Genomic DNA, 144,179 nt, shown 5'->3' with positions numbered 1-144,179 from the left:
CTCTTCCTTTTTAAAATTTATGCCACCATGGTTGATAAGCTAGAAAACATCCAAAGAACTTTCCTTTGGATGGGAATGGAAGAGAAAATAAGGTTTTCTCTTGTTAGTTGGGATAAAGTCTTCTACCCAAAATTGAAGGGGGGCTTGGGAATCCACAAAATCACGCACTTCAACAGGGCTCTAATGACTAAAATAGCTTGGCAGCTAATCCACAAGGACTTGGACTGGGGTCATATAATGAGGGTTAATCCAAATAGTCATATAATTACAATAGATAAACAACATTATTATCATGCTTACCACCCACCTACCCTACTCAATCTTCCAATCAACTCCAAAATGATAATTTTGGAATTAGAGACATCAATAACATATTGCTAGACTATATTGAGCGGATGGAGGAGATTAGCAAGAATTTAAATCAGCAACAGGATGAGTGGGCTCATCAAGCCTATCTCCATGAGCAAGAAGAGTGCAAGAAGAGTTAGATCTTCAAGCCCAATTTTATGAGAAAAAATTGGGGGAACAAGGTAAGCAATTTGCAAATATTTTTGCAAACCAACTTGCTACAAAAGATGAACAAAACAAGATATTATTGGCTGCTAAAGACGAATAACTTGCTACTAAAGATGAGCAAATGAAAACGTTGGAAGAAGATGTAAAGAGGGTATTTGAAATATTTGTTGACAAGGTAAAAAATTCTAATGTTGTTGTCAAGGAACAATTTGTTGCAAGAGAAAATATTATGAGCATGTTGCTTGCCAAGGTACAAGAGTTAATGACCCAATTAGCCCCTCGTATCTCAGATCAACCTACGAATGTAAATCTATTGCATTTAGCTATGGAGGAATATCGGTTACGACAAAGTGTGTGCCAACCAAAAAGGAAAGGTGAAAAGAAAGAGTTGGCTTACCAGGACTAGGATCAACAACATGAAATGCATAAAAGACAGTTTGAGGAAAATCTTGAGCAACAGATCGCTGCAAAGGAGAAGGAAGAGGCTTCTGAGATCAAAATACTAAGCTTTAAACAATGTGAGTCTCCTAAATCTCCCAAATTCAAAATTCCAAGTTTTAGGAGTCGTCAATCATTTCAAGAACCTGTTCTTGAACAAGTGCATCCCTATAAAGAGATCATTCAAGAAGAGTCCATCCAAAATCAGCCTATTAAAGAAGAGCCTCGCGGATTTGCATTATTGAGTTTTAGACAACCTCTTTTAGTTCAAGAGCCTCAAGAATTCATTCCTGAAGAACCCATTGATATCTTGGTTCTTCAAGATATTCAAGTTGAAGATCAAGAAAAGGAGGTTCTTAAGAAAGAAAACTCAGATCTTTCACCTATTAAATATTTTTTTATTAGTTATAAATATGAGTTAATTATCCATTTTATAAATTAATAAAACTTAAATTTATATTCTCTTGTATTAATTTTATCATCGAAATAACAATGTCCTCATCAATTTATGTTAACTAATCCACCTCTCCTTGCCAACTCTGTAATTAGTGGAGTTAAGTATCGATCTATTAAGATCAAATCTCATTCATCCATTTGATCTTCCAGAAAATAATAAATTCATTCTCTTGTTCATCGTTTTCACAACAATCAACCTTTAATGCAAAGTAACATTGTTAGAGTAGTCATCCAAAGAATGTTGTCATTATGTTGATACTAAGAGCATCCACATGCTATCATGAATAGCATTTTAGATTTAATTTATTTAATGATTTCTTCGTTTTAAGTTTCTTAATATAGATAGTAGGAAGAATATCATCACTAAATAGTATGTATGGATCCATCGTGAAATTAAAATATCATGTAATAATTCAAAAATTAAAAACAGCTATATCTCAAATATAAATTAGAAAATCAAACCCTAAGGCATTCACCAATTTATGTGAACCAATAATAACAAGCAAAATGAAATATAAGCAATGAAAGTACACAAATCTCAAATCTAAAATTAAAGTGAGAATATCATAAAATTCATATCAAAAATAAAAAAGAGGAAGAAGGTCAAAACCCTAAAGGATTTGAGGGTTAGATTCATCAATTTATTTAGGGGAATAAAAAACACCCTACAATATAATTTAGGGTAAACTAATTAAAGAATTATAAACAATATCTAACATTAGAATTTAGAGGTGAGATTAGAAAAATAAATTATTTATTAAAAAATTTATACAAAAATTTTTTTAAAAGGGGGGATAATAGATTTGTATAGTTAGTGGGTTAATGGTAATGTGTCAAAGCATTATTGGATTATGTCATTTTATAAATCTCTTCCGTCTTGCGTATAGCATTGCCTTTCTTTTTAGCAACATCCACTATTTTGTAGTTTCATTTGAAATGCATATTTCGACCATAACATTTTCAAGATGACTCTAATAACCAACAAATGGTAGGCATTTTTTCTTTATCCTAGTCATTGATATATGCTTGTAACTAACTAACAGTATCTTTAGAATAAAGCTGAATTTTAGATTTGGATTTAATACTATGATTGATATGAAATTTGATTGAATTAATGTTTAGCTCATGGTCACATGTATATCCTAGAAACATGTGGCCTTGATCATCTATGTGTAGCATTAAAATGGCATCTAAAAAACTAATGAAAGAATGTCCAAATCATGACCATGGGTCTTGTCCTAAATTGCATAAATGTGACCTTGAACTTGAAATCATGACCTTGAATCTTATCAAAATGATCTTAAAAACCTATAAAGGGGCCCTTCGCAGATATATTGAGACCCTCTGCCATTAATGTACGCCCCAGTCAAATTGGGTCGGGGCCCTTCAAATAGTAGGGGCGCCCTGAGCCCCCGCCCAATTCTATGGAGGTAGGTCGAGACCCTCCCCCTTACACACTCATAAACATTTAGATTGAATGGTACTAAGAAACATTGATAACACATGCTATAAGTTGTGGGATGTCTTTATCTCGATTAAAATTAAGCCATATTAGACAATCAAATGCTATTTGAAAAGATTGAAAATATACCCATAATCATACAAAGATGTTTGAGAAGCATTGAATAATCTAGTGTATATGCTCCTTATCTAATGCTTTGTCTCTTTATTTCTATACACTATTTCAAACAACAGAGGACTCTCTTCCACATGCAAATTCCCAACAAGATGTAACAACTAACATCCTTAAAGTTCAGTAAAGATATGAGAAAAAATATAACAAAAAAATGTGATAGTCAAAACTACATGTGCAAGGCAGCAATAGAATCCAAATAAAGGGGCAAAGATAAGGTACAATAACAATCAGTGGTTTGAAAAGCAATTCTTGGCCTGCATAGATAAACGTCAAAACCAATTAAATACAATGTATAGAAGGAGACAGCAAATTGGCGGCTCAAATTCCACTTTGTCTAACTTTCAAAGAGTACAACGTGGCGAAAAGACTGGAGAATCTACCTAATCCACTCTTTACACTCTTCCCTGGCTCCCACCGTCTCAACAATTTATGCTACTACATTATTATAATGTATTTTATTGTTTTAAATTAGCATTCGCATTCCCTTGAGAAGGAATATTTAATGTTCAGTCTTTTTCAATGTTTTGGATCACAATATCAGACCTATATATAATATAATATTAGGTAAATATAATGTGAAAATGGTTAAAGTTAGGATAAGGATAATATAAAGAAGAGGATGGATGTAATTGAAAATTAATATAAGTTTAAGATGAATGAGAGAGGAAAGAAAAATAAGTTATTAATGGAGGGTATAAAGAAATGAAAAGAGTGGTGATGAGGTAAACAATTGATAAAAAGAAAGAAAGAGTAGAGAACGGGGTTAAAAATTAAATAAGCATAAAAAATGAAAGATGGAAATGAAAATGAAAATGGAGAATTGAATAGAAATGAAAACAATAAGTTAAATATTTAAGAAAAATAATCGGTCATGGATCTTGTTTATTAGGTTAAAGTCAATAGAAAGTAAACATGAAATGGATTTCTTATAGATAATTTAAGTTGAACCTAGGATATTCCTAATATACTTAGGGCTTACTAAGTCATAAGAGATTGATAAGGAGAAGTAATTGTGGCTACATCTGAAAAACTTGTAGGCAATACTTATAATGAAGTTGAAGCTCAAGCATTATTGCTAGGCCTACATGCATGTATTGAGAATAACAATCTAGGAAATAACAATATAGGAAGATTTTATGGTGATAATTAACTCTATGAGAACAATTGCTCAACAAGTTGAAAAATTAGTAATATTCTACAACAAATTTGGTAAAATCTTATCCCGTTCACAATACAACATTGGTATAGGGAAGGCAACAAACTTGTAGACAAGTGGGCCGAATTTGCAATTGATAATCGCAAGCTGAAAATCCTAAGCATGAATTCATTTATTTAAGGTGATCTTGACCTAGTAGTAACAAATTAAGGGTGTTGCTAAGAGAGGTATATTTGATGGTAATCGCACCTTGTTTACACTCATAGGGAGAACACAAACAATCACTTAAGGGCAACAAAGAGCCAAGGGGTGAAGCATATCTAATCATCAGTATGCTAATAAGACGGTTGATGTGCAACAAATACGAGACATATTTAGAGAAGATAATTAGATAGAAGATATAATAATGAAAGTAGACACAAATTTACAAAAAAAAATGAGCAATGATCAAAATGACATGAAGCAAAGTATGAGCTTCAAGGTTAAAGTCTAGCTCAAACAAAGAGGAAATTAATGAAACGGAGTTGAAGTCTATGTTCATGGGATGTACATTCTTGAGTCAAAGTTAGAAGATACATTAAAAGGATGAAACACTAATATTAACATTGTAAACATAGAATGGCTCTTTCATAGGATCTTTTGGAAATTTTTGTAGAGACGCGTGTAATTTTATTAGTGGCAAGATTAAAGGAAGTAAAAAAGGTGTTGATGAACTAGGCAAGACTTTATACATAGTTTTGTAATCATATTTGTTGAGGAAGGTTGTTACATAAGCAAAGTGAAGTTGAATGTTGATGATATTTCAAATTGACAGTTTTGACTCAGCACTTAACCATATTGGTTAGTTTTAAAAAAATATGATTACAAAATTATGTATTTTGGAGAATTATATAATACATCCCTTATTATCAATATTTTATTCATTTTATTCTAAATAACAACATCTTTTTATAAAATTTTATTCTTATATATAAAAAATGTGGTCTCATGACAAGTCTTAATACTATAACCTAAATGAATATGAAAACGAAAGAAAATAAGACGAAAAACAACATCAATTTAAACCAGTCAATTTTATAGAGATTAATGATGGATAGCTATAAGTGGGTTTACAAATTCAATGTTTGGTAATGTGAATTATTGCCATTTTTTCAATATTTGAGTGCAAATTGTAGTGGATTAATGTTAAAAATTGACATTTATTTGATGGTTGAATTGACTACTCATCCATTAATTTGCCCAAAACATATAACTCAATCTAAACACGTAACCTCAATTGAGTTGTTTATTTTCATATTGTTATAATATTTTATAGAGAAAAAGTCTTCCTTTGAATAACGGGGTTGGAAGGAAAGCTTCAGTTTGGATTCGATTATTGTCCTTCCGTTTACCGTTTTTATTGACTAACCAGTCTTATGGCCCACCAAATTCCATAGCGGAGACACAATTATTATGTTGCTTCCATTTTCTTTATATGATTTGTAGATTGTATTTATTTATTTTGTAACTCATGGGGTTTAAGATTTAATAAATTATGGTAATTTTATATTTTGATATAAATAGTTGTTCTATATTCGTGGGTAAATTTTTATTTGTAATTGATGAATTATTTGATATTTAAGAATAGTTGTATGTTCGTTGTCAGTAATAACTTAAAGGAGTGCAAATAATGATATATCGAAAGTCGTACACCATGTGTTTATGTGGTGTTATTATTTTTACTTCTTCTTTATAATTATTTTGTCATTCAGTTATTTATCATTACTTTCCCAATCTATTATTGACTTAAAAATTGTGGATGTACTTGGATTGTAATTTAGGAAAGTGTACGCTATGTGTCTTTATATTTTTTATGTTATGATGTGTTGTTTTGCATGTGTTGTAAAATATAGTTGTAGTATTTGATTTGATTTATGCGGTGCATAAGTTGAATCCTTTTAGAACTCACCAATAGATTATTTTTCTAGATCATCTAGTTTATAGTAGTCCATTGCCTTAGGTTGTACGACAACTTAGAATAGGTTGCATGTTGCAACCCACTCCATGGACTAGACCACACAATGCATCTTAGTCCACCTTCTTCAAGTACTAAATTGCATGCTTGAAAGTCATTTGTTTCAATAACTAGTAGTTATCTTTTTTTTTACTCGAGCACTAAGAAAACTTCAAATTGAGTGGGCATGAACATGTATAAAACAAGGTTTTCCTAGTTTGTTGACAATAAAATATACCCAAGGTCTACATTAACTATGTGAGAAAGTTAACCCTATGATGATATAATAAGAAAACCAAAATTAGTGTGATAGATAATATATAAGAAAAAGAAAGCACACATCCATACACACATCATAAGATAGAAATATTCATTATTTTATTCATGTCATTTGTTTATATATAGTCTTTCATATTGTAAGCATATACTTACGCATCACATAAAATTTAAAGATGTTACACTTTTATCTTTCTAATACATATTATCTTTTCTCCTCGTTCTATATTCATCCCTCATAGTCGTGATACATTATGATACTAATATAGATTACATGTATGGATGGATGCATCCTTAAATTTGTCTCTAAATATTTTTCACTATCAAGAGACGCAACACATCCTCTAATATTGTCACCATATACTTTCTATAATCTATAATAACTTATAGTCTCTCTTGTTCTACCCTTGTGAATAAACTTAACTACCCTTTTAGGTTTTTAACTAAATTCACAAAATGCTAATGTTGGTTTTGTGACTTGCTAACATTTTCCCTAGGCCTAAAATATTGTCATGTCCTCATGGTAAATTGGAATTGAACTAATTAAAAACTCTAGTAAAGACCTAAAATTGAATATGAAAACTCTAACCAAGTTATATAGCATTGATGTTTATAACTACAAAATTTTGAGTTACATGTTTTTGAAAAACAAAAAACAAAATATTGATATCTCCATCATTAAGTAAAAGGATGCTCTTATATACTATTTATTTGATTATAGGTAACTTATCCCACCATAAAATGTATATTTAAGGCATTGCGCACATACTGTTATCTTGATATAAGATCTTTATACTATTATGTCAAAGTACAAGGTTTAAGTAAAGTAGGAACTACGTCTTTTTAGCTTTAAGGAGAGAACTTGATAACATGGATAAATGAATATTTACTTCTAAACATATCTCCTTCATTTGGGAAAATATTTTCATTCTCTATATTCATCTAATTGTATAATGATAAGAGAGTTCAATTTGATGTTGTTATGGTACATCTAGGTCATGCAATATATCATAACCATAAAATTTAGGTCATGCAATTATCACCTTTGAACAAAGTGGGCCACTAGAGTCCTACTAGTAATAATTTTATGTCTCCTTTAGCTCTCTACTATCCCAATGATGGACTACAGAGTGTGATTTGAATCTACACATAAAAACTCATACACAATCTAATACACACGCACATATATATATATATATATATATATATATATATATATATATATATATATATATATATATATATATATATATATATATATATATATATATATATATATATATATATATATATATATATATATATATATATATATATATATACACTAATGCCATGCCCCTCCACCCTCAAGTGGAATCATGATGCAATACAAAACTCAACTACATTTTTTTGAATAAAAAACTACAAAACAATTCAATTAATTAATTTTGATGATTAAACAAAAATTATGTTATGCAATTTGAGATGTAAAATCATCTTCAAGGATCTATTAACATAGCCCGCCTAGCGAGGCCAAGTTACATTAACTTAACAATAATTTTATGTGATAAAATCACTCTATAAAATAATAATAATCGTTAAGCTAATTTAACAATGGATCGTTACAATGGTTGGGAATTGTGGGCTTGAGAAGAAAAATCCAGTGGCTTCATGGTGGTCGGGGGCCTCATACCAACATTACACGGTAAATAAATCTTTGGACTCTTCTAAAGAGTCGCTGGATGTTGGGGTTTCTACTATGGTTGGTTCGGATTCTTTAATGGCGATGAAAGATTCTTCAGATGCCACAAAGGATGTTTCTGTGATTAAAGATGTTGTGATACCGGATGTTGTTGTCTCTTCTGCTGAAAATGGTTTGTTGTCTCTTACCCCGCCGGCTGCTTCACCGTGTGCTGATACAACTTTTGCCCCATCTGTTGGATGTGGTCCTGTTTCCGCAACAGTTGTTGCTCCCTCTACTGATGCTCTTTCTTCCAATCTGAATAGATCGGTGTTGGGTTCTTCGGATTGGTTTGTTGTGGTAGCTAAAGTTGAAGAAGGATGGATTACTGTAAAGGGGAAGCATTCAAAGACATCCAAGCCTTCTTTTGATATGACTCTTCATTCCCACAAGGCCAGTTGTAAATCTTGAGGGCCCTTGTTGTTGGTTGTTTGGGTTGGTTTTTCTGGCCCTGCCTTTGGTTGGGTTGCATGTTGTCTTTCGGGGTAGACTCTGTTTTTTGGTTGTGGCTCTCTCCTCTTTGTTGAGCAATCAATTTCTATCCCTTGTTTGATTTGTAAAGGGTTTCAGGTCCCTTCAAAACCTGTTTTTCACGTAATCAAAAATAATTGGATCGTTACATCTCAAATTTTTGTAACATATTTTTTGTTTAGTTATCAAATTAATAATTGAGTTATTTTGTAATGTTTTAATAAAAAAAAGTGAGGTTCAGTTTTGTATTGCGTCATGTTTCCACTCAAGGATGCATGGGCATGACATACCTGTATCAGAGCTAGGTTTCAACACTAGGCTAGCTAGGTCTACCTCTTGCGAAAATTGCTTTGTGATTTCTTATTGAATGAATGTTGTTGAGTTAAATACTATTTTAATAATTATTTTATATGAGTTATTATTTACAAGCATAATTTCTATTTGAGCTAAGTTATCCCATTGGCTCCTTCTAATAAACTACAACTCTTAGAACATTTTTTGCTAACCTATTATTCATTAAATACTTGTGTATACTACTAATAACTTAGTAATATACTATAGTATTATATGAAACTAGTAATGTCCTTTGACCTTGGTTAGTGTATTCCCATGGGGAAGTCAAACTAGTTGAGTGCACCTTAACCAAATGAAATAAGTAAACTCTTTTGTTTAGGAGTGCCTTCGGAATGTGCTTAGTGGGTACTATAAAATAGACATTGTTTACCATAACCTTAAAGTTTATATGTTAATGTAGTAACCTTGAAGAGATTTAGGGTTACCTAGACCATGATATCCTTTATTTTTGTTATTGATTTTTGTATTAGGAATCATCCTTAAGTAATAAGGGAATTGAGAATAGACAACCTATCATACCCTATAAATGAGAATAGTGTAGTCCAAGTGTAAGTTAACCTTCATGAAAGTTCTTGATATGAGTAGTGTAGTGTGTCATTATGTGGAAGTTTTAGAAAAAATTAGAGACTCTTACTAAGATCTCTTTCCCTTGATATTTATGTTGTGATTATACCTTTAGCACATTTAATTAGTGGTTGATCTAATATGATAAATCAATTAATTAGTGAGATAATACATGGTGCGGTTCCATGAGACTAGCGACCCTCACATTGAGTAATTTTAAAACAACTTCTTCCTTGTATTTTCTTAGTAACTAATAAAGTGATCTCATATATATATATATATAGGAGAAAATTAATTGTAATACAAATAGTTAATAAGCACTTTGAGTGACATTAAAACTTTATAAATTTAGTTCCACAACTCTAATATATTCCTTTGGCTATTATTAAAAGTTAAAGTAATAGGATCTTTGGGTATGCAATTCGGAGGCGATATGATGCATTTATTTATGTTGTAATAATAAAACTGGTAGGAGATGTAGGATACAGACTAACCCCAGAAGCAATGCAAATGATTAAGGAATGGGGGTGTTGGTTCTTACAAAACCAATGATCAACATATCTACGGGTTAGCGGATTCACAGGAAATCCTCTTCTTTTACCAAGATTTTGCAGCAACAAAATAATTATTTTAGAATATGCTAGGTAATTGGTGGGCCTACAGGCCTTGTTGACACTAAAACATAAGACTGGAATTACTTTGCCCATTTCTCTAGAACATTATACATGTCCTAATATATAGGAAGCCAAGGCAACAAAGCAAGAACTTCAAGATTTGAGCTTAAAAGTGTTTGATTACTCAAGGGATCAATATGACCCATATGGTAAGCTGAAATAAATGACGCATATTTATTACAAGGGTCACAAGGCAGCTTTACAGGATTTTTGGGCTAATTTGCAGGATAGCTTTGAGGCAATTGAGAGAGGATATTATAGGTTGACAGTGTCACGGATCATAAATTTTGAAATTGAAATAAATATCCCAAAGGAGTTAAGGGATGGTGTTGAGATTCTTGATCCTCTGTTCAAAGAAAAGGGATTTGATAAAAGACCCCTTACTCCTGTTAGATGGTCCAACCAAGAAGAGCTAGCTATTGATATTGTTACTACAAAGGTTCTAGAGAGGACAAGGCAATTGCTAAGCTTAAGGATCCGACCAAGTACTACCAAGGAGAAGAAAAAGGGCAAAGCTACTAATAACCCCCAAGCCAAAGTCCACAAAGAATATATAAGAAAGACGAGGTTGGACTTGAGGAAGAATACTCCCACTAATCCTGAGGAGGCAACGGTACCAATAGATAATCTAGAGCTTAAGAGGCAATTGGATGCCAAAATGAAAGAGTCTCAATTCTTAAGAGTTGATGTTGAACATGGGATTACTATAGGATTACAAGCTATCCCACAAACCTCCATAACTCCCATTGTTCCTTCTATAGGTATTGCTCCAGAAGCGAGTGCCTCTCAAGCAAAAGCTACTAAAACACAACCTCCTCTTGCTTCTTCAACACAATGTGTTACATCTCCTTCAATGCCAACCCAATAATGGGTTATCATCCATAACATTGAGACAGATTCTGATGAAGACGATGATCCCATTGTAGTTGTAGCAAAGAGGAGGAAAATTGAAAAGAAATCAAAAGAACCACAAGAAGAGCCTGTTGCAATTCAACTGGAGAAGCAACTAGAAGCTACAAGAGAACCAAATGTACAGTTACAACTGTCAAAATTCATGTACAGGTTCTAGGAGAGGATGCACAGGATGCAGAAGATGAACATGATGAGCAAGATGAAAGGATGGTCCTTACTCCTAAGGACCAAGAAATATTACTTCAGCAATTGGGAGGAGAAGGGAAAAGAGATGTAGAAGAAACAGAAAAGGAATTTGGAGAGAAAGTTTCTGAGAAGTTGGAAGAGATAGCAAGACAACAACAACCCGAATCAGATCTGGCCCTTCATACTAGTCTTGCTCAACAAGTTGCCCAACTCTAGCAAAGGCCACAAACTCCTCCAAAGCAACAAGAAGAATAACAAGATGAAGGGAAACAAGATGAAGAGCATAAAGAGGAAGAGCAAGAACGGAATATAGAAGCTCACAGGATCACTGTGGATGTAACGGTGTAGGGAGGGGAACAAGATGACACTGTACCTCAATGGTTAAGTTTCACTTTCAAGAAGAAGGAAAAGGTCATCCTCCAGAATATAACTTTGCCGAATGCGATTACAGAATCTCCAAGGAGAGTGAAAAGAGCAAAGACAATTCATCATCTTTCAAGGACGGACTCGGGAGAGGTAATCGCCAATATAGCAGCACCAGTATAGGATTATGATGGATCATCCCAGGCTACCCTTAAATATCAAGTGTCTAAGGTTAACTTAGGCAAGCAGGCGAAGTGGGGAGAGATGGCTACTTTAGTTGCTGCAATATCTATTGTCCAATCAAGGATGGAGAAGGAATATAAAACAAAGGTAGAGGTTAAGGCACAATTGAGGCAGTATAAGCAGTGGATTATGGAAATAGCTAAGCCCCTTGATTCCAGAATTGATGATACCTTACCATCTATTCCATCGCTCCCTCAAGGTGATATAAAAACATTGTACGAGATGAAGAAAGTACCAACAATAGTTAAGACCTAGGCTCAAGAACAAATGGATAAGGTTAAAATGTTCTTACAGGACACATTGAAGGTGTTTGCAGAAGCTCGTGACAATGAGAAAGCTCTTGTTTCTTGTTCCAAGCAGTGGGAACAACATATCCTCCATCTCTCACAGTTGCATAAGATGCTTATGAAGATTCAAAGATTGGGAGAAAAGATCATTGCAAAAGAAGACTTGCTAGGAGGGGAGAGTGTCGGTAATTTGCAGTCATATATAGATATTATGGATTTAAAAATGGAGATCATGGAGAAATGTCACATCAAGGTTCTTAAGGAACACCCTCCATTTCTCAAAACACTTGAACAATATGAGCAGCTATTGGTTAAATTATTGGGGAAGTATGGTTATAACCTTAAGCAAGGAGGAGTACTACATCAAGAGACCATACTTAGCTGATGGGATTCTTTTACCACTGACCATTTTGCAGCCACTGCAGAATTCACTATAAAAATAATGAATAGATATATGTATGTCGTATTTCAATGCTAGGGTGCAAAAGTGATGATTGATTATATAGTTAGTGGGTTAGAAAATGTAAAAGAGATACTTAGAGTATCCAAATTTAGAATCCAATACATCGTTGACCCACCTGCTTCTTCGATGGAATGCTTCATCACCAACTACCAAAATTACAAGAAGAATAAAAAGAAAAATAGATAGTTGTGAAAAGAAAATGCATGTTGGAACACCGTCACCGCCACTACAACTGAACCTTCAACTGATGTTGCTTTTAATACTTTCTTTTTAGAGCATTGTTTTTGCATGATTTGAAGTTCTTGCTACTAGAGCACCATTTTCGAAGTGAACCTTAAGGATCAGTTTAGTATCACTTAACTGGAGTTCATAGGTAGTGACTTGCATGTTGACTATGACTCCTCCCTTTTTGTAATCCTAGTTTATAGGCATGATGCCTTCCTAGAGTATAAGGTAAAACTCTCTAAATTGTAGAATTTGGCCCATTTTTTGGGTCCGCAAATTGATGATTCAAGGCCATTTAGCTAGATAATTTAGTTTATGCAATTTCTATCCCATGAACTCTTGAAGAATTTTGTTATTCATTTTTACAAGGATTAATACAAAAGTAGCTTGTGGATTGCCTGATCTACAGTACGTGTACTCTTGGTTTATGTTTTTCGCAGTCTGGTATCTTCTTCCATTTTAATCAGCAACTCGTCCTTCCAAGCTTTATTGTTTTATGAATCATATTGCGCATGTCAATGGTATATGAGGATTAAATATTAGAGTGACTATATGATCTTGTGATTGTTATTTCCGTTTGTGTGTGGGTTGTATGACTTCACATATCTGTTGGAACGTCCCTTTAGAATGTTGATTAGATGTTATTGATAATACCTTGTTGTGATCCATTGACTTTGTAGTGCATTCAGTTATTATGTATTGATCTCTTTACCTTCTCTTATTTTTGATTAAGCAAAAACGGGTTTTGAGGGGACCTGAAACCCCTTACATCAAAGAGTTAAAGATAAAGCATTAGAGAATCATAAAATAACCTAGGTCTAAGAAACAAAACTAGATGCAATCCATAAGCAATACAACCCAGCAGCCACAGAAAGAACAACAAAAGGCCAGTGAGATGATAGCAACAACAACAAACATAGACCACCTACTTAAAAAATGTCTAAGGCCTAGGAGGCCTCCTTCTCAAGTAGCAACATAGCCTTGGAAACTTCTAAGGTCCAACAAGTCCTGTGGAAGAGACTCTTCCACCAGTTGAGCGCCCTATCTTGTTCTCCTAGTAGTGTGAGGAGTCATCTTCGAGCTCGAGGCCCCAACTTCATTTTCCAAATCCACAACATTCTTCTCATTATGAATTCTCTCCAGCCTGGAAACCAAAGCATTCATATTGGCCTTAGAAACTTTCATCATAGCAACACTGTTCTCCATTATTTTCTTCATACCTTCCTCAATTTGCATCATCTTCTGGCTGATCTCATTGTTCTTCTTATCATATCCGCTCTTCAAAAGTTTAACTGCCTCACCATTCTTCTTTACAATCTCTAACACCATACTTTTTTCCCCCACAGTCCAAGTAGCATAATCTTTTGTATCTTGGGCCATCCTCTTATTATTCACCATTTTCCTATCTTTATGCTGCTTAAGTTCACCTTATTCAATTTTGGCATTTGTGGTTCTTAATTTGAAGTGCAAAGTCTTAATTTCATGGAAAGTCCACCTGTTGAAATGGTAAAGATCAACCGAGGAGCTCCTAGTAGTGCCCAATATGTCAATCATGGATTCTAGCTTGTCCTTTAATTCCTCTGAGTATAAATTCATCGGCTCAGAATCTTGGGCTTCATACTCATGCAAAGATGACTTACCCTGCTCCTCAGAATCAGACATATGAGCCATGGAATTAGCACCCAACTTAGGAGGTGAACTGGCATTCTCCTCCTCCTCAGAGTCAGACTCCCTAGGATCAACACTTGGTTCATACTCCTTATTGTCATTGGAGTCATTTTGAGTTTACTTTGCCCTGACCTTGCAGTACTCATAAATCAGGAGGATAAAACCTTGATGGGCAAGAGGGCTAGCTTTTGTATTTTTAATGTAATCCACAACATTAGCATTCAGAGAACAGGCAAGATAATAAGGGACAAAAATCTTAATGTCATGGAAAAAATGGTTTAAAAGGACAAAATGATAGTTGTAGATTTTTGTAAACCTACCATCGGCAGTGACATACTCCATAGTTTCCCTAGGCATTTTCCTCCAAAAAAGTTTAATTTGAAAAGGGGTAAAGTGAGTTTTGTTTTACTTTACCAGATTATTCCTCTCCACATCAGATTTAGCGAAGGTCTTCACGGCACTGTCAAACAGCTTCTGATCCCTAAAGAACTTCACACCTTCCATGGACATACCCATCACCTCCGTAATTAACTCCTCATCCAATTTGATAGTTTGGCCGAACAAGGTGACTTTCTTCTTTGACCATCCCTTAACAAAGGCTTTGGAGGCATGATCCTTCTTACCATGCAGCTTCTCCATGAAACTAGACACCCCTCCCTTTTGCAGTCTCCTCCAGATTTTCTTTTCCTTCTTCCAAGCATGGCAACTCGAGGGTTCATTCCTGTTGATATTGCCTCCCATAGTGATGACCAACCCAAAGATATCAATCACAATCACAAACTGAAAGCCTTGACAGTGAAAATAGGGGAAATGAAAGCTAAGAGACTCTGTGGTGAAATCAACCTAGAAAGCGTGCAAAAGGAGCCAAATCATCCCGCCTAGAAGCTTCCCCCTATCGATATAATATTTTCCATTCCTACTCTCGTTAGGTGTAATCATTACTAGATAAGGAGGAATTAACCATTAATTTGATCAAAAAATAAGTACACCCTCACCTCAAAAGGTGATGAACCTTCATTTTTCTACGAAAAAGAGGCAATAGAGCTAACTCCAAAGTTAGCAAAGAAGTTTTTACACCTGTTGGCTTCTCTAAAAATGAGTTATAATACAATCCTCAAAGTCATCAATAATCTTAAGGGAATTAAGAATGATATTCTTAATATTTCAAGAGGGCTTGCCCAGTCTTTTGAGACATCTAATAATATTTAATGAGTCCCCTTCAATCCAAACTTTATTAATTTTTAACTGTCTAGCAACTTTGAGGATTTTCAAAACTCCCATGGCCTCCGCTATGTGATTGGATTGAATCCCCGAAGGAGAAGCTATAGCAGCCACACAAATCCTATTAGAATCTCTTATAACACCCCCACATCCTGCCCTACCAGGGTTCCCCTTATCAGCACCATCAAAGTTAATTTTCATCCATCCTTCTGGAGGGTAGTACCAGACAATACCATCCCTACTCTTTTTAGCTTTTTAGTTACTTATGTCAACTTGAAGCCCCCATTTCCTAGAAACAATCTTATCCTCCTCCTTGAAATAGGAAGAAGAAACAGGCCCAACATCACCAATAGACAGGTTCAAGTTCTCTCTAGCAACTCTGCAAATTTTTTCAAAAACAATCTCAGAAGAACAAGTCACATTTTTTAATATATGATTGTTTCTTTCTTTCCAAACCTGCCAAGACACAAAAGGCAATAAAACCAACCAAATATTTTTCAAAATGGGATTAGAAGAGGGGCACTTCCATTGAGTAAAAATCTTCCACCTTCTCAGGAAAGACCCAATCAATACTCCAGAGATTAAGGATTCTGCTCCAAATATCATTGGTAAAAGGACAATGGAGAGCAAGATGTGAAACATATTCACTATCATTAAGGCACAAAAAACACGCATTTGGTAATTGAAAACCTCTCCTCATGAGGTTATCTAGATTAAGGATTTTATTTTGAAGAAGTAGCCAAAAAAAGATGTTGATTTTTGGAATAAGAGTCTTAGACCAGGCTTTGGCCCACACAGGAGGATGTGGAATGGGAGGACTCGTAACCTTGATGGCAGAAGCAACCGAGAGTGAACCATTTGAAGTCATCTTCCAAGTAAAAAAATCATCATGATCCTGATCCACAAAAAGGAAAGCAAAGCTTGCTGGAGAGGAGAGAAGACAACATCAATATCCTCCATCCTAACCCAAGAAGATTGCTGCCAATAATGACTAACCAAAGATCCAAATATTTTTTTACAAATCTCCATAAAAGGCACCAAATTATCATCACAGCATAGGGATCTATCAAAAAGCCAAACATCTTCCCAAAACCAGATATTGTTACCTTTGCCAAGAACCCACCCAACACCGGTAGCAGCAACATGTTTAGCCTTGAGGATGCTATTCCAAATAGTCAAACCCTTAGGGATGTGGTTGGATTGAAAGAAGGAGGCTATGTTCGGAACATCCTGAAGATACTTACTGAACCAAACCAAGTTCCAGTCCTTTCTATCACAAAAAGACTTCCAAATTTGTTTAGGTAATGGAGCATTATTAAAGTCTTTTATGGTCCTTAAGCCAAGGCCCCCATAACACTCAGGGCTGCAAACCCTTTCCCAAGAAACCAAAGGAAGTTTTTTTTCTCTTCTACCTTAGTCCATAAAAACCTTTTCTGATTTTTTTCTATAGCATCAGCAAACTTAGAGCATAGACAGGAAGATTTTGAAGAGATGCCTTTAGAACCTGCAACTTCCCCACTTGACTCAATAAAGCCCCTTTCCACCCAACCAATTTCTTTAAAAACATGTCCACAATAGAACTCCAAAAGGAATCAGGAGGAGAGACCCCTAAAGGCAGCCCCAAATAGATTGAGGGGAAGGAACCAATAGAACATCCAATAATATCTGCAATCTTTCTCTACCTACAAAGGGGAGTGTTAATGAAAAAAATAGATGTCTTGTTCCAATTGATCAGTTGGCCTGAGGCCCTAGAATAAGTCTAAAGAGCACTTTTAAAGGATCTAGCTTCAAGAACAAAGGCAACACCAAGGAGGATAGTGTCATCCATAAATTGTTGATGGGAACAAACCATATTGGAAGATGAGGGCCTAAGACCCTTAATATATCCTGATATCACCCGCTTCTGCAATAACCAACTCAAGCTATCAGCCAAAATGGTGAACAAAATTGGGGAGATAGGATCCCCTTACCTGAGACCCCTAGTCAGCTTGAAAAATGAAGAGGGAGATCCATTAGTAATAACTGACATAGAAGGAGTAGAGATAAGTTGCCAAATGATATCTGAAAATTTACCATCAAAACCAAAAGCCTGAAGAATTCTTTTCAAAAGGAACCAATCCACTCTATCATAAGCCTTGGCAAGGTCAAGCTTAATAAGAAAACCATCTTTTTTAGAAGCAATAAGAGAATGAATGTTCTCATGAACCAAAATTATAGAATCCAAAATTTGCCAAGAATGACATGGGTCACTTTCTTGCAAGATAAGTCACAAGCCTATGGAAGATTCAAAATCTCTAGGAAGATGGTTGAGAAGGAGAGTGGATACAAACTGAAATGTCTAAGATCAAACCGTGGAGGTGAGTTCACATCAAATGAGTTTGAAGACTACTGTGAGATACATGGAATCAGAATACAGTTTTCTACCCCTAGGACACCACAGCAAAATAGTGTTGTGGAAAGGAAAAACAAGACAGTCAAGGATATAGCTAGAACAATGTTGAATGAAGCAAATTTGCCTGATGTTTATTGGAAAGAGGTAGTCCACACTATTGTATATACACTAAACAGAGTGCACTTAAGAGTAAATAGCATAATGACACCTTATGAGTTATGGTATGATAGGAAACTATCAATCAAGTATTTCAAGATGTTTGGTAGCAAGTGTTTCGTCAAAAGAGATGAAGATGGATTACGAAGTTTTGATTCAAGAAGTGATTAAGGAATCTTCTTGGGGTACTCTACTCATAGCAAGGCCTACAAGTGTTTCAACAAAAGACTAAAGAAGGTAATTGAGAGTGTTCATGTGAAAGTGGATGAAGATATGTATAAAGGAAGGCAAAACTCATTTACTCCAGCACCATATGTTGAAGATAAAGATCAATCTGAGAGTGAACATGAAGAAGAAGCACCTAGCAAGGTCCCTAATAGATATGTGCAAAAGAATCACCCTGAGGATCAAATTATTGGCAACAAGAATGATGGTGTGCAAACAAGAAGGAGAGCAAGAAATAATGAGCAAGTCAATATCTGCCTTATGATAGATATGGAACCCAAAAGATTTGATGAGGCTAGAAAAAGTGCAAAGTGGATAAATGCAATGGAAGGAGAGTTGCAACGTATTGAAAAGAACAAGATAAGGGATTTGGTTCCTAGACCTGCAGACAAAAATGTCATTGGAACTAAATGGGTCTATAGGAACAAGATGAATGAAGAAGGTAAGGTAATAAGGAACAAGGCAAGGCTAGTATGCAAGGCATATGCTTAGGTAGAGGGCATAGATTTTGAGGAAACCTTTGCACTAGTTGCTATACGAAACAATCAGATTGTTCTTGGCATTCTCAGCCCATAAAGGATACCAAGTATATCAAATGGATGTCAAGTCTGCATTCTTAAATGGCAATCTTGAAGAAGAGGTCTACATAGAGAAACCTAAAGGCTTTCAACTACATGAAGATGATAACTTTGTATGCGTATTGAAGAAAGCATTATATGGTCTAAAGAAGGTACCTAGAGCATGGTATTCTAAGCTAGATAAATACTTGATTCAACAAGGTTTCAAAAAGGGAAATGTTGATAGCAACCTATATGTCAAGGTTGATGAAGACCACATGATCATAGTTGTGGTATATGTAGATGACATCATCTTTGGATGTAACATAGATGTTCTATGCAAAGAATTTGTTGATCATATGCAATCAGAGTTTGAGATGTGCATTCTTGGAGAGGTAACATATTTTCTTGGTTTGCAAATATCACAGCAGAATAATGGCATATTCATTTATCAAACCAAATATGATAAAGACATGTTGAACAAATTTCAGATGGAAGACAGCAAACAGGTTAGTACCCCCATGGTGACAGGATGCAAGTTGAGAAAAGATGATGAGTCACCTAGTGTTGATCAGACCTTGTATAGATCCATGATTGCTAGTTTGTTGTACCTAACAGCTTCAAGGCCAAATATTGTGCAAGCAATGTGCATGGTAGCAATATTTCAAGCTGCTCTGAAGCAATCACATGTAAATGTTGTTAGAAGAATATTTAAATATCTGTAGGGAACACTTAGTTATGGCTTGTGGTATCTAAAGAAAGGAGATTTCACCTTGCAAGCATATACTGATGTTGATTGGGCAGGTTGCATAGATGACAGGAAGAGAACTAGTGGTGGAGAATTCTTTCTTAGTGATGGGTTGATTTCATGGCACAACAAGAAGCAAGATTCTATCTTCCTATCCACAACTGAAGTAGAGTATATAGTTGTTGCCACATGTTGTTCTCAAGTCCTATGGAGGAAACAGACCTTAAAGAAAATTCAGGTAGAGTTTTTGGATCCTATTCCCATCATGTGTGACAATTCAAGTGCAATCAGCATATCCAAGAGCCATGTTATACACTCAAGGACAAAACACATAGCAATTAAGTATCATTTTATCAAGGAGAAGGTTGTTGAGAAAGAGGTAAAATTTGAATATGTTCCCACTAGTGAGTAGGTTGCAGACATTTTCACCAAGCCACTACCTAAAGACAACTATGAATATCTGAGACAAAAATTGGGTGTTGTTCCACTTTCTTCCAGCACTTAAAATCATTCTTATGAAGTCTATGGTTCAGGGGGGGTATATTGCTATACACTTCTTATCCTTGAACCTCATGTTTGTCTCAAGGGGAGGTTTGAAATTTGTGTAAGCAGTATTGATGTTGCTTTTTATATTGTAATAATGGTTCATCTAGTGGAATCTATAGATGACAGTGATGAAAATTTATTCATGTTGTTATCAGAAGTCTCATGCCAGTCCCCAAAGTGATGAGAGTGATGAAAAGTATTCATGTTGCTCTTAGAAGTCACATAACAGTCTGTTGCAGGTCCCTTTGCCATTGTTGTCAAAGGGCGAGAAAGATATGCATGTATGTGTTGACATCAATGCCAAAGGGGGAGATTGTTGGCATTATTGTCATTGATGTCAACAAGTTGCAGAGAAAACAAGGTTGCAAGTTGTAGAGTGATCAGGGTTGTACAGTGATCAGGGTTGTGAAGTTATCAAAGTTAGACAAAATGCAGATGTGTAATGAACAAAAATTGCAAGTTCCAATCTTTTCTATGTTCCATCCATTTTTTTTCTTTTTTATTGCCCTTAAGCCTAGGGTTTAGGGTTTATGTGTTTTAATCTAGACTGTGTTAAAAACCCTTCAATCTATTATATTTTTGAGTTACCTTTTTCCACTTATGCCAAGGGTCATCCAGTCGTTATGCGGGGCCATGTCTTTTTCCTAGGCATTAATCTCCTTGGTCGGTCTTTTGTTATTTTCCTAATCCTAGCGTCTTATTTTTATTTCCTAGTGGGCGGTCGCCTTTGCCTTCACATATTAATGTTCAGCCTAATTTTTATTAAGTCCTAAGGTAGCGGAAATAGGTTATAGCCTGAGCTACTAAAGGTACAAATTTCTGCACATGGGTTAATCAGACGGCTATGTCTTAATCGCATCAAAAAGGCACTCAATGGTTATGTTGTTAAGGTTGACGGTCACCGCAGCAGGGAAGATAAAGTATGAGCATATCTGATGGCTCTTGTTATCCCATCATGGAAGATGCAGGGAAGTTAACCTTCGTGGCACCACGTGATGCTTGCACGTGTCCATGTTGAGCGGTCAAGGTAGAAGGTGGGGCCGCAAAGATGAGTTGTAAGGCAGGACCGATGCATAGCTTTCTGATTGGCTGAGAGTGAGGTCTTTTGCATACATGGGGGTCAAAATCAGTTTTACTAATGAAGACTATTCGATTTGTCGACCATGAGGCAGATCTACAGTGGAGATTTAAACTTGTTTTAAATTGTTTCACGTCATTTCTTTGCAGCAGTTCAGACCTGAAATGGCGAATGATAAATTCTATGTCATGGATGCATGCCGATAGATACAAAGGCTTGTGTGGTTTTTGATCGATATTGACTAAGTAATGTGGATGCAAAAAATGAAGACATCTAGCTACCAAGTGGACAACAATGAGATTTGATATGCAGAGGTCGATTCTTACAGAGGTGAAGGTCGATTTAATGAGGTGGTTTTCAATCCTTAGAGGGTAGGTCGAAAGAGCATGAAGAACACATTAATGGTGAATCTTTAGTAGGTGTTTGATGGGCTCTAGATGATCTGCGGTGATTGGATCAGATTCACTGGGAAGATCAAGTTTACTAAAGGCAACAACCTAATGTAGAAGGTGAACTGCATAGAGACCAAAAAGAAGAAAACACAAAAGAATCATTTAATGCATGTGCTCGATCCAAGAAGGAAAATCCAATCTGATTCATGTCAGGACAAGAATGAATTACTCTAAGTGGAATAAAAAACATTCCTTGATGTAGAGTTGTTAATACAAGGCAATTAATATGATTCGATTGAGGTAGTTGAGCATGTTGAGACAAAGTGGGAAACAAACAAAAAAGGGGAACAACTACACTAGTTAGTTGTTGTTGTGTGAAGTGAGCGATGTGTTGAGTATTGAAGGAAGAAAAAGATCTGAACAGAGACATAGCTAGAAGAGCAAAGAGTTCAGTTATCAAAGTGCAAAAAGCCAAGACAACAAGAAGAAGCAAGGTGTTGAGTCAAGGTAGAAAGGAAGAGGAGGGAACTGATTAGAGTAGAAGATAGATAGAGAACCTAGTTCAGAAACAGACAGAGAGGAAAGAGTAGAGAAAGTTACTAGCAAAAACGGAAAGCGCAGTTGAAGAAAAGCGTAACAGAACAAAGTGCAGAGAGCAGAGAGAGAAAGGAAAGGCAAAAGAAAACCAGTAAGGTGCTACAAAACTTCATTTATAATGAGGTATCAAATTTGTATTTGAATCTATTCTTCATTGTAAATCTCTGAGTGGGTGCTTAAAGTAGGGGTAGGTGCTCCTTTGAGTTGTAGCTCATAAAACATTAGGGGTTGGTGCTCCTTGAGTAGGTGCTCAAAATTTAGGGGTTGGTGCTCCTTGAGTTGGTGCTCGGAATATCATGGGTTGGTGCTCCTTGGGTTGGTGCCCTAAAACTCATTGTAACCGTTATTCATTGTGAGGATGGATTGGAGCAATAGAATCCAGCAGCTATTCTCACCGAGGTTTTTCCCATATTGGGTTTTCCTCGTAAATCTTGTGTTATGTGATGTTCTCTTGTGTGTATGTTCTCAATTAGCTTAAAGTCATAATATCTGCACATTTATTTTAAATTTTTTAAAACACACTGATTCACCCCCCCCTCTCAGTGTCTATTTGTGTTCAACATTTAGGGGCCCTACCAGTTGACTAGAGAGGCCGTCGATTAGTGGGAAAATAAAAAGTCTAGCTAGGTTAAATTCAGCCTATGTGACATGGTATAAATTTGTAGAGATCTTTAGACAGAGATGCTTGCCTCAGTTGTTATTTGAACAAAACTTGACAAAATTTTAGGATCTAAGGAAAGGGGAACTCTCCATACATGCCTACTAGGAGAAGTTTACCCGCTTACTTAAGTATGTGCCCCAATTCCAAATAGATGAAAAGTATAGGATCGAGAAGTTTATCATGGGTCTTAATAATCGCATAAGGGGATCCATAGATGTATTGACCATTCCATCCATGGATGAAGCCTATGAGATGGTTGTCCTAACAGGAAAAAAATCTTTTAAAGGATTATTCTATAAGGGACAAGAATAAGAAGAAGGGTAATTGGTCTCAACCTTCCCAGAATGTTAAGAGAAAGGAAGACAATTATGGGTAAGGTAACAAAAATGGTAAAGGATTCAAGGGAGGTCGGCAAGACAATCAAGGGGATCGAAATAGATTTGATAAATCCAAAAGGGATGGTGAAGGGAATAACAAAGATTCAAAAAAGAGGGGACCTCTAGGGGATGCTATACCTATGGAAACAAGCATTATGCCAACCAATGCCCAATGAAAACATAGGGAGGACAACAATAGAGGAATCCTCTGCCACCATAGCAAAACAATTTCCAACAAAGGATTCATGCAATGGTGGATAACCGACAGGTAGAATACCAGTTCACCCCAGTGGAAACTCCAAGTACACTTTATGCAAACCCCATGACAATACTAATAGATACATGAGCTACTGTAAATTTTATTTCTCCTAGACTGCTTAGTAAATTTTCTAAAAGAGTTGGCTTCATGGCTAAATCTTGATTTGTTGAGTATGCCAACCAATTGACAGCTCAAGTAGAGCAGTACCTATTTGGGGCAAGGGTAGAACTTCCTGGCTTCACCACATAAGTTAACCTTTATGTGACATCTTTAGGTACCTATGACATCATTTTAGGTATGAATTGGTTGGGTCAACGCAAAGATAAGGTTAACTGTTATGACTAGACAGTTTAGTGCTTAGATGACCTAGGAAATAAAGTACTTCTACAAGGCACTCGTTGAGAGGTCAAACTGCAACAACTCTGCTATCCAATCAAAGTAGAGTGAGAGGAAGGGTTGCCAAGTGTTCACAGTTAAAATGGAGGAAATTATATAAAATATCAAGATGACATGATGATGTATGAAACCAGTTATCATCATGGAGAAGGATCTAGTGAGAGCGGAAATCCAAAGGAGTCATTTGAGGAAAGATATCCTTATGTTCAAAACTACCAAAACATGTTTCCTAAAGAACTACCTAGGTTGCCACCCATAAGAATATTTGATTTATCCATCAAATTGGTGCCAGGGGCAGCCCCAGTATCAAAAACTCTCTATCGTATGACAACAGTCGAACTAAAGAAATTAAAAACACAATTGTAGGAGCTACAAAATAAGGGTTTGATTAGACCTAGTGTGTCGCCAATGGGGGGTGCCGGTGATTTTTGTCAAAAAGAAGGATGGAACTCTCTATCTTTGCATCGACTATAGAATATTGAACAAATCAACCATCTAAAATAAATATCCTTTGCCACGCATCCATGACCAGTTTGATCAAATGCATGGAGTTGTAGTATTCTCCAAAATAGATATGTGCTCAAGGTACCACTAGTTAAGACTTAGGGATGAGGATATCCATAAAACGGCCTTTACAACTCATTATAGACATTATGAGCTCATTGTTATACCTTTTGGGCTCACCAATGCCCTAGCAACATTCATGAACCTGATGAGTAGTTTATTTCATGACTACCTCAACAAGTTTGTATTGGTATTCTTAGAAGATATCCTGATATATTCTAGAAATGAATAAGAGCATATTCAACATCTGCAAACCATTCTTCAATGCCTACTTAAAAACAACTTGTATGAAAAGTTATCCAAATGCACCTTCTTTCAAAAAAGGGTTGCACTATATATGGCACATCATTTTAACTAAGGGAATAGTTGTGGATCCAATGAAAATTAAGGCTATTTCCAAGTGGTCAACCCATAGAAACATTCACAAAGTAAGGAGCTGTATGGGTCTAGCAAGTTATTACAGGAAGTTTGTAATAAACTTCTCACACATACCTTACCCAATCACACTTCACTTTAGAGGAAGGGGAAGAGATTCGAGTGGACTGAAAAGTGTCAGAAGGCATTTGAACTCCTAAAAGAAAAGTTGACCATGACACCAATATTAAAAGTGCTAGATCACAAGGGCCATTTTATGGTAGTAAGTGATGCATCAAGGGAAGTACTAGGTGGAATCCTAATGCAGAATGGATAAGTTATAGCCTATGAATCCTATAAACTCAAAAACTATGAACAAAACTATGCACCCCAAGATTTGGAGCTCGCTGCAATAGTGCATGCTTTACAAATGTGGTGTCACTATTTGTTAGGCAAATCATTTGAGCTTCAATCTGACCACCAAGGGCTCAAATACATTTTCACCCAACTCAATCTCAATGCATGACAAAGACGATGGTTGGAATTAATCTTCAACTATGAATTTTAGATTAGCTACATCAAAGGGAAGGAAAAGAGGGTGGCAGACGTCATGAGCCAACATTGTCACATTAATATTGTAACCACAATATTTGAAAATTTTGAGAATCGTCTGCTTCAACAGTTAGAGGGGGATAAATACTACCAACAAGCAAAGGAAGCCCTACAAATTAACCCTCAAGATCCAAGATATGAGGATTTTCGAATAGAAACTAATGGGATACTAAGGTATCAAGGCAAGATGTATGTGTCTGAATCCCTTGAATTAAGGAACCTAGTGTGGAAAGAGTTACACTCAGCACCATATTTTGTACATTTGGGAGTTACTAAACTCCTAGTTGATACTAAACCCTTGTATCTTTTAAAAGGAATTAAAAAAGATGTCGCAAGATTTGTGGCTAGTTGCCTTGAATGCCAAAGAGGTAAAGTAGAACATCAGTACCATGCAAGTTTGTTACAATCCAATGCAATTCCCAACTGAAAATGGCAGATAATTAGTATGGACTTCGTCCAAGGATTGCCTATGTCCAAGAATAAATATAATGCCATCTTGGTAGTGGTTGATAGATTAACCAAGGTAGTCCACTTCATACTAGGAAACCTAACAGATGGGGCACCTACTATTGCCTACAAGTTTGTACAGGAAATATTTACACTGCATGGAATACCTGAAAAGATTATATCAGATAGGGATGCCAAAATGGCATCCAAGTTCTAACAAACTTAATTTGCATCCTTAGGTACTTAGTTAAATATTAGCTCTTCTTATCATCTAGAGATAGATGACCAAATAGAAAGGGTCAATCAGATGTTAGAGGATCTTCTAATAATGTACTACATGGATCAACAGTACAAGTGGGAATATTATCTTCCCTTGGTCAAGTTTGCTTATAACAACTCCTATCAGTCATCTATTAAGATGGCACCATTTGAGGCACTATATGGAAGGAGGTGTAGAACTCCTATGAGTTGGGATAATTTGAAACATAGGATAACCCTTGACCTAGAAATTCTCTCAAAAATGGAAGAGCGAGTGAAATTGATCAAAAAAAGGTTAGAAAAATCTAACAATTGATAGAAAATATATGCAGATGCTAAGTGAACTCCTAAACAATTTGAAGTGGGAGAGAAAGTGCTTATGTGGGTTAAACCTAATAAGAGTGTCATTAAATTCGAAAGTTCATCCAAACTTGCACCTTGATATGTAGGACCATTGGAGGTCCTGCAAATCATCTACTTAGTCGCTTATATAATTGCTTTATCACTAGCTCTCTCTAGATTGCATGACATGTTTCATGTTTCTTATCTTAAAAAGTACATATCTAATTTTGCACACATGATCGATTGGAATTCCTTGCTAATACAAGACCCAGTGGTCATGATTGAGACAATTGGGGTACTCAAGGTACATAATCATCGCTTACATAACATAGAAGTCACTCAATGCAACATCCAGTGGGATCAGTACTCTGAGGACATTTCCATCTAGGAAGACTACAACGAAATCCACCAAAGATTCCCACATCTGTTTAATGTTTATAACAGTTGAACTTATTTTTCTTATTATGCTTGGATAAACAATGTTGAACTTCATGTTTTCTTTTAGGATACTTAAAATCATCGAGGACCATGATTCACAAGGGGAAGGATATGTTTTTTTATCAAAAAAGCAACGTTAACAAGGGCGTTGACCCTTTACATGACCAAAAGGCTATCAAAAAATTAAACAGCGTTAACTAGGGCACTGACCCTTTACAAAGCCAAGAGGCTATGAGAAAAAATAACAGCACAAAGGCAGCAAACGAACCAAATAGGGGAACAAACCCCAAACAAACAGATTTAGACACACCAAAAAACCCGTCAAACCTGCAACAACCCAACCCAAACTCAAGAGTGGGGGGGAACACCCAAAAATTGACAAAGGGGGGGTTGGGAAAGGGAAGGATATGTTACATCGCACTTGTGCCCTAGATATTTTGATGTTATTTAATGCACTAATACTTGTTTCTCAATATTGTGGAATGTTGATTTGCAATGCACATGTCAATAATCTAGCTTTAATCATTATGATATATGAGTTGATTATCTCTTTTATCAGTTAATTCAATAATAGAGTTATGCCAAGATTTCGAACTAACTACATGAATTTGACCTAGTGTATGCAGGGAGATCATCGTCCTCCAAGAAGGGAGGGAAAGTATCATCAAGTTGGGAGGTGAAAGAAGCAGGACTTAATGTCATCTTGAATCCTATCTATAAGTTGATACTTGTAGAGTTGCGATAAACTTGTTACCGTCAGCGAGTGTTAAGCCAGGTAACCCTACTAGTCAATATAGGTGATTAGGGTTTTACTATCCTTGTCTTGGATTTCGATATTCATTTCTCTTGACCGAACTATTTTGAGGTCTTTATCTTAGCTCTATATGTTCTTAATGATAAATGGAACTTTTATGAAGTCATTTGTTTATTATTATTAAAAATATAAATTTTACCACATATATATTCATAGTTTAAAAGATACATACATATATGTACACACAAACATACAAACAAACCAAAAAAACAAGTAAAGGTTTATTTTAAATCTTTGTCACCCTATCTATCGCATGGCTTAGTAATGTATTCCACGTATACGGAAGCTATGCTCCATGAACTAGTCATATTATTATCGTAAGTTCATCGAGTTCATGATAAGAGCCAATCGACTTAAGGATGATAAAGATAATTTAAATTTATAACTCGAACTTTGAATAAGTGGAGTACCGCCTTTTAAATGAAAAATTGGGAATATAGAATGAAAATTGCATGGAACAAAGGCAAATGCATCCAACCGCTTTCATTAATCAAATTTAAGTGAGTTTTTGAGTTTCGTAAGCTATATACAGTGATGAGAAGGTATTCTTCTTTTACACATGGAAAACTTCATTTCTAAAATACATTAGAATTAGAATATTGGTTCTTCTCAGAAACAAAAGCATTAGCTTCGATTGTCTTTGTGCTACTCAAACGTTGCTATAACCGCAAGTGTTGAGAAGGAAGCAATTGGCCATAGTCATAGCTACTCTTCTTGAGCAACAGTAGTAAAACTTATTTAAATTATGAAATAATACAATTGCTTCAATTAAGACTGTTTTGTTCACATAATGAATGGAACATTTTAAAACGAGAGGTGGTAAATCTGCATTTCTATCAACGAAGGATTTCATACTTGTACTCATGGGTGAGCAGGTTGCTAACCCATGAGCGCAAGAATGCACTTTGAGATTTATTAAAAGAATTGTTAACGGATGGTTATTTGCATGAGTTAATGCCATCACAAGTATGCAGCTATGCAGCTAGTATGAAAAACTTGAGTCTAAACATGATTGTCATTCAGTAAGCTTCTTCAAAGTTAGTTGTAGTTAGCACATGAGATGGAAAGGTTAGGTCTTGCTGAGTAGGGTGATGAACAATGACTACATGCATCGGCATGTTGCAACTCTTAAATCCTTTGGCAAAGGTGATGCTACAAACTATTATAAGCGTCAATCAATTTCTTGATCCAGCTATTCAACCCAGTCATATGTCATACTAGTAGTCAGGAGTGACCTATGGTGTGTAATTGACTAGGGATTGAGTAGGGTCAAGCACCAATCTCAGATGGCATGAGTCCAACTTCTTTTACTTCCATGCGAAGGGTTGGGCCTTTCCGATTGAAATTGGCACGAGGGACTAGCAAGTTTGTAGTTGGGCGGAAAAGCGCCCAAATGATATTTTCCCTCTCCCAAACAATGTAAAGGTTATTTAAAGTTTAGAATGAGTAACAAGAAAATTGTAATCTCTAAATCTCTCCTTCTTTTTATGTTGTACTTGTTATATTTATGAAATCATGCTTATGCAAATACTTACATTCTTTTAGTTTCAAAAAAAAAAGTTATCTAGAATTCTCATGTTTATAATTTCATTTCAATGTTTCATTTCTTGTAAACATATAGTTTCTAGATGTTGTATGTTACAAAGAGGACCCTCTTCAATGCTATATGTCCATCCTCATCTAATTCTAACAAATTGGTGAGGGTCAAGAAGGCTTTTCCTTGGGGTGTTCTCTCTCTCCTTTTGAGGGACCATTTTTTATATAGGAGTACCTAACATGGCACTATTTTTTGGAAATCATTATTTTCATTCTAAGGTTGCCCTTAAGGGGGCATCAGTGTAATATTTTATTGCAACACTTTCCGTAAGTTTACATAAGTAAATATATTTAATTCCTAGGTAGCTAATAAGTACATGTGTGTTTTCTTGATTGAAGGTAATTCGGTACCACCCGTTGATGTGTGTTTTAATAACATACAAACACATATAGATTTCTACAATAGAATCCTATCTCTCTTTAAAAATATGATAAATTCAAATGAATTTACAATCCCAAGGCTCTGATTGTTAGGTCTTGATGTACTAGATTCACTTAGGGTTCGTTGTATTTTACTGTTTTCACAAAGGGACAAATAGTTTCTCCTTCCCTTTCACTTACAAACTATCTAGAAGAATTTGCAAAGATGGCATAGAATTTTCAAGTTTGAAAAAAAACTTCACAATTTACAGTTTCCAAATTCAAATAATTATCATTGCACATCCAAGTCATTAAAAATATGTAAAACATTCCTATTTACTTTCAAATTGTACATAAAATTTGTTAAGTTCCAACAAAAATCTCAAATAAAATGCAAAATATTAGGGTTAGAACGAAATAATTCAATTTGAAGATTCAATTCTTCAAATATCCCACAAAGAACATATACTTCACCAAAAAGCTTGCACAACTACATACAAACAGTGTGATCTTCAAAGGAGACTAATTGATTTCAAACATGCTTGGGGAAATAATGTAATATTGATATTTCCAAAAAGATTAACCAGCAAGATTATGACAAATGTATGATTAGGGAACAATCTTTATATTGGCTTCCATATATTCCTATATTCATAGAACATATAAGTCTTTACTGAAATTTTAAATAGAAAGAGTGAAACAAAGACAAATTTACTCAACTCCAACTTGAATATGCCAAGTATCAACAATTTGTATACCTTGTATGATCTTTGTGTTTTGTTTAGATTTGAATTGACACATGTTGATATGACCTAGGTTGACAATTATACACTCTAGATTCCACCTCAACATATAATATTCCATTGTCTTGATTATACTTAGTAATCATATGTTTCATTCTAGGTTCTCTTTCAATGTGAATTTGATTAGTTAACCCTTTCCATGGAAACCACATGTGTGAAAATTTTGTTGACACGTCCATTCAATGTCCTTGACCATTCTCAGCCACTTGAAGCATTCCATATGATTAAGAGATATCCACAACCTGAATATCAATATACTATTAGATCCTAGGATCAGAGGCCAAATGCATGTGAATGTGAGTTAATTCGCCAACCACATTAACTTTAGTTTTATCTAATTTTGCCACCTTCCTAGAAGGCTTAGAAGGAGATATTCCTAATGTCTAGCAAATAGACAAAGACATCATATTGTTTCAAGCACTTGAGTCAACTAGGCAATTGTGCAGATTCTTGCCAAATATTCGTAAAGTTAAAAAGAATGGTGGAGTTTTAGTTTTCTCTTTATAAAATGCTACTTGAGAATCCAAGGTGAAGACATTACTCTTATTCTTAGACTATTGATGAGTATCTTTAGTCAAAGGTTTCTGTACATTTGAAGTTTGCTTCGAAATCTGGTTATCTTGAAGATCTTCTAATGACTTTTTGGAAGATTTTTTCATTGTAGGCAATTCCGGTAATTCAACCAAAGGAGGACTAACCTTTACTTTCTTGACTTCTTCCATAATGTATCTAGCCAATTTATTTGGGTCAAGATTCTCAGTTTTGCTCACTTGAGGTTATGGTTGAGTAGCCTGTGAATTAGCAAATGAATCATTTTGTGCTTTGGGAGCACTCAAATTGTTGCTTGATTGAGTGTCAGGTGGGGTGGTAAAGTTATTTTGAGGTATAGAAGATGTCAAAGGATCTTTAGGAGGATTATTTCTTGATATGAGGTAGTAAGGATCTTTGGTAGGATTATTTCCTGCTCTGGGGTTGTAGTTGTGATTCTTTTGATCGTGTTGATGCTCTTATATTTCATACTCAAGTTCATTTTTTGTCTGAAGATAAAATTTATCTAAAACTAAGTTTGAATCATAACTTATTGGGACTAATTATTTACCTTGAGGCACATCCTATTTAGAATTAGTGCAATTAACTACCTCATTTTGAAAAATAAAATTGTGAACAATCTAATTCTACGTGTGAACTAATGTTTGTGAATCCTACACCAATTGTGTAAAGCTACATCATCCAAGTTTATTTTAGTAGGTGTTTGATCTGACTAATTTGAGTTATCCAAAGGTGATGGGATGCCTCCATTGTTACTCTTAGTGTCCCAACTCCTATTTGGTCTTGAGTTATTGTAACTCCTGGTTTGTTGATATTGATTATTTCTGGAATAGAAATTTGATTTTCTATGTTGTGTGACTTTAGTAGTTAGCCTTTTCCGTTGAGAGGCTATTTATTTGATATCTTCCTTTTCTTCTTGAGATTTAGTGACCATATTATCTTGATCTTGAGAAAAGAAAGTATTTCCATTAGAATTTCTCAGTCATGGTTGCTTCAGGGTGCAATAATAAAGATTGATTATCTCTTGATTGTTACATCAAATTTTGAAAAGGAACTGGCACCAAATTCAACATAGGAGTATGGTTAGTTAAAGTGTCATTGATCCTTTGCATCTTGTTATTTGTGTTAGGATTTCTAACACTTAACAGTGGTTGATAGCATACATGTCCCATTTCTTTGTTGATTGTAATTGCTTCAATGTATGCTTTAGTCAAATTTGTAACAGGAGGTACTCTCCTCCTTACAATCATGGAAGTTGAAGGATCTAAAGCAACATAATATATCAACAAAACAGTTGCTTGAGCAATGAGCACATTGTAAGGTTGTCTAAGTCTGGAAAAAGTTTTCTATAACATATCGTTGAAATAGGTGGTGAATTCATCTTCTCACTTTATCTCAGCGAATTATGATATAGAGTGGTGAAATCAACCATGTTTGAAAATTTTAATCAAACTCTTTTGAAGATCACACTATTTGTATGTAGTTGTACAAGCAATCTGATGAAATACATGCAATTCATGCTTTCTGTTTGTTTTACCTTACAAAATATATGTGTAATATATGAAGAATTGAAATATTTATAACCCTAATTTTTGCATTTAATTTGAAATTTTGTTGGAAATCCACACCACCTTTGCCTCAACATTCATTGGCTGCCACCTCCATTTGATTCGGAGCCACCATTGCCTCTACTTATTAACTCCTCTTTTCATTAAAATTAATTCAAATTTTCTTGAATTCATCTATCACAGAGGCTTAAATGATCAATGTCAAAAGATATTTTAGAATGGCAAGGAGTGGAGTGTGATGGTATGAGTGTGTTAACAAAAACTCTTACCATTTAACTTGAATTTGACAATAATTTACACATAATAATATTAATATTTATGTACATATGTTGTTTTTAAATTAAGTAACACATAAAACAACTTTGTGGATGAAAAATCCTCTATCAAAAAAAATATAAGTTGCACATAAAATTTGTCTTCAAGTATATAATAAATAAAATAGCTCCAAATTAATATCTCTCAACATTTTTTAATAAATATTTTTAAGATATCTAAACTTATATATTATTTAAATATGAAATAAAAAAATAATGAGAATTGCCAATTTCTAATTTAATTAGTTTGATTGACAAAAATTATAGGTAGATGTTTTATAATTAATTGTAAAAATATCACATGATTTCAAGCAAGCTTAGGCAGGTTGGGGAAAGTGGAGCACACATAAAGGTGGAAAGGGATAATAAAATGCAACCTAAATGCAGAAGTTGAAGGAAAAAGAGAGTGGATTATAAGGAAAATACATTTAGTGGAGATGGCAGATATTTAGATTTTTTTAAAAATTTAGAAAGTTGTTATAAAACACATGCTAAGAAAATGGTTCCATAAGTGCAATTGACTATTTTCCTTGCACGTCGGCTCACTTTGGTTTGTATAGTCATCTGTTGGCAACGAGGCTCTATCCAGGATGCTTTTGGCTCAGTTTAGAATACCTCACATAGCTAATTACATAGGATTCTAAGGGTTGTTGATGATTATAAGTTGGAATAAACCCAATTGCACACACATAGGTAGTCGAAGACAAAAGTCTCAAGATTCGATGGAGGATATCTCTTCTTCTCTTAATGCACATTCTAAGATCACTCAGTGCGTTAAGTTGGGTCATCCAAAAATTCCTAAAGATGGAATGTGTGATGCCCACCTATAACTAGACATGGATGTTTTATATTTTGAAGCTACTTCAAGATTCTTTGTTGAAGTATGATGGAATGAACATTTGTTTTATGGTTACATCTTACTAATGATTATGTTGCTCATGTAGAATAGTGTAGAATAGTCTTATGTTGGGAGTCTTTATACTTAATGCAAAATTGAAAATACAATGTGGTTTAGTTGATATTCAGTATCAACCTAGTATGAACGAAGGCTTGAAAAGATAAAGTATGGTTATTTTACCTATAGTGGATGGAAAAGCTTTGTTTATATGATGACTAAAAGTTCATGCTTCTTTGGCTAGGGTGCTATGTTGTACTGATGATTTTTTACTAAGTGTAATCCTATCTTAGATTTGAGAGAAGCGAGTGGTCGGAAACAAACCTCATAGCAAGAAGGTGAGTACTTTATTTATTTACCTTGCTCTATTACTTTGAAAGAAGACTAAGAGTATAAATCAAGTATTATTGTTAATTTGTCAAATTGACCTTTTATCTTTCTTTAAAACTCTTATTAAAATGGTTATGGGTAATTAGAATGAAGAGACTTCTATATTTTATACTAGCCAAATAATACGATTGTCCTTATCCACATTAAAGATGTTAATGCAAATTGATACATGAGCACCGGTCTAGTTCTTACCGATTGGGCAGTTTTTAGTGGAATTGCTTGAGAGAGTGGCATTTCTTCATGTTCAAGTGTTTAGTATTGTGGTTTTGGGTTTATTCCCTTGTTTTTGTGGTCTTTATCATGTTCGAGTTTCATAGCATTTGGCTTTGTTTCTGGTGATATGTGGATTCTGGTATTGTCCCGGTTGATATGTTCTTACAGGTTAGCCTAGATGTATGTTGAGCAAAGATGATTTCGGGTTGCAGTTGATCTCCATGACTTGCGGATCGTTTGAGGTGTTTCTTTGGGCATTGGTCGCTATTCTCGAAGGTTTGCACATTGTTTTATGATTTGGAGATTGTTCTTAGTGATTTGAGCCGACATGTTACCGTTACACGTTTCATGAACCGGTTGGTCTTTGGGCCGACTTGATTGTGTTGTAACTATTTGCGGGCGGTATAAATGGAAGTTGGTGAATCATTTGAGGACAAAGAGAGGTTAGAAGTTTGAAGACAAAGCTTTGAGATTGAGTGAAGATGTAGAACTGGCGAGATTCTGCTCTGGTAGGACTGAGGCCAAAAGGCTGAGGTCCGGGTTAGGGTAGAACTGGTAGACTATTCTCGGAAGTCGATTTGATATGGGGATGATCTGTGAATCTTGTAATTGAATTGTAAGCATTGTTTGTATCCTGGACTGTGATCTAGTATGTGGCATGTATAATTCTTCAGATTGTAATAAGATTTATTCACAGTGTTTATCGGTTATGTGTTATGTGTTGTTACAGGTTGTTCTTTCTGTTGTTTATGGCACCTTGTTATCGGTTACCAGTATGCTTTGCATGGTTTATGTTTTAAGCTGCAAGGTTGGGTTGTCCTTCATTGGATCTCCCTTCCTTAATGCAAATAAATATCTAAGTATAACTTTTCTAGAGTTGGGAATTCTAATGTCTTTACGATGACTACTATTAAAATAATTGAGCTTGGTATCTATGTTTTTTATTACGGTAAAAGCAGGTTTTGAAGGGTGTCTGAAACCCTTTACAAAAGAACCTTAAGAAAAAAGAGCATTAAGAAACAAGAAGGAACAAACATCTGAAAAACCAGCATACAAACTAGCAAAATCTAGCAAAAAAGCCCCACAAAACCAACAACGACCAGCCAAAACAGACAAAGCACAAAAAAGGAACTACTTTATGTTTTTCAATGCATTAGCCAAGTTTCTGCTAATCCCATATAGTTCTTTAATATTATCCCTAAGTTTAGGGATTTCCTTAGAAGAGGCCACAACGGCTTTCTTCATGCTCACCCTTGTTCTCTTTGCCGCTCCACCAGGAGTACTTTCCGCAATCCCAGTCTCGATTGCATCTTCATCAATATCAAGGTCCACGGCCGGTTTGGGAGAGTTGGAGCTTTCAAGGACCTTAGAGATTTCCTCTAGGTTCTTAGTGATAGTTGTCAAGATATCCAGAATCATTCCCAACAGGTTTTTCATTGCCGCTTTTCCTTCCTCCAGATTATCAATCTGAGCTTCCATCTTCTTAGCTTTTTCCTCCATGTCTTGCTTCCATTGCTTCTGGTCCCTTTCATCTTGCTTCCTTTTCTCTTCCAACTGCTTCCCATTTTTTTCCAGATTCTTTATAAATTCATAAGTCCACCTGTCAAAACCCAATCTAGCTTGAGATAGGTTTTTGAGATTATCCAGAAATAACCCTTCTCTAGCACACTCCTTATCCTTGCTCAGATTCTCCTTGACCATTTCCTACTCAAGTTCCTTATTCTTATCCTTCTCAATATCCATTTCTTGAGAATGTGTGATGTCCAACTATTAAAATAATTGAGTGTGGTATCTATGTTAATATCATTAACACAAAGGATAATAATAATGAAAATATAGAATGTGTGATGTCCAACTATTGATGTAAATTATAATATTGCAATTAAGAAAGTGTAGGAAACCAAACTAATCATTATAATCCTAAGGCTTAATTACCTTTATATGACTGGTAATTATTTTTGAAAATGAAAGGAATTGTATGACATTGTCATCCATTTTAACTAAGGTTATGATTTAAATAAGTATATCACTTTTCCATATGAAGGTTAATTGTATACTTATGAGTCATCATAAAATATATAGTTCCAAATACTAGTGAGGTAATTAGCATTAATACCACCTCACTAATAATGAATTTGAGGTAATTAGCATTAATCCTTCTTCACACAGAGGGGTTGGGAGAGGGTTTATCCCTGTCTCTTGTGTCGTTTCTATTCATGTGAATAAGGAGTCTAAACAAGAAATAGAGAACAATGTGAAGGTCTTCACGGAGTATAGTGTTATCTATAGATTCAAGGGTATCTGGACCAACCTCCTGGAGTTGCATAAATGGATTTACCGGCACTGGGATCCCCTCATTTTTGGTACAGTTCACAAATTCCCTATGGCTAAAGGTTTCTTTGTTGCTCAATTTGAGGATGCTAATGACATAAGAAAAATCCTGTGTGAAATTTTTTTCTATGAGAAAGATAATATGCCGCTTTTGGCCAAACCTTGCCACTCTGACTTTAACCCCCTTTCAGAGATGTTCAACAAAATTCTAGTATGGGTTAAGCTTCCTTACCGCCCTCTACACTTGTGGGTTGATTCTCTCTTTGAGGAAATTGGTGATGCTATTGGGAGCTTCATTATGGTGGATAATGACTCCTATGGGCTTTATCATACTACGTTTGCTTGCATTATGGTTGAGCGAGATGTTCTAAGGGTCTGCCAGCTGAAATCGTCATTAACTCCTCTTTTGTTAGTTGGGTTTAGACCTTGGATTATGAGGGTATTCCTTTCAGGTGTTGTAGATGCTTCAAAATTGGCCATGCGGCCAGGAATTGTGGGCTTCAGAAGAAAAATTCTTCGGCCTCATGGTGGTCGAGGGCCTCTCACCGACACTATACGGTTAGGAAATCTTTGAACACTCCTAAAGAATCATTGGATGTTAAGGTTTCTACTTTGGATGGATTAGATTCTTTATTGGCAATGAAAGATTCTTTGGGTGCCACTAAGGATGCTTCTAAGATTAAAGATGTTGTGATACAAGATGGTGTTGTCCCCTCTACTAAAAATGGATTGTTGTCTCTTACCCCGCCGGTTTCACTGTGTGTTGACACAACTTTTTCCCCACATGTTGGTTGTGGTCATGTGTCCACGATGGTATCTCTTACTCCGTCAGTTGCCTCACAGGGTTTTGGCACAACTTCTGCCCCATCTGTTGGTTATGATCTTGTGCCCACAACGATTGTTGCTCCCTCTTCTGACACTCTTTTTTCCAATCCGGAAAGATCGGTGTTGGGTCCTTCGGATTGGTCAGTTGTGGCAACTAAAGTTGAAGATGGTTGGATTACTGTTAAGGGGAAGCATTCAAAGACGTCTGAGCCTTCTTTTGATATGACTCTTCATTCCCACAAGGCCAATTGCAAATCTTAAGGGCCCTTGTAGTTGGTTGTTTGGGCTGGTTTTACTGGCCCTTTCTTTGTATGGGTTGCTTGTTGTCTTTAGGGCGGTCCCTATTTTTTTGGTTGTTCTATCTAGTTGGGCTATCAATGCTTTATCTATTTTATAATCTGATGTAAAGGGTTTCAGGGGCCCTTCAAAACCTGCTTTTCACTTAATCTAAAATAATGAATTTGAAGAAAATTACTAAGTGCATATATATTTAGGTATTATATTTATATTAAACAATAAGGTTTAGGAGTGGTCTAAGAAGTGTTCATCCCATAGGAATGTAAATTCAAAGTATATTTATGTAAGAGATAAATGAACTAATTATTGCTTCAATAATAGTACAGATGGATATTTAAAATTACATGAGAATGCAAGTACATGATAAATATGATAGTTTTATACATTATTTTTTATTAATAAAGCAGCGTTAACTAGGGTGCTGACCCTTAACATAGCCAAGACTATCAAATTTACAAAAACAGCAAACAAGGGTGTTTGACCCTTAAAAAACATATCCCAAAGGCAGTAAAGGAAACAACAAAGTAGGGATAGGTGAAAGTAACCTATCAAACATGCAACAACCCAAAACCTAGCTCAAAGATGGGGAGAATCATCCGAGCCAAGGCAAATTTGGGGGAGGGAGGAATATTTTCCCTTCCCCCTGCAACGAACTATGGTCCAGGAAATACTATCATTAAGACCATCAAAAGAAGGATTGGGCGGGGAACGCCCCATAGAGTTACAGTCAACAACAGCAAGAGGTTGTTGCAGCATAATGGAAACAGACTGTTGTAGCATAGCATCAGCAGGCTGCTACAAAAGAACAGCATCAGGAGCAGATTCGATAGGAGTGGATCGATGATGTTGAGTAGGAACAACAGTCATAGGGCCAGAGGAGGCCAATTCAGTAGCACTGTTGGGGTTCAACAAGAGCTTCAATAGCAGTGAGAGGCACTACCTCATCCCGGGAGGAGGAGTCATCCGCCAGAGAGGATTCATCAGTATTAGCAGCATTGACCGTCAAATGATCAACAGTAGCATCCTTCCACCAAGTAGCAGAACCTTTGTGTCCAGAGAGAGAACAAATTGAAGCCAAGTGACCCGTAGAGAAGCACCTTCGACAACGAAATGGGATACATATTGTTTTTTATTAAAAAAGAAGCGTTAACTAGGGCGTTGACCCTTTACATAGCCAAAAGGCTATCAAAAATTTAAGCAACAGCCCAAATGGGATACATATTGTTTTTATGTTGAGCATTCTTTGCTTTATAACTTTATTAACAAATGGAAGGATATTGTTAACTTTAAACTTATTAAGTAGACAAAATTAGAATTGTTTCATTTATAGATTAGTTATATACCTTATTAGTTTGAATTTATTTTACATAAGTTATACATATATTCAGATCTACAATTTGTATAAATATGACTGCCAAGGCTCATTTGTGCAATTAATGCATTCCAAAAGATTATGACCAGAAGATTGTAAGCAAATCAAGTTTATATATACACTTTCACATTTCACATGGGCGAGTCTTTTCAAATTTATAATTTGTTATGCAAGGTAAGTTAGTTGTAGATTTAAATATATCAATATAAATTATGCATGAAAGAGCAAATTGAATAAGAAAGGGGTATGTTATGATGTAAAGTAAAAGAAGCATTATGTTACTGTTTTAACATTTAATCTTGGTTAAGATGGTTACATGTTAATAGATAGTATTTCTTTTAGTTTTAAAAATGCATTATGTTGTGATTAAAAAAAAATTATTGCAAATTAGATAAGTTTTGAGTGGGATAAATAGGTTGTGTAATGTCCATTAAGCATGTAATTTTGGGCATTACAAAATGAATCATTATCTCTGAAATGTTCTACAACCTTGATTTCTCTAGTGTATGACAAAGTGATAGATTTGCATAATCACCCTTGGTTGAAAAGGAAAGGTGCATTTCTTTTACATCAATTCTACATAATACAAGCATTCATACCATGATAAATAGTTATGAGTCATTAAGTCAGCATCCAGTCTGTAAATAGCGCATGCATAGTTATCTATTACATCATACACAAGGGGAATCCTAATAATTAAAAAAAAACATAACGTCTTGAAAAAATCTAAAAAAATCATAAAAAGTCTTGAAAAAATCAAAAACAAAATCATAAAATGTCTTGAAAAAATTAAAAAATCATAAAAAGTCCTGAAAAATCCAAAATAATCATAAAAAGTCCAGAAAAAAAATCCAATAAAAATTGAGACTAGAAGTTGCAAAGATGTGTTGTTTGCTTTTTGGTGCATTGGGTAGAGATTTGAGGAACTTTTGCCTTTTTGGATTGCAAGATTGGGAGGCATACAAATTGTGCTTCTTTTGAGCGCAAAGCAACTATGCAAGGTGATTCCAAGCAAGCTTGGGCAGGTTGGCAAAAGTGAAGTACACGTGGAGGTGGAAGGAAGAAACTCGAAAGTGGAAGGAAGGGCAAAAGTGAGAGGGGCATGCCTTATCACTAATTATCATAACAAATATCAAAATTAAAAGAAAAATTAAACCCTTTGCTTCTTGATAAATGTGGTAAAAAGTTGTGTAATTGTCATAGGGAAACCAGCAAAGGTAAGCTAATATGTGGCAAGTAACAAGGCATGGTAAATCAAGTTGGACTCATGAGATTCAACTAATATAATTTTCAAGGAAGCAAACACATTAAAAAATACTCTATATATGAAGATCATTGTGTGATCGTATGAACCAATATCTAATATGGACCCAATCACTTATATCAAAACTTTTTCTTTTTCTTTCATCTAAAGATTGTATACATTCTAACCCTTTTGGTTTTTATATTAAAAAGCAACAAAACAAGGGTGTTGACCTTTTACACTAACAGCCCATCAATAGCATTAACATTAACAGCACATAAACTAACATTAGCTAACAGTAAATATCAAAAACCATAAAGAGTCTTAACTAGATAGCAAAACGAAATAAAGTCTTAATGGAAAAGACTCAAAGGCCCAGAGAACTAAAACTAGCCACACAGTGGCTATTTGAGCACTTGGCTCCAATCATCGGTAAGGAACTTAAAGAGTTCATTGCAGTTCCATTATTTTTCAATATCATTGCCTAGGAATTTCTTATGCATCAGGCACATGGAGGTAGCGGAGCTATGCATCGCCTTCATATTGAATTTGGAGACACTAACCATCTTTTGTTCTATCTTTGACACCTTCTTCCTCAGAGCCTCTAATTCTTCCACCTTGGTCCTGTAGTTGACAAAATTGCACTTTCTCTTCCCTTGCCAATTGTCTTCATCTTCTAGCATTGCATCTTGGGTCAACTCTAGCGGTTCATTTTGGTCAAAGTTGTCACTAATTGATTTGTCCAAACTTTCTGCCTTCCACGTGTCGTTGTCCTACTCATCTTCATCCTCAGCTTCCTCCTCATTGTCTGCATCTTCCTCCTCCTATTCTTCCTCATAATCAACTAATTTCTTGCCTCCAATTTTGTCATTGAGCAGCCATTCAACCTATTCAAGCATCTGTAAGTTTCTCTTTTTTTAAACATTTATAAGGAGTTCTTTTGAATGGTATACCCAACTAACTCAATTTTTTATCTCAAAAACATCTCCCCATCCATACTGGCAACCTTTGTCCGCCTATTGTGTTCATGAAATCCTCACCATCCAACATTGATAATAGTGTTCTATCGTATGTCCTTCAGAAGATTGAGTATGAATAATTTGGATAGAAAGAAGCAACGAGTTCTCCAATGACAAAGTCTCTTTGCTAGCAGGAAATGTGATCAAAAAGCAAACCAACTGTCTGAGCTATCACATATTACATCTTGGTCAAGAATCCAAGAGCTCTTTGTTAGCAGGATCAAGTTGAATAAACCCAAGGCTCTTGAATCTGGTCTGCACAAATGTTTTGGATAGATTCAATCCTTATGGTGCCACTCTCATCCTCTTCAATGGATTAATTAATCTAAATTTTGATGGGTATTCTAAATAGAAACCATGTTTAGTTGTAAAGGGAGGATTATCAACAATAAAGAGGAGGCATTACCAATGTTCAAATGCATCTAAATTATTGCTGGGAAAAGGTGATCATTGAAGGAAGTTCTCAAATTTTAATAAATATTATGAATACAAAAAGAGTTCCTTCACGGTGGCTTAAGGCAATTGTGGAAGATGATCAAGCAAATTTTGATAAAATGGAACGGTCTTGTTGTGACCTTTTTCACACATCGCCCCATTGCAAATGGGGACCCTCCCTTTTTCCTACTTTCTAGGGTTTTTGTTACTCCCTTGTGACCTCTCGCATCAAGTTTGTTAGTTTTGAGCGACCTGAGTTTTGAGCATTATGAGTTAGTTTTTGCAATCCAAGTGATAACAGAGTCTAGACACCGTCAAAGTGCCTAGAAAGGCCAAAGGACGAAGATCGCAATTCATTTGAGCTAATTCGGAAAACTTTCTAGCTTTGGAAAGTTTGCTTTTTCCTATTTTTTAGGAAGTTTCGTTTTTGGCATTTTTAGCTCGATTCCAAGAATGGCTATTTTTTAGAAAAAATTTCCTATTTTTTTAAGGGAACCTTGCTTTTTCTATTTTTAGAAAGTGGATCTAGGGTTTTCACTGAAATACATTGAAATAATCGGCAAATTCCTCCTAAAATCCATGTTTTCAACCAAAAAGCTAATCTCCTAAATTTTAGGAATTTAGTGAATGAAGAACAAAATTCAAATTTCAGCGTGATCCGGTAAAATTTGCACTAGTTATGGAGATTTCAAGTTTTGGTCAGGAGGTTCCTGATCTTTATGAAGTTCGCCTTGATTTTAGTGCACAAGTTTGTTCAAAACCACCTTGCGAAAGGTGAGGTAGGTCATGATCTTCACAAAGTCTTCCCTATCATGAGTTGAAGTGCAAGCAAGGGTTGAAGTCTACCTTGCCTTAAATGAAGTGAAGTCCACCTTGATGTTGGTGCCATAAAGATGACAAAGTTTGCCCTTACCTTGGTCACATGAAGAGCAAAGTCCGCCCTAGAAAGAGAGGGTATGATATACATAAGTTTGGTGAACCCCGCTCATGAAGAAGGTGCACATAAGTGATAAAGTCTACCCAATCTGCAAGGTGATGGTGCATGAATCTCTTGAACTCCACCCATGAAGAAGGTGCATGAAATTAAGGAAGTCCGCCAAGTATAAGGTAAAGAGATACATGAAACAAGCCAAGTTCACCATACCTTGCAGCTTGAAGTTACTAAGTGCTATCAAGTATGCCCTATTGCAGATGAAAGGTTCTCAAAGATGACAAACTCTGCCCTCAATCAATGAGCCATAAATATGATGAAGTTCGCCCTTGGTTGAAGTGAGATGAATTGGATGAACCCTACCTATGGAGATAGAGCACAATTCTCACCAAGTCCGCCCTATGGAAAAAAGTTAAGAAATCAAGGAAGTATGCCCTAAAGAAAGGGTATAAAGTTAGGTAATCAGTCAAGTCTGACTTGGAGTTGGTAAATGGTGTACACATCCCTCCAAGTTTGCCCTACCTCAAGCAAATAAAAACAAACTTCATGAAGTCCGCCCAAGTGAATGAGAACAACATCGTATGAAGTTAAGAAATCAAGGAAGTATGAGGTGCACATCCCTCACCAAGTCCACCTAGAACACATTGAATGGTGCATCAAATCAGTGAAGTCCGCCCAATCTGCAAGGTAATGTGGTGCATGAAATCTGTAGAGTTCACCCTGCTGCAAGTAAAGCTCACAGTGATCAACAAAGTCTGCCCTATGGTTAAGACCTCAAGCATAAGAAGATGGTGCCCAACTCTCAAAAGTCCACATTACATCAACATTTGATGGTTCCCAACTCTCAAAAAGTTCACCCTACCTTTGGTTGACGAGGAACAAGTCAAGGAAAGTTCGCCCTAAGGTGAAAGGAGATGGTGAGTGGTGCATAGAATCACATAAAGTTCGTCCAAGCTCAGAAATAGTGAGGAAATATTATGACAAAGTCCATTGGGCGAGAGGAAAGAATCACATGAAGTCCGCCCAGCTATCAAGTATTGAAGTTCAAACAAAGAATTAATTTTAGAAAGTTCCAAAATTTGGAAAGACAAAGGGAAAGCATTTTTAGAAAGTTTTCAAATTGGAAGAAATTGAAGATTGAGTTCTAATCATGAACTCAAATCAAAATGGAAACTTTCTCAAGGAATTGAACTCAGACTAGAAACAAAATCAGAACATTCCTCAAGTGACTGAGTTCAACTGAAATGAATTTAGAAACTTTCTCTTGCACTTTGAAGGACTAAAGACTAAAGTAGAAACAAAATTCAAGAGGATCTTCTTTGTTTCTAAATGAAGAATTCAAACTCTATACAAATACTGCATTCATTTCTTCAATTTCAACAATTCGAGTTTGGAGAGCAAGATACTTGAAGAGAACATTATTTCAAAGCTTCAGGAACAGTTCAAGGATTTTTCTAAGGCATTTACAAGAGGGAGAAGCGAAGATTTTCACACCAAGAATCCTTTCTACTCATTTCTTGTCTAGATTTTGAAGGTGACAGGGGTATTCAAGGCAGATTGGTTAAGTTTTTCAATCTGGTTTTCAAATTTTGATGAAATTTTCATGGAAAATGGAGCTGGTTTTCACAACTTAGTTTATTTTTCAGACATTTCCCTATATCCAAATCTGATTTTGACATTCATTTCACGACTTTTGGGACTAAGTTGTTCATTTTCAGAGCAATCAAAGACAAATTTCACTCCCAAACCATCAAATCAAAATGAGTTTTCAAGGGTTTCTAAAATTTCTAAGTGTTTGCAGCTTGTCAAAAACTAAAGGTGTTGAGGAAGTGGAGAATCAGAGCACACTTTGCCATCAAACCTTCAAATTTTACGCTCAAAATGAGGATTCTAATTTATTTTAGTTTGGTTTTGCAGGTTTTGGATGATGGTTGAACACGGTGAATGTCTGAAAAGCTAAACTTTAGATCATATCAATTTATACTCGCGAGGAGCTATCCAGAGCTTTTTACCCTCCTCCCGCGAAACATAAATTGGTAGCTGAAAGCGATATCATCACAGAAGCACAAATGGAGTTTCAGGCCAAATTCAGAATTGAAGACAAGTCCACAAGCAAGGTTCGTCTGAGCATAAAGATGGCCAAAATTTGGCTAAGTATGGGAAGAGCTATTATGACGAAGGCCTAGAGGAATTCTTCTCCGAATTCAAGGCACTTGAAAGAATCTCAAGGCATCAAGAAAGAAAAGTTCTCAAACTTGGTGAAGATGGAAAAGTTAAATAAATTTCCAACTTCTTGAAGGATTTCATCTCCCAAAGAAATTTAAAAGACAAGCTCCCAATCATAATCAAATGGTGACAAGAAGAAATCAAATTTTCATACTTAGACAATTTCTTCACACAAATTGGAGAATTCGGAAAAGACATCCAACGCGTTGAGGTGGCGCCTCGTCATCTTCCAACCAATCAGACTGTTCCAAGTCAACATGTCCAGGTTCAATGAACCTGACTTATCCAGAAGCTTCTAGAAGGGCACACTTCACAATGCAACAACCTTCTATTTTCATTGTTGGTTCATATTTAGCAAGAACGACAAGTGTCCCCAAATGTAATTTTCTCATTGGTCGAGGGGTAGTTAGTTTTGGGAAACACTAATTAGGGTTGTAGCTTTCAATCTGGGTCCTTCATCATTGTTTGATCTCAACCGTTCATTGTTTTCTGGAAAACTATATAAGGCTACCTCCTCTCATTTGGAGGGTGTGAGGTTTTTGATATATTGTTGCGTGAAGGTCATTTTTTTAAATAATACATTGCATGTGCGCTTTCTCTTAAGGCTTTGTAATCTCTGTTATTTGAGTGATTAGCATGGTTTCAATTTCCTCAACACATTAATTAGAAGTTAATTTAGATTTGCTTTCAAAGTTGTTAGAGTTGAATGAAGGATTTGATAAGTATTAAATTAACGGTGTATCTCCACTCATACTTTTGGTGAATGGATGATTTCCATTTCATTGTGCAAAGTTAGTCTGAGCCTATCCCATGTGTATGCCAAAACTTCGATCATAAGCACAACCCAGTGAAGATTACACCCACTTTGTGTAGTTGTCCTTAGTGTGGTGAAGCAAAGTGTTGTTTCCAAAGAACACCTAGTTTATACCGTCTTTGGAATTCTTAGGAATGGATTAGAACTTTTAAACCCTTGTCTCCTTTTCAGTTTTTCCATGATCCAAGTCCCAAATGATAGAGCTTCATTGTCTAAACCTTCATTGTGAATTGAATAATCCAAATGTAAGTCCCTTTGTGTATTACTAGCAAATCACAATGCCCATTGAGCTTATCCACATGTCAAGACCTGACTAAGGAAACCTTGGAATCGCCATATGATCTTCTCACAATCTTAGCATAAGCGGTGATTTTTCAAGAGAGGATAAATTATCTTTGGGTATTTTATTCTAATGTTTGGAAGATGATAAAACAGACACCAACATAAAATGGTGCTACAAGGAGGGCTGAACATTTGGTCGTTTATTTTCACAAGTGGAGAAATTCAGCTGGAGAGAACCAGTATGAAATTTGAAATGCTAAATCAGAGACATGTTAGATCTCTTTTATGTCAAAAAATCCCAAAAAAGTGAAATTAAAAAATCTAAAAAAAAAATTAGAAAATGGAAAATCAAAAAAGAGAGTTCTCTATAGATGGGCGACCGTTTTATATTTCTTGTTGTCGAGACAGTCCCCTTGTGGACATCACTCAAATTCGGGAAAATTTGAATGCACAACTGCACCCCAAGAATTTATCACAATTTGCCATACCAGGGAGGTGTCGAATTCACAAAATGACTGAGCATTATGAGATCAATTGCTTGGCATTCTTGTCAAGGATAGAGTTGGTTCTACAAGGAAAAAAATTCTTTTGGGATGTTCCAAAACCAGAATTTGCATAAAGCCTGACAATGAGGGAAATGGAAATGATCCTTTCACAAGGTTTATACTTAGAATTCAAAATCAGATAGAACAATGTAATGTCCACTTGAAGGGCATGTTGCTTCCTCGTTGGTGTAGGATTCACAATGAACCACATTTAGAATTCACTTCTTCTCTATGTGAAGAGGCCATCAACCAAGCTAGATGTCACTTAGGCTTATCATAATTGCCAAGGAAATGCATTTGGAATGAGCATCTTAACCCTGCATCAAGAGAACAAAGCATCGTGGCATCATCAAATTGTGAAGGAGGAAAATTAGAAGAAGATATTGAATCAAGCATTCAAGTAGATGGAGATTGTTCCTAAATCACACTAGAACGAGAGGCCATTGGAATAAAGATTAAAGAAGCAGTGGAATACATCCAAGCAAGGGGAACCGCCCAAGGAAGCTCTCAGCATATGGAAGCGAATGAATATACAGAATTGCAAGTTATTGAAGATCATCAGGAGCCAAAAATGGAAGACTTAGTTCAAAATAGAGATGGTGCACTTCAAGAAGGAATAGTCCTTGAGGAAGAAGTTAGTTCATGCACGCTCAAGATCGAAGAAATGATAAGTGGCTTGAGACAAGATGAAATGTTTGGCGATCAATGCGCTATCAAGATGAGAGCAAAATATGAAATGCATTTTGCGTTGGCACTTGATCCGATGTTCACAGTCATGGAAGAATTGCTAGATGAAATTGAAACAAATGAAACGCTACCTGATGAACAAGTAACTGTGACTGAGACAAAAAATGAAGAACAATTTGGGTTGGGGATTGATCCATTGTTAGCGATTCAAAAGGAGCCAACACATGAAATGTTTCAAATTTCCAAATTTCCTTTTGACTCCAATTCCCGCTACACTCCACCCAGTTTAGAACATGACATTGATTTGCATGTCTCATATGCAAGTGGTGGTTCACCATCAACTTTGACCTCCTAATAAGGCAATGGATGATGAGCAAGAATTCTTGTTCGCGAATGAAGACCACCAGGTTGTATCTTTCCCTACTATTGACTATATAGAATATCATTTTGATTATGGAGATTCACGAAAGATAACTTGTTTATGGATTAATCATGGTCCGGGTGAGTTGCCCCAGTTACTAATCTTTCCCGATGTTTTGCTTGAGTTTCAAATTTGTACTTTGAAAGAATATTTTTCCGAGTTTAAAGATAACTTTGCAAAACGTCAGATTGTGACTGTTGCTTTATTGTCGCTACACATCTTGAGAAATCATGCTAGGAGTTGTGTATACTTAGGTCTTTTAAGTGTTGTTCGCTAAAAAAAAAATTGCTTTTGTTTAGAGTAGTTTCTTTCGTTTTTCTCTTGCTTTATTAGTTGAGTTGCTTTTGTTTCCTTAGTTTAGGTGTTGTTCCTACTTTCTTAGATTAGTTTTCTTTCGTTAGTTAGTTCTCTATGCTTTCACTTGCTTTCATGTGCTTTAGGTTAGAACTAAAAGAGGATTCCCATTAGCGGAAGGGTGATGTTGCTTAACACGCACACACTGGTTTGACCTTGCCAAGTTATGTTTGGGGTATTCCATTGTTAAATATTTGTGGAGAGCTTTTGACTTTTAGATTAATTGTTTCTAAAGTATCTTAAAGTTAGGATTAGTACTTAACTAGAAAGGGAATCATCTATTGTATCTTGACACTGAGTCTTTCAGTCATTATATCTTACACACTTAATAAATTCTTTGCGTCATTTTGGTTTTCCTAGGTGAAGTCGTGGCAAGAGAAAACATAAAGAAATTCATCAAAAGTCTTAGAAATGGAATCATCTATTGTATCTCGGCACTGATTCCTTCGATCATTATATCTCACACACTTAATAAATTCTCTGAGTCATTTTGGTTTTCCTAGGTGAAGTCATGGCAAGAGAAAACATAAAGAAATTCATCAAAAGTCTTACTTCAGCACCACTATAATGCTCAAGCCCACTGTGAGCTTCATTGCTTACGAGCCAAAGTGTGGAAATATGTGAAAAGAAAAGAATATCAAGAAAGAATAAAAGAAAGAAAAGAAAGAAAATCAAAATACTTGGTTTATGGGTGTGCGGAAATCTCTATAGGTGTAGTACCCCTCAAATTAAAACACAAATTGCCAGAAGTAGAGCAATCTCCGTGAGATTATAGAGGTAACCTCGTCGGGGCTATAGACGTTCGCTGGCAGCGAGGCTCTATCCAAGGATGCTTTTGGAGTTAAGGCAAAATAACACTTAAACTATAAATTACCATATGATGAAACCAAAGAGTCATAATGGTCTTTTGAGACGAGAATGAATGCATTTGCACACACTTATAATTGAAGGATGAAATATCTTGATACAATCTAGGATTCCTCTTCCTTTTTTAGTACCCTTCTTAGTCGACGGGTAAGTTAGCTATAATTAATGTTTGATACTAGGTTTGAAATAGATTTTATCCTACGAATGTTCAGGAACATTTATTCGGGTTCCCACTAGATGTTGTGACCTTTTTCACCCATCGCCCCATTGCAAATGGAGACCCTCCCTTTTTCCTGCTTTCTAGGGTTTTTATTAGTCCCTTGTGACCTCTCGCATCAAATTTGTCAGTTTTAAGCGACCTGAGTTTTGAGCATTATGAGTTAGTTTTTGCAAGCCAAGTGATAACAGGGTCTAGACATCGTCAAAAGACGAAGATCGCAATTGATTTGAGCTAATTTGGATAACTTTCTAGTTTTAGAAAGTTTGCTTTTTCCTATTTTTTAGGAAGTTTCATTTTTTGCATTTTTAGCTCGATTCCCGGAATGGATATTTGTTAGAAAGTTTTTCCTATTTTTTTAAGGGAACCTTGTTTTTTCTATTTTTAGAAACTGGATCTAGGGTTTGCACTGTTCGCACTAAAATACATTGAAATAATCACAAAATTCCTCCTAATATCCAAGTTTTGACCCAAAAAGCTAATCTCCTAAATTTTAGGAATCCTGAGGAATTCAGTGAATGATTGAAGCACAATTTTCAAATTTCAGGGCGATCCAGTAAAATTTGCACAAGTTATGGAGATTTCAAGTTTTGGTCATGAGGTTCCTGATCTTCATGAAGTCCGCCTTGATGTTGGTGCACAAGTTTGATCAAGCCCACCTTGGGAAAGGTGAGGTAGGTCATGATCTTCACAAAGTCCGCCCTATCATGAGTTGAAGTGCAAGCAAGGGTTGAAGTTCGCCTTAGGAAAGGTGAGGTAGGTCATGATCTTCACAAAGTCCACCCTGTCATGAGTTGAAGTGTGAGCAAGGGTTGAAGTTTGCCTTGCCTTGAATGAAGTAAAGTCCGCCTTGATGTTGGTGCCATAAAGATGACAAAGTCCGCCCTTACCTTGGTCACATGAAAAGAAAAGTCCGCCCTAGAAAGAGAGTGTATGATATGCATAAGTTTGGTGAACCCCGCTCATGAAGAAGGTGCAAGGAAGTGATAAAGTCCGCCCATTCTGTAAGGTGATGGTGCATGAATCTCTTGAACTCTGCCCATGAAAAAGGTGCATGAAGTTAAGGAAGTCCGCCAAGTATAAGGCAAAGAGGTACATGAAACAAGCCAAGTCTACCCTACCTTGCAACTTGAAGTTACTAAGTGCTACCAAGTCCACCCTATTGTAGATGAAAGGTTCTCAAAGATGACAAACTCTACCCTCAAGCAATGAGTCATAAAGATGATGAAGTTTGCCCTTGGTTGAAGTGAGATGCATGAATTGGATGAACCCCACCTATGGAGATAGAGCACAATTCTCACCAAGTCCGCCCTATGGAAAAGAGTTAAGAAATCAAGGAAGTTTGTTCTAGAGAGAGGGTATAAAGTTAGGCAATCAGTCAAGTCCAACTTGGAGGTGGTAAATGGTGTACACATCCCTCCAAGTCTGCCCTACCTCAAGTGCAAATAGAAACAAACTTCATGAAGTCTGCCCAAGTGAATGAGAACAACATGGTATGAAGTTAACACATCCCTTACCAAGTCCGCCTAGAACACATTGAATGGTGCATCAAATCAGTGAAGTTCGCCCAATTTGCAAGGTAATGTGGTGCATGAAATTTGTAAACTCCGCCCTGCTACAAGTAAAGCTTATAGTGATCAACAAAGTCTGCCCTATGGTTAAGACCTCAAGCATAAGAAGATGGTGCCTAACTCTCAAAAGTCCGCCCTACATCAACATTTGATGGTTCCCAACTCTCAAAAAGTTTGCCCTACCTTTGGTTGAAAAGGAACGAGTCAAGGAAAGTCTGCCCTAAGGTGAAAGGAGATAGTGAGTGGTGCATAGAATCACATAAAGTCTGCCCAAGATCATAAATAAAGAGAATATATTTTGGCGAAGTCTATTGGGCGAGAGGAAAGAATCACATGAAGTCCACCTAGCTATCAAGTATTGAAGTTCGAACAAAGAATTAAATTTAGAAAGTTCCAAAAATTTGGAAAGACAAAGGGAAAGCATTTTTAGAAAGTTTTCAAATTGGAAGAAATTGAAGATTGAGTTCGAATCATTAACTTAAATCAAAATGGAAACTTTCTCAAGGAATTGAACTCAGACTAGAAACAAAATCAGAACTTTTCCTAAGTGACTGAGTTCAACTGAAATGAATATAGAAACTTTCTCTTGCGCTTTGAAGGACTAAAGACTAAAGTAGAAACAAAATTCAAAAGGATCTTCTTTGTTTCTAAATGAAGAATTCAAACTCTATACAAATACTTCATTCATTTCTTTCATTTCAATAGTTCGAGTTTGGAGAGCAAGATACTTGAAGAGAAGATTATGTCAGAGCTTCAGGAACAGTTCAAGGATTTTTCTAAGGCATTTAGAAGAGGGAGAAGTGAAGATTTTCACACCAAGCATCCTTTCTACTCATTTCTTGTCTAGATTTTGAAGGTGACAGGGGTATTCGAGGCAGATTGGTTAAGTTTTTCAATCTGGTTTTCAAACTTTGATGAAGTTCTCATGAAAAATGGAGTTGGTTTTCACAACAGTTTATTTTTCAGACATTTCCCTATATCCAAATCTGATTTTGACATTCATTTCATGAATTTTGGGGCTAAGTTGTTCATTTTCAGAGCAATCAAAGACAAATTTCACTCCCAAACCTTCAAATCAAAATGAGTTTTCAAGGGTTTCTAAAATTTCTAAGTGTTCGCAGCTTGTTGAAAGCTAAAGGTGTTGAGGAAGTGGAGAATCGGAGCACACTTTGCCATCAAACCTTCAAAGTTTACACTCAAAATGAGGATTCTCATTTATTTTCTTTTGGTTTTGCAGGTTTTGGATGATGGTTGAACGCGATGAATGTCTAAAAAGTTGAACTTTAGATCATATCAATTTATACTCATGAGGAGCTACCCAAAGCTTTTTACCCTCCTCCCGCGCAACATAAATTGGTAGCTAAAGGCGGGATCATCACAAAAAGCACAAATGGAGTTTCAAGCCAAATTTAGAATTGAAGACAAGTCCACAAGCAAGGTTCGTCTAAGCATAAAGATGGCCAAAATTTGGCTAAGTATGGGAAGACCTATTATGACGAAGGCCTAGAGGAATTCTTCTTCGAATTCAAGGCACTTGAAAGAATCTCAAGGCATCAAGAAAGAAAAGTTCTCAGACTTGGTGAAGATGGAAAAGTTAAATAAAATTCCAACTTCTTGAAGGGTTTAATCTCCTGAAGAAATTTAAAAGACAAGCTCCCAATTATAATTAAATGGTGACAAGAACAAATCAAATTTCCATACTTAGACAATTTCTTCTCCAATTTCTTCGCACAAATTGGAGAATTCGGAAAAGACATCCAACACGCTAAGGTGGCGCCTCGTCATCTTCCAACCAATCAGACTATTCCTAGTCAGCATGTCCAAGTTCAATGAACCTAACTTATCCAGAAGCTTCTAGAAGGGCACACTTCACAATGCAACAACCTTCTATTTTCATTGTTGGTTCATATTTAGCAAGAAGGACAAGTGGCCCCAAATGTAATTTTCTCATTGGTCGAGGGGTAGTTAGTTTTGGGAAACCCTAATTAGGGTTGTAGCTTTCAATCTGGGCCCTTGATCACTGTTTGATCTCGACCGTTCATTGTTTTCTGAAAAACCATATAAGGCTATCTCCTCTAATTTGGAGGGTGTGTGAGGTTTTCAATATATTGTTGCGTAAAGGTCATTTTTTCAAATGATACATTGCATGTGCGCTTTCTCTTAAGGCTTTGTATTCTCTCTTATTTGAGTGATTAGGATAGTTTCAATTTCCTCAACACATTAATTAGAAGTTAATTTAGATTTGCTTTCAAAGTTGTTAGAGTTGAATGAAGGATTTGATAAGTATTAATTAATGGTGTATCTCCACTCATACTTTTGGTGAATGGATGATTTCTATTTCACTGTGCAAAGTAAGTTTTAGCCTATCCCTGTGTATGCCAGAACTTCAATCATAAACACAACCCATTGAATATTGCACCCGCTTTGTCTAATTGTCCTTAATGTGGTGAGCAAAGTGCGGTTTCCCGAGAACACCTAGTTAATATTGTCTCTGGAATTCTTAAGAATAGATTAGAACTTCTAAACCCGTCTCCTTTTCAATTTTTCCATGATCCAAGTCCCAAATGATAGAGCTTCATTGTCTAAACCTTCATTGTGAATTGAACAATCCAAACGTAAGTCCCTTTGTGTATTACCAGCAAATCACAACGCCCATTGAGCTTATCCACACGTCAACACCTGACTAAAGAAACCTCAGAATCGCCATATGATCTTCTCGCAATCTTAGCATAAGCAGTGATTTTTCAAGAAGATAAATTATCTTTGGGTACTTTATTCTAATGTTTGGAAGATGATAAAACAAACACCAACATAAAATCCCGAGGAATTCAGTGAATGATTGAAGCACAATTTTCAAATTTCAGGACGATCCGGTAAAATTTGCACAAGTTATGGAGATTTCAAGTTTTGGTCATGAGGACCCTGATCTTCATGAAGTCTGCCTTGATGTTGGTGCACAAGTTTGTTCAAGTCCACCTTGGGAAAGGTGAGGTAGGTCATGATCTTCACAAAGTCCAACCTATCATGAGTTGAAGTGCAAGCAAGGGTTGGAGTCCGCCTTCCCTTGAATGAAGTGAAGTCCACCTTGATGTTGGTGCCATAAAGATGACAAAGTCCACCCTTACCTTGGTCACATGAAGAGCAAAGTCTGCCCTAGATAGAGAGGGTATGATATGCATAAGTTTGGTGAACCCCGCTCATGAAGAAGGTGCAAGGAAGTGATAAAGTCCGCCCAATCTGCAAGGTGGTGGTGCATGAATCTCTTGAACTCCACCCATGAGGAAGGTGCATGAAGTTAAGGAAGTCCGCCAAGTATAAGGTAAAGATGTACATGAAACAAGCCAAGTCCGCCCTACCTTACAGCTTGAAGTTACTAAGTGCTACCAAGTCCGCCCTGCTGCAAATGAAAGGTTCTCAAAGATGACAAACTCCACCTTACAAGAGAGGATAAATTATCTTTGAGTACTTTATTCTAATGTTTGGAAGATGATAAAACAAACACCAACAAGTCTCCATTCTTATTAACCGATCTAGGAATAAATTGGCAGACAGTTGTCAATCAGAGGGTTTGCATCTTGGCTTCCAAAACTGTACAGAACAAATTTCGTGAGTGCGAGTTACAGATGGGATTCAACAAATTATAGTCAAATGTGCATTGTCAACACATCCTCCTCCCATAGCATACCCAATCTATTTCAAGGTCTTATTCCTTAATTGGCTTGTACCATCACTAACCCTACTCCCTTATCAAATGTACTCGAGGGAATATGTGTTCTCTACTTTGTCTAGCTTGATGAGTGAAGCATGGGTGTGTACGTGGGAGGGAGACAGGTGAGAAGGTACGCAAAGGGAGGGAATGAATGGTGAATTTGAGAAACAAAAGTAGATGATCATAAGAGGAATGTTAAATAAACTAGTGGGAAAGAGATATGGGTAAGCAATTGAGAATTTTGCATCGTATGACTGCTTTTTCATTGCCTTAGCATCTGCAAAAATTTAGCCATGCAGCATCTATTGTGTCAAACAGAAGAATCTGGTATCCAACTCCAAACACTGTTCTGTATTACTTATCAATACATGGGTGTGGCATTAAGTGCAATGATCCCACTTTCAATTCTCACATGCTCTGTTATTGCAAGAACATTAACTCTGGTTGTCGAGCACTTCTGCATTTGTATGAGGACAAAAAGGTGTCAGCAACGAGAAAGATAATAAGATTCCTGCACTACCTGGTGTGGCCTGAGAAAGGTTTATCTATGTATTGCCTTATTAGTCTTCTTTAAGTGGATAGAGTCTTCGTGATCAGATTAGCCAGCAGTATCTCCTGCTGCCTTAAAATCTTATACAATAAGCAGGTTTAAAGGCTGAGTGGAAAGCTTTCAGTTTGATAGTGAACAGTGGATTAGTAGTGCTCTAAAGGAGGGGTCTGGATAAATGCTTACTATCAGCCCTGAAAGAGCCTTCAAATGGGATGTTATTTTAGAGAAGAGATAACCATCCGAACTCTGTAGGCAGACCATGGACTCTACAGTTTTTGGGGCACCGATAAGATAGTTTCTTGTCAATGATGGATAATTTCACTCTTTTCTGCAGGTTTAGGATCCTTGACCTTAGGCATCTTCAGAAAATATGTAACATGGTGTACAATAGAAACATAAAGAATGTTTATGAACATTTAACACTACATTAGACTTTAAGCCCAGAGTTAATCCGGAGACATACAAAACAATCTTGACAAAAAGATAATGCAACTATTAAAAGAGAATCGTTTGTCAAAATCTAGGAGAATGTTTTTATCATTTCAAATCACACATGAAAAAATCACTGGTCAAAACAAATGAAGATGTGTTGGACATCATTAAATTGAGAGTCCAAAAACACATCAAACTTTTATATTGCATGCTGACCTCAAGAACTGGATAGCATCGCAACTGAGATGTTAAAGTTGAAATTTCGTTTAACATAGAAAATAGGGCAAATTTTTACATCATTTCAGAATTAAGAGAATCCAACATCAATGTTTTTCCCTCTTCCAGACTGTTAGACTACAGCTGTACTTCAACACAGTCTTCTTTGTTTGCTTTTATTCAGAAATTTTCTTCAGATTACCATGATAGGAACTTTCCTGGCTTCAGAAAAGCTGTTATCAAATCAATTGAGCGTAACACCACTGCTGTGTGTCCCATGTACAAAATGCAAACACCCCAAATTTGCAACATATTAGCAAGTGGATTCTCAAAGGCCTTGACAATAAGGTTTTAAAGATTTTGTTGTCTTTCCCTTGCTGACATAATAGTGCTTGTGATTTACTAATATTTCAGATATAAATGAAAAGGGCACAATTTTTTAATAACTTTGTCTGCCCTCTTCCAAGAAATTACAGCTTTTGTAGTCTGTTAGAGATTTCCTTCCACGAATGATAATGGTATAAGAACAGTAGTAAAATATCCACTTAATTCAATGAACAAGAACATTATGTTCATCCATTCACAGAAATAAGACTTTTGAGTGAACAAAGCACTTTGCATTTATCTGACAAATCCAATAGACAAATTTGTTAGCAAGTCTGATGTTGCATAAAGAACCAACCAACAATCAAATTTAGTAGTTACACATTAAGTGATCTTGATGGTATGTCAAATCTCAACTTAGCAGATTCTTGAAGAAACCTAGCAAACACCTAATCTTCAATGTATTGTGAATTTGCTTGGGCAACAAAATCAAACAACAGGCTCTGCTATCTGATACATTGAGAGCCCCAATTGAATTTTGAAATTGCAAAAGGCCTGTATGGTTTTTATCCATGTTGCCAGTTAGGGTTCATATCTGGGTTCAGCAGTTTGATGATTTTCTTCACCATGTTTGGTACAGCTGAGTTCAGTCCTATAATATATATAAAATTTCAAAACATAAATAATTTGCACAAAATGTACAAATTAAATACAGAGCACCATGGATAATTTATAATTCAATGTCAAAGGTAAAAGTTCACATGGAAAATCAATACAAATCATCATGTTCCTCGTCAACAAGAGCATTGAAGTTATCAGCTGGCTCATTGGAACTACAAGCAGTGCTAATGCCACTCCCACTAGCCTTGTGCACCTCATCCTCAATCAAGACTAAGGAAAACCATTTGTTAAGATTTAAGTCCTTTGCCTTTTTTCATTAAAAGAACATGTTTTTAAGTCCTCGGCACATTCTCCAACAGTTTGCCCAAGCATGTGTATTCATTCTCAGGCCATGTATATCTTAACTTTTTTATGTCCCAGGCAGCTTCTTTTCAGGTTCATCCAGGTCCTACCTCAGGCCAGATCCACAGGCCCAAGGCAGGAACCTAGGCAAAATATGCTGGACCCAGACCATAACCAATACCCAGTCCGGACAAATCTCGTTTCAACCAGAGTTGTTGCAGAACCCAGTAAGAAAGGGTTCTATATGTTAGTCCCATTATCTAACCAATAAGTGCCTATGCCCAATGGGTGAGAATCAGAATTACTGGTTTCAACTTTCTATGTATTCAAATAAAATAAAAGCTAGCCCTGTTGCTAACAGAAGCAAGCAGCCCATGGTATCCTACGAAGTTATATCTAAGGAAGTGGACATTTCAATTTCCCTATTCTAGTGGTATATATTGTTAAAGAGATGCTAAATTAAAAAATGCAGAATCCTGGAAATATGCACTAATCTGAAAATTATATACTGTTTGAAGAGAATCGATTGATTTGTGCAAAGAAGGAAGCTAGGCAGTGTATAAGGGTCTTCCAGCAATCTGGAACTCATATATGTTAATTGTCCCAAGTTCCAAATATTGTACTTGTCAGATTCACAGACTTGGCATATTGAACCATCGCAGTATTCCATTTAAATTTTATATGGCATTTAGACGGCAGACTGAAAGTGTAAATGGAATTCAATCACTTGGGTCTAAACTATAAAATGGGAAAACAATGGTAGATTAAAAAATGCTAAAATATTGTTAGATTACAGGGGCAGGGGAATGGGAGGGGAATTCCTACTATATTTTTTGCCAAATATATTTGCATAGAATGGGAAACAAAAGTTTAAACATAGACAAATAAAGATTCAATATTGAAAATTACTTTGAATTCTCAATAAGTATCAAATTCTCAATCATGTAGGGTGTATACATTACAACATGAGTCTTCAAGGACCAAAAATGCTGCTTTTCCATACCACACAGCCTAAAACAGTTTTTGTAGAATGCACGTTTTAGATTAGTTACATTATACTGAGAAAACTGCCAAAAATCCAGAGTTTATTTTTTATTTATAATTTATTGAAAAAAACCGTGGTTTTCCAGCTGTTTTCAAAATACTACATTTTTTAAGGAAATTCTGGTAAACAAACTGTACATGGCTGGCAGGTTCAAACTGGCACAGCCCCAACACCACACCATGGTTACCGAAAGCTATTGCTTCTATGATAAATATCCTAGGTTTTTAATGATTTTGCTGAATTATCCTTGCTGACAGAATAGTGTTTGCAAACCCTTTCTCAAGAAATAAATCCTACCGTAGTCTGTTACAATATTATTTCCCTCAGCACGCGATACCATATCCTTTCAGTCCAATCAACAAGAACACTTTTTGTTAAACCATTCACAGAAATAAGGCAAGAGGCTCAGCAAATTAATTTCCATATACATTTATAATAAAGTTACTGTCAACCCCAAGAAATTAATCGGTTAGTGAATCTGATGTTCTTGTGTCATGTACCAAACAATAATCAAAATTAGTAGTTGCATTGAATGATCTTGAAAGTACATCAAAATTTAACCTAGCAGGTTCTTGCAAAAATTCTGGCATGGACTTCTCTTTGATGTGCTTTGACTTTACTGTGCCAGAAAAATCTTCACTCATAAGGGCTCCACTTTCTGACGCACCAGGAGCCCCAACTGAATTTTGAAACTGCGAAAATCCTGCATGGTTGTTTTTGTTACTCCTACTGTCTAACCAATAACTTTTTAAGCTAGATGGCTCAGAATCAGAACTGGTTTCTACATGTCCCAAAGGAACTGATGGGGAGAAAAAAAAGCTGCTAGCACTGTTATTAAGCCAGGCAGGTAGCCCATCAGTATCCCGGGGAGTTGTAAATGGGGAAGTGGATATTTCTGGATCCGTTTCCCTATTTTGGTGGTATATATCATCAAAGAAATGTTGATTTGAAAATACAGAATCCTGGAAAGATGCATTATTCTGAAAATAATATTCTGTTTGAAGAGGAGGAGATGATTTCGTGCAAAAAAAGGAACTATGCAGCATGGAAGGGTCCTCAGGCAATCCAGAACTGGTACAAGTGAGTCGCCCCGAATCTCCAAATATTGTCTCACCATAATCGTCCGTACTCGTTGAATCTCTATTGCTCTCAGTGCTCCAAGAAGCTTCATCTGAACAACTAAAAAGAGACCCAGAATCACTGGATGCCCAATCCGCATAGTCCCTGGAACCCTTTATCCTGCCTCCTTTGAATGAAGGGGCTCCATTATAATCAAACCCATAGTCTTCCAAATTAACTGTACATGAGGTCGCTGGAGATGTGCCAAGCACACTGATCCTTTCAAGTCCATTCTGCATCACTGGTGTCTTGACAGCGTGTTCACAATGCACTGCATTTGCTGGCATGGAGGGAGGAAGTATCCCATTCCTCATGATAGCTGGTGGTCGAGGTGAAGATCTGAGGAAAAATCAATCATTAGAAGCAAATTGGTCTACGATTTACTCCTTAATCGTGCTCATGCTTGCAAAAAAAATAAAAAGAAGAGAATTTGAGGAAGTATGTGAAATCAGTGAACCCGTTTACCTTGAGTATAGAAGCATATATGCCCCTTGAGACAGTACTCTATCAAGCTCTACCTGCTTTACCTAAAGATCAGACAACCAGAAGAGACTTGTAATCATCCAAATGGAAGACAAGACAGTGAAGATCAGACAATCACAGAATCCATAAAATTATTCTAGATTCTGTTAGTGGGACATAAACAGAGTTCAAATTTCAGAGTGACATTCAGTATTGAAATACAGAATTTAAATTAAATTACAACCCACATCAAGAGAATTCAATATGTTATCCCCCTATTGAGAACATAAAAGTGGAGATCACTTTGCATACTATATCAATTACCATTGGTGCCAAGGGGGCTTACCTTGCAATCATTGATCTTGTACCAGGCCCCTTGCAAATTCTTCACATAGCATACATAATGCCCAGAAAAGGAAGCATTCATCATATCTAAATGCACTACTACTGCATAAAGCTTGTATGTTGGCGGTCTGTCACCAGTTCCACTCATGTATGGTTTCATATTGAGGATTTCAGGAAAAATGACACGTTTGTTGAGTTTGCCAAACTTCCCAGACTGATACAAAAGAAAATAAAGCCCTCAGAAACATGAAAAAGAGTAAACATTGCCTCCAGGAAAATCCAAGCCCATTACCTGAAACCTTTTCAGAGCAATAGTAAGAATGTTGGGAGCTTCATGTACGGTCAGTTGCTTTCTAGCTTTCACATAAGATTTGCACCTGCCATCATATATTGTATTAAGAAAGAGCTTACTCCATCTATCATGTAACTTCAAATATAAATTGAAAGAAAAGGAATTGTGAATGTACAAAACAAATACATTTTCTATGTGCTGGCCAATAGTTTTAGCTCAGCAGAACCCGCCTCTAGACATTCGCATCAATGTGAATGTACAAAACAAATACATTTTCTATGTGCTGGCCAATAGTTTTAGCTCGGCAAAACCAGCCTCTAGACATTCACAACAAAAACTTTGCAGCATAGCTTTAGCCCTCCATGGTCTGTGTTTACTTATTTTTTCAGCTCCTATGGTTCTTTATAACCCTCATGCTATGCCATTGAACCTGGCTCTACTTTCCAGCCCTGCTTGCCTACTTTGGTCATCCATGGTCAGTAAAACTCATAGTTACCAGGAGACCCGTCTCCTGCACCTGGAGACTCGTACCGGAGATGGAGACGGAGATGGAAACTTCTTGACACATAGGGTGCTTTTGGCTGCCATCTCCTGTCGTCTCTGAAGTCTCACGACCAAAAATTCACATCTCCTCCTAGAAAACTTAGGGCAAAATGCAGTAAAAAGGCAAAAAAGATAAAGCAAATAAATAAGATAAGCTTGCAGAAGATAAAACAAGGAAAGTCGTAGGGAAATGACTAAAAAGGAAACCGTTTCGCGGGAAGACAAAAACCCCTGCAAAGGTATAATGATCGGATCTATTGACAATGTTGACTTTTGGGGAGGACTGATTTCTTTTCATTGTAATAGTCTAAAGAGAAATTGCATTTACTATTTAGCGGGCAATATTGAGTGTGCTCAACATCTATATTACCTTACTTTCACGAAACAATTTAGACTGCCTATGGTATCAGCAATATAAGCAATTTTAATTTCAATTTTTGTTCAGTTTTAAAGTTAATGTTAAACTTTACCACTGTTCTTGTTTTCAAAGTTCTGTCATGATATTTTTTGGAAATTCTTAAATTATATTTTTTTAAAAGTCCCCGTCTCCTATTTTTGAAAATTAGTCGTACCAGTACCAGTACCAGTCTCCAAAGTCTCCAAGTACCCCGTCTCCTGGTAACCTTAAAACTAAATGTAATTTCTTTCTTTCCTTTCATGCAACAAGTTTCGATAAGTTGTCTTGAAACAGATTTTATCTTATTTGATTCCATCTTGTTTAGAAGTGTGTTTATGATCTTTAGGTCAAAAAGAAAAAAAAATTGAAAAATTAAAATCTTCAGAGAGATAATTCTAGACCTGAGTAATTGGCAATAAAATGTAATCTTGGTTAAACTTTACATAGCAAGGTAATGACTTATAAACCCTCCCATTCATTCCCGAGAGTGAATCAGATTTTGTTATTTACTACAATAATCAACTCAGTATATCCATGTACCCATGTTGCTGCTGCCTCTAAATGTTCTTTCATATAATGGATTAATGCAAGAAAGCACTCTCAAACCTCAAGTTAAGTATTTATGCTAATCAGCTGTCCTTATTCAATTAGAGCCTTTAAATAAGAATCATAACATAAATAATGTCTTGTGATATTACTCTGATATCGAGCACATAAACATCAAAGAGTAGCTGAAAAATATAGACGATTTATTCAAGTAAATATCCAAGAACATGTAGACTACAAATAACATCATACAGAATTTTCAATGTATGGCATTAAGTAAAAAAAGCAGACAAGGGATAGAGAGGAAAATATTAGACGCTTTATTCCTACTGCCAAAGAAAAAAGAAAAAGCATGACAGTTTTTTACAAATGGTGTTTTTTTTATGCAATGGTTACAACAGATGACCTTGTACAAAAAAGTTTCAAGTTAATTTGCTACGGATCCAAGATATCTAAGTAGTACTTGAATTGATGTCATCCACAAGTGCATTCTTATCCATTCTTTAAATTCAGCATTTAGCAATACATTATATGCATCCAGTTATTACTTCTAACTTCAATTCACAGATAAAAAATCTATTTCCTTCAGTTCTTTATTGTAACTAGGTGGCACACATGATAATCTTGAAAGGATTAATTCCTAGACTATTGTTATCTTCATAACCATTAATTTATCCTTTTTTATTTAATAGACCACAACTAACCTTGACAACACAGATATGTATCAAGCATGACTTTCTTTAAGAGATGGATTTCTTCGTACTTCCTTTATCTGTGGTTACTTTTCATTTCTAGTCCATATTCAAATCCCAATCAGTAGTACGAACTTTACTTTTACTCTATGCTTCCAAGTTACAAGCATGTATCCATTTGCTTTCCATTATTGATTCACACAAATGCAAATTATTCAGCCAAAAACCTTAGAATTTTTTTGTATCTTTTCACCTCTGTTTCTAGAATCACGTTCATTTCCATTCCTAGAAAGCATCCTTAAATCCCATTTATGTTTCCCTTGCTTGATGCCCCCAATTCACTCTATTCCATTTGTCTTCCATTAACTTGTAAGGGTCCAAACAGCATACAAATGCTTAATACAAGAAATGTCATCAAGATAAGGTAAATGTTAACAAAGGATATTGAAATAGATAAAACATGTTTAAAGTTAAACCTTAGAATTCACCAAACAATAGATATTGTTTATTACATAGCTTTTCAGTCCATAATAATTAAAGCCCTAAAAGTATGATGTCCGCCAATTTTTTAAACAAATTGTGCAAAAAAACGTAGAGAACATTCAAAGAATTTCCAAGTATGATGTCTAACTGGCTTTTTATGAAATTGTTAGATACGTTGAGAACATATGAAGGAGGTATACATTAACTAAGGATACTGAAATACATAAAAATGTATACACCTTTGAACAAGGAAGGAGGTACACTTGAACATTTTTTGAAAAAATTGTTAAAAAATGTAGAGAGCGTCAAGAAGGTACAAGAACTCTACATAAGGTTTTCATTCAGCTGGTTGCAAGTCGAGGGCACCTGCTTATTTTTTCACCTATTGCTACATGTTTCTAATCTGAACTACATTGTAATCGACATTTTGACATCTATCACTGTCTATATATTATTTATGTTGTGGACCGTGGTATGTTTTGTGCAATGCAATCAGCGATATGAATATAAACAATGAAAATCTATTTTCTACAATTCATGTGTTTTAGTGTCTAATTTATTTGCCTACAATATCTCTATGCTATGGAAATGCCCTTAAATATGAAAAAAAAAGCAGTTTTTGATTTTTTTTTGCAATTTTTTTATGTTCTTTTGTAAATCCGATTTTTTCCCGATTTTTTCAAAAAATCTTATACTTTTGTTTTGCCGATTAATTCCCCAAACGATTAAAGCTTCTTTGGTTAATGCTATCACAAAAGATTGCACCCTTGCTGAGATATCAACTCAGCAACCTTGTGAAACATGGAAACAACCCAAAAGTGTGGGACCTTGCACAAGGGGGTTGAATCTCCGAAGAAAGCCGACTTCCTTCTCAATCCAAGTGCAAGTGTTGAACCAACTCAACACTTCAAATCTTACTTCTAAACCTATCCTAACAGCTTGCAGAGGAAAAGGGAAGAGCGAAATGCTTAAAATGAAAGGAGATGATGTACCAAGATAAGAGATGTTTCTCTCCCCACCCGAAATGGCACAAAGAATCAACTGAAATACCCAAGAGATGCACAAACTTCAGTTGCATGAATGACCTTAACACACGTATGGAGGTTAGGACTTGTTGAATGTCAAGAGGGGAGAAGGTTTCCCACAAGTCACACTTAGAAATAAATTAACACAGCATATATGAGAGAAGAACCACAAAACATTCACCTACGATGAAGGTAAGGAAACATACACAGCATGCATAAGTTGAAGGAAGGCAAGAATGATAATTTCAATTCATTCGAAGGCCAATGGCCAAACTTACAATTGCAGAAATGCAAAAATATACAAGTCTTCAAGAGAAATGAAAGAGCATAGAATAGCTCAAGCCAACAGGGAGAGAACCCTTTACAATGAGGCATGACAGCCTTATATAGAAAACTAGTCGCAAGAGTTGTTGGAGCATTAAAAGCCTTGAGTGTTGATCACGCCATCTGGAAGTGTTGCAAGCCGGAAGGAAGTTGGGAAGACTTAGGCTAAGGAACTTTGGAGCCTCGAAGTTCCGGAGTTCCGGGGAAGAGAAAAGGAGGCTAAGGAAAGGAACTACGGAACCTCAGAGGTTCTAGAGTTCCGGCAAAGAGAAGAAGAGGCTAAGGAAGGAACTTCGGAACCTCGGGGTTTCGGAGTTCCGGTAAAGAGAAGAAGAGGCTAAGGAAGGAATCACAAAACCTCAGGGTTCCGGAGTTCCGACAAGACAACACTTCACACCTCATAATTCCATTACTTTCTCCTTGATCCAACTAGGGCAGCGCTGGTCCATGGAACATATCTCTGATCAGTCCTCACTGATGGACCAAGGGTGTCATAAAATGACAACATTTTTTGCGACCTCTGCGGGATGCTTGCCTACTAAGCATAAAGTCCAGAAGCCTTGAGCATCCATTGGGCACTGAGTCATTGAAAAGACCCAAAACATGTGTGCACCATCACTTCGAGGAAAACTGGAAACTAGAGCACACGCCCTCTTAAGGAGAATGTGGCAGGTGCACAAGCACTTATGAAAGCAAAACAACTTCTAGTCTAATATTTACATAGTCATTAACACCCTCTTTAGAAGAAGGGCTTGAGATGAATCCCATTCACTAGGATTGGAAGAAATTCGCCATCAAGCCTGGAGAGATGAAATGCATTGGCTTCCTTGCTAGTGATGACATATGGACCACTCCAGATAGCATCAAATTTGGAGTCACCCAGCTTTGGCTCTGTCTACATCCCACTTTAGAACTAGATCTCCCTCTTTGAAGACCCTGTTAGTAGCCTTTTTGTCAAAAACTCTCTTGACCTGTTTTTGATGAGTCTCAAGCGTACGCATAGCCTGACCTCTAACCTCCTCCAGCTCCATTAGCTCAGCTAGCCTTATTGTCATGGCATCATTTTCTATCAATTCCAGCTGATGTGCTAGTTCAAGAGAGGGTAACTCTAGGGAAGTTGGGAGTCTTGCTTCTTTCCCATATACCAGCATGACAAGGAAGTTACTAATCGCCCTCTTGGGTGTGATCCTGTTAGCCCATACAGCTGTCCTCAACTTAGTATGCCACGACCTTTGGTTGTCTTTAATCGTCCTTTTGATTATCCTGATCCACCTATTCCAACCCCAAGATCTCTAGATCTAAACTCTTAGCAAGGGAAGAACCACAGCTGGAAGGAGCAGAATGGCAATGCCCATCCCCAGAGATGGTGAATGTTCATTGCGAAGAATATCATAATCTTAGTCCAGGATTCCAAACTGATATGTCCCTCAAAGATTACTGTGATTTGCAGATGAGGAATGCACCAAAAAGGAGAGGAAAAAGGACCCCTCAATATTAGGCTACCAGAGACTTTTAGAATCACGTTGGCAAATTAACCGTTCCTACCTATGATCGATCCATCAAATATTCAGCTTGGGCATGGTTGCAAAGAATTGACACCTATTTTTTATTAAACCCAATGATCAAAGATGAGGTTATCAGATTTGCCACTCCTTACCTAAAGGGGTGGCTCACGTGTGCGAGTATCATGTCATATCCCTGTGTAGACAGCGAGATCATGAGAAGCATAACTGTATGAGATTTGTACATATATGTATATTTTCCAAATTTCAAATTAATAAAATTAAGTTGACCGATTAAATGTGTTTACACCTTAACTAATATTATTAATGAAAGAATGCATCCATTTCCAAACCGTCTCTGAAGAGACGCCGTGCTTTCAAAAAGGGGTCGCGTGATTTCAAAAAGGTATAAACCACGCCACCAAGGGAAGCACGAGGGAGAGAGGAGCAAAAACGGGAAATCGGAAGGAGAATCAGCAAACAGGTAACCATGTTACTCAGCTATAATATTAATTCAGTTTCATTACAATGCCTAAACAACCAACGGGATAGCCTGTGAATGTATCAGGCTGGTACGATGCGGAGGGAGAGTCACTGGTTCTTCCCAGCGATGAAGAACCAGTGCCTAATCGTATAGAGCGCCCCCTCCCCATCACCGGCAGTCTAGTACGTTCCCAGGCCAGTCTGTCTGGGTATCACAGTGCGTCCATGTATTATCGTTCGTTGAAAGTGTTCCCATATGCAAATTGTATTCAATCGGATTTTCTGTAACTCACCTTTATATCAATGGGAATGAACATAATCCAAGTAATTGTACAGATTAATTGCTCATCAATCACAAATTTGGATCAATAAATAAATTATTCTTGCCACATGACTTAATCAAATCTATAACATGCCAAAGGATATCTCCCCCACCAAATATACAACCTACAATATGAGGTTCAGTTATAGGTCGTAAAAATGTACTCTAGTAATCGATAGCTTGCTTCTTTCCCATATACCAGCATGAAAAGGAAGTTACTAATCGCCCTCTTGGGTGTGATCCTGTCAGCCCATAAGGCTGTCCTCAACTTAGTATGCCACGACCTTTGGTTGTCTTCGATCGTCCTTTTGATTATCCTGATGAGGTTTTTGTTGGAAGATTCAGCTAAGCCATTACCCTGAGGGTAGTAATTGGATGACGTCTTCAAGTATACACCATGCTTAACTGCCCAAGAACTGATTTGGGTTTCAACTAATGCCTTGGCATTATCTAATATGATGGTGGATGGGACACTGAATCTTGTCACAATTTCATCAAGGAATTCCAATACTGAGGCCTCGGTAGCATCCCTCGATGCAATTGCCTCTGTCCACCTAGTGAAGCAGTATGTTGCGGCCAAGATCCACTTGTGGCCAGCACTAGAAGGTGGATTTATCATGCCAATGAAGTCTAAACCCCATTGTGCGAATGGTTGATCTACTCGGATGGGGTGAAGAGGTAGGGCAGCTAGTCTTTGCTTTCCAGAGAAGAAAGCACATTTCTTGCAATTCTTCACCCATCTATGTGAGTCATTGAATAAGGATGGCCAGTAATAAGCAGCCCTCATTATTTTGATAGATGTAGTCCTTGCAAAGAAGTGGTCCCCTGAAGAGCCATCATGAAATTCTTCTAACAATTTGCTGACTTGATTTTGCTCAATACATCTTAACAAGACTCCATTAGAGTCTCTTCGAAAAAGGGTGCCATCCACTAAGACATAGGGGATGGACTGCAACCTAAAATGTCTTCTTTTGGTCCTGTCCAAACCTTGGGGGTATCTACCTTCCATTAAGAAGGTGGTCATGTCACTTACCCAAATGAATTGAGTGTCGTTGCTAGTTGGTTGATCCTCTTGTAACACAAGGGCAACCTCTGAAGTAGTCTCAGAAGATGAGACAAGTTGTTCACATAGGCCCCTTCCTCTTACAAGTTTAGTGATCTTGATGTTGATGTCGTATTCCATGACCTTGGTTATCCACCCAGCCCTCTTCTCATTGATATCCTTGTTTAGAAGGAAATCCTTGACACTTGCATGTGGAACTAAGAGCTAGATCATGTTGTTAGACAGCATATATCTGAACTTTTTTAATGCCCTTTCAACAGTGAGGACTTGCTTCTCTACATAGCTATACTTAAGCTCAAAGTCTTTTAACCCCTCGCTAAAGAAGGCAATAGGTTGCTCCAAAATATCATTGTTTAGCTATGTTAAGACAGCTGAGATGTTGGATTCTCCTCCGAAGGTATAGAGGACAAAATCCCTTTAATAGTTAGGGTTGAAAAGGGTAGGGGCTTGAGCAATTGCTTGTTTAATCTCTTCAAAACCGGCCCTCCCCTCCATGGTCCAACTAAAAACCAATTTTTTCTTCAACATGGAGGTGAGGGATTTTACCATGGTGGCAAGGTTGGGAATGAACCTCCTCACAAAGTTGATCCTACCAAGGAAACTTTGCAATCCCTTCTTGTGACTGGGGAGTGGGAGAGAAAGGATAGCCTCCACTCGCTCTGGGTCAATGGTCAGGCCATCTTTGGATATAATGTGTCCTAGCAATCTTCCTTGATCAGTAGCAAATACACACTTGCTAGGGTTCAAGGACACACCATACTCCCTGCATTTCATGAACTACTCAAGATGACCAAGATGGTCAACTACATGCTTTGAGTAAACAATTATGTCTTCAAGGTATATAAGCACAAACTTTGCTAATACACCCTTGAAAGCCATGTCCATTGCTCTTTGAAACGTGGCAGCTGCATTGGTTAGCCCAAAAGGCATCTTGCAATAAGCATAGGTACCCCACTTAGTAGTAAATGCAATCTTGTATTGGTCTGATTCTTGGACTAAAATTTGATTGTAGCCTGAATACCCATCCAAGAATGAAAATCTTTTCGAGCCACTGACCTTTTGGAGAATCCACTCCATGGAGGGAAGGGGATAATGATCCTTGAGGGAGGCTCTATTGAGGTCCCTAAAGTCTACACATTGTCTGATTTCCCCATTCTTCTTCCTTACAGGGACAAGGTTGGCCACCCAGGAGGAGTGCTTGATAGGGAAGATGATATTGGCTTCTATGAACTTGGTTAACTCCTTCCTCATTAGTGACTAATCTTGGGGTTGGCCTTTGCTTTTGTCTAACTGGCTTTGTATCCGGGTTTAGCTCTATAGTATGTTTGGCTAAGCTAGGGTCAAAACCCTTCAAATCTTCATAGGTCCAAGCAACTATGTCATCATATTCTTGACAAAGCTCAACAAAAGCCTCTTGTTCGGTTGAGGAACATACCTTGCCCAAATTTAGAGACCTACCCTCAGCAACAACAACTGGCTAGTAATCACCCTTCTTTGCAGCCAGGTTCATCTTCTTCTTCAATTGATCATCCGAGTTGAAAATGCCTTCCAAGGTAACTAGACCTTTAGGCAACTTGTTGGAGTTGAGCTGCATGATTTGATCTCCATATTGGTCTTGCAGCTTAGACTGATTTTTAGCAGAAATTCTGCTTCATTTTGCAAGAAATTAACAATCTGCTGATCACTTTCGTATACTTGCCAATTTGCCTGATTGTCTGGGACAGCAAGCCTCACAACAAGCCTGATGTGTTGTTCCTTCTCGCTTGCAACATGCGTCGATATGTGGAACTAAGCACCAACCACTACAAGCCTATCAGCATGCTTGTTCTGACTTCTAGGAATACTCTGGATGTTGAAGGCCTCGAGCCCTTCAATCAACTCCCAAACTCTGTGTTTGTATGATTTGAGTAGGTTGTTCTTTGTTATACTTTGAGCTCGGATATGATTAACAACCAATTCGCTATCTCCAAATACTTGCAAAGATCTGATCTTTTTGTTTTGTGCAAGTTGAAGGCCTTGGATCAAGGCTTCATACTCAGCGACATTGTTGGTGCAACCAAACTAAAGTCTAAAAGAGAAGAAGTATTTCTTTTGCTCAGGAGAAACAAGCATCACACCAGCACCTGCATCGTTTATGTTTCTTGAACCATCAAAAAACATGCTCCATAACCCCTCTGAATCTCCTTGTGTCTTGATGAGGTTAGGGATAGGAGTATCCTCTTCATGGATACAATAGGTACCAAACCCAGTCTCTTCAGTCTCAGCAAGTGGATCAAACTGAAAAGCATTGGCCCATTCATCCAACAAACAATCAGGGACCTCTTGCAAAAGAGTAGCAGGCTCACGGACAGTACACTCCTCCCCCTCTTCGTGCAAAGTGCAATTCATGTTTATAGGGTTGGGGGTGTAGGGCTCAATGTGGTTTTCCACAATGGGCTCTGCCCTTATGGTAACCTTGGTACCATACCTTGTTCGAAATAGCATGTGGGACCAATCAGAAGACAGGTATCCACCTATCTTGGCAGTGAAGTCTCTAGACAGACAGATGGCAATGAAGGCAAGGAGGTCGATGATTGATACGTCTTGCAAGGCAGTGCAATCAGGGCATGCATGCAATGTCAACTTCAATATTTTAACAACCCCTATTGTCTTGATAGAAGTGCCATCCAATTGGACCACCCCTTTAGTCACAGGTTCATATTCTATGCCAAGAAGATCAGCTACCTTCTTAGGCATGACTGAGCTACTAGCTCCTGAATCTATCATGCAGTTGTGAACTAAGTTATCTCCTATGATTAAGGAGAGATAGAAGGGGGGAGGCTTGCTGATCTTGCTTGAATCTTCTTCCTCCTTGGGTTGTACCAAACTGGTAGAAATTGCCTTCCTGCTGACTGTTGCCTCATCACCTGACTGGTTGATATCCTTTAGTGCCTCCTTGAGCAAATCCCTTTGAGATGGGATGGAAAGAGCCTCCAACGTAGTGACATTGAGGTTGGCCTTCTTCATTTGATCTACTATATTGAAAGGAACACCAGCTGATTTTAGAGGCCCCTTTGAGGCTACAAGGTCTACCTTTGCTCTTTGGACAACTTGGGCCTCCTCCTGCCTCTTGCTCCCTTGCAAGGTATTTTGGCTTGTATCCTGGACAGCTACATTGGGCGTTGGAGCTTAAGCTAATGTTAAAGGTGAGGCAACTTCCATGGTTCTCTGCTTTGACCTTGTATATTGTAGCATAGACTCACCATTTGTTTGGTTCATACCACAAAATTCTACCTCCTGCCAATTGACAAAGGTAGAATCTCCTTGCAAGTGAGCCTAATTGCCAACAATAGGCTGATTTGGGTCATATTGTTGGCCAAAGGTGGTTGACTCATTTTGCACTACTAAGGCTTGGACAAACTCTCCATTTTGACATGCACCTTGGTTGTGTGGCTGATTGCATGGTTGACACCAATCTTGCTCTTGGGCGAGGTTGTTTTGCATTGGAACTATTGCTTTTGAGTTACTTGCAACTATGGGGTTCACACCATTCAAAGGCTGGGCTTGTTGCCTCTTTAGTGTCACCAACTCATTGCCAAAGCTTTACAATAGAGTCTTGACTTCATGGAGCTCATTAGAGGATGTAGAGGATGTGGATGGTTGACCTGCAAGCGCCATGGGGATAGGAGCCAAGGTGGGTTGTTGAGTAGGAGCTTCTAGTTAGAGAGGCATTGGAGGCCTTGGAGCTATCTTCCCAGCCTGTATCAAACAATTTTCTGCCCTTATGGCTATGTCATATGCATCCAGTAGGGAGGCTCCACCCATTGATTGTATCATGACAGCTATATCGCTGTTGAGAGCTCTCGGATAATACAAGAAGGCATGATTTGGAGATGGCTTCACTAGGGCAGGAATTCTATTCCATGTCTTTTGGAATCTAAAATTCAAATCTCCCATGAACTCATGAGGTGCCCTCTTAATTGTAGTCAACTGCTCCACAAGTGAGAGGTGATCACTTTTGTCTTCGAAATGGTGAATGGAGCTAGACGGCAACCCTCTATACCACTGCAAAGCTTTTCCATTCAAAGGTGTGGCTAAGAGTTTAACAGCAACATCATCTTGAGTGACATTATGGACGGAGCAGATGTTCGCAATGTCTTGAATGTGCTCAATAGGGGTAGTGGTTGTTTCACCAATGAAGTATGGTATACTCTTTAACGCAGCCACTGGTATATCATTCCATTGGGTCAAAATAAAAAGACTCCCCCCATTGAAAGTAACAAAAACTTGCTTTTGGCCATATGAAACAATGGTCTATTGATATGAATGGTGGGAGCCCTAGACAGTAATGGTCTTGTAAATGGAGGGGTAGAACGAGACCTCGGAGATGGAGTGTTTACGACCTTGACACCCCTGACTGGTGACAATGAAGGTCTACCTCTCCACCTTCTAGAACCTAAAGATGAGAGTTCTACAAATTGGAAGCTACCTCTAGAAGACGCCCTTGTATGAATTTTGGGCATGAAGTCAACAAGTAGTCATGAACAAGAGACTGGACTTGTGAGCAGAGCCGCCAAGTACTTGAAAGATGACTACCTCTAAAGGATGAGACACTAAGAACAGCACTAAATCCTTAGCATTTAAATCGAAAGTCTATCCCACCAGGCGTGCCAAAAACTATTATCACAAAAGCTTGCACCCTTGCTTAGCTATCAACTCAGCAACCTTTTGAAACATGGAAACAACCCCGAAGTGTGGGACTTTGCACAAGGGGGTTGAATCTTCGGAGAAGGCCTGCTTCCTTCTCAATCCAAGTGCCATTTTGAACTCAGTCATTTTTTCTTCAAGCCCACATTTGGAACACTTGTTCATTCAATCCAAAGGACTTCAAAAAGTCTTCAGCATCTCAAATGAAATTGAGGACAGAAACCCTCAAATTTCAGTGGAAATGATTCCAGCTCCAAAACTGCATTAAACTTCAAAAACAATTACAGGCAGTTTAGCAATCAGAAATTAGCAGCATTCCTGTTGCAGCACAGCAATTTTACAGAATTTGCAATTTGCAAGAGTACAACTACAGCAGCAAGCCGTCCAGTTCACTCCACTATTCAGAGGCAGCAGCATCCAATAAGAGATTTTCTGTTGATTAACATATTTCTGGTGAATATTCACCTCTGCTTGTACTCAAATAAATCTTAGTAACAGCTGTTATTGCTGTACTACGCAGGAAACTGCAGTCTACCATGTTCCTAAATATAAATATATATATATAACTCATCATTCTTGTTAAATCTGGTCTGGTATTGGCTGTGGCAGTTCATATAATTTCCAGTTGGTGGCTTGCAAAACCTTTTCTGGTGTGGTAATAAGGTTATACCGTTGAGTTCTATGTCTTTTTTCTAAAATTTTCAATCATAATAATCGGAACAATCAGGAGGAGATATGACAATGGTGTCAAGGCAGTAATCTTACCAGCCTGTAGGGCAAATTCATCTATACAGTGATAGAGATCTCCAATACTCAAAAAGAGAAAAGAGAGAGAATTCTCAGACTTCAGAAACAGAAACAGAAGCTAAAAAGACGGGTGATAAAAAAAAAAAATCATCTGATTAGGCCTTGAGAGAACTTGCAGCTCAACTCATACAAAGCCAAGAAGCCTTGAGAGAAATTCAGTGAGAGCCTCCATAGCCATTCTAATTCTTACTCTGTGAGACAACAATACAGGCAAGACCAACAATGGAGAGGCTAGTAAATTAATAATTAGTCGGGTTCCTAACAACTCAAATCCACCTATTCCAACCCCAAGATCTCTAGATCTAAACTCTTAGCAAGGGAAGAACCACAGCTGGAAGGAGTAGAATGGCAATGCCCATCCCCAGAGATGGTGAATGTTCATTGCAAAGAATATCACAATCTTAGTCCAGGATTCCAGACTGATATGTCCCTCAAAGATTACTGCGATTTGCAGATGAGGAATGCACCAAAAAGGAGAGGAAGAAGGACCCCTTAATATTAGGCTACCAGAGACTTTTAGAATCACTTTGGCAAATTAACCGTTCCTACCTATGATCGATCCATCAAATATTCAGCTTAGGCATGGTTGCAAAGAATTGACACCTGCTTTTTATTAAACCCAATGATCAAAGATGAGGCTATCAGATTTGCCACTCCTTACCTAAAGGGGTGGCTCACGTGTGCGAGTATCATGTCATATCCCTGTGTAGACAGCGGGATCGTGAGAAACATAACTGTATGAGATTTGTACATATATGTATATTTTCCAAATTTCAAATTAATAAAATTATGTTGACCGATTAAATGTGTTTACACCTTAACTAATATTATTAATGAAAGAATGCATCCATTTCCAAACCGTCTCTGAAAAGACGCCATGCTTTCAAAAAGGGGTCGCATGATTTCAAAAAGGTATAAACCACGCCACCAAGGGAAGCACGGGGGAGAGAGGAGCAAAAACGGGAAATCGGAAGGAGAATCAGCAAACAGGTAACCATGTTACTCAGCCATAATATTAATTCAGTTTCATTACGATGCCTAAACAACCAACGGGATAGCCTGTGAATGTATCAGGCTGGTACGATGCGGAGGGAGAGTCACTGGTTCTTCCCAGCGATGAAGAACCAGTGCCTAATCATATAGAGCGCCCCCTCCCCATCGCCGGCAGTCTGCTAGGTTCCCAGGCCAGTCCGTCTGGGTATCACAGTGCGTCCATGTATTATCGTTCATTGAAAGTGTCCCATATGCAAATTGTATTCAATCGGATTTTCTGTAACTCACCTTTATATCAATGGGAATGAACATAATCCAAGTAATTGTACAGATTAATTGCTAATCAATCACAAATTTGGATCAATAAATAAATTATTCTTGCCACATGAATTAATCAAATCTATAACATGCCAAAAGATATCTTCCCCACCAAATATACAACCTGCAATATCAGGTTCAGTTATAGGTCATAAAAATGTACTCTAGTAATCGATAGAAAAGGATAAACATAATTCACAAGCAATAATATGAATTAAGGAAAGAACAATAATCAATGACAGTCGTGTTTCTGAAATTAAGCCAGATGTAATGAACCAACTCTCCAATTAACAGGATGAATAAATAATAACCAAGTAACACATATTTTGAGATCATTAATCTTTGTTCCCTGTAGACATTTGTTATCTTCCTGCTGTTTTCTGTTTGTTAGCACATTCGGAATAAAGGGTCCCAGCCAGGGGTAGGCTGGGCCCATCCTCAGGTAGCCCTATGAGCCCTAAGAGACGGGATGGGTTTGGATGGGTAGCCCAGCCAACCTGGAGCATCCCGAACATCCTGAATGGGTCTATTTTTATGTAACAGTTATGTAACTAATTTACTATTATTGCTGACATATATATATTGCAATGTCTATAATGTTGCAGGGAACCCTAGATCCGATTTATTGCCCTAATCAAACCTTTGGAGTATCAAATTTGATCCTAATCTCAGGAAGGCAAGGCAGGTACAGCAAAGGTACATTACATATCATGTGATAATCACCCAAGGATACAACTCTTTCACCACCATAGATGAGTTTGGGAAGAACTTATAGGATAGATTTGAAAGGGAGTATCCAAAAGTTCATTTCAAAGAGCTAGCCCAATTGAATCATGACAGATCAGTAGAAGACTCTTGACTAAATTTCAGAGGTTAACAGCAATGGTGCCAGATGTTTCAAATAGGAGAATTAAAGTTATTTTTATCAAAGGGTTAGATTGAATCATGACAGATCAATAGAAGACTCTTGACTAAATTTCAGAGGTTTAACAGTAATGGTGTCAAATGTTTCAAATAGGAGAATCATAGTTATTTTTATCAAAGGGTTAAACCCCTCAAGGGCTTAGAGCCTTTGATCAAACAGTTCTACAGGATGCAATCAAGAAGGCCCTAGATCTGGAATCTTCAATGCCAAGGAACAAATTTATCTCCAAAGGACTTCCTTTCAATCAAAACAAAGGAAATCTTAGAAAAGAAAGATAAAAATCTTCTCCTCTACCTTAAAAAGATATGAATTACGAAAATGAATAGAGAAGGAAGTCATATGCTTCAATGGTCAATAACCATGGGCACCTGCCACTGTTGTCTAGGTAGTGGACACATCCATTATGATGAGGTTGCCTCCAATGATGAGCCTAAAACAGAAAAGCTATGGCCACTAACCACAAAAGAAGAATGTGCGCCTAAAATAGTGAGAGGAGGGACCAACAACAACACCTTGGTTGTAATTTCAAGAGCTCCCAAGTTACATACCATCAAAGTTCATGAAATCATGTTGACAACACATCACTGTTCCTATAGAAAGTGAGGCCACACATAATTTTATCAATGATGAATTGGTGTCCAAGAGGGGCCTTGTGACAAAAGATTCCAGTAGCTTTAATCTTATTGTTGTGGATGGATCCACCATTCCTCACACACAAAGAGTGAGATAACTTGGTATTACCTTAGGGGATTTTGCAGTAAGAGGTCTATGTGGTTAACCTGGAGAAACAGATATGGTTTTAAGAGTCCAATTGCTACAGTCTCTTTGGGAATTTACTCAAAACTAGCACTCAATAGAGCTCAAATTTAAATCAAGCAACAAAGAAATAGTGCTCAATGGAATGTCTGATGGGGCACCCAGGATTGTCACTTCAAAGAGGATGGAGAGATCCTTTTGTACGAACCAAATTGCATGGGGTTTCAATTGTCTCGTCAGCTCATCATAATCATCTCCCAAAAGAGACTCATACCTAGTAGACATTCAGACAATTGTAGGGCAGCATAGTAAGGTTTTCAAGGATATAACCCCAAGGATTCTGTTGTGAGGTATTCACACATCGCCCAATTGAAAATGGGGACCCCCATTGAAGGGATAGAGTTTCTCAAGTAGCTAGAGGGTCATCAAGTCAGGTTGGTCTCCTTAGGGTAGAGTGAAGACAGTCGGTTGTGACCATGAAAGTAGATCTAGGATTCCTTCGTGTCATGCCTAGGTTTCTTGTGTTATCTGATCATATTTCTAGTTGCAAGAAAAAGCCTTGGTTGTTTGAATGGTGTCCTCCTTGAATTTCATTTAGGCCCTGTACCTTGCCTCAAACTTGGAGCAAACCTGCCTTAGACCCCGTCTTGTACCTTACTCAAGATTTACAGTGAATTTTCAAGTGAATGTCCTTGGAGAGGGTCCAGAGCGAACTTTGACTTATTGATGTACCTTCCTAAGGGTCCAGAGCAAAAATTTTACTAAGCTGAATATCAAGGGCGAATGTATCCAAGTACAGATTGAGAGTGAGTTTTGAAGGAGAGGTTTTTGAGCAAATTTATGAAGTCATGTACCCTATTAAGATTTGAGATTGAACTTCCCTAATGAGTCATGTACCCTACCAAGGTCCTTAAGCGAATTTTTGAAAGTATGTACCTTGCCAAGGTCCTAGAGCGAATTTTCAAGCATGTACCTTGCAAAGGCCCTAGAGCGAATTTTGAGTTATGTCCTTGGAGAGGTCATAGAGCGAATTTCCTCCATGGGTGTTCTTAAGGGTCAGATTAATGATGCTTTCATATGGAAAGATTGGAGAGTTTAAAGATAAAATCAACTAAGTGAAAAAGAATTGAAGGGATCGAACCAAAGATCAACTCCAAGTTGTGTACCTTCCAAAGTACCGAAACGTATTTTTATCAAGACATGTACCTCACAAAGGTCCTAGAGCGAATGTCCTTGGAGAGGTCCTAGAGCAAATGTCCTTGGAGAGGTCCTAGAGCGAACTTTTTCATGTCCTTGCTAAGGTCCAAGAGCGAACTTTTTCATGTCCTTGCAAAGGATCCAGAGTGAAATTTTCATGTCCTTGCTAAGGACATAGAGCGAATTTCTTCTTTTGGGCCATGGCTAGCAATTCAAACGTATTTTAGCTCCAAACATAATTCCAATTCAAAACGAAAAAAGTTCAAGTCCGCCTTTTACCCAAAAGGCGAAATTGGACATTGAAGGTGCAGACCTGATGATCAAGGAAGATAAATTCGAGCATTAAAGATACAGATCTGATGTTTTAGGAAGGCGAATTCATTATATAGCAAGAGGAACCAAATGTACCCAGCTGGGAGACATATCAACTAGTGGACTTCATCATTAGACAGCCCAGATTTGCCCTAGGACATTAAGTTTACCTTCCAGACAGAGAATTCAGTTATCAAAAGGAGAAATCTCCCCTATAGAAACGCATATCAGACCTGCAACATATAGAATAAGAGATCAAGTCAAAATGGGAGTGTGTAAAGGTTATATATCATGTATATTTTTATGCCCATTTGTTTGTTTTGCAGGAAGTAAGGAAAGAGATCAAAAGGACCAGGTTGGAGGAAGATTGGAGTAAGGACCTCAAGGAGAAAATTTCAACACCAAGGACAAGATACAAGGGGGACCTCTTCAAGAAGCTTCATCAACATCAAGAACACCTCAAGGGCATGAAGAAGACTCAAAGTGCTACAAGGTTGAAAATCTTCAAATATTCAACAGCTGCAAGCAGTAGAGTGGGATATCTTCAAGGTTCTCATTCTATCATATTGACATGGAGAGATCATAAGATGGCAAAGGAGAGATCATACAGTCATCATAAGGCAGGATATACAAAGCAAGGATAGAAGGAATGACTTGACCGTGACAAATACTTCCTATCACCACTATGCAAGATCAAGAAGAAGCTTCATCGGCAAACACAAGAACATCAAGGAAGAGAAGATCTCAGAGTGTTTGAAGGCTCTCACCACATCATGGAAGCATGAGGATATCACCGACTGTAAAGAAAGATCGTTCAACTACCTCAAGGCCGTGGTACATGAAGAAAAGATAACCTACATGATGGAAGAATCTTTGACAATTTTGAATTCCCTTCAGGAATCCAAGAATCAAATTCAGTACATTGAAGAGCTACATTCAACCAAGTGCATCATCCACTCAAAGTACATCATGAGCAAGAGAAGGTCAACCAAAGTCATCACAAGACCTACATCAACATGATTGAAGAAGCAGATAGTTTCAAAAGAGTTAATCAAAGTCCGCTTCTCATCAATCATCACATTGAGCAACTGAATAATGTTGAGTATCAAGAGATATCTCCCAACATCCCTTAATGATGGTGAGTCAAATCAAGTTTACAAGTGCAAGATTGAGGTGGCATCCCAGTCACTAATCCACCAATTAGAGAGGTCCACATCAACGCGTCTAGATTCAATGAACCAAGCTCACCCATGGATGCACGAACTCTAATGTACCTACCCTTGACATCTATTGGTCCACACTCATTGGATGTAATTTTCTCATTGGCTAAGGAGAGTATGTTGTAACAAACCTTAATTAGGGTTTCATTGTAAAATCTTGGCCATTGATGAAGATTGAATCCTAGCCGTTCATTGTAAATGAGCTCTCTATAAAGCTCAAACTCTTCATTTGTAAAGCTTAATAGCAATAGCTAATAGTTAGCTAATAGTGATTAAAATAGAATAGCAATTAGAATAGAAGTTAGATTAGGAGAAGACAAAGATTGTTGTCAAATCCTTGTTGTAAAGAACAATTGATTTCATTGAAGTTATGGTGAATTTGATTTGTTATTTCAACAACTCGCAAGCTCTTTGCTTCTCAATTTATTTTCATGTTGATTAGATTGAATGGAAGAAATTGTTGAATGAGTTTGTGTGGGATTCCTTTTGTCCATACCACTAGCCTCTTGCTGAGTGTAAGTGTGCCTTGCGTGGTCAACTGGAGTGATATGAGCTTAACTTCGAATCGTTATACGTCCATTGCTTATGCATTAACTTGAATGGTGATCAATGTTGATAGTAATGATTTGAACTTCTTTGAAATGTCCTTAGAAGATTGCACTGAGCTTGTGTCAAATTGTTCTATTTGATGGTGAGACCTTGCCCAGTAGGATTCGAGCTAATCATTCAACTATCTTCTTACATTCTAGGTCTTAGAATAGACTCTCTCAACCCTTTCCTTTTGCCCTTTTTTCAATTCAAGTTAGTCTAGGACAAAAAAAAGCATCACTAAATCGCAACATCAGATGATTTAAGTTCCAATGAATCAAGCATTCAAGCATTCAAACGTAAGTCCCCTTGTGATTCCAACAAAATCACATCAACCAGCGGAGCTTATCCACATGTACTGACCCTACATTCATGAACCTTGGAGTCTTCTTGAATGATCCTTAAGCTAATCTTCAGCATCCGAGAGATTTTGTTCAAGAGAGGCTAAGCCTGTCATAACCACTCCTTATAGACATCCATGAATGCACAAAAAAGAAATAGAAAAGGCAATCCAAGAATTGTTGGTAGTAAGGCACATCAAACCAAGCTCCAATCCATTTGCTTCTAGAGTAGTAACGCTCAAACCATGTTTTTATGGACCAAACAGGACTGTACAAAGATTTAAAGTTGTGATATATGAGCTAGAATATCCAAAAGGGTACAAATTCCATAATGTCTTCCATGTCTCATGCCTCAAGCAGGTCGAAAAGAACCTTGTGCCTTCTACAGTTTTACCACTTTTGGTTTACGAAGGTAAATTAATTCTTGAGCCCAATGCCATTATGGGCATTAAGGAATGGAAGTTAAGAAACAAAAGCATTATAGAAGACTTGATGAGATGAAAGAATCTTCTCAAAGAAGATGTTACTTGGAAAGGTCTGGAAAGGTCTGGCAATTTTAGGAAGGGAGGTTTGTCACGTTCCCCTTACAAATGAGCTAGAAAAGAAATATTAAAATATTGCAAAAGTTATATTTAGCCAAAAAATTAAAAAACAAAAAAAGAGATAACCACCTGATATCTAATCTAATATTAAAATATTGAATCAAAAAGTGGCTGCTTCATTTAGGATAAAGTCTCTGCTTTTATAGAAATTAGAAAATAATAAAAGAGAGTAAGGAGGTGACCACCCTAGAAGCCACCACCTTAAGGATAGTAGCCGCCACCATAGGGTTAAACAGAGCTACTTAAATAAGTGGAGGCTACCACATTCAGCATTCAATCATTTTTGCTTCAAGCCCTCATTTTGAACACTTGTTCATTCAAACCAAAGCACAAAAACCCCAAGGTTTGTGAGACTTACAAGAACAAAATTTATTGAACATCTCAAGTGAAATTGAGGACGAAAACCCCCAAATGTCAGTATAGGTGGTTCGAGCTCCAAAATGCACAAAGCTTTAGAAATTTCTACAGGCAATTTAACAATCAGAAATCAGCATTATTCCAATTGCAGCGCAGCAGTTTTATAGAGTTTGCAGCACAGCAGTTTTACAACTACAGCAGCGAACCGTTCAATTCACTCCACTATTCTGAAGCAGTAGCGTCCAGTAAGATATTTCAGTTTGTTAATGTATTTCTGATAAATATTCACCTCTATTTGTACTCAGATAAATCTTAGTACTAGCTGTTATAGCTGTACTACACAAGAAACTGCAATCTATTGTGTTGTATGGCCAGTGTTTCATCCTGGATTGTTGTTCTATTATTTTTAGCTTTTCTTGGGGTGCCAGTGTGGTTGTCGTGGTTGGCTGTTGATGCTTTTCTCATGGTTGGTAGGGATGTAGCACAGGAACCTCTTCAACAGGGAAGGGTTTCTGATCATAGATTAAATAGAATCTTCAATCATTCAAATGTGGCCAAACTCAAGGTAATTTAAATTAGCTCTATTCTGGATAGTGACAGTATTCAAGACAATGGAATGTTGTGTACGCATGTATCTATTCTGGAGTATTTCAAAAAAAATAAAGTAATAAAGGCTGTATACTGAAATAAAGTGAAGGATAGCCTCATGGAGCTTCTAATGAGGCCTTGGAAAGAGAAGACGTTGCAGGGTCCAGTGCTGAGGCCTTGGAAAGAGAAGACGTTGCAGGGTCCAGTGCTTGCTATGGAAAGTGGGTCCGGCCAGTGGAACAGGGAAATGCAAGAGGAGATTTAGGTACTGATAAAAGATGTTAGCACCCTATCTGATTTTTCCAAGACCTGCATATGGTTATAAGGAATTCGGTGGTGTCTCATCACAAAGGGATGCCGGACATTTCTAGGAGGTCTGCATTGCCAGTGTCAGACAATGACACGCTAATACGCTTGGTCAGGCAAGCAGAGATGATTAAAGAGGTGGAATTTAATGGGTTGGAGATGACAGCAAACCTGGTGGTAACAATAATCAAATCTGTGGTGGTCTTCGGCATTGTCAACTAACACAGAAAGTATGATGGTGGTATATGGCTTCCAAGGCCCACTGGGATCTTTCTCAGACTCAACAAATGGGCGTTGGTGCATGCACTCAGTGGAATTTTGCCTGCATGATTTCGTTTACTAGTTGTTGGTGTCGTATGTCTTATGTATTGTTAGTTTGGGTCTTAGATATGCTTGTTTTAATGATATCTGTGGAAGCCTGCTACACCCATTTACAGGTTGTTTATGTAGGTATTTTTCTTTTGTTTTGTTCATGTTGCTCTATTGTCTTTTGGTCTGGGACCCCTTTATAGATCCCCAAAATGTTTATCTAAAAATGCACCTCTACTATGGCTATAAGAAGCAACTATAATCTGGGAAACACATGGACACCTGGAAGTTTAGCTCAAATTTGAGGAATGGTAATTGAATGAAATAATAACATGAGTTAAGGAAAGGGGTTTTGCCATTGCCCACAAAGTACCAAGGGGCATTGCCATTGCCCACAAAGTACCAAGGGGCATGGCTATGTCCCTGTAGAACTCTTACCATCCTTATCTCTAACAAAGAGATTTAAAAATGGTCCATATCCATCCCAAATGAAGCACCTAGCCAATCTACCTAGCCAACATAGAAATCTCTTAGTCGTCCAAGGACCCATTGTCCTCCCTCTATGATAATTTATCTCACATTGAATTTGCAATTTCTATCCATGCTTAGCTACCTTGGTCAGTGTATTAGATACACATCTCTCCGATACAACCTATAAAGTGAAACCCATGAGCAAATAGGAATTCATTAATTTGACCATTATCATTGATGAAAGCATAGATGACACACTCGCCGAAAACTCTGCAAGTGACAAAAACTCGCCGAGTTTTTGGGCTTGGCGAGTAGTAACGACTTCTACTCGCCAGGAAAACTCGCCGAGTTTTTGGCGAGTTTTTGAAAAAAACTCGCCCGCGTTTCCTTTACAGCCGAAAATGGCTTAAAATTCATTTATTTTTTGTTTTCCAATTATGTTTTGGGCTGAGAAGGGGGAAACTCATTTGGAAGGCTTGGAAGGTGATTTGGGGTGGTTATTGAGTGATTCCAAGTGGATTTGAAGGGGATTTGAAAGGAAAATCAGATTCCAGGTAAGTTTTTTAATTTTTTTTTCTATGCTTTTTTAAAACAATTTGTTTATTTTTTGTTGCATTTAGATTGATTACAAATGATTCCTAGGTAGTCTAAATCATTTCTAAGTTATTTACACAAGATTTAACACAAGTCTTGTTGAATTTTCACAATTTTTTTGAAGAATCTAGTTTTCAAAAAAAAATTCAAACCCTACTTTTTTTTTAAAAAAACTTCGAATGATGTCTAAATTTATTTAAACTAATGTAGATAGTTTGCTTAGTGCTAAATTGTTTAACTAAAATGTTAATTTTTTTTTGCACTTTGTATGTGTAGGTTAAGTAAGCATTAATCATGGCAAGGGAGCAATGGCCACTAGATCCATGCCCATCTAGATTTATAGGCACCCGTCCTAGAGGTGCTAGAGATGGGGCATGGAGGTATGCCTATGAGGGACCCGATCCTGGGTCAATTATATGCATAAAGTGTGAGAGAATACTTCATGGAGGCATCAACCGCCTCAAATACCACCTTGCAGGAATAGATAGGCAGGATGCTAGAGCATGCCCTGGGACCAATGAAGAAATAAAAAGACAAATGAATGCCCTACTTGCAGCTGGGGAAGAGAAGAAATTGCAAAGGGAGAGGGCAAAGCTAGCCATCAGATCAGCCATAGCTGAATCTCAAGGTGTTTCTATTGACCTTGAAGAGGAAGAAGAAGCACTTGAGGGCATAGTGGGCTCTCGGTGTGGCCCACGTATCCGCAAACCCACCATCAGCTCGCCCATTGCTTCTGCTTCCTCTAGTAGAGTACCTGGCCCTGTTCCACTTCCATCACAACGATCAGGGTCAATAGGTGATTATTTTGTGCCCAGAAACACACCTGGAGCACAACCATCATTAGAGGCTAGTGGATGGAATAAGGAGGTACATGAGAAAACTGACATTGCAGTTGATGATTTTTGGTACTTCAACAACATTGCATTCAATGTGGCGGAGAATGCTTATTGGTTGAATTTGGTGACTGCTATGATAGTTTCAGGAAAGGGGTACAAGGCCCCTTCTCGCAGGGATTTGAGTGGAAGGTTAGTAAATTACTACATAGTCCACTTGATTTCATTTTTAATTATTTTTTAGATTTCTTGTTTATTAAATCAAAATTGTGTACTAATACCTAATTTCACTTTGCACTTACAGGTTGCTCACAAATGCAATTGCTAGGGCAAGAGAAGTGATGGAGGATCAAAAAATTGATTGGGCAAATTATGGCTGCACCATTCTTTCTAATGGGTGGACAGATGGCAAGAAGCGCACCATCATCAATTTTTTGGTCGCTTGCAAGGACAATGTAGTGTTCTTGAAATCTGTTGATGCCTCCAACAAGGTGAAAAATGCAGAAACATTGGCTGGAATGTTGGAGCGTGTCATCATGGAGGTGGGGGTAGATAATGTGGTGCAAATCATCACAGATAATGCAGCAGCATATGTGTCAGCAGGTAGAATCCTTTTGAATTATCACCTTTAGGCATTAGCAATATTCTCATCTTCAAAACTTGGAGAAATTTAGGTTTTCTTGGAAAATTAAACAAATGCAAGGAAGGCAATTGTGCACTGAAATTCAAAGAACAATTTTCACCATATGGGACTGAGAGGATGATTGTAGTAAAACTGGTAAACATCTCAATCTGAACTTAATATAGACTAACCTGTCACATTTATACTTATTGTCACCATCCAATATTTCAGGAGCTGTGAATTGTGCAAGTGCATCTTGAAGAGATTCAATATTGCCTTCTATCTCCACATTCAGATCCATCATGCGATCATACCGCTCAGATATGTATTGGCATTTCAAACACTTTATCTGCAGTACCAAAAAAAAAGAAATATATCTTGTTTTAAATCTAACTGCCTTAAATTGTAGTGGTAGTTTTGTCCTACACATTTTCTATACGAAAGCATAACAATTTGAAGCAAATAAATGTCGTTCTTGTTTGTTAACCACCAAAACATAATTGCAAAACAATCCTTATCGATTCAACTGTCATTACTTTTGATTGAAGATAGCCCCCAAATGTCTGTTGGATAAGCGTTGTATCTTGCAATAGTGGATCAACTGCCCTCCCTCCATCAGCTTCAGCAAGACACACGGATTGCATTGCATCAATGGCAAACCTGGCAATAGGAACCATATAGATCATTTTCAATATGCATCAAAGATTTACAGAAATAATTTCCGGAAAAAAAATGACAAAGGACCAAAACGAAAATCAGCATAACCATGATGGAAATATATCAAAGTAGAAAATACAGTAAAAACCCAAGAGACAATGGGAACTGGCCCTGACAAGCCATTGTAAACACTGCAATCTTAAAACTTAATTCACCTTAAAAATTCATGAGCATCCTCTTCTTTCCCATACCCAAGGTGGTTGCCAATGTTTTGTATTTGTGATAGTATTCTGAAGGGTGAAATAGGACCTTTTCCATCCCTCATCCTGGAAGCAAGTTGCTGAAGCTCACACATGAAGCACCAATCATTTCTCTCACGTCTCTGACCTGGATTCAACAACATACCAAATGACAATCCTGTGTATATTCATAAGATAAAATGGCTGATATACATAAGTGCAAATTTCACCTAAAATCATCTGTCAAAATATATGAATGACCTGACGAAGGAAAGGTAACATACAATTTTTTGAATGAGATCCTTGAAGTAGATATCCAGCAACAGGCCGTGTAAATATCAGACATTGTAGCACCACGTTGGCATAGCAGCTGGATAAAGTCACATGAAACGTCAATCATACGTAGATTGTTAGAAATAAATCGTTCATTTTGCATGGGCATAGCACATAGATGAAATCACCTGAAAAATTATTCAACTTTTTAAAATTTACAGGAAATAAACAGTTTGCTTTCATTTATAAAGCTCATCTATGAGTGAAATAAACCAAAAAAATCAATTAATAAATTCCTTGCATACGGTGGTCCAATTGACTCATCAAGAGTGAAAAAAATCTCTCCAACAAAATCAAATTGTTAGCTGCATATATTATTCCCATATTGGAAGTTGCACGAAGTAGAAATTTGTGCCAAGAAAGTCAAAATAATGGAAATTTTACACAAATAACAAATTGAGCTGAAACCCCTGATCATTGCTGAACCATTAAATCTTAACAAAGATAAGAACAAAGTGGTGTGCATATAATTCAGGTACATAGTTGTAGGTAAATACTAAATATTCAATATCAGAATTTACTTGTGCCTCAAGCAGTATAAATACACATCCCCATATGATATTCCTAGGGAACAAAAGACAGAAAAATATCTCCAATAATTCATAGCCTTGTGAAATACAAATGAAAGGAACATCATCCACCAAGCAAAACACAGACAAGTTCCTCAGGTAATCCAAAAGAACTGTATAGGCTGAAACCTCAATTCAACATGCAAAGGTTTTATGCATTTCTGTTTCACGTCGCATTCAATCATTTTCGAACCAAGGACTAAGTAATTGTTGCATTTCATAACCATTTGTCATTCCACAGTCCAAACTCCAAAACTGTACTTTGCATTCAAGTATATCAGTATTATGTTTTAACTCTAACTTTCCTGCACATCGCAAATATCATTTCTTTTGATGGCTAGAGAACTTCTATATGAACCCCACCAAGAAACAGCAATGTTTAATATGTGTGCATTTATTTGGGTTGAGGTAACTCAATTTCATTAGTCAACACAAATGGTCATTTTAATTGCCACAGAAGCATCAATAATATTCCATATATAGTCATGTGATGGTGTATCTTGTAATCAATGCAATTGATAAACAAGAAGCAAAATCCATTTTCTGTTAGGTAACATGTCAGTAGTACTTATTACAGTGTTAACAAATAGTACATACCACATACTAAATCATACTTCATGCCGATTTTTCATTTTAAAGCCATTATCTATGGTTTGTAGATGTTCTATACTTTTATTCAGGGAAACATATTGATAAAATCATACAAGGAAATTCTACAATAACTGCTGAAAACAAAACCAGCACAGACCTGTGTATGAGAAAACTACATGGTGTGAACAAAAGTACATTAGTCTCCATGCTGAATATTTAATTTTAAATCCATTATCCATGGTTTGTAGATGCTTGATATTTTTTTAACTTAGGCAAAATATTTTCATACAAGGAAATTTAAAAAACACTGTTTAAGATACACAGCCAGCACAGACCTGTGTATGAGGATATTACAGATATGCAAAGCAAAAAAAAAAAGATCTGAACAACAGCAAAGTAAACTGCATTGGCCTACTAGAAAGGAAGAGTATTAAAAACACTAAAAGAAAGATAAAATGTAGGTAGTTCAAAAAAATAAAATTTTAATATATTATATTAAATTTAAAAACATTAATATTGGTTAACCCCGCAGTGCAACGGCAAGTTGCAATCAGCGTTGATGCGGAGTGATGTGTTTGAATCCTTGCAGGTTGCTCCCCCCGCTCAGGCATGTGCGTGAAAGGAAATCAGTTGATGGTGGCACAGGTGATGTGGGTCAAAAAGACTTGACCATCGCTGACATGGTTTAGTGCAAGGTTCCGTTGGTGTTAATACCAACGTATGTGGATGCTGCGGTAGGTCAGTACACGGTGGGTCCCCAGCGAATGATGCCGTAGCAGTGCAGGCCCCACTTGGGCAGCATGATCGAAGGTGGATGGTGAGTGTTGGAGGAAGGTGCAGGCTCGGTGCAGGGGAGAGATAAGGGTGGTGCACGAGCAGGGAAATATGAGGAGATCGGAGGGATAAGGTGCATGGACGGAGAGATAAGGTGGCAGGCTCGGTGTAGCGGAGAGATAAGGGTGGTGCACTAGCAGGGAGATATAAGGAGATCGGAGGGATAAAGGAGCATGGAGAAATAAGGAGTAAGGTGTATGGTTAATTTCGCAAGAGTCAAACCTAGGAGGTGTTAATACCTCGGCAATGTAACCACAGGGATGGGGTCCCCCAATGTGATCCCACTGGTTCAAAACTCCAGTCAAAAGCGTAGGAGACCCAATTACCAATCAAAAAAAAAACATTTAATATTTAATTACATTAAATATTAAAATTTAATTTATTTTCTTTAAGGTATTAAACATTTTAAAATTATAAATATTGCCCTACAAAGGGCATGACTCGCGGGAAAACTTGTCAATTTGACTCGCCAAGTCTTTGCTCAGCAATTCTGACAAAAAAGCTTGCCAAATGCATTGAGAATGTGAAGTGAAAAAAAAAACATGGAAAAAAGCAAAAATATAGTCAAAAAGGTTGCATTTTTGCTCTATAGATGCATGAATGCCCCTCAAACATTGGATTAAGATTGTTACACCCCTCTTTCGACAAAGGTTTTATTTTGATTGGAAATTGTGTGTATGACCGAACATTGATGTTTTATTACTTTCATATGTGAATGAGTAATCTTTAGTATATATTGATAGTAAGACATGAATGATTATGTTGGCTATGTCTATCTTTTCTTTATATACATGCATATGATAAATGGAAGATAAGATTAGTTTAACCATTTCCATGTAACCAAGTGGATGTAGGATAAGCTTTGGCCTCAGGAGGGAAGGAGAGTATCATCAAGGAGAGGATTGCAGACTTCGGAAGAGACCAAACTTGGGATTGAGCCCCGAGTCTTAAGATAAGTTGATTGGTCATCACCTTGGCCTTCTAGGTGGTTGTCTCACCTTATCAGCCAGTAGCCGGTCGGTCTTATCCTATTATTGTCTTTGTGAGTTGCGTGTGTGCAGTTTTCCTTGAGATTAATTTTAATATTATTATAATAAAATTGAATTTTTATTGATTATCTATTGGATAGCCATATTAATTATACACACACACACATATGTACGTACATTCAAATCATTATGAAGTAATATACGTATAAATACACACATATAAATACAGATGTAATTATGAATATAACTTATACACGAATATACATTTTCATTGTGTTTTAAACATTATTAGAATTATGCTATCGGCTATGTAGACCGAAGCTTTCTTATTAATTCGGAGAGAGGTGGGGTGGTGATGTTACTCCCACTCTCCCCACCACTTCTCAAGTCTACGTTGTTAGCCACCATCAATCAAGATGGAAGGCACTATTTGCATGAGCAGGTTCTTGGTGGACTTCACATTCACATTAGCAAGGCATTCACTTGAGTGGGGGCTTCATTCTCTCCGATGTTATTTTTTCTTGCATCGCAACTTCTTTCTAGAAGAGAAACATATTCGCTACCTCTGCAAACTTCCTCTGGCACATATTTTCCTTTGGAAGCTCACACCATTAGCTTCTTGACTCAAGACTGAGGAAACTTGTAAGAACATCGAGGAAGTCTTCTATAGAGCAGCGGTAGTCTGTCTTTCCAGAGGAATCAGTTCTTGTCAATCTTGCCATAGCTCAGGCATGTTGTATTTTTCCAGTATTGATTTCTATTATGGTTTTGTTAATAAAGACATGAAAGTTTGAATGTGTTTCATTATCGATTAGTGCATTATATGAGGATTATTTCTTCTGTTATGAAAGAATGAGAGCAGAATGAAAAGCTGTCTGCATACCCTGTTAATGGCATGGCAAAGCAGCAATTTCGTGGACTCTGAATTAATAAGAACTTAATCATAAGCGTTTCACATAACTGCTCTGCGGATCATTCTTGCTGCATCATAGTTTTATGTAAAGTTCAGTCATTTGATTGAGAGTATCAATCGTAACATTTACCCAAGTTTTTCTGTTCAATCCCTGAGTCAGAATGTGAGATGAGAGGGAGTTTATCCTTAAAATAGGAATTGGTCTTAAGATACAAGATGGAGATGCTGATCTGAATATAATAATGAACTGCTCTGTAATTTTAATGTAACTCAATTGGAAACATTTCTCTGTTTCAATTATTATGTTCTTAGCAGAATCCTTGTTGACCATGGGTTAGTTGAGTAGGATTTACAGCACAGGCCATTTATCCTTAAGGTCATTTAGCCTTAAGGTCATTTAGCCTTAAGGTCATTATGCCTGTTATTGACAGCTGTCAAGATAATAAGGTTTAATTGATGTATCACTGTGGGTCAGCTGTACCTATTATTGAGAAGGCTAGGTGTAAAAATGATTTTCAGTTCACAAGAACCAGATACACCTACTAGTCAGATGGTCATACTAGTTAAGTGTGTGACAGACTAGGTAACTGTAGGTTCTAAACACCAGGGTTAGATGGCAAGATGGCAAGATGGCAACTAGGTCTAGCCCTTACTCTCCTACCCTTGTGAAGGGTAGGTCCACTTCCAGTCGGAAGGTGAGCGAGAGACTGTCAGTTCTATGGTTGGGTGGAAAAGCCCTTGATGATGCTCTCCCTCTTCTAGACCATGTTGAGGCTTGTTACAAAGTTATCAGAAGGAAGCTCAATGAATTGTAATCTTTGAACTTTTATGTTTTCCTTGTTAGAGTAAAATTATTTATTGAAATCTCTTTCTTGTCTCAAGCAAATGAAGTATATTTCTTTAACTGCTCATTTATAGTTTAACTACTTTTTCAGTTGAAGTAGTTAGTTTTCATATTCCGATGAAAAGCAGTTAGTTATTATTCTTTTTCAGCTGAAGTTTAAGTTTGTTGCAAACTCATCTATGAAATGTTAAGCTGGTTCACTGTTTTCTTTATTTAAGTTTAGTGGTTGTTACAAAGATAATCATTTAAACAAGAAAAGTTTAAAAAGTATGGCTTGAGATTTAGGAAAAATGGAATAAGTATATAGAAGCTTTAGCCACCACACAAGAAAGTGTAAGAAAAAAACTGTACATATGGGAGCCTCAACTAATGCCAAGACATGAGGACCACAAACACAAATATTAAATAAGTATACTAGAGTACATCAGTAGTTTAGTAAGGATGGAAAGATTGTCTTAGAGTAAAAGATGTTAACATAAAAGACATTACCTTTGAGGAAAATATATGTTCCTCTCTATAAAGAACCAGTATTCTCTAAATTGAAAGAAAAATTCTCAAACAAATTAGGAGTCCAAATCATGCACATCGCTCTGCAGTTGATAAGAATGAGATACTACCTATGCTTGAATCAACTTACTCATATTAGGAACTCAAAGAAAATTCAACTTAAGTAGCAGTCTAAACGTTAGCAGATGATTAGAGCTCATGATTAATCAAATTTTGTGCTCTAGATTTCTTATATTCCTAAATTGGGGAAAATGCAGTGTTTGAAAAGAACTGTGATATTATTTAGGACATTCCCCTTTGGAAATAAGATATAATTACATAGCATTCAAAAAGCTTGATCACCATTAGAGGTAGAATCCATTCAACATTAAACATAGAAACCTAAATCCCCAAATCACCTGGCTGCAAATTTCATCTCCTTTAAGAGTCCTGAGAAATATATTCATTAAGGTGGCTGGAAACAAATAAAATGTTGGAGAACAAATCACCGATGCAAAAGAAAATTTTGGTTTACATTTGTAAATCACCATATCATGCTCACTACAATAGCCATTTTCAATGATAAGGGGTTGAAAAAATAAAATCCCCCTCACAAAAATAACACAACCCAAACTCCTAGAACATGGCAATCTTCTAGTAGAACAATTATGGCCTATGTGAGACCCTTATTTACAAATCTTAAGAACTTGCTCCAAGCTCAATTCACACCAAACTAAGGCCCCATTGCCTTGCCTGAGATTTACAAAGCCAAAAAACAAAATGAAACTTGGTAATAAGAGTCTTGCATAAATGCTTTAAAAAAATGAGAGTAAGCTACACAGTGCTTATAAAGCTTGAACCAAAGCATTCACATTACTACTTATGCAATTAAACAGCCAAAAAGTGCTCGCAAATTATATTATTCAGTCTAACCTCATTCATTAAAGACATAAAACATCAAGCTTCCAAACATTCTGTCCTACATATAGATGGCCTCAAAAATTAGCTCTGATTGAGTCTTCCATTAATTCAAAAAATCTCTGATGCAAAAAGGACAGGCAACAGATGTTGTTTCAGAGAGGAATATGTTTAAGATACTGGTAGGTCTTGCTAGATGAGGAGGTCTACTGAGGATGTTAAATAGTTTCAGACAGCAAGGAATAAAATAAATAGCAGCAAAAGGACCTAAAAGTAGGCTAATAGAATTTTTATAAGCCATCGTATGCTTGTAGATCTCTAAATATTCTAAAAAGCGCACATAAGATTTAAGCAATCCAATATGAGCATCAGGAAAAAAAGTGGTCGGCGGAAATTCAATGCCATATTTATTTGGGGGCCAAACCATGGATGTCATATTTAACCAAACCCACAAAATTTTGATTTGGGAATTCATATTACAAGACAGTTATTTGATGTTAGCATAAGAGAATTAAGGCCCAAAGATGAATTCTTTGTCACTCTTACACTAAAAGGGTTTAAACTTTGTGTAATATTTTAATTGAAGACCACTGTTGCAACCATATCATATTCCTTAATGCCTATAATCTGCAGCTTCATTCAAACATATGCATTTCTGAAAGTTTAAACATCAAGTCACCATATGGATAAACACAAATTTATCATGTCTTTAGGTGAACCTGAATACATGATCTGTCTGTGCATAAACAATTTAAGAATCAAAGAACGATGATAGCAAAGATAAACTAATATATTAGGGTCTTACTGTCTCTAGAAACTACCATACCTATTTCCACAATTGATGAGACCACAAGGTGGCAATTCAAGCTTGTCCCAGTTGAAAAGTTTGACAAAGGATTCATATGGAAACAGTGTCTGACAACCAAAAGCTGTGTGTAAGAAAAATAAATATAAGGTGCAAAAATTACATAACAAGAACAAATCAAACATACTTTCTGTTCCAGGTGAACATAAATTATTAAATTTGATCTAATTCGAGACCTCTTTTGTATGTCAATATGCAATAAACTGCTAAAAAAATGTATCGCACAAACCTAGGTAGTAATTGTAGCATTGCAAAAAGTGAAATCAACCATAGTTTGAAAAGAATTAATTAGAATATTCGAAAATTACCTGGTTCGATTTTCCTGAGCTTTCATTAATAATTTTTGTTGAAGATTGTTTCAAGGCTTTTGAAGATTTCAGCTGCTGTGCAACTTTTTTGACAGATGCTTTCAAGGCATTACCAGTGGGAAGAGATGAAACAACAGTATGGAAAGTGTTAGAAGAAATTATATCATGGCTGCCATTCTTTTGACGTGATATGCTGCAAACAGGAGCTCTTTCCTTAAGTGGAGAAGACTGTTGAAAACCAGATCTAACAGACCTCTTGCTTGTACCACTTATTTCTGAAGCCCTTTGATTCTCAACTTTAGATGTTGCTATTTTAGTATTCATAACCTTTGACGTACTGTCTACAAAAACAGAGGATGTGGAGCTTGAAGAATCATCATTGGTCTGCAGTGAACTCTTTGAACTTGATGCCAAAGGAACTGAATTCTTCTGGACAGGGGAGCTGGTAACTGATTCTCCAGAATTTGAGGTATTATTGATAGGGCTTTTCCTCGTTTGGCTATCCACCACTTTCTTACAGGTGCTGGAAGATTGATTGCAAGGGCTAGATGCATCACCCATATGGACATCAGTTCTGGACATAGAATTAAAGGAGGATCTTGAATTCAAAGAGGTTGAATCCTTCTGGCCAGATGAGCTGGTGACTAGATTTCCAAAATTTGAGATATTCTTCATGGATCTTTTGCCTGTTAGATCATCCATGACATTTTTACTGGTGCTAGGAGATTGATTAAGAGACCTGGATGAATCCACCATACGGTCATTATTGCTGGAGGCTGAATTAAAGGATCTAGATGGATTCACCACATGGGCACTAGCGCTAGAAGAATGTTTAGCTGCCTTGAAAGTAATATTATCATGTACAGGCTCCTCAGATATGGGAGGATTGTTTCTAGCAACTGGAAGATCAGGTTCATCCATGGAAACACAAAGATTCTCTGTACAGCTTGTAGAGTTGTGAATTTTACGTTCAAAACTGCTAGAGCCCAAACCATTGTCCAAAGCAATTCCAGATCCAGGAAGCTCATTCCTCTCATCCTTAGAAACAGGGATATCACTTGCAAAGACCTTGGAAGACAAAACATTATTTGCAGGAGTTGAGGTGCTTGTGTTGCTCACACTAAGTTTTTGGGTTGGTACATCAGTAATAGGATCATCGGGTACCAGAGCATCCCCTAAAGAAGCATTATGTGTGGCACTGTTAACTGATGATTTAACACTGAAATCCAGAACTTTGGGGATAGCATAATTTGGATCAGGTTTTTCATTTGCAATTACAGGACCAATCTTTGATGCTGAGTCCTCGAATCTTTTTGAAGGAGAAAATTCAGAAATAGACTCATTTGATTGGTCAGAAGCTTTAGATGAGGTACTTAACCCTTGTACATTAGCATCAATGGACTTAAAAAATTGTGGCTCAGATATAGAATTCAGATCGATTTCTCTTCCTTGAGTTGAAACATGTGGCAAAGAAGCATTTGAATCATCAATATCAGGTGGCTGACATTCATATTTGTGGCCTTGCCTCCAGTGAACTATTTGGCATTTTCCTGAGCTGCAAGCAAGCACAATTTATAAGAAACATAACTTTTTAAAAGTAACCTGAAAATTTCTAGAATTTGTTATAGCAACTGAGTCTGGATTTGCTTGCTGAAAACCAATTTTTGAAAAACGAATTTGTATTTCACAAACTGGCCCCCTTCGCATAATCAGAAAAAAAACTCATGGTGAGGCAAGAGGAGAACAAATAGATAGGCTCCTCGAGCTGGGGGCATGTTTCTGCCAAAGAGACTTGCGACTCCAGAGTTCAAGGTACATATCCATTTTCAGAGAGTCTTTACTCATCAAAACTAAGTTTCACTAGCATCAAAAGTAACAATTCACAGTCAATATTGCCCGACCTTGATTCCTCAATGAAATTCCCCACCATTTTGATTTCTTTTTCTTTTATTGTTCACTAAAAAATCCCCAACTTTGTATTCTTTGAAAATTTGAATTGGCTCCAGAATTTCTTATGGAGCTCCCAAATTTCTTAAACTAAATAGTCAAGTTACGTAGCTCCAGAATTTCTTTAGCTAAATAGTTGAGTTATGTAGCTACATACATTCACAAATTAAATAATCGAGTAATGTAGGTCCGGAATTTCTTAAATTAAATAGTTCAGTTATGTAATTCCAGAATTTCTTAAAATAAATAGTTGAGTTATCTAGCTCCAAAATTTCTTAAAATAAATATAGCCAAAATACGATTAAAGTGTCAAAATTGGAAAATGTGAGAATGCAGTGTTATATTGAGGAGAATTCCAGGAAAGTTATGCAGTATTATTGATCTGTAAACCATTAGAGAAATCTACATAAACATGACATACTCCAACACTGAACCATGCGAATGTTACGAGTTCAAAATTAATCTTCCAACCTCTAGCCAAGCAGTAAATTCCTAAAACTGCACATACATAAACAAGCCTCAAAGCATGTAACACATGCATAGTTTATAAAAACATCAGAAGTACTCATTAAGGTTTTTGTAAGGAGTAATTTTATTAATAGAATTTTGTTTGCTAGGAACTACTTGAAAATATCAAAAATTGTCTATATCAACTTTTTTAAAAAGTAGATTACAAGTCCATCAAACAGTCAGTATCAGATATTGTCTATTGATACTAATAGAATTAGTGTTTATACATCTGATCCAAAGTTATGAGAAAAATTTCAAAGTGTACAAATCAACTTAAAAAGAGTATATTTTGTGCCCATCAAACAACCAGTACCAGATATTGTCTAATGATTCGTGCACATCTCATCTAATCCAAATCCAAAATTATGAGTAGATGTCAAAACATACAAACCAACTTAAAAAGTATATCGCACACCCATCAAATGGCCAATACCAGATACTGTTTAATGTTACATACACATCACATCCAAACTTTAGTATATCCAATTCTCTTGGAAAAGCATGCAAACTTTGCAACCATTGCAAGAACAAAACAGCTCTGGAAAATAAGATTTCCGAGGCATTTAACACATCCGGACTGATCATCTTACCACTGGATACAAGCACAGCATCATCCAACACATAAAATCAGTGACAACAAAACACAAGGAATAGATCAAAGATCAGCTTACATGCAAACCCAAACAAGAGCCTTGAAGAGACCAAATATGTAAAAAATCAAGAAACTAATAGGTAGGAAGAATAAGAGAAAACAATTTGGCCCAGTGTGTGCAGTGATGAAGATTATAAGTATTTGGCTATTTGATACAGGTTAAAATATTAGAGATTTCAAATTTGGTATGTAAAAATCTTAATCGGCAATAAATCTTTTGGCTGAAAATTTTTTAAAAATCGGGAATCGGCAAAAAATCGGCAAATTTATCGAACATTTGAAAATATATAATTTCTTAAAATATTCTAAAAAACACACCTATACACTAAATTTATAAATGTTATTTTAGAGTCTATGCTTTGTGACATTTATATTTGTTCAACAAAATGGAGATTATTCTAGGTTTATATAAATTTGAGTTTTTTAAAAAATATAAATAATATATCCACAAAATTCTTGAAATAAATAATATTTAATTTAATTTTTTTATTTAAAATTCATTTCATTTAATTTAATTTAAATATTTTAATTTATATTTATTAATAATTAAAAATCAATTAAATATTCCTAAATATTAAAATTGTAAATTATTAAATGTTAATAGTAAAAAATAAAAGTAAAACAACAAAATTATATTATATTGTACTAATTATCTAATACAGTTAATATCGTGCAACTGCAAATTATAGGGCATGAAATCGCTTTTTAAGCGAGCCTACAAAACCCCTCTCGAATTTCATCGAACGCGAACATTTCTGCCATCCCAAACCCGACATTTCTTGTGGCGACAGCCTACAAAACATTTCCGGAAAGGTGTAAGGTTAAATCACCGATGGATTTCCCACCCCACGGCCACCATTGACTGTTTCACCAATGGATTTCGAAATCGCTTTTAAAAAACACGATTTTTCTCGTCTCAGGATTTAAACGCGATTTTATTGTGATTTTCACACATAAAAAGCTCGTGATTTTTAAGAAGTCAAAGTCAATGACAATATGATGGAAAGCAAAAATGGGCAGTGCAGATGCAGGGGCACACAAAGGAAATCTATACCGTATAACACAATGAATTTAGACAAGGGAACAAAGAACGAGAGGAAGATACTGGGAAAAAATAAAGCAGAATACCAAGCTATTCAGGAATTCATGAAACATAATCAAGATTTGTGCAGAACCTTTAAGGAAGCAGACAAAACCGCACCAAAAGAAAAACTGCATTGCATATCAGCACTTAATGTCCCTATCAATGTTTCTGAAAAAATCCAAATATAAGAATTTGAGATGAAATGCTAGATGCACCAAAAGAAAAACTCCATTGCATATCAGCACTTAACGTCCCTAACAATGTTTCTGAAAAAATCAAGATATATAAGAATTTCAGATGAAATGCTAGATGCACAAATAGAAGCATTAAAGAAGACTGAGATCATAGCCACATTCATTGGGATATGTCCTAGAATGGAGAAAATTAAATCATGAATGGGACAGCATTGGGCCAATTGTCCAAGACCAACAATTAGCTCTCTAGCGTAAGGGTTTTACAAATCACCTTCCAGTCAAAAGTAGACAGAAACAAAATCCTCAAAGGAGGCCCATGGTTCATGTGCAATGCAGAGAGATTTATCAGCACTTGGTCAACGGGATTTGAACCACTAATAGAGCTAGTTGAGGAAATCTCATTATGGATCAGATTATATAAGCTTCCATAAGAATATTGGTCGGAGAAGATGTTGGAGTAAATAGGAAATACTCTAGTAACATACTTATTTGAATCCGATTCTACAGGCAAGAAGGTGCCAAAAACCTATGCCCACAAATATGTCAGGATTGACCTTAAAAACTGATCAGACAAGCTATAAGGCTGGTCTCTTCCATGTGCACCTGGACACAAGATTTAGACTACAATTGCCTGTCATTCCAATTTTTTTCTGAATATGTTAAAGCACACAGTAAGGTTGTTTAATGTACTAATAGATCAAATGCTGGGTTACAACCCCACAGCAAACAAATGTGGACCATGAAAACTATAGACAACAAATAAAATAAGTCAACACAGGATCGGGACAGGAAAATTCAGGACATCACTAGACAAACTACTCTGGAGGAACCAGTTGATCAGGGGACAAACAAGGAGTCAAGTAAGGGAATGGAAAATCAAATAAAAACAGTGGTTGATGAAGGTGATGAAGATTCGTTGGAATCCACTATGTAACATAAATCAGAGAACCAATTTGAGGAATTAGAAAGCAAGGAAGATGTCTTTACAGCAACTTATGAAGATATGGCAGGCATTAAGAAGGGTACGGTGATTTTCAAAAAGGTCACCAGGAGCACTGCAAGTAATTTGACAGCAACCCCATCCGTACCCTCTGCTGATCTTGGAGGAGAGAGACCAAGGGGTAGGAGAATGGAAGAAAGTAAAGCAAGGTCAGCAGCTAAAGAAGATGAAGAAAAAGGCACCTGGCTGCCAATAACGAATTTGTGTCAAGGTGGTGCGGGCATCCCCCCACCAAGAAATCATGAAGATCATAAGCTGGAATGTCAGGGTCATAAATGTGAAGGTAAAAATCTGGAATGTCAGGGTCATCAATGCCCCTGACAAATGCCATCTTGTACAGCAGTTCTGTTATAAGATGGCTCTAGTAGACATCAAACCAAAAAAGGTTGGTAAACATGGTGTAATGGGCAAGTGGGTGAAGCTTGTATACAGATTTGGTGTAAGAACCCACACCTGGTGGACTCTAACCAACCACAATTTTCTGCCTTTGTTTGATTTTTCAATGTTTTTAGTGTTTGGGTTTTGCTTGAGTTTTCAATGATGTTTCACCAAGGAATAAAGAAAGTGCAAATAACATATGCTGCAAACTAGAGTATGGAAATGAGAGCTACAGCCATAAGCATTTTATCGAACATTTGCCATGCAATTCCTATTGTGAAATGTTGACTTTCAGCTAGGGACATTAAGACAAACAGTTATCTTGCAAACTGAAATAAATACTACAAATATATCATATGCAACTCTTTTTTATTGATGTCCCAATTACCACAGATATGAAAGGGCCAAGACTCTTGGCTGACAGCTGAATATGATATGAAACAAAATACCCAGGTCTAAGTACAATGGCAGCATACAACCAACTTCGAATGTCTATTAAATACTGAAATTAAATGCAAGAGAACCTAATCCAATGAAGCGCCTACGTTGTGGGTAATGTGGCAACTCAAATACCATGTAAATTGTGAAGCAACATGTGTGGCTGCTGCTGCTATAGTACGGCCTCCAACAATTATAAATTCTGCCCAAATTCCAATGTCATGACAACAGCAACTAATCTGGAAATGAGCAGCAATTAGAACCCTTGAAGAACCCTTGAGTAGACTCAACTAAGATGCAATATACTGTAGCGATTTTACTATTCACATATCACTGTAGCGTTTCACTATTCACGCGTTACTGTTCATGCGCACTGTTCACGGCACTGTAGCAGTGGATGAAATAACTTGCAATCTGCTCTTAAAACCTTGAATAACTTGTTGATAATCTCTCCCAACAAGAATGATATAACTCCATGTGCCAAATAAGGATGATTCACAACCAACTATAAATGTTCTTCAACAATAAACTTCAAACCCTTGTAGAAAACTTCACCAATTTGCACAAATGAAAGAACTGAAGTATTCTTTCCCACAACTGCAATAATTCAGAGGTTATTTCACACCTTCAAAATTGCTATCAATAGGAAGTTTTCGTTTCCTATGATCAAAGAAGAAAATTGCGAAAGCCCTAGGCTCCACAATAAAAATCAATCAAAATACTATTCATCAACTGGATGCCGAGAATGAACTCTTGCCTTTCCTTTTATTCTTTCCTTAAGAGAGCTCAAACACCTTCCTGGCCAATGTGGGATAAAAGATTTATTCCCACATTAAATTATTCACTTAACGCACTTTATTATATTAAAGTGACTTTATTATTATAAAGTTACTTTAGAACTTTATAATAATATTAAAATATTAAATAAATCACTTAAGTCACTTAAACTTTAATATCTCTTGATGTACTTGTCTGATTGCTAAACCGTCTGAGCCAAGAGTCGACTCTCCCTGTTCTCCATGTGATTGGATGCCTGTCTAAAAATAGAAACCCTGAATAGTGACTTACTATAAATAGTAAATATGTGGAACTGAGTCTAGAAATAGCTGCAAAGGCCCAATCAAGGTCGACACTGCCAATAAGCTCTGCTTAGGTGTCTTTCTATTAATAGGAACCCTGACTCTCCCAAAATAGTAACTTACTATAAATAGTAAGTGTGCCAATCTGAGTCAAAAAACCTGTGCAAAGGCCAAAACCTGAATCGAGCTGAAGAGTAATGTCTCTAATCACCAAGTAACTGCCACACGAGGCCCTCTATCAATAATTATTAGCCTACGAGGGTCAAATGATAGGCTAATTCTTACAAACTCTGATGCTCGCAAAATGGGGACATTACATTTGGTTGGACAGATACCTTGTCAACTCGGAATGGGCCTCGACACAAGTGACCTTTCATTTGAAAGCGTTGCCCTTCACAGGATCCAATCACTAGCCAATCTCCCTATAATTATAAAGGAGTAAAATCCCAGAGACTTGTAGAAGTCAAAGGATATAGGAAAGACATCCTTCACAAAGTATTGAATGTGGTCAAGGTAGAGGTTAGGAAATGGAACAAAACATAGTGGCATACATCTTTGTAAGAAGATGAAAAGCAGAAGAAACGTAATAGATAAACAAATATAAGAAAACAATAGAATAAAATAGATCAAATAACTCTCCCCTCAGGTAACATAATAGATAATACTGCAGCTATCAGAGCTGAAGGAACAAGATTCCACAAAGATTTACTGTCAGCCCCCCTGAGACAGCTCAAGCGAAGTTTTCATTCTCAGCAACATGTACTAACTACTATGTGATTGGCAAAGCACAAAATGAGTCCTTGATGGAACCTATAACAATCAAAGATATTAGAAAGGCAGCCTTTTCTTTAGGAGACAAGAAATCCCCTGGACCTCACGGGCTTCATGTAGGATTCTTTCAAAAATTCTGGCATATAGTGGGTAAGGATGTGTCGTTGGAGGCAAAAGAATGCAAATCAAAGAAGTTGATGTTGAGAAGCTAGAATAACACATTCCTAGTCCTAATACCCAAAATAAACAACAATTTATATTTTGATACATTTCAACCAATTGCCATGTAATGTAATTTATAAATTGCAATAAAAGTAACAACAACCATACTGAAGCCTCTTTTGGCAGCAATCATTTCAAAGAACATAGTGGATTTTTGGCTGGTAGAGAACTCTTGGACGAGATAATTATAGCATAAGACTATCCACTCCATAAAACACAGGAAAAAGGATACGATGCTTCTAAAATTAGATGTGAATAAGGATTATGGCATGGTGGCATGGGGTTTTTAATGTAGGCAGTGGAAAAGATTGGGTTTTTGGAAGAATGCCAGAAATGGGTGTATAGTGGCATCTATGGCCTCATTCTTTGCTCATCAAATGGCATTCCCTTGGACTACATTGGGGCCAAGCATGGTTTAAGACGAGGAGACCCACTCTCCTTTTCTATTCCTCATTGTAGCAGAATCACTTGGGAGAGCTCTGAAGGCAGATTTTAAAAATAAAAAACATTAGAAGACTGCAAACATCATCTAGAGCACAAAATATCACCCATCTACAGTTCGTGGATGATAGTCTTTTGTTAGAAGAGGCATCAGTCAAGGAAGCCGGGGAAATGAAGAGGATCCTAAAATAAAATGAGGACTGCAGGCCAAAAATTCAATTACCCAGATGTAGGAAATTTACTTAAGGACTATAGTGAAGACTCCCTGAATATACAACATTCTTTTGGTTTCAAAATGGCAAGGCTGCTGAGTTCATTTGGGTATGCCTCTGATAAAAAGGAAAAGCAACTCTAGAGGAGTGGAGGGCGTTGATGGGCAAAGTACAAAATAAATTATGCTCATGGAAAGGAAAATGATTAACAATAGTAGGGAAGATGCAACTAATAAAGGTGTTGCTCTCTGCCATCCCTATTTATGTAATGTTAACATTCAAACCCCTAAGCAAGATAGCAAGAGCACTAATGGGCATTCAGAAAAACTTCCTATGAGTGGCATGGTAGAAAGAAGGAAATAAAATCTAATAAGATGGAAAAATGCATGCAAGGAAAAGAAAGTTGGTAGATTGAGCTTTAGATACTGACAAATGAACAGATCCCTAGGCATGAAATCACTATGGAGGATGTGTGCCAAGAAGGACCAACTTTGGAGTTGAATTATTCATTCAAAACACATCATTGAAGAGTCTGGGGATGGCTCAATTTTCTTTCAGCACAGCAATCCATTGGGATCAGGTACATAGAACTTCCTCAAAATACATTGTCTGCTACTCGAGGAGGAACAAGGTAGAAAACTCGCGGAGGGGATAGTATGAACTTTACAAGAAACATGTGGTTGATAGACAAATATTTGAAAGCGAATGAGGTTGTTTAACCCCTAAGCATGTTCCTAAGCGTACTCAAGTATAGGATTACATCAAGAAATCGGGAGAAGAGAGAGAATGGATTGAGCTCCAAGCCCCAACCATAGGTCTAGAGGGCAATTGTAATCTTCTCTTCCGTTTTAAAGAAATTACACCTATCAAACAGGTTAAGTGAAGACAAGATCATCTGAAGTAAAAGTAAATTAAATGTCGTATCAATAAGAGAAGCTTATGGACCAATCATCAAAGGAGATGGGGGTCAACCCCCATTTCCTAGCAATAGGATTTGGTTGAGTCACACCCTCCCAATGGCCAATATCCTTTTATGCACAGCAGCATGGGATCGATCCTCAGGCTGAAACTCATGGGGTTGTAGGGGTCATCTAGGTGTATCATGTGTAAAGAGGTAGCTGAAACAAGTTATCACCTTTTTCTTTCATGTTCTTATGTGAGACAACTACGGCAATGGTTTGTGATAAAATAGAGTGATAATTGGCCACCCCTAGCAACATCAAGGAGTTATTTTTAGGATGGAAGAGGAGTATAAAAAGCAGTCTAATGTTAATATGGGAGACAGACCCTTCCCTAATTGTATGGAATATTTGATTAGAAAAGGAATCGTAGAATATTTGAAAACAAGGAAATACAAGAGATAATTGTATGGGATAGAATCATGGCCATCATGCAAGAGAGACGAGTGTTGAGCTTCAAAGGAAAGGGAAAATGGTCCAAAAGAAAAATTCAAACTGGAAGCATGGCCTCAACCACTTTGGCTCCACAAGTGGCAATACAAAGCCCACGAGGTCTAGCCTAAAAAGATCATATGGTAACCTCAAGAACCGAGATGTGTAAAAATAATTTTTAACAATGCAAGGAATTGAAATCTAGGTCAAGCAAGATGGTTATGCTTTCAAGGATAATAAAGGTCAACCTCTAGTTCTCATAGCATTCAATTATGGCATAAACGCCAACAATATGACTGAAGGAAGAGCAATGTTGTAGAATATGGAGTAGGCCCAAGAAGACGATAGCAAAAACTCAATGTCGAGCAAGACTCAAAGCATTTCAAAGATCATATGAAAGGCGATAAACATAAGTCATACTTCTTGGGCCTAATTATTTAAAAAGTCAAAATAACAATGAAAAAAATTGGAAAAAATTGGCAATCTCCTTCACCAACATAAGAAGAAAATTGAGTCACAAATGGGATTGCAAAGCAAGGTGTAGGATTGAAAGGCGGAGAAGGGAGTGAAGTCTTAGGAAACTAGATTTCCAAATGTGGCACAAACACTTCAAGTGCAAGATTTGCAAGGGGATGATGAATGAGAGGATAAATAATGGGCATGTATAAACAATTATAGGAGAATGGTACAGTACTTCGTTATGATGACATGGGGGTATCTAATCTCATGCCACAATAAGGTGGCCTTTATTGAAGTGCAAAGGCAACACACTTCATGTGCTAAGATGGGTAATTAATAGCATTCTTCTCTAAGCTAAGACATATGTTGGTTACCTCCATTTTGTGGGACGATGGCGCCTTAAATCATGATTTCTATCTAGATGGGATAGAAAGGATGAACCAACATTTATCAAAGGATCCACTCTTGGTTGTGAAGAACCACATCGTTTTCTTGTTTGGTGGCTTTTATTGGTTTCATGTGCATCTATTGGCTATATAGAGAGTGCAAGTCTAAAGATGACAATGGTTTTGAAGAATGAGAAGGGAAAATGCAAAAAGAAAGCAAGGGAGGAGGTAGCAAAAAGGATTCAAAAGAATATTAATGGTGGAAAGGGCGATGCAAAAAAGGTAACGGAAACATTTGTAACATATCTAAAGAGAGTAATAACTAATTCAAAGTTGCAAATATGGCTTTTGAAGATGTGGAGTATAGCGAACAACATGTATGGGGAGTCATGCATTGGAATAGAGGAGATGGGTTCATTGCTCTAGACTCAAGCCGATCAATTGGCAAGAAGAACATCCTTGACATCACACCACTATTAAAGTACTAATGTAATACTTCTATAATGGTCATTTAGTTATTTAATTAGGATATTTCCTTTTCATCTTTCATTTCCATTTTAAAAACTTTCTTTGTGTAGCATCCTTAAATTGCACCCCTTGCAATTTTGACCGCATTTTGGGCCCTCACCTTACCGGTCTCTTTCCCCATGCTTGATCGGGACTTGTTTATGCCTCTGTTATGCAACCAGACTTCATTTTTCACTTTACAACTTGCATAGCCCTTTTATCCTAGCCCAAACTAGGTTAGGACCAGGGCGCCACGCCCTAGTCCTCCCTAGGTAGGACCTATCTTGAGGCCCTTCCCCCTTGGCCCTATTTCAATTGTGAGCGGGAAATAAATCCCCTATGTCGGCCTTTGTCAGAAAATTAAACAATTAACGACGGGCAAGTATATAAGGAGGTCTTCCCCTCTCATTTTGAGATAGCATCATAATTCACCATCATCATAAGGCGAGTACACGATTGCGATTATAAGGCAAGGAGACTACATCAAGCATTCTTCAAGGCTGCATACTTTTCATTCATCCATTGGAGCAACATTACACCATTCATTTGCAAGTATGTGTGTGTGTTGGATTTTGTCATGTTCATGCCATTTCATACAACATATGTGGTTACATCTAAGAAGCAAAGCATCATTATCATCTATTGTAGATCTGAAGGTATACATTTCCATCATTTATTTCAAGTATTTGCAGTATTTCATTCAAGGTTGATTCCAAACCGGGGATTGACTTAGGCAAACCCCTATTCCCAACCCCTTTCTTCTTCTTTCTGTGTGTAGAAGCAGGTGCACAGTTGTACTTATGGAATTAAGCTTTATTCGCAGAGACGAAAAAAACCTTTTCGACTCGCACAAAAGTTAGAAGGACCGATAGGAGGGCGCCCCTATCCAGACACACAATCCCTGCAACTTTTGCCAGATTTCGCAGGGTAGCTCCGAATCATCTCAAACTTCTCAAATCTAGGTGCACGGCTGAATCCCGAATCTGTAGCTCACTGTTTTTGCATACCTTGTCTTCAATTTCAGCACTTTGCCTATTCAATTTACAAAAGAAGGTCAAACACATTTCAAACTCAATCAATCTATTTAGTATTCAATCCTTGTATCATTTAGGCTAGGATCTAGTAGATTCAACCCCTCTTTTGAATGTAAAGTTTCTCCAAGTGAAAATTGAGGTGAGTAAATTCCCTCTTCCTTCAAGTGGTGAATTGGCTAAGCTCCCAATTTTTCCACTTTACAGATTGTAATTTCTCTATTTAAGGAGATCAAATCTCCTTTGTAATTATTGAATATCGAATTATCATTTCATGGTATCAGTGCAGAGATAACTATTTGACGAATTTTTAATTCATGGTTTCACTACCTAGGCTAGAATTTATTTCCAAAACTTTTTTGACACGATTTTTCATATGGTTTTCTCAAATCGAAGGTTTCTAATTTTTTTCCAAAAAAAATCATGGTGGGTTTTTTTTTTTTCTACAAAAAATCAAGGAAGGGTTTTGCTTATTTTTCCCACAAAAATCAATGAGTTTTATTTTTGTTTACTACTCGTGATGGCTGCGAGTAAAGATTTTGAACAGACTCGAGTTTTGTAAGATATTCTCCACAATAATCATGAAGGGTTTTGCACAGATTTTCTCTTCAAAAATCATGGTTTTTCTTCTTTTTTTTCACAAATTTTTCCCACAAAAATCGTGGGTTCTTTCTTTGTTGGAGGGTTTTCTAATTTTTTCCACAAAAAATCATGAAAGGTGTTGATATTTTTTAGGTTTTCTAAGTTTTTCCCAAAAAAAATCATAATGGATTTTTTGCACGAGATTTGAGAAGCTGGTCTTGATGTCTCTGGATAAAGGGAGGGATGGCTTCGTTACCCAACATCATGTTGAAAGGATTGTGGTAAACTTGGTCATATCCAAAAGCTCTATAGAACGAGGGAGGGTCTAAGCAACAAGCTCATGTCATAGAGCGTTTGGAGGAGAAGGAGGCAGCCTTCTATGCATTCGTGGCCAAATGACCTGCAAATTATGTCACATCTATAGGTTAGTTAGTAGAATGACCATTGAGAGGGTATTAAAGTGATATTGTAATATTGATATAATGGTCACCTTAGTCATTTAGTGAGTATTTAGAAACTTCCATTTGTCTTTCGTCTTTAGATAGTTTTAGGAAGTTTACTTTCTATCTTTCGTGTTTCTATTCTCGATCATTTCCATTATGGAAAGATCGTCTTGTAATTTCTATATAAGAAGTATTCACAGAAAACAAAGCCTCCTATCATGCGATCAGCAGAGAAAAATGTCTGAAACCCTCTCACGCTTTCCAGCAAAAAGAATCTGCTGAAAAAAAAGGGAAAAAATGCTGAGCCTGCACGCAAAAACAAACCCAGATCATACAAAAAACAATGCCCACGATCTACAGAAATAAAAAACTGTGATTCCAAACACAAATCAACAATTTAACCAGGCCTACAAACTACAGAAGAAGAAACCCGTGATCTTTGAAAAATCCCCCAATTTTTTCTTTTCAAAAAACTTCAGGTAAAAAAGACCAACGATTTTTTTCATTAAAAAAAAGCAATTATAAAAAATTCCAAAAATTTCATTGAAATTTCTAGGTACGTGAGCTATGATTTTTTTTTAATAAGAAATTTGCCAAAAAACTAAAACCGGCTCTAATACCATGAAATGATAATTCAATGTTGTAATTAATTAAGGAGAGGAAATACTCCTTATATAGAAAATTACAAGACAATATTTCCATAACTTCCTCTTAAATGATCAAGGATAGAATCATGAAAGATAGAAAGTAAACTTCCTAAAACTAACTAAAGACGAAAGACATAAACAAAAGTTTCCAAATACTTAACTAAATGACTAAGATGACCATTATATCAGTATTACAATATTGTTTTAATAACAAGCTCTTATTTCTACATTCATGTTGTCTACGGAGGCTAGCACATTCATGTTGCATCAAGATATCAACGGCTCTATCAACCAAGTGAAGGCTTTCCAAACTACTACTTGGACCACTTCCACAAATTGATGGAACGGAAAGCAAGGCTCTTCAAAGGTATGCAAGAAATTGATATGACTCTAAAAATAAAATGTCTAAGTATGCAATCATATTAGGGAAAATTTGTTGTGATTCATCTTCAAAAGAACAATCTAAGGAGACAATTGACAATGTGTAACTATGAAGACTTCTTCAAAGAGCAGATGATATCAAGAAAGATAAATTATTTTTAAAATGGATTTGGTGAGCTATATGTTACCAAAATCCTACACTTACATTTTTTTGCAACCCCTAAGTGCCAAATTGATAAGATCCACACATATAAAAATTGTAATAAGCAAATGTAGAAGACAAATCTCACAACGCAAGATTTGTGGTATGTCCCTGTCCTGTGAATAAAATCACAGCTTTAATAAATGAAGTTTAGGCAAAAATTTATAGAAACTCTAGGCGATGTAATTAATGGAAATACAAAAGGCCCGACCAAGACTTAAAAGATTATAAATATGTTTTAATCATTTAAATGTGGCCGACCCTTATAATGGTAGCACTTCAATACTTAATGAAGCAAACATAATTAATAAGAAAACATAAAGTGGTCGCCTTCCTTCATGAGATTAATGCTGGCCAACAGACAAACAGAGTTTGTGAGATTAAATGAAGTAACACCTCCCTTTGTGGTCGCCTCTTTTGAGAGGAATAATTGCACTCAAGGCAGTCTTACCAGAAGATATGAACAGAAATATCAGGGAAGTAAAGAAGATTTAGAAGTTGATTCAAGGCAGTCTTACCAGAAGATCTGAACAGAAATATAAGAAAAGATAGATAATGAGAAACATATGAATGTGAACACTCTAGAGCAGACGTAAAGCAGATATTTAGAGAAGAGGTATATGAAGGAAATCGAAAGAGAGCAGAGTTCTTATACATAAATCTGCATTCATGAAGGATATGGAACAGATCAGAGATCAGTATTTAAACTGCACTCATCGAGTAAGAGCAGAAAACAGCTTTCATCAAAAGGAATCACATCAAATCAGATATACTTAACTTGCAACAGCAGACTACAATTGAATAACCGGCAGATAAACTGGTAATCTACAAGTATTGGGTATGCATTTTAATGATAATATATTTAATACATAATCTCATATATATATACATATATATATAATTACAAGAGATGCTATACAAAGTAGATTCCTAACTTATTTATTAAATTACTTATTCCCCCAACAAGTAACCATGTGGAGGTAAGGAAATACACGGAGGGAGAGCAGATACGAGATCCCCTTCTGAGTAGGCCACCACATGATGGATGATTGACGTGTCTGCCACATGTGACCAAGGGGGTATTGCATTCCACCCTTAGGCTTAGATAGGGGGATTTTCCGATGCCCTTTTGCAGTTTCCTCTCCAACCTCTACAATAGTTGATTGTTTGGGAAGTCACAGTCATAAGCAGGTGAATAAGGTAACAAAAATTGGGAGGGCATAGACAAGCTCCCCCATTAGGTAGGCCACCCCATGACGGATGACTAAAGTGTCTGCCACATGTGGACCAAGGGAGTGTTGTATCCACCCTTGGGCTTAATGTGAGGGATGCTTTGGGCACGCTATCGTGCTGCCTCATTCAACCCCTATTATGGTTGAATGCTAAAAATGAACTATAGATATTTCATGATTTATCTAATGGGTAAGATGATTATTTATATATATCGGCACTTATATGTTTGATTCCTAACCCTTGTGGAAATAATTGGTTTTATGAATTATATTTCCAATATTGTCTAACATGATTGCAGGACCTAAACCAGGATTTATCTTACTTACAACATTTAATTGGTAAAGTTATTTTTCTTATTTTAATAGAACTTGTGATTTTAGGGCAAGATTTAGAGCAATCCAAAAAGGGGACATTACAATTTTTGTGGACCAAGATGCCCTAATATCCCATATATGCAAAAATAGAATAACCCTTGAGGTAGGAACATTGTACAAAACTCTTATGGAAGAAGCTACTCCATGCTATATCTCTGAGAGATCCCAAACACAATATCATAATTAACACATATCCTTACAATGATATTAACCTCCTATATATACCACCTCCTAATAACATAATGGAGGGGTAATATAATCCCAATGAATGTCTACTCAACACCTAATATAATTAATTACACAAGTTGTCCACATGACCCAATATTACTAACTAAAGTGATGTGTGCCACAAGTTGGCATCTCCATCCACCATAATACATATCCCTAGGTACATAACACAAACCCAAGTTATTTACCAAAAAAAAGGCTTCTAGAAAAACTTGTGAAAAATATTTACAATGAATCAACTTCTTGAACCATAGCATTCTAGACCATCATGAGGATGAATGAAAGGCTTAATAAACAAGAAATCCTTATGTAGATAACCAGATATAAACAAGACGTATAAATCAAAGTCAATTTGAATACTTATTAATTATGCAAAATGATAATATTAAATAGATGTCAATAGCACATTATCAATGACCTTTAAGCAAATGATCTTTCCACAAATTACTCAATTCCAACCCTTTTATGTTGTTTGGATATTTACTACTATCAACCATTTCTCTAAGCTTTGTCTTCAAGTAATTTTATTCTCGCTAGAATTCTTGTTTATTTCCAAATATATCATGAGATTTCGCCTATATACACTCAACTAGGGAAGAGTTCTTAAACTTACCATGATGGATATCTAAGCTAAGCTCCTTAAACCTTTGTTAAAAGAATATTCATATCTCTTAAATATTGGACATGCCATGTAAATCAATCTAATAAACCCCAATCAAGAATCTTTGATCAATTTGATTATGCTTCCAATTTCATTCTAAGGGATTTAAGTTGATTTTATATTGTGCTTTCAAACAATACTTTCAATATTGAAAGAAATGTCATTATTAAATGGAAGAACCTTAGGAAGATCCACAATTGAGACTTCCAATTGGATACCCAAAAGTAATCGTCTTTTCAACATTGTTGAAATCTAATTCATTTCATACCAATGCTTTTGTCTCCCAATTGAGAGTGGAACCATAGCTGCGACCCATTCACAGTCAATTCATGACCTTCCCATTCATTGATAGTGCACACATTAATCCAATTATAGTGCACTCTACAATGTCTACATCCATCCAACCAAGACACCATGCACACAACTTATCAAATAACGTTTCTCTTCCTTAAAATGATATGCATCCAAGATTCCAAATGCCCATCATCATTGGCAAATGTGAAAAGAACCCCTATCTTTTAAGAAGGGTGATGATGTGACGAGGCCTGGAGGTAGAGCTCAATGTGAATACTTTTTTTGTTTACCCTTCAAGCCAAAGAACAATCAATCTTTCTTGATACAAACAAATCAAGTAATGAAAGAGAGCCATTATCCTCAATTTCTTTAGTGAATTGGATGCTAGATCATATGTTGTTGAGATGAAAGAAAAACTCTTCAAGACTTTTCATCCCATGTGACCAGCTGATGTTTGTATCATCCACAAAACGCTTCCACCATTTTGTTCATGGAAAGAGGAGAATGCTTTACCTTCAAAATCTTTCACGTATACATTTATCACCATAGGTGATAGAGGAGAACCCATAGCAACAATTTCAATTTGCTATTAAGTGTTCCTAAAAAGACAAGAAAGTGCATCTAAGATGAAGCTCAGCAAACTGTGATGTCCCCTTATATGTAAATTTTTTATCAGTATGATGGCACCAAATAGAGGATTTTTTGTGAATAAAGATACTACATAAAACTTATTAAGATGTCATTCTCATCAACAATCTTACCTTTCAAGAAGGCTAAAATATCTTTTGAATCTTTGATGAATGAAGTAGTCTTACCCACCAATTGTTGACACATTTTTTCCACAAAAGGTGCCAGCAGAGAGGTACCAAATTCTCCAAGACAAGCCTTATTGAGAACATAACTAGTGAATCTTCAGTAGTTTGTATGTTCTTGTGATAATTCCTTGTTTGGGATCCAAGAATTCATAATGTCTTTGTTTAACAAGGAGGTCACTAGATCTTTTTCAATTTCCCACAATATTTGCTTTGCAGCACTGTTTATCAGGGACATGACCCCCAAAACCAAGTGTTTCCGAGATGAAGAAGTTTCAAAGACATGGATACTTGGGGGACCATCCATCTGCTGCCCCACCACTCCCATTAAGCACCCAAGGACATTTTCAGGATGTCCCCCTCAAAGAGGGGAAATTTCCAAGACATTCCCTATTTTACAGACATTGGTGAGATACCTCCGAGATGCTCAGAAGACTCCCTCCTGTCCCTTGACCATACCCAAGATGCTCAAGCATCCCCCTTGGAAATTCTAACAAAAATATCATCTTTTAAAAAAAATCAACAAATTGGATCCTTGTGCCACTAACCGTAACCCTAATGGTCTATGGGCCCCACCCACACCCTAAGCAGTCACTAAAAATCCATTAATTAGCATATAGGTATTTAAACCTCATTCCAAGTCACTCCCATGTTTCAAAAATAATGACTTGGTGTTACAAAAATTAAAAAAACAAAGTGAAAAGTGCGAAAATGTTGTGCACCATTAAGGTTTGTGTGATTTCAAAGGCCTTAATTTGCACTAGGTGGCAAGGGTTCCACCCCTTGACCCGCCTTGTATCGCTACAAGGAACACACAAAGTGCAGTGCCCCTGGACCCCACTAGAATCTCCAACCCCAAACCACCACCCGTCACCATCCCACCATCCCCAAATGTAGGCCCTTGGTCCTCCCATCCTCAAGACCCACCCTTCCATACCCTCACCTCGAGACTTCATGGAACATAAGTTTGCAGATTTTTAAGTCTTCTACAAAACATACTGTATTAACTTAGTTTTGCAGGAAGGGAAATGTTGACAGATCCATCTTTTCAACAACTAGAACGTTTACCAATATCATATCTCCATATTCAGAACTACTATTACCATTGTCATATATAACCCTCCTGATGGAGGTTATGTAATATTCATGTTACTGGACTCTGTTAAACAAAACACTCACTTTCAACTTTTGTGCATGCTATTTCCATCAAAAGGCAAAATACTAAACATTTAAAATATGTCCAATGTGTCCAAATTGTTCAATATAACACACTGCAAATTTATGTTTAATACCCTAATTTGGTTGGTCTTTTCATATTTACATTACTCATTAATCGCTAAGGTTTTAAAACCACATAGCATTGATTATTGTTCAGTTGAATATATATTTCTGTGTGTACACAAATTCCTAAAGAGTAGACCTCCCATAGCAGATGGAGCTGTACAAATTTAGTGAAAGGGAAAATAACTAAATAAGCTATAGAAAAATTAACTCGGAGGTGAAACACAATATCCACTGCCTCTACTAGAGCCAAGATCGAGATACATGTGATGACACTTCAAGGTTCAAAACTTCAAATGATGGGTGCCGGAAAGGAAATACCAGACATGAATCGTCTAGAATTCCACAGAAACCGACATGACTTCTTTTTCTCAGAGATCCCAAATGGAACTGAAAACACAACCACACCAAGGTATCATTTCTAAGGTTGTTTTTTGATGTCTCCCTCTTTCTTCATTCATGAACTAGATATTCTCTGGTTTCACCTTAGTTTAAATTTGTTCTTACTGCACTTCTATTTGACGCATAAAACTGGATCTAGATTGCAAACGCTTTAGTAACTTGTCGTGCGACTATAACCATATGTTGGATGATACACATTTTAGATCAGCTATGAACAACAATAAAAAGTATTATCTTCTTAATTCATTACATTGAACAACATTGAGCAGAAAAAATGTAAAAAATTTAACTAACCAGTATCTGACAGCCTTGCATCTGGAGCACCTTGTTGTGCTAGGACTGAAACAGAGAGCGCACTGATACCGTGTTACAAAAGTTGACGTGTAGAGTTGTGCAGCCTCTTCTTCAGCCCTTGCAGCTTCCTCTGCAGCCAATACAAGCAGCTTCCGTATTTCTGCCTTCTTCGCAGCCCAGTTCTTCTTCCATCTGCGGAAGATCACAAGGCTAACCAGGGGCACTAATACCAGAACTACCAAGTAGTCTGAAATCCGCAATTCTCTGGACCTGGGCATTTAATTTGCCCCTTGCACACCAGCCCACCAGGCATTCAGAATTAACATATATACACATAGACCCAATAGGGGTTTGACGCTCAACCTAGCCTCCCCCCAAAGAACCCAAGTCCTTGTATGTCAAGTAGTCAAAACCTGTATGCCCTATATTGGGATTTCTGTTGGTAATTTGATGACCCAGATGGCAGTTCCAGTAGACCATCTCACAAGATACCAGTTGAAGTTAGTGGGTCTCCAGATCTCCTCTCAAAATGCGCAAGAATTACCAGATGGGTGTTCTGAGGAGTTGTACCTCCTGAAAGAGCATGCACAGCGTGCGGCCAAAAGGGCGAAAGGACTCATATGATTGATTGATTGATAAAAGAAAGAGGTATCAATACGAAAAATACAATGGCATAGCGCGCACAACATGAGCAATGGATCTGAGATTATGAGCGCCTGAAAAATGAGAATATTGAAGAGCCCAGCCTGCGGTAAAGTCAAAAACCTCCGTCAAGTGTCAAACGGGAAATTGACAACGAAATGCACTCCTTCCAACTTTGGAATTTGTGAATTCCCCTCTCACCCAAGAAGCACAGGTTTCAACATCTAACTTAATTACTAATGCTACCCATTAATTCCCAAATTCCAAGAAAAGGATATCTTCAAACCTCACCATTCCTCGTTATTTCTTCTTCCCAAACGCAAATCAATTATGCCAAATGTGTCTGTGGAGTTTGGTGGGTGTTTTACGTTGTTGTTAAAGCCAAATCAATCAATCTAGTAAGAGCTTTGGCTAACAATCAAACCAAACTCAGTTGTTTTCCCTTTTCTAGAAACCGGAAATAGACAATTTACATATTTCACCCAATGGGGAGTTTAGCCGACGGACGAAAGCTACAGTAGATGCTATTTATGAGTCAATACTTATCACACCAATATGTGAAGGCGGTTCTCACTTAATACTTATGGGAAAGTCGTTCTCTCACTTAATACTTATCATAATACCAATATAGGAAAGTGGTTCTTAAATAATGGTAAATATTTAAGTTTTTAAGTTGGAATAATAATGGTATTTGTTTTAATATCTTAGGGTTTGATAGAGGGAAACTTCCTTGTAAATATTTAGGGATTCCGATGGATAAGGGAAACAATATTATTTCATTATGGAAAGGTATCCTTGATAAGATGGATCTCAGGTTGAATTCTTGGAAGAACAAATACCTCTCTTCGGCTGGGAGGATTACATTACTCAAAGCTGTTTTGGCGGCTATTCCGATATATCAAATGTCCTGCCAGCAATTACCTAAAGGAGCTCGGCTAGAAATGGTAAAAAAGATGAGGAAGTTCTTTTGGAATATGGATTCAGACAAAAAGAAATTTGCATTAATTTCTTGGGATAAAATTAGCCAACCTATCAGTTTAGGGGGAGTTGGCATCAAAGATTTGGGGGTACAAAACATGGCTCTGGGGGCGAAGTTAGTCTAGAAAATGTACTCGGAACCAAATCTTAAATGGGTAAGGATCCTCAGAGCTAAATATCTTACTAACTCCAACCCTGATAGTATATTGAGGACGGAAATATTACCCAAGGGATCCAAAGTTTGGAATTTTATGATAGAATGTAGAGAGGTGATCAGGGATTATCTAACTTGGGATATTGCGGAAGGATCTGAGGCACTGTTCTGGGAAGACTCTTGGGGGGGCTATTTAGCCTTAGACAAAATAGGTATAAGCGAAGAAGGTATAGAACATTGCAAATCAATCAGGGGTAGGTTTGTTAAGGATTATATCAAGCTTATCTCCAATGATCCCGCTTTGGGTTGGGAGTGGAAACCCCTGGATGAGATGAACTTGACAAATGCAGACAAGGAGATCCTCTGGAATAATTTGAGGCATAGGCATTTATCATTACATAGTGGGAAAGACAAGATATTATGGGCGGGTAGCTCTTCGGGCATTTACAAAGCCAAAGAAGGATACTCACTTTTAAAACTCAGTCGAGCTGCAACCAATCCTAATATTCCGATTAGCCTATGCTGGAATAACGTTGGTCTTCCCAAAGCTGGTATCTTCTCATGGGCAGCTTTCCAAAAAAGACTGGTTCTCAAAATTAGGATTCTTGGGACCATCAAGATGCCCTCTATGCGAATCAGAGGAAGAAAATGCGGATCGCCTGCTTCTCAATTGTAGTTTCAGTCAGAGATGTTGGGAATGGCTTTGCTCAAGCCTTGGTTGGCCGACTCCGAGACCTAGGGACATTTCTGAATGGCTGATTAGCTGGCAACCTCCTCATACAAAGGATATATATCACTTAGTGTGGACAATTGCCCCGGCTATCCTCATATGGGAAATATGGAAGGAGAGAAACAGGCGGATCTTCAAAGAATCAAAATTGAGGGTAGAATCCCTTCTAAATAAGATCGAGGCAACAATTGTGGAAAAAATCAATAATAAACTTAGACATACACAGGAAAAGTCTATTAATTTAACCAGATGTGATGAGGTTCTTCGATCTAAATGGTTGGGTTTGATAATTCCCCCGTTTATTGGGAAGGGAGGTAAACAGGCTGAGATAGATAGGAAGCTAACAAAATGGGCTCCCCCCCGAAAGGGCTGGGCTAAGCTAAACTTTGATGGTGCTTCCCGTGGGAACCCTGGTGTAGCAGGTATAGGGTGTGCTATTCACCAAGATAACGGAGATCTAATAGCTAGCATTAATAAGCCCATAGGTGTGGCTTCAAATAACATGGCTGAGTTTTCAGCATTGCGGGAGGGACTGATTATAGCTAAATCACTCAAGATTAAATATCTGGAAATTGAAGGTGATTCGACATTAACTATAAATGCAGTCAGGACTAGGGAAGTGTCAAACTGGAGATTGAAAGCGGAATTAAAAAGAATTCTGGATTTGATCAAATACTTTGAGGAAACTTCGGTTAAACATATTTATAGGGAAGGTAATTCTATAGCAGACAAGTTAGCAAATTTAGGGGCAGATGGTAATTCGTATGTCTTTAGGAAGGATATTCCCTCGGATTAAATTTTGGCGATGGCCATGTCATCAACTCATATCACTCCTCTCCAAGTCCTCTCCTAGTCCCTCAGGTATAAGTTCTAGGATATGCGGTCACCGTTTCCTTATTTCAGCATTTTGGTATACTAAGATTCAGATAAATATATATATATATATATATGCTCATATATATATATATATATATATATATATATATATATATATTTGTAGTTAATCCCATATGGATTGATTCATGTTATATGGTGTATTCATATAAATATAAATATAAATATATATATATATATATATATATATATATAGGTATATATATACAATCATATATATATACATATATATATATACTCATATATATATATATATATATATATATATATGTGTGTGTGTGTGTGTGTGTGTGTGTGTGTGTGTGTGTATGTGTGTGTGTGTGTGTGTGTGTAAATAGAAACACATACAATTACACATGCGCATATATATATATATATATATATATATATATATATATATATATATATATATATATATATATATATATATATATATACAGAAACTATATATATATGAGTATGTGTATATGTATTCAAAAACATATTCAAATCTATCCTTATTTGAACCTTCATATGTGCTTGTATAAATCTCTCCTCACCTGTCCCTGTGTGTGGGTGAAAGGGGTGTTTCAGGAGTGTAGAAAGGTGATTGGTAGAAGTCGGGTATTCCTGCTATGGCACATGCAGGTCTCCCCTCCAATGCAAGTTGTCTGAGTTTAGATTGTCCTAGGCAGCGAGGGTATAGTCTGTAATAAGGAATATATGATGTCTTCTAATGACAATTAGAGACTGCCAGGCTATGTGTATACGTGCTAAGGTTACTGGCTTTTTGAATTCTGATATTCAAGATTCTTTGCATCGGATAGTGATTGAAATAAGCCCTGTGTTAAGTATGGGACAGATAGCACAGGTTTCTGTTTCGTTGGTTGTGGGACAGCAGTGGATTTCATAGAGTATCATAGCATTGGACTTATCTTGGATTTTAGATACCCTTTCTCTACCGGGTGGGGTTCATTCGGGTTATTACAATCTACTGAGAAATGGATGGCATGTCCTTTTTTGTAGTGGTTTTGTGGAGGGAAGTAGTGGTCAGTCCAGGCTTAATCATGGATACAGATATGTAGAAGGTTCTATTGGATAAGACTCTGTACAGGTCCTTTGCTCTTTTGTTGTTTCACTCCTATCTCCAGGCATATATATTTCTGTGTGCATTTGTATATACTCATGATCCTGGCAGACTCTATGATAATCTCGCATATTGACATATAAATGTACATACATATGCATATGAATTTATTTATGTTATGGAGTATCAGATGTCTGTTGTGTTAAAAGTAATTAAGGAACTGTTAGAAATTGATCCTTTCCATTAGTGTAGGCAGAATTGTAGCCTGGATAATCTCTTAAATTGAAACCCAAAAGGTTAAGATGGTTTCAAGCTAAGGGATATCCAGGCTATAATCCTCTTACATAAAATAGAAAAGATGTTATTATTCATTGAATGATTGTTACAAATTATTATGTTTACTATGCTTCTAACAGTCTGGCAAAGTAAGTTGCAGTAAGGTTTTGCAGATTCGGGATAAAAGCTCGAAGTATTAGTGGATTCGCCATATTTGTGAAGATGGATCCAACCAGAAAGTGTTGCAAGATTTTATGTACAAAAGAAACTAAAATGTCTAAATAAGACAGACACCATCCTCAGATGAGGAATTGTAAAAATTTACAGTTGGTTTTGTTATCTGATCCCATAAGGGATCTGGGCTAGACCGGAGGTTTTCTTATCTCCATTCTTTCCTACCGGTGCCCACACTGAATGGAGATGTAATAAATAAAAATAAAAAAAATAATGGTATTTGTTTTTATAATATTACAATAAAAAAAAATTTATTGTTGTTTTTTACTATTATTAATTGATAGTCAATTTAATTTTTTTTATTAAATAGAATATAGTTATTAATTTGATTTTACTTGATTATGTTGAGGCATATTATACTCGCATAATGAATTAAACAGTGTTTGTCAATAATACTATTACTTTTGTTTTAAATTTTTTTAATTTTTATGATTGTGAAGATGATTTAGAAAATAAATTTGTAGCATTTTAAGAAATGATTTTTTGTTTCAAAAATTTTGCATATCATAAGCAACTTTCTATATATAGTTTTACAAAACTTTTCATATTAGAGGCAACTTTCTATATGCAGTTTTACATACAAAGATTTTTTTGTTAACCCTAAAGACACTAAAAATTTTGGCAGCATTGGAGTTTAATTTGTAAAGCCCAGTAACACAATACTTTGGTAGCTTTGTGACATTTTTTTATAGATTAAACAAGCTTATGTTGAGTTTTCTCAAGAATTTTGTTGATTCCTCAATCATCTGCATAGGTATGTTATCATACTAGACGATAGCCTTTCAAATTTTCCTTATGTTTAATATTTAATAGTTTTGAAACTTTTCCTTAAATTTTGCTTCAGCTTGACTATTATTTTCATGAAATGAATTTTCTAGCAAAGAATGAAACCTACTACAAAAGTTGGACTTTCTAAACAACAAAGGCTTGATATTTCTCCATCTTTAGAGCCTATAATCATCTATGGCATTGCAAATACAAGAAAACTAGATTCTTTTGTTTGTCCTCTCAAAGAATCCAAGCGATAGGACTCAAAGATTCATGGTAGGATTTCAATGTCAAGATGTAACCTTTTCTCCTAGAAAAAAAAAAATTAAAAATCTTTTTGTAGGCAACTTATAGGAGCACCTCCAGACATTCATTAAAAGCCACTTGGAGTGCAAAACAAAAAAAAAAAACTAGCCCTAGAAATCTTCACAAAATATCATCAATTTCCATCATCTTCAACAACATTGTTATGTGTATATTTATCATTTTTTAAATGTGCATTTGTTTTAATTTTATGCATCCAACTTAATTTTGTAGATCTAAACCTTAATAGAACCTTGAGTAATTCATTTTATTTTTTCTAACCTCAGATAAATTTCTTGTGGCAAGTGACTCACAATAGCATGTTTTGATGCTTTGGACATTGTTATACATAGTTGGGATGAGTATCTCAATCGTTTATTGGCCAAATGTATGAGAAATATTGAACTCTATGAATAGGTAATGAATTTCGATTTAATTTATCTTTGGACATTCAATTTTTTTAATTAATGGATGTGTTGCTTTATTTTTCTTTGACTACATTCAATTTTTTTAATTAATAGATATGTTGTTTTATTTTTTCTTTAATTGCAGTGAAGACTACTTATTTTTTAATAGGCAGTTTGGAGTTGTTACTTTGAATATAGTTAGATAAGTGTTAGTAAAAGGTTAGTTTCTTTTGTTGTTTGAAGGGAATGTTGGTGTAATATGTTGTTAGGGAATTGTACTTTGATGTTTTTTGTCCTCGAAATCTTAAATTAACTATTTATGTGAAGAAGTATGAAATAATAATAAATATATTTACAAATAATATTAAAATTATAAATTAAAAAAAATAAGATATGGCATTGTATGCTTATATCAATTGATGAAATTTTGAGAAATAATAAAAATAAAGAAAGACTTGATAGAAAAAGGAAAGAACAAAAATTATTTTTTTGATGAATAGTAGTCATTTCCATTAAAAGAGATAAAGTACACTATTCAAAAAAAAAAGTTGGGGGATACAAGATCACCTCTCATGAGTCAAACGGGGCAGCGCCCAAATAAACAAAAAACATAACAACACGGGCTAAGCCTAGAGAGCAAAAAACATAAAACAGACGCTTAAGCGGCTAGAGTAGTAGCTAAAGGAGGTGGATCTCTATCATCCTTAGGACCCCATACATCAGCAAGGTTAGGGGTATCATCTGTAAGGGGACCACCCTTCTTTAGTAGCAGCGTCTTTTTCCTTGTCTTGAGTCGTCTAAGAGGGTGATATTACCAAAGCCAAATGCATAAAGCCTTTAGAAGAACCAGGCCAACCGTTGTCACCACCAAAAGTTGACCAACCACTGCCACCACCTAAAGCCAACCACCCATTGGCACCATTGTTGGTTGAGTTAGCACCCCCTGAGTCCCACTCGGAAGCAAAACCCTCACGAGGCAGAGTGTCACTTGTTGAAAGCATCGCTACCACCAAATTCGCAGTAGGGAGCCTAAGACCAAGAGGTCTAAGAGTGGCGAGTGGAAGAGTTACATCCATGTCGGTGACCACGGGGGCAAAGATTGATCACAAGAGGTTGAGGGTTCAATAGAGGTACCAGTAGAAGGATCTAGAGGCACTCTAGCAATTGTACAAGGGGCATTTCCCCAATGATCCAAAAGGATCTGAAGGTGGGCCACCTCTAGTGCACCTTTGTTATCTTGCACTTGAATCTAAAGCATGACATTATTATTGGAATCAATGAACACTGAGAGGGGGGGTGAAGTGTTTTACAATTTGCAAACTTATTAAGTTGATCCTTAAGCCACTGGATACATATGAATGAGAGCAAAATGCAGAAACATACAGTAAACAACCACACAACCATAACACCAAGATTTTTTACGTGGAAACCCTGAAAGGGAAAAACCACGGTGGGATTTGAACCCACAATATTATTATACTATGGCCAAAAGTATGATAATATTACATAAGGGGAATGCACTTGCATTCAAGCACACTGCTTAGAGCTCGTTGTTCAATTACAAAAGAGATACAACACAGAGGAAGGCTCGCTACCTTACAGGCTATTATAAATGATTACAATTATGAATGAACTAAAGTATAGCATCTAAATATGCCAAAAAATAGTTCCAGTTAGGCTCAGATCAACTTCTGCAACTGATCTGTCTCTCTACTCTATTTTCCTACACTGTCTTACACCAGAGCACCAAAATCCTCAGTCACATTCACCAACCTTCACAAATTCGCTCATACATACTTCTCACCTTCTTCTCACATGTCAGCATGCTCAAATGAATTGGTCTTATATATCCTCACCAACAAAATGAGTCATTTACCATGTTGGCTTCCAAAAACCGCATAACACGCAACATGAAACGTGTAACCTTAAGTCGGCTCAATCCGCCCACAAATCTAAATGCGAACCCAAACAGAATGATAGAGAGATTCATACAAGTCGGCTCAAACTCCTTGAACATGAAACCAATCACCGAAATCAACCCAACAATTCCGCATCACACATTACACCAAAATAGTTCTACTCTAACTGAATTACCGGATATTGGACCTTCAATCTTGCTCATAAATCAACATCGGATATCAGGATCACAAGATAAGTTGCCTCAATCCTTGAATCATCTACCTTAATCATCGCAACCAAAGTTACATCACCAATATCAAGATATGCACAATGAGTTCATGCTCTACCAGTTACTGAGCTCCACCTTCCAAACTTATGCCTTATGAACAATATGACTTCCGGTAAGTCAAATCAATATACACTAGATGTGATATTTGAACTAGGTTGCCATCAATGACAACTCCTAAGCATCAATCATGCACCAATGTTCATCGGAACAGCATCTCTTGCCAACAATCTCCCCCTTTGGCATTGATGGCAACACTGTGAAAAATGAATTGTACACTCAAACCTGCAAAACCTCAAAATTTCAAACTGGCCAAGAATCTACAAGCTCCCCTTGATAATTACACCATTTTTCACTTTGCTCTCTCCACCTTTGATAGCAATGCCAAAGATAGGAATTTGCCCAAAACTATATACAAGAACATGTACAGTTGCTCACAAAAATTTAAAAATATCAACGAAAATTGTCCTAAGGGATAGCAAATGGTTATCTCGTGCCTTCTTCAAGCTCTCTAAAATGTCAATCATCTCACTGAATAGACAAGTGTGCATCTCTGCTCCTTGTTTGTCTGCTAGAACAAGCTTATTCAGAGCATCTTTAGCATCTTGCATGCTACTCGTTAAAGAATCTATCTCGGGAGTGATAAGACTCCTCACTTCTCCTACTCTAGCCAAAATTTTGTCCTTCTCCTAGTTTAAACTCTTGATCTTATTCAAAATGCTCAAAACTTGTGGTTCAAAACTGCTAACCGAGACTGATTGGGGTGCATATGATTGTGATATGCCAGCAAGTTGCCCTTCACATTCTCTAATTTTCTTGTCAATGTCTATTATAAACTTGGGCAAAATTAGACATGACTTGTATATATTACCACCTTCATCAAGTGCATCTTGAATACCCTTCAATGTAGTTACCAAACTCACTCTATCATCCTCAATCATCTTCAAAAATTATTTTAATCTCGTAGCATTGAATTGATTCAAAATTCTAGTGCTTGTTGCCTTCTCTAAAGATTCAAAATGAGAACCTATATCATTCAGCATACTCTTAAGCTTACCAGAGGGATCTGATGTGTTCGGTTTGAAAGATGGCAAAATTTTCTCCAAAACATCTGCTGCCAATGTTATCAACTCTTAGTCTACTGAATGGGACTTAAGTAAGTCCTCTTTGGCTTTAGCTTGGGCGAGAGTTGCTAACTTCAATTCTTAAATCAGAGATAAAGAGATCGGATCAATAGGCCCTTGACCAAAATCATCCAAATCAGTAGCAACTTGTTTTCCTTTATGAGGTATAGTGTCTCTTGCCACTATCACCGGAGCTTGATCTATCTTCTCCTCTCATTTCTCATTTTTTGCCACCTCTTCACTAGCATCATTACCATCATCCTTATCCTTATCAGCATCAATTGTCTCCTCAGCTGCCTTTTTTGAAACAACTTCAATTACAGGAGGTTCCTATTCAGCTTCACCGGAGATATCATTTAACTACATCAACATCATCAATTGTGGTTTAATCATTTGACTGCCCTTCCAGAATGGCCTTCTCAGATGATTGATCCTTTTATTTGTTAGGAACAACTTTATGCACTTCTGGAACAGATGTGTCATGAGATTGCTCTCCCAGATTCACATCAATTATGTGATCTATCAAAAATTGTCTCAAAATTGTCTTTGTTTCTTTGGTCACCTCATCTATCTTGCCTAGCATAAGCTTATTTACCCTCTTCTTACTTCAAAATATCTCCTTTGAAAGCTTTAATAGTCTAACAACTTCATCTTTAGAAATGATAGAGGATAGATTTATTAATACATACTCTTTTATCCTTTCATCCTCTAGATTTGATGTATGCCTCCTAGCATCCAAAATGTCATACGGGCTTTTGGGGATCATAGATGATAGTTCTATTAATGTCTAGCTATAAATATACATGTACTGTACAATTGCCTCTTCTATAGCTCTCTGATCTTTGTCATCAAAATTTTCATAATATATAGGCACATTCTTCAAATTACCATCTTTAAGGACTTCATAAATTAATTCTTTCAAGGTCATTAGGGGCACAATTTCATAAGTACCTTCAATTTTACTGGATTTGAGAGCTTCATCTACCTCAGACTTATGTTTCTTGCTTGCTCTAGCTCTACCGGATGGCTCAACTTCAACTCTTGGCTTCTCGGATGGCTGGGCACTACTGGTTTGAGACTTCTTCACCACCCTGACATAAGTGGTCGTCTTCTTCACCTCTTTGATCTCTTCATCAGATTCGGTCTCATCATCTACAACTACATATTTTCTTGTCGATTTCTCTTTCTTTCTCTTCTCTACTCCATTGGTTGATGTTGTTTGAGGCTTGGGTGGAGGAACAAATTTTTGCACATCGGAGGTAGGTGCAGACTTACTTTGTCTAGGCCTGGTCTGCTTGGGAGGACCAGAGACCGATTTAGTCTTTGGCTTCACCATGTTTTCCTCCTTCAATATATTTTACTCCCTTGCCCTTTGCACAACCTCCTTCGATATATGCATTTGCTCTACTAGCTCCTCAACTTCCTTTCTTATTTTCCTCTTTCTTGTCGGTTCAGTGAATTTCTTATGCAAGTCAAAGTCTTTTTATTTGTATGTATTGAACCTTACTTCCTTATCATCCACTAACTGACTCAACAAGTGTTGATCATATGTGTCAAGTGTATTTGCATCCACCTCATACCCCATGGACATGATCCAAACAGTCCTTGGCTCAACTGCCTCCATGTGACATTGATCCTTGCCCACCATGAAGCAAATTGTTTTCTCATACTTCTCAACATTATCTTTAGGGATCATTTCTCTACTTTGCATCATTGCTTGAAATGATTTGAAATATCCCCACAAAGTATATTTTTGACCTAATCCTTGCAAATCTTCCTTTATTTGAATTACCACTGATTTATCATAAGCCCGTTGAACCTTTCCAATACCGGGGATCTCATTCAAGAAATATAGTGCCAAACAAACAATCAGGGAACCAAATTTGAATACATGTTTCTTATCTTGTTTTATTTTCTTCATGTTGCTTAGTAGCTCACTAAGAAGTACTCCACGAAGATCATACCTCTTGTCTTCCTTAAGCATCTCATAGGCTGCAAATATAGCAATACCGGATACTGAAATCTACCTGCTAGGATCCGGTAACCTTTGTTTATCGTTGTATTCTGAATTTTTCTCAGACCGGGGATCTCACCGGTTGCATTCAAATAAGTAAATGCTTGAATGGATTGCTTCGTGATCTTATGAGGTCACTCCAACCATACAAACTCGTCGTGGATTTAGCTAAGGATGTATCTCACCCATTCAGGCTCATCAAACACTGGGAAATAAACAAACTAGATGAAACCCTTATCCTACAATGACCTGAATTCTGGCTTCAAATTTCCCATTCCATCCATCATATGCTTGGTATATAGTGATAGCATGTTCACATTTCCAAGCTCTTCGATGTTGCAGTGGATATATGCCCTCATATCCCCATTGTGCAATATGCCATATGAAACAAAGGAAAAAGCAACTTCTGGATCATTTTCAACAAATTTGAATGGATGTCTTTTGAACACGGGCCTTGCTCTCTCAGTAATCTCAACTACCAAGGGAGTCGCAACACCAGATGTAGATGCCATTTTGAAATTAGGGTATGAAAAGATAGCTCTCAAATGGATAAATACCTTTTCAGTCTCAATCAAATACAAGGAATCTCTGACCAATCACTTCAATCTCAGTTATCACTGCTCAATCTTGTTTGCTTCGCTCTTCTACTCTTTCTCTTAGCTTGCAATGTGAAGAATGAGTGACTGAAATGCCTTTTTATCCACCGAAAACCTAATTTTAATTTGTAATAAATGCACAACCCTAAAGGCTTCTGAATACCTTGCATCTTTAAGAATTCATCACCGGATACTCCAATAGACATGAAATCTTCTGGATATCAACTGCACAACTAATCTCCATCATTTGCAACCATCCTCAACTAGTTATAGATCTCTGAAGGGGGGTTTTGAGGATTTGCATGAAATACTTCCCCCTAAGGCATTAGGCCTTAGTTACCGAATTAGGTTCCACCACCGGAATCAGGTGTGGAGCCATTTTGAACATTTGAATCTTCCTTCTTAACCCACATCTTCTTATGTTGATCTTTGATCTCTTCCACTTTAGCTTTTTCCTTTTCATCTGATTTATTCTTGTTTACCAGACCATTGTTGTTCATTTTCTTTCTTTTGCAATATGATTGTATTTGTTGCATACATAGCAAACAACATTTCTTTGCATAGGCTTGAAATTCATCTAATTTGATCTCATCTTGCATTGGTTAGCAATGTGTCCAAACATTCCACATGCATAATATCTCTTATTCTAAAAATTGTTCACCATTCTACACATATTTGACTTATGACCAAAGTTGTTGCATATGAAACATTGATCGGTAAAGGTAGGACCATTATTCACCATCCCATTATTCATCTTATTTCTGAATTGACTTGCCATATGACTAAAGTTACCACAAATAAAATATTTACCATTGAATTTATAGGCATTAGGTTGTCTTACCGGAGGTTTCTTGTTCTTCTATTGATGATTGTGTTGTCCAGAACCGGAGGATTGTCCTTTCTCATATCCTAGTCCTCGCATGTCTTTCCCATGTCTCCGACTTTCAAGCATCTCATCCAACCAGGCTAGGCTAGCTTTGAATTTTTTTTGTACTCATTAGCAGTAGAAATCTCATCTCTCATGATTATGATATGCCTTTCAAGTTCTTGTCCATGATTCTTGCATTGCACCAATTCAAGCTTCAACTGATCATTCTCATTGTTCAATCTGCAACATTCATCATATCTATCCTTCAATGATTGAGTTAGGTTTTCTTCATTTTTCTTCCAATCTTCAATCTCCTTTGTTAGTTTCATCACAATGGATTGCATCTCATTCTTCAACACTGCATTATCTCTAGCCAACTTCTCACATTCATTTGTCTTGTCTTGTAGGGTTTGATTGTGAATGCTTTGTTCTTATTTCTCCTTCAGTTTGTCCATCAACTCCTTTCTCTTTTTTCTCTAGAAGTGCTTACTTGATCTTTCAGTGTCTCAATGAAGTCTTTAGCTGCATTCAGGTATTTTTTAGGGAACTTGCTTCTTTTCTCGTTGCATCAAGATCTTCAAGTACCACACTAAGTTGTCTTTACAAACCAGAGTCCATTGATTCAATCTTCCAGATCTTCATCAAGTTGTTAGGCTTCTTCCAAGGAACTAAGCTCTGATACCAATTGTTGGAATCAATGAACACTGAGAGGGACGAGGTGAATCAGTGTTTTACAATTTACAAACTTATTAAGTTGATCCTTAAACCACCAGATGCATATGAATGAGAGCAAAATGCAAAAACATAAAGTAAACAACCACACAACCATAACACCAAGATTTTTACGTGGAAACTCTGAAAGGAAAAAACCATGGTGGGATTTGAACCCACAATATTATTATACTATGACCAAAAGTATAATAATATTACATAAGGGGAAAGCACTTGCATTCAAGCACACTGCCTAGAGCTCACTGCTCAATTACAAAAGGGCTACAACCCGAAGGAAGGCTCACTGCCTTACAGGCTAATACAAATTATTACAATTATGAATGAACTGTCATACACCGTAGCACCAAAATATTCAATCACATTCACCAACCTTCACAAATTTGCTCATACAAAATTCTCACCTTCTTCTCACATGTCAGCATGCTCAAATGAATTGGTCTTATATATCCACACCAACAAAATGATTCATTTACCATGTTGACTTCCAAAAACCACATAACACACAACATAAAATGTGTAACCTTAAGTTGGCTCAATCTTCCCACAAATCCAAATGTGAACCCAAACAAAATGATAGAGAGCTTCATACAAGTTAGCTCAAACTCCTCGAACACGAAACCAATCACTGAAATCAACCCAACAATTTTGCATCACATGTTACAGCAAAATAGCTCTGCTCTAACTGAATTACCGGATACCGTACTTTCAATCTTGCTCATAAATCAACACCAGATATCAGGATCACAAGATAAGTTGCCTCGAACCTTGAATAATCTTCCTTAATCACCGCAACCAAAGTTACCTCACCAATATCAGGATATGCACAATGATTTCATGCTCTACCAGTTACTAAGTTCCACCTTCCAAACTTATGAACAACATGACTTCTGGTGAGTCAAATCAATATACACCAAATGTGATATCTGAACTGGGTTGCCATCAATGACAACTCCTAAGCATCAATCATGCACCAATCTTCACCAGAACAATATCCCTTGCCAACAATTATTACAAATACAGGCTTTGGTAAAAAGTGAAACATGATATAAAGGGGAAAATTTGATTTGGTAATTTGCAACATAGAAGGAGAAATAACCAAATCAATTTTTCGCTTTTAGGGGAGATTTCCTTTACATTCAAAAGAGGGGATAAATCCACTAGATTAAATCACAAATTAGATAAGGATTGAATACTAAGTGGATTAATTGATTATGATGTGTTTTTCCCTCTTCTGTTAGTTGAAATGTTGATTTAGGGCAAAGTGTTGAAATTGAAGACAAAACTAAGAAAATACTGAGCTACAAGTTTGGGATTTTGTTGTGCACATAGATCAGAGAAATATGAGCTTATTCGGATTTTCCCTATGAAAATTCCCCGAGAAAGCAAGGACCATGGCACTGCCTCTTGGTCCTCCGAATTTTCTACACACCAAAAAGGGTTGTTTCGTCTTTGTATCTGAAGGTTATTTCTAGAAGTACAGTTGCGCACCAGTTTCCTACACTCAAAAAGAAAGGGAAATAGGTTGGGAATAGGGGTTGCCTTTGGTCAAACCTCGGTTTTGGAATTAACCATGAAATTGAGATAAATTAAATTGAAATGACTAAAAGGAAATGTTCTCCTTTTGAGGGAATGTTGAATTATGACTAAAAATGGAATGATTATACCTCCTTGTGAAGTTATGCTTGCCTCCACATGGAATTAGGGTTTCACAAAATAGGATGTTGATCTCTACTTCAATGCTTGAATCTTGACTTTATTGTTGTTCCAAGGATTGAAGGAAGACTAAAAATGTTCAATTTCTCTTGAATGCTTGAATGCTTGATCTCTCGTGTTCTCAATACTTGCTCATGTGATTGATATATTGATTGTGTATATGTTCAAATGAGAGGGGGAAACCTCTTTATATACTTGTTTGTCAGGTTAATTGACTAATTTCCCAACATGAGCCAACACAAAGGTGAAAATTTTGCTCAAATTTGAAATGGGAAAATGGGTTTGAGCGGTCCCATTTTAGGGAGGATCATGGCACCACGCCCTGGTCCTACTCTATTTCAGGCCAGGATCAAGGTGCAAGATAAGTGTAAAATAAAAAAATTTAGTGTTTATGATGTGTATGAGCATAATCGGGTCTTCAAACAGACCAAGGGGCACAAACACTAAGGTGAAGACCTAAATGCGATCAAAAATTGCAAGGGGTGCAATTTTAGGATGCTTACATTTAGCCCCCACTTTAGCGGGAGTATGAAGTCAAGCATACTCTTCGTAAAGTACAAAGGGTTCAAATTGAAAGAATTTCATCAAGGAGGCAAGATACACCAAGCCCCCATTGGACTTTAGGATCTCACAACTTCAATGACCAGGTAAAAGAGAAGATCATGGGAGAGAGAAAGAGAGAACCATGACTACAACTAGTAAGGTTCTCTTACTACGAGTCATGAAAAGAAAAATGCCAAAAATTACAAAGCAAAAGGTGAGTAACTTTGAGTATCAAGATATGCAAGAGAGATAATCATTGAGCAGAGTGTATACCCCCACGTTAAAGCGATTGCATACACCTTATCGGGAGCAATTACTTTAAGGTAGGATACACCCACAAATACAAGCATGTTATCACAATAATTTAGTCCCCAAGAGAGGAAAAATCAAAGGATAATGATCACAGAATATAAAACATGAGGTGGTTTCACCTAACTTTGGAGTCAGTATACTTTTTATGATAACTCGTGTATATCATGTATATATGCATAGAATTGTCCTCATCCCCCAAATAAAGGAAACCCCCATTGAAGAAGGGAACACATGTGCCTTTTGAGTCAACATGGAAGAGACCAAAAGAGATCTCAATGCTTTGCATCGTCCTCAAGTAGACAACACTAGGGACAACAAATAGAAGAATGGAGAGACAAATAGAAGGATCACAAACAAGTAAGAGAAGAGAGAGAGAGAGAGAGAGAGAGAGAGAGAGAGAGAGAGAGAGAGAGAGAGAGAGAGAGAGAATCTACATTGCTAATCAAGCTAATAAAGCATGTCATCTGCCCCCCAATCTTGCTCATTATTGTTTCAGGAAGGTGGACAACACACGAGAGGAGCCACATCAAGCACGGTAGATGGAGCTATCACTAGTTCCAAACAAGGACCATCATCTAATGATGATTCACTTTGTCTATTACTAGGAGATATGATTAATGCTTTTGAAAATTGATTAGATAAATCATTGTCAACATCAACATATTCATATTCATCATCAGAAGTATTAGGATCAACATTTTCATCATTAACAACATTCTCACCTATTTTTTCATCAAGATTAATAAAATTAGGAGCTCTAGTAGGAATAAAACTTGAACCATCATTTGTATTAAGCATTTTGCGTCTTGAAGAATTAGGTTGAACATCGTCATTAGAATAAAATGGAATAATGTCAATAGCTGGTGTTTTTAGAGAAGAAATGGTTTGGGAAGCAAGTTCACAAGCTCGAGCACGACATCTCCATCGACGTTCTCTCGCACAACAGTTTTTTTTAGTTTTAGCCGAAGGTTGTGAAGGTTTAGGTTCAACTGGTGTATGCTCTTTTTCTTCTTTTAAGGAAGGATGAATTGGTTGAGGTCTTTTAGGTTGAACAATAGGAGAGGTTGGTCTCTTCTCTTTGTAAGATGTAGGAGGCGGAACCACACCATATAAAGGAGGAATGGGAGGTGTAGGAAGGAGACCGGGTCCAGCATGAGGAGGAATAGGTCTACCCTTAGGAGGAATATCTTGACACTTCGAAGGATAATTTATAACCTTGGGAGGAAGAGTGGACTCACCCATAGGAGAAGGAATGTATTTTTCTTTAGGAAAAGGAATATCGCTTTCCTTAGGAGGAAATGTAGTCTTATCCTTAAGAGAAGAAATAGATTCCTCTTTGGGAAGAAGATTATTTCTTTCCTTAGGAGGAAGAATAATCTTATCTTCAAGAAGAGGTATTTGATCATCAAGAGGAATGCTAAGTGTTGGATTTGTAGGTTTACTCAATGACAAAATCATCTCATTTTTCCATTTTTGATATGATTTAAAGAGAGCATCACTTCTAGGTTGAAGAGGTTGGAATTATTCAAGCAAAAAATAATCAAGACAAATATTTCCATGTCTCACCATAGGTTGATATATGCTATGATTAATAGTTATGATTTCATCATTATGAGGAAATTTCAAACACTTGTGAACAATACAAAGCGGTCTCTTTCATGGAAGAGAGCCAAGGATGTCCCAACTTCACACGAAATTGATCGAATGTAGGAATTATAGCAAATTTAACATCTAAGTATTTAGTGCCAACATCAATAGGAAGTGTGATAGAACCAATAGCAGGACAAGAGAAGCCATAAAAAACTTTAAGTAACACATCATTATCATCATATATGACTTGATGCAATTGCAAAGTATAAAGAAATTCTTCAGTTATCACATTAACCATACAAGCTGGATCAATAAGCACTCCTCAAGAAGGTATGCCTTTGATTTTCCCAGTTATATATAACGGGCCTGTCGTCACAAATATTGCACCCGTGAATGCTTAGCTGAAAGCTCAACAATCTTGTGAAACATGGGATGATTTCCACACCTGTGGGTTGCCTATGGTGGAAATCAACCTCTAGAGCGAGCTGGTTCTCTTTGATGAAACATCCTGCAAACTTGACTTGATGGGAAAAGGGATAGGAAGAATAAATGGAATTGAAACCTATCCAAAGAGGTGATGCACCAAAAGATTTAGAAGCTTGATCAGCTGCACTAACTCACAACACATCCTAACAAAAGAAACCTTGTTTGTCACAACTCAACAAAGCATGTAACACAAATATTTCATAGAAAAGGGTTGGTTTTAGAGTTTGCATGAAGGAAAACAATGAGTTTTCACAGCTACAAACTACTAAGACTAGCTGAACACAATCTATAACATGTAATTACTATGCATCTTCTTGTATTAATATTTTTTGAAAGAGATAAAATAAAAAAATTCTAAAAATGAATCGCAAAAACTTCATCAAATCTTCCATTCAACACAACACATAAAGTATCAAGAAGGAAAATTGTTATCTTTTAATGAAAATCTGAAAGGGTTATTGTTACAACTGAAAATGCTTCCCTGAGCTACAATGTCTCATGCCCAGCTGAAAGCAAAAGGCAGAGAAAAATGAACTAGAGAAAAGAAAGAAAAGAAGAAGACTTATAGGAAAGAAGACCTAAAAATCAACTCAAGATGAATTGTTGTGTCTCTTTGAAGTTGGCCCCAACTCATGATCCTAACTCAGTCTCCTTTCTTGAAATCTCCACCAACTTGCATAATCTTTATTGTTTGGGGTCAAATTTAGAGGAAGAGCATGCAAAAAGATGCTTTAGACTGCTGCAAACTAGAGGTTGACTTCTTGAAAAGCCCTCTCAACTGATGTGTTAGCCTTTGTGGGTCTTTAACTGATGTAGAATTGTTGTAAATTGAGCCAAAAATCCTTATTTCAAGGATCAAACTGATGCTAAACTCTAAGACCTTCCTCTTACCTTCATTTATCTCAAACTCAAAAGCTTGATGATGACTTAATAGATTGATGACTTTGTATACTTGAGCTTGTATCTAAACTTGAGGTTTGCCTACCCTCATGCTACATAGGTTTTCTAAGTTTTTCTCTTCATTGATTTGACTTAACCCATATGACATTCTCCAATGATTATGTCTTCAATTATATGAATGATTTCTTGAATATACTGACATATGTTGAAGCATTAACTTCAAGGAAGTTACAACCATTCTAGCTCAACAACTTTACACTTTGTCACTGTGAGCTCAGACTACTCCATTCATTGTTCTTTGATAACTCACTGTCATCTTCTTTTTCTATAGATATGCATTTAATTCATGAAGAAAATTTCACTGTCATAACTTTGTATACCATCCTTAACCTTAGTATTGTCTCTATTGTAGTCTTAGTCAAGTGCTTAGATCAACAAATTACTGCTCTTTCAACATTGTGACGAGGCCTTAATACTCCATATGCTCTGTGGTAATTATGCTTGTGTCATTTCACATTGATTTTTAACATTGAATACTGCTTACTGTGCTTATCTGGAAAGATGCATGGAAAGATATCGTTGTTCATCACTGTATATCTCTGTCGTTGAACTGTGATCTCTTGGCTCTTATATCTCTTTGTTGTGACCTCCAAGATTGAGGCAATGACTTCACTATGAATTGAAAGTTTTAACAGTCACTGATCGATCCGATATTGTGTTTGCTCATATGCCCTTTTGACTATGTCATCTATAATAAAAGTTACGTTTATATATACACATGTGATGGTTTGCTTCTTACTGTCCTTATTCCCCTTCATTCATGCTGCAACATCACTGTTTGGTGCCTTTTGTGACTACCTCCAATCTCTGTCAAAAACTCATGGTCTAAGCTTTACTTTGATGTTCAATAATGTATTTCCTATGCGTGACCTCATTTGAGGGGCTGAGAGTTGTACTTTAATGACAATGGCCCTTTTGTGATTAATTAGATGGGACTACTCTTTTGAATATCTTGAATTCTTCAAACCCATTGTCATTGACCTTATTTGATTGATTATACCACAAACCTGGGCTCATTCACTGTGGTTTATCATTTGTTCTATTTTGATTCAATAAACTACTCATCCTTTTGTTTTGTATGTAACAAACCTTATTGGATTCTATAGGGTGCTACTCTTCTTAGTAGTGGTGTTGTTATGACCATGCTTTTGACTATTATCATGGTGTCCTTCAATCTTCATATCTGTCTCAATCATGACTGCAACTTGTCTTTCTAATCTATCATATCCCCATTGTCTTCATTAGACCAATGGTTGACTTTATGGTGTTGTTCCAATTGTCTTTTACATCCCTAGAACTGTTTCATACCGTAGATGGCTTTATTGCTTTTGCACTAGGGACTATATATTTCCCTTAAGAAACTTTGCAATATATTCATGCATTTTTATGGGTCACAATCTGTAGCTTTTCCTTAAGAATATAAAAGTGTCATGAAGCTACATTCTGGTCTATTTATCAACAAATATTCTCCAAATGGTGTACACCATGCTTTGTTACTTTCTCATGACTGCTACTATGTGCTCTGTTCTCTAACCAAACAGTCCCTTGAGTGTCTTTGTCTGTTTTTTCTCTGAGATAATAATAACGTCTCTAAGGTTGTTCCTCTGATCTTTAACATCATGATAAACTTATAAGGCACACTAAGAGGGTGGGGGGGGTGTGAATCAGTGCAAGCAAAAACAACAACACAAATCTGATCACCATTTTTATCAATTTGAAACTTAACAAGCATGCAAGGAAAATAGTTCCACATAAGCTAACACGCAATAAAACATGCAACTCATAACACAATGTTTTTCATGTGGAAACCCAAATGGTAAAAACCACTGTGGGAATTAGTACCTACAAGATCAATTATCTGCAAAATAGGGATCTGATTGGTTAAGATCTTACAATTGCTCTGTTAGGAGCACACCCAGTTAGGAGTGTCTTAGCCCGGTTAGGAGCTCTTACAATAAGGCATGTTAGGACCAAACCTGTTAGGAGCTACCCAACTATGGGATTTAAACAACACAAGTTAATGTGTGACCATGTTAAGGGATTTAAACCTTCGGACCTGTGAGGATCCTACTGCACCAGGTTAGGAGTGACTTTGTGAGAGGATTTTATCTTGCTACAACCGTTAGGGAACAACAAATTTAACTGATTTGCATATAGCACCTATGTATCTGATTAGATCCGCTTCAGTTTTGCTTCTAACATTGATTAAACATCAATAAAGAGCTTCACCTTTCACCGCACAATCAAATTCGCACTATGGATTTCATCTATGATACATCATCACACAATGTACTCCTTTTTATAAACAACTCTGCTGAGTCGGATAAGAACCCTTGGAACAATTTCCTAGGTTCATTGTATCTAGATAATCTTGCACATTACGCTTTACTCATGTCGGCCACTAACAACTTAACTCAAAAATAAAACATTAAGTCTACCGATTTACCGATCTAAGTGTCTTTGCTCAACCGGTTTTGTGTTCTTCATGACTGACTGCTCAGAACATCATAACTCGCTCGTTCCATCAAATCTGTTGATGTGGTTCTGGTCATAGACTCTTGCCAATGTCATGAACATGCATACCAAACCGTAACACTTAACTCTTCTCCCATCTTCTGTATCGGTCGCTTGAACATAGCTTTGTCACTATTTACCAGTTCGCTGTTTAACGACTTCCTCTACCGGTTAGGCTTTACCGGTTGGACTAAATGACTTAGATGACTGACAAAACATGGTTGCCATCAATGACAACACACAAAAAAGTCATCACTCAACCTATTACATCAATATCATCATCATCAAGCCAACACGTCATTATTAACTGTGTTCTTCATAAAACCCTTTGTTCTAAAAACTTTGATATATCACTGTCTATGTTTGCATGAGGATTGTGGCATGCACTTTATTTCATTGAAGAATGATATTGTTTATTGTCTTTTGATGTCTAGAGCTGTGACTTTCTTTACCATGGAAATGTGCTTTGTTGCATTGATTATCATTGTGTTGTTGGGCCTTTCCTTCATGACTTAGTTGACTATCACAATGAACTTTAGGGGCTGCATTTTGTGTAATCACTACAAACAAGATGAATAGACTGTCTTCCTTGCATGTTTATTGTCTTTTTGGTATTTTATGGGACTGCACCCTCATTCTTCATTCTTCTTTGCTTTCAACACTACGGACTGAGACTTTGTCTTTACTATACCCTTGTGATTACTCCAATACATTCCTTTTTACTTGAGACTTCAAGAGCTACTATGGTACATTGTGACTGTTATGATTGTGTGTTAAACATTTTACTGTCATTCTTGATGGTGCTTTCCTAGACCCTCTAACCCTACAATAAAATATTGATACTGTCCTAAACACTGTTCTCTATTATGCATGGATTTATGCCTTTTGTTTTCTTGGTGCTATATTATGCTCAATGAGTCTCACTATGACTATCAACATATTGTTTCAGCGCTTCATCATCATGGGTCTCTTTGCATTGAAATAACCTTTGTCATGAATGTAATCTTGCCACTAGATAAAGGCCCCTAGGTGCATGATTGTATTCAGATCTGCCCTTTAATGTTGTGCACAGTGGTTGTAATCTTCATAACTGACATGGCTACTTTGATGATGTTCTTTTGTATAATAAGTTGTATGATACTATTCTTCTTGAATTTTTTATGTATTTACTATGACACAAGGCCATGAGTGTTATTATACTGTGTCTCAAAACTGAATATCTTCTGATCTTTACTCCTGTAGCTTTTGGTGTCTTTCTACTTGCTCATGCACTCATTTCCTATTAAGACCCTTGTCAAAAGCTTGATGAAAATAATAGTTTTGTTGTCCATGATAGACAATAAGGCTATGAGTTGTATTCATGTTCATTCATAAGGCTCTCAAAACTATCCTTTTAGCCATACAAATGAATGATACCTCTCTGTTTTATCATTGATATCATCTTCTTAGCCCTTATCACTTTAACTTGTGGCTCTAATTGATACTCGTGATTTGATCAATGCTATACACTTTGCCATAGAGATTTTGTTGGACTGCACTTATCATTGTATTTTCTTTGTTATACCTTCATGATTGTATGCTTCTACAACCTCATGATTTTGATGGCGTGACTTGGGTTGCACTCATCTTCTTGGAACTACTCCATGTTTGTGAGGACTGACCATATATCATTTAACATGGGTTTTGAGATTGGTGTTGTGATCTTCTTTAGGGCTGCACTTGCTATTGAAGAATGATCTTTTCTAATATAATTGCTCATACACATACAAGAAAATAGCCATATATTACACAAGCATTCTTATTCAATGCAAGGTCTATTGATTTTGACTGTGAAATAATGGAAGATCAATACTGAATGGGCTCTCACACAACCTATACTTCTATGAATAATATGAGAGAACCCCAATATTATTATCAAAATATGTATACAACATGCTTAGCTTGCCAAGCAGTGCTATAGAACTACAGTTGCAAATGGGAGAAACAGGCATACCTCATTTCATTCATGTGCATGGCGATGAAGAGCTTGAGAACATTGTGTTAAGATCTTTTTCCCCTTTTGAACGCCACTAAAACTCTTCAAAGCTTTGTCCATCATGAAAACTAGCGCTTCTTTCCTACGTGGGGTCTTCAACTTCAACTCATTGACTAAACCAAGGGTAACTCAACCAAATGCAGTAGTTAAAGCCTTTATGATTGTGCTTTCATTTAAAACAATATTCCTTCTCAAAGGTAATACATGAACACCCGCCATGCAACGTGGAGATTTTTGCTTTGAACTTTTAGTCCTTCATACAATTTGCAAAACACTATCTTTTATAGCTCCACTCATGTTGTTTGACTTGTAATATTTTTTGAAACAAACAAAAAATTGATTTCTTGTCATGAGGAAATAAAATTAAAATATTAGATCAATAACATTTTACCCACAGGTCCCTACACTTTTGACTCTAGAGATATTTTTAACCATGGGATAAAAACAGGGAACATTTTGGCGACCTCTCAAGGGTGTTTGCTTGCCAAACATGATGGACCGGTAGCCTTTAGCAATTCATTGGGCATAGGAGTCTACATGTGGCTTGGGAAAACTTGGATTCAAACCTTGACCTCGCTGTTAGAAACATTGAACAACAACAAAACTAACTATAAAAACTGGAAAAACAATACTGAAAGATGTGCATGAGCACTTAGAGGAAGGGAAAGACTGAAAGAAAAGCTACTCTACCCTACGCTAACCAAGAATGAACCTTGGTCACACAAAACCATTCACTAGTTTTGGGAAATAAGAACCTTTTCTTCCCAACTTGTGATTTATTACATGCCGATGAGCATTTGAGAAGAGATGAAAAATAAAGAGGTGTTTTACAAACAATTACAACATTTCTTCATGAATGAAGACATAGTGGATTACATCTTTATTTTGTTCATACATATTGTTGCTTGAAAGACCATAGGCCAGTTGAGAATGATGCTCTTCAATTGAGGTCTCGGCCATAGGTGTGAACTTGATCTCTAATGTCTTCTTGGCTTGCAAATGGACTAGATGCCTTATAGGATAGCCCCTTGTATGAATGAAACTCGAGCTCTCCTTGCTGGTCTCAATTTGATGGACTGCTTCTTCAACCTCAATCTACTGATTGGAAAGAATTGGTTCATCAATCATGGTTTCTAGCTCATCATTCTCTTGCTAGTTATGAATCACCTCTTCTTTTTGTGTTACTTTAACATCCAAGGTAGAACAAAAACCTTCTAAATCATCCCAAAAACCATCCTCCTCCAAATCTTCTTGACTTTTCTGCATACAAGGACTGCATTTGTCTTTATGACAACTTCCTACATGGTTTGATGAATGGCCAACAATTTCCTCTTGAGGTACTGGCCCAGATTTAAGAATTTTTCAACTTGAACAACAACTTCTTGTACAAGATCATTATCATTTCTTTGTTCATATTTCTTAGCCACTTGATTTTCCATTGTTATGGGCATAATTTCTTCATCTTGATCATAAAAACAAGGGAGTTCATCAAATAGGAAATCAAAAGCTTCATCATTACCTTCATTCATATCTTCATTCTACTGCTCTTGTTAATTTGTTGTCATTGAACCACATACAACCTCCTGCTCTTCAAAGAAAATTGGAAGTTATTTAAACAAATCAGGCTAATCCTCTTGTTGATCATCAACTTCTTGCTCTTGAATTTGCTTCTCTAGCTTGCCATGTTCATTATCACAACTCTCTTGTGATATAATAGGATGCACTATGTCAATTTGTGGAGATTGATGGGCTACTAGAAGGCATATAGGTTCTTCAAGAGGCTGCTCTTGAGGTAGTGCAAGCTGATCTTGCTCAGGTATAGGCTCATTTTGCATGAAGCACAAAGTGTTGAATTGAGGAATCTCTTTACTGAAGAAAGGGTTTGGAAAGGTAATGTGTAGATGGGCTTCTTGCTGAAGTATAGATTCTTTTAATGGAGGGGGAATTGTTAGAGCCTCCAACTTTGCAAGCTTCTCCTTGTATCTCTTTTTCTGTGTAATTAACTCTCTTGTAAAATGATTTGCAAACTCCCCACATTTTGCTTCCAATTCTTGCTTATGAAGTTGGGCTTGAAGAGCCAACTCTTCTTGTTCATGAAGGTGGGCTTGGTAAGCTCACTCATCCTGTTGCTCATTAAGATAAACTTGGAAAGCCAATTCATTATGTTCATGTTGGCTCTTGATCTCCTCCATCTAATCTATGAAGCCTTGCAATATAATTTTAATTTCCTTTACTTCAAAATCTTCATTTAGAAGCTGGTTATGGGTTGCTTGAGACTAGTTATAGGCTTTATTAGGTTGCTGAGAAGATTGAGCAGGGTTGGGTGGTTGGTAAGTAGGGTAAACTTGTTGGTTTGCTGTTGTAAGAGTGTTATTTTGTTTTAAACCAACATTTTTTCTACTATGATATGGTTAATAAGGATATGTAGGAGCTACATTCTCATGATATGGTGGGTAATTATATGGATTTCTATGAAAACTTGTCAGCCTTATGCATTTAAAGAGTTGGAAATTAGAATATAAGGATGTTTTTGAAACATACCAACACTAAATCTGCTTGAAACCAATGGTATTGAGCTCAAAGTCTCCAGGTGTGTATGGATCTTGCCTCCAAAAGTTGGAATCCTTGTTGTTGACACCAAAACAAGAGTAAATATGGAACTTTTATGAGCTAAGATAGCTCAATCTGTCCTACCGGGTGTGCCAAAAACTGTTGTCACCAAGATTGCACCCATGAATGCTCAGCTAAAATCTTAGCAATCTTGTGAAACATGGGATTATTTTCATGCTTGTGGGTTGCCTATGGTGGAAATCAACCTCCAAAGCGGGCTGGTTCTCTTTGATGAAACCTCCTGCAAACTTCACTTGATGGGAAAAGGGATAGGAAGAATAACTGGAATTGAAACCTATCCGAAGAGATGATGCACCAAAATATTTAGAAGATTGATCAACTTCTCTAACTCACAACACATCCTAACAAAAGAAACCTTGTTTGTCACAGCTCAGCAAAGCATGTAACACATAAATATTTCATAGAAAAGGGTTGGTTTTAGAGTTTGATTGAAGGAAAACAATGAGTTTTTACAGCTACAAACTACTAAGAATAGCTAAACACAATCTATAACATGTAATTACTATGCATCTTCTTGCATTAATATTGTTTGAAAGAGAAAATAAAATAATTATAACAATGAATCACAAAAACTTCATCAAATATTTTATTCAACACAACACATAAAGTATCTAGAAGGAAAGTTGTTATCTTTTATTGAAAATCTGAAAGTGTTGCTTTACAACTGGAAATGCTTTCATGAGCTACAATGTCTCATGCCCAGTTGAAAGAAAAAGGCAGAGAAAAAGGAACTAGAGAAAAGAGAAAAGAAGAAGACTTATAGGAAAAAAGCCCTAAAAATCAACTCAAGATAAATTGTTGTGTCTCTTTGAAGTTGGCTCCAACTGATGATCCTAACTCAGTCTCCTTTCTTGAGATCTCCACCAACTTGCATGATCTTTATTGTTTGGGGTCTAATTTGGATGAAGATCATGCAAAAAGATGCTTTATACTGCTGCAAACTAGAGGTTGACTGCTTGAAAAGCCCTCTCAGTTGATGTGTTAGCCTTTGTGGGTCTTCAACTGATGTAGAACTGATGTAAACTAATCTAAAACTCCTTATTTCAATGATCAAACTGATGCTAAACTCTAATATGTTCCTCTTGCCTTCATTTGTCTCAAACTCAAAATCTTGATGATGACTTAACAGATTGATAACTTTCTATACTTGAGCTTGTATCTGAACTTGAGGTTTACCTACCATCATGCTACGTAGGTTTTCTAAGTTTTTCTCTTCATTGATTTCCCTTAACCCATATGACATTCTCCAAGGATTATGTCTTCAATTAGATGAATGATTTCTTGAATATACTGACATATGTTGAAGCATTCACTTCAAGGAAGTTACAACCATTCTAGGTCTGCAAATTTACACTATGCCACTATGATCTCAGACTACTCCATTCATTGTTCTTTGATAACTCACTGTCATCTTCTACTGCTATAGATATGCATTTAATTCATGAAGAAAATTTCACTATCAAAACTTTTTATACCATCCTTAACCTTAGTATTGTCTCTGTTGTAGTCTCAGTCAAGTGTCTAGATCAACAAATTACTGCTCTTTTAACATTGTGATGAGGCCTTAATACTCCATATGCTCTGTGGTAACTATGCTCGTGTCATTTCACATTGATTTTTAACAGTGAATACTGCTTACTGTGCTTATCTAGAAAGATGCTTGGAAAGATATCACTGTTCATCACTGTATATCTCTGTCATTGAACTGTGATCTCCTGGCTCTTATATCTCTTTGTTGTGACCTCCAAGATTGAGGCAATGACTTCACTATGAATTGAAAGTTTTAACAGTTAGTGATCGACCAAATATTGTGTTTGATCACATGCCCTTTTGACTGTGTCATCTATAATGATAGTTACATTCATATATGCTCATGTGATGGTTTGCTTCTTACTATCCTTATTGCCCTTCATTCATGTTGCAACATCACTGTTTGATGCCTTTTGTGACTATCTCTAATCTCTGTCAAAAACTCATGGTATGAGCTATACTTTGATGTTCAATAATGTATTTCCTATGTGACCTCCTTTGAGGGGCTAAGAGCTATACTTTAATGGTAATGACCCTTTTGTGATGAATTAGATGGGACTACTCTTTTGAATTTCTTGAACTCTTCAAACCCATTGTCATTGACCTTATTTGATTGATTATATCACAAACCTAGGCTCATTCACTGTGGTTTATCCTTTGTTTTGTTTTGATTCAATGAACTACTCATCCTTTTGTTTTGTCTGCAACAAACCTTATTGGATTCTATAGGGTGCTACTCTTCTTAGTAGTGGATGATGTTATGACCATGCTTTTGACTATTATCATGGTATCCTTCAATCTTCTTATCCATCTCAGTCACGACAACAACTTTGCTCTCTAATCTATCATATCTCCATTGTCTTCATTAGCTCAATGGTTGACTTTATGGTGTTGTTCCAATTGTCTCTTACAACCCTGAGACTGTTTCATACCATAGATGGATTTACTACTTTTGCACTAGGGACTATATATTTCTTTTAAGAAACCATGTGATATATTCATGCATTTCTATGGGTCACAATCTGTAGCTTTTCCTCAAGAATATAAAAGTGTCATGAAGCTACATTCTGGTCTATTTATCAGCAAACATTCTCGTAATAGTGTACACCATGCTTTGTTACTCTCTCATGACTACTACTATGTGATATGTTCTCTAACCAAACAGTCCCTTGACTGTCTTTGTTTGTTTTTTCTCTGAGATAATAATGATGGCTCTAAGGTTGTTCCTCTGATCTTTAACAACATTAATAATTGTGTTCTTCATAAAACCCTTTGTTCTAGAAACTTTGATATATCACTGTCTATGTTTGCATGAGGATTGTGGCATGCACTTTATTTCATTCAAGAATGATATTGTTTACTGTCTTTTGATATCTAGAGCCATGACTTTCTTTACCATGGAAATGTGCTTTGTTGCATTGACTATCATTGTGTTGTTGGGCATTTCCTTCATGACTTAGTTGACTATCACAATGAACTTTTGGGGCTGCATTTTGTGTTATCACTGCAAACAAGATGAATAGACTATCTTCCTTGTGTGTTATTATATTTTTGGTGTTTTATGGGACTACAACCTCATTGTTCATTCTTTGCTTTCAACACTACGGACTAAGACTTTGTCTTTACTATACCCTTGTGATTACTCCAATATATTTCATTTTACTTGAGACTTCAAGAGCTGTTATGGTACATTGTGACTATTATGACTGTTTGTTAAACATTTTACTGTCATTCTTGATGGTGCTTTTCTAGGCCCTCTAACCCTGCAACAAAATATTGATACTGTCCTAAACATTGTCCTCTATTATGCATGGATTTGTGCCTATTGTTTTCTTGATGCTATCTTCTGCTCAATGAGTCCCATTGTGACTGTCAACATACTATTTTAGTGCTTCATCATCAGGGGTCTTTTTGCATTGAAATAGCCTTTGTCATGAATGTAACCCTGCCATCGGATAAAGGCATCTAGGTGCATGATTGTATTCATATT

The 144,179-nt window shown here is 36.7% G+C and overlaps 1 protein-coding gene across 1 annotated transcript; it reads right to left on the bottom strand.

Annotated features, from left to right (window-relative positions):
• Positions 1–58,804: 58,804 nt before the first annotated feature.
• LOC131072427 (ubiquitin carboxyl-terminal hydrolase 17) lies at positions 58,805–114,977 on the bottom strand. The gene is made up of 11 exons (XM_058008572.2): positions 113,905–114,977; positions 93,369–94,923; positions 93,022–93,110; positions 86,003–86,088; positions 85,695–85,866; positions 85,359–85,482; positions 85,014–85,171; positions 60,618–60,702; positions 60,327–60,539; positions 59,984–60,045; positions 58,805–59,857 (listed from the first exon to the last, which is right to left on the bottom strand). Exons 1-11 carry the CDS (start codon positions 114,180–114,182, stop codon positions 58,861–58,863), a joined length of 3,819 nt encoding a protein of 1,272 aa, XP_057864555.1. The 5' UTR covers positions 114,183–114,977; the 3' UTR covers positions 58,805–58,860.
• Between the last annotated feature and the right edge of the window lie 29,202 nt (positions 114,978–144,179).

This window comes from Cryptomeria japonica, chromosome 8, assembly GCF_030272615.1.
Source record: "Cryptomeria japonica chromosome 8, Sugi_1.0, whole genome shotgun sequence".
NCBI classification, from domain to species: domain Eukaryota; kingdom Viridiplantae; phylum Streptophyta; class Pinopsida; order Cupressales; family Cupressaceae; genus Cryptomeria; species Cryptomeria japonica.
The sequence above is the reverse complement of the archived record's forward strand: the minus strand, read 5'-3'. Positions and strand labels throughout refer to the sequence as shown.

Excerpts from the sequence above, each read along its gene's own strand:
- LOC131072427 (XM_058008572.2), bottom strand. The coding sequence starts at position 114,182 with ATGCCCAGGTCCAGAGAATTGCGGATTTCAGACTACTTGGTAGTTCTG. Across the intron at positions 85,867-86,002 it reads AGGATCTCATTCAAAAAATT|GTCAGAGACGTGAGAGAAAT; the intron begins GTATGTTACCTT and ends TGTTGAATCCAG. Across the intron at positions 59,858-59,983 it reads TATATGCTTCTATACTCAAG|ATCTTCACCTCGACCACCAG; the intron begins GTAAACGGGTTC and ends ATTTTTCCTCAG.